The sequence below is a fragment of the Rattus norvegicus genome, chromosome 9 (genome assembly GCF_021556685.1).
Source record: "Rattus norvegicus strain SHRSP/BbbUtx chromosome 9, alternate assembly SHRSP_T2T, whole genome shotgun sequence".
In the NCBI taxonomy this organism is placed as follows: domain Eukaryota; kingdom Metazoa; phylum Chordata; class Mammalia; order Rodentia; family Muridae; genus Rattus; species Rattus norvegicus.
The window spans coordinates 107,192,029-107,333,437 of NC_141542.1; the positions used below are offsets into that span (position 1 = coordinate 107,192,029).

General features: G+C 48.3%; 2 protein-coding genes, 1 long non-coding RNA gene and 1 other non-coding gene across 17 annotated transcripts; 2 read left to right on the top strand and 2 right to left on the bottom strand.

Annotated features, from left to right (window-relative positions):
* Positions 1-8,716: 8,716 nt before the first annotated feature.
* Positions 8,717-45,510, top strand: Ift54 (intraflagellar transport 54). 10 transcript variants are annotated; one of them, XM_087566895.1, is made up of 18 exons: positions 8,729-8,958; positions 11,399-11,467; positions 13,396-13,557; positions 14,645-14,782; positions 14,879-15,295; positions 18,991-19,062; positions 21,200-21,275; positions 23,644-23,745; positions 25,063-25,158; positions 29,229-29,291; positions 31,392-31,412; positions 32,645-32,729; positions 33,131-33,214; positions 33,942-34,065; positions 34,269-34,305; positions 36,529-36,605; positions 41,753-41,976; positions 43,720-45,510. In XM_087566895.1, exons 1-18 carry the CDS (start codon positions 8,836-8,838, stop codon positions 43,883-43,885), a joined length of 2,136 nt encoding a protein of 711 aa, XP_087423021.1. In that variant the 5' UTR covers positions 8,729-8,835; the 3' UTR covers positions 43,886-45,510. The 10 variants fall into 10 exon arrangements, 7 of the variants coding, with proteins under 7 accessions (NP_001012204.1, XP_087423021.1, XP_087423022.1 ...); XM_087566894.1 differs by lacking the exon at positions 18,991-19,062 and having other exon boundaries at positions 8,736-8,958; NM_001012204.1 differs by lacking the exons at positions 18,991-19,062; positions 23,644-23,745 and having other exon boundaries at positions 8,717-8,958; positions 43,720-44,058.
* LOC120094985 (U6 spliceosomal RNA) lies at positions 22,586-22,688 on the bottom strand. The gene has a single exon (XR_015630073.1). It is a non-coding gene; the product is annotated as a U6 spliceosomal RNA (small nuclear RNA).
* Positions 45,511-55,446: 9,936 nt separating the features above from the next.
* On the top strand, positions 55,447-75,871 carry Asb1 (ankyrin repeat and SOCS box-containing 1). Of its 4 annotated transcripts, none has more exons than NM_001108232.2 (5): positions 55,447-56,210; positions 59,716-59,857; positions 63,305-63,607; positions 68,316-68,701; positions 70,872-71,296. In NM_001108232.2, the coding sequence occupies exons 1-5, from the start codon at positions 56,162-56,164 to the stop codon at positions 70,997-70,999; spliced, it is 1,008 nt and encodes a 335-aa protein (NP_001101702.1). In that variant the 5' UTR covers positions 55,447-56,161; the 3' UTR covers positions 71,000-71,296. The 4 variants fall into 4 exon arrangements, with proteins under 4 accessions (NP_001101702.1, XP_087422635.1, XP_087422634.1 ...); XM_087566509.1 differs by having other exon boundaries at positions 56,091-56,497; positions 59,711-59,857; positions 70,872-75,871; XM_087566508.1 differs by having other exon boundaries at positions 56,091-56,497; positions 70,872-75,871.
* A 23,232-nt stretch (positions 75,872-99,103) lies between these two features.
* Positions 99,104-101,293, bottom strand: LOC102548291 (uncharacterized). 2 transcript variants are annotated; one of them, XR_015629245.1, is made up of 4 exons: positions 101,221-101,293; positions 100,858-101,140; positions 99,517-99,657; positions 99,104-99,438 (listed from the first exon to the last, which is right to left on the bottom strand). It is a non-coding gene; the product is annotated as an uncharacterized LOC102548291 (long non-coding RNA). The 2 variants fall into 2 exon arrangements; XR_015629246.1 differs by having other exon boundaries at positions 101,210-101,275.
* Between the last annotated feature and the right edge of the window lie 40,116 nt (positions 101,294-141,409).

The following is a 141,409-nucleotide window of genomic DNA, read 5'->3' on the forward strand; positions in this document are numbered from 1 at the left end:
GCTCAGTGTTGGCACAGAGCCTCTCAGGAGACAGCTATATCAAGCTCCTGTCAGCAAGCACTTCTTGGCATCAGCAGTAGTGACTGGGTTTGGTGGCTGCATATGGGATGGATCCCTGGTCAGGCAGCCTCTGGGTGGCCTTTCCTTCAGTCTCTGCTCCACTGTTTGTCCCTATATTCCAGGAAAGATTTTTGATAACTCCTTTCAGATGGGGACTGTCCTCATCCCCAACCCCTGCTTCCTGGAGCTACCCAAGCATCCCTGGTCTCACTGCTCTGCCCTACCTACCAGACTCCTTCTCCTTTCCTTTTGCCCATGGACTTGGCTCTGAGCCTCCCAAACAACCCTGTTTATCAGTCCCAAACCATGCTCTAAACACCCTTTCTCTAACTCTCTATTCTTGGGATCAAATCAGTATCGTTGCGGAATGGGAACAACATTGGCAGAGATGCAGAAAATGACCCCCGAGGTGTTCAGTGCCAATGTGAAGCCAGTGCTATATGTAGGAAGCAAGCTAGAATTCCATTTTTCTCATAGCTGGTGGCCATATGAGAATGCTCTGTCACCATGGTCAAGGTCTGTCCCTGAACTGTCAGGTCTGAAGGACTCCTACTTTGGTCAAAATCCACATCCAGCTGTCTGAGCCAATCCCCGTTGTATTCTGTGTGGTTCTGAGTGTTGCTTGCCTGGTGTCTGCTGGTTGTGCCATACCAGCTGGGTTACCAGCAGCTCCTGTAGTATTTCATCTATTCTCTGTGCCAGGAAGGTCCCAGAGAGGTTCTGCTGGGACTTGACTGCAGTCATCTGTTGCATGAGGAGATTGGGCTGGATTCCGGAATAACCATCTACCGCTCACTGTCTTTGAGAGGGATTGCCTAGGGGTGGGGCACCTCAAGAGGATTTCTCTTATTTGGGAGAATCAGAGACATTTGCCTAGATATTACCTTCTCAGTCAAAGGGCCCCATGGCTTCTCAATTGGGGGTGTGGCCTTGGAGGTGAGAATTAAGCCTTCCTGGAACTCCAGTCCCTGGGAATTAATTTCGTGTCTGATACTCAGCCAGTTCTGTTCTTTGGCTGCAAGAGTCTGTGCTGTCATGAAGGTCCCCAGCCTCCCTGTAGGCTTCTTCAACAGAATGGGAGCGTCTAAAGTCCTTCCAACTTTTGGAGATGGTGCCCCCTGCTGGTAAGACAACCTAACTTCAGCACAATGAAGGTTGCCCCGGCTCTTTCCACCCGTGGGAAACTGTCAGGTCTCCCGCTTGCTTCTTGCACCCTTGCTGATAAGCCTCATTTTAGGGTCTGCTTTCTGAGACCATTTCTGGTAGAAACTTCTGGAAAGTGGGCTTTAGCTCAACCAATTTCTTGAATACAGGGTACCTGGGGCAGTGGAACTGAGTCAAAGGACTTTGACCAGGTCTCCCCAGAGAGGATAGACTAGAATTCCACAGTCCTGACAGCCATGGGAGCAAGGGCTGTGATCTGATGGAGCATCTGGTGACATGTACAGCATCTGCGAGGCCACTGAAAGATTTCTTCTTTCAGCCCCTCACCCGTCTAGCCCGCTGATACGTCTAGGGTGTCCTGACAAGACATTCAGGGTTCCAATTGCCTCCTGGGAGCTTGCAATATGGACAGATGGGTTGGGACAGGTTGGGAGACAGCCAAGGTAGCTACTGGCACATCTGATCAGGGTTGTCTAGGTGGGACCATGAAGTCAGCAGGGCTGAATCACAAGCTTATGGTCATGGAGGGTATGTGTATCCAGTCAGGAAAACTCCCTGTGGGCCTGGGGAGCCAAGGTTCGGGGGAATGTGTAGAGTACATGAAAAGACAGGAAGACTAGGAGCTCCCCAGGGTGTCTGAGGCTCCTCAGGTCTCAGTATTGGCCTGGGTGCATCTTCTGATTCTTGCTTGCCAAGATTTCTCACTCCAGCAGAAATCTTCAAGTTCACTGTGCCCTGATTGACCCGTATGTCTTGTCCTCGAAAACTACTTGAAAGGGCAAATAGTGCTTAGTTAACTTGACTTTAGACACTGGTCAACTAAACTTTTCTGATAAACGTTGGCTTAGGACTTAAGCGGCAGAAGGGTTTTGACCTTTTATTTGAGAAATAGGATAACATATCTTTGTCCCTATCTCCCACAGAGCAAAGTGCTCTGTGATCATTAGTTTTAACCATTATCTGGCATAATCTACAGTTATCTGGGAAGAGAGTATGAGTGTGGAATTGTTTAAATCAGGTCGGTCTGTAGGGAAATATATTGATTACATTAATTGATACAGGAAGATCCAGCCCACCATGGGTGGCACCATTCCACAGGCAAGGGATGCTGTATAAGGGTAGAGAAATGAGTTGAGTAGTGGTCTGTGTGTATTAATCCTTGCTCGTTGTACTTGACTGTGGACGGGTCACAGTCGAGTCATAGATGTGCCAATCTCCTGTTCTCTCAATCTCCTGTCACTGTGATCTCACTGCCATCACCTGGAACTGTGAGCCAAATGAACCCTTTCACCCATATCTTGCCTCTGTTTGAGTGTTTTATCATAGCAACAGAAAAATAAACCCAGGCATGTGCCAAAACAAATGATTCTGTATGTGTCCCCAAGGGTTTAAGTTACTCTCTCAGATCTCCAGTGAGCTGCACTGGGCCCTGACCCTGCCTTGGGCACCAGCGAGAGTCGAGTTGGGGTGGGGGTGGGGGTTCCTTTTCCTTTTAGGCTTCCACATGCATTGAGGTTGCAGGGCTCTCCCAAGCATCTTAAGTGCAAATCCTTCGCTACCTGGTAAGGTAACTGAGGACTTCAAAGGCCAGACTTGTTTGCTGCTGCACAGCAAAAGGTTTCTGATGAAAGCTTTCTCTCTAATTCCAGTTTTTACAGCTGTGAACAGACACCATGACCAAGGCAAGTCTTATAAAGGACAACATTTAATTGGGGCTGGCTTACAGGTTCAGAGGTTCAGTCCAGTATCATCAGGGTGGGAGCATGGCAGCATCCAGGCAGGCATGGTGCAGGAGGAGCTGAGAGTTCTACATCTTCGTCTGAAGGCTGCTAGTGGACGACTGGCTTTCAGGCAGCTAGAACAAGGGTCTTAAAGCCCTCACCCACAAGGCCATACCTACTCCAATAAGGCCACACCTCCCAACAGTGCCACTCCCTGTGCCAAGCATATACAAACCACCACAACTCTTAAACCCTGGAGCCATCCCTCCAGTCCAAACATGGTCTACTTTTGATGCTCAGAAAATGTCAAGGACGTATCTAAATGAAGATTAAGAATACAAAAAGCCCCAGCCCCGGAAAAAAAAAAAAAGAATACAAAAAGCCTGGGCCCCTGATGGTTAAGGTTGACACTCAACCAAAGAGACCAGTGGAGGAACCGGCATGGCCTGGGTTTCTGTACCAACAGACCCATGTCTCCCAGGCCGTAGATAGAGTTTGTTTACTTTTGTTGATCGGCCCATGAGCTGTTTATTTGCCCCCATCTCCCCATCTGGCTTCTACAATGAACACAAGACTAGAAACAGCCACTGTGACCTTGGAACATGATCTGGAAAGTGGAAAGAGTGATCCCCCCACTGGCAGGTTTGGGCAAGTCTCAGAGACCAACTCTGTATGGGCCCTGACACACAGCAAGGGCCAAATAAGCAACGGGTGTTTATTATGCGGTGTTCATTCATGCGTGAAGCATGCCACAAATATTTGCTGAGTTTCTGAAGCATGGGCAGTGTGTCCTGTGCTAACCTCTGAGTTTCTAAAGGGCTGGGTCTTGTCACTGTTTGAAGCCCTGCCTTTGGCCAGGGTCCTGGCATAGTCTTACTCTATGTCCTGGAGGAGGTTGGCTTGGCTTGGCTGAACATACCTTTCCACTGTCTACCCAGTGTAAATGGGTTCCACTGGCTAGCTGTAGACCAGACCATGGGCCACACAGAGCCTATGGGGGAAGCTCTGGCTTACAGAGAGTATGACGACCTGAAGAGCTGCTATAACCACATGTTTGGGGGCTCAATTTTGCAAGCTAGGCATCTAAAGTCAAAGTGTTGATGGGGTTGGAATTATTCTGAGGAATGTCTCCTTAGCATCTATCTATCTATCTATCTATCTATCTATCTATCTATCTATCTATCTATAATCTATATATCTAACCATATCTATATATCTATGTATCTATATGTCTATATATTATCTATATATCTATATATCATCAAATACCTATATACCTATATCTAACAATTCTACCTATCTATCTACTATCTATCTACTATCTATCTATCTACTATCTATCTATCTATCTATCTATCTATCTATCTATCTATCTAATTTACCTTCTCCCTGTGACCTTACATGATCATCAATGTGTGTGTATGTGTCTGTGTGTGTGAATGTGTATGTGTGTGTCTGTATGTGTTTGTCTGTGTGTGTGTGTATGTGCATGTGTCTGTGTGTGTGTGTCTGTATGTGTGTGTCTCTGTGTGTGTGTCTGTATGTGTGTCTCTGTATGTGTGTCTGTATGTGTGTGTCTCTGTGTGTGTGTCTGTGTGTGTGAGTGTGTATGTGTGTGTCTGTATGTTTGTGTGTGTGAGTGTGTATGTGAGTGTGTATGTGTGTGTCTCTGTGTGTGTGTCTGTGTGTGTGAGTGTGTATGTGTGTGTCTGTATGTTTGTGTGTGTGAGTGTGTATGTGTGTGTCTGTATGTGTGTGTCTGTATGTGTGTGTCTGTGTGTGTGTGAGTGTGTATGTGTGTGTGTCTGTATGTGTGTGTCTGTGTGTGTGAGTGTGTATGTGTGTGTGTGTGTGTCTGTGTGTGTGTGTGTGTGTGTGTGTGTGTGTGTGTGTGTGTGCATCTACATCCTAATCTTAAGAGGATACCAATCAGACTGGATTTGGATTCAGGTCTACTCTAATGACCATTTAATGACAATCAACTTTTTAAAGTTCCTGTCTCCAAACCAAGGCACCTTCCAGGCCTTAAACTATGTAGATGTCTCCACATCTTAATTTTTAAATTTCAAGCACAATCCCCAAAGCCCCACAATACCCAAGTACCAAGCTTGGGTCATCTAGGAGAGCAGTAACTTCCCTTAGTCATGGAGGCTGAGATTACTTTCTAGGTTATTATAGGCTGTATTAACTTTACAAATAAAGCTAACCAGGAGAGTAGTCAATCTAAGTAACTACTGACAGATAAATAGATAAGCAAACTGGGATATGGAAGAATATTATTCTGCCATAGAACAAGGAAATCAGCGATGAGCATGAACCTAGAAAGCATTCCGTTAAGTGAAATAAGCCAGGCCCAGAGGACAAATATCACAGGACGTCACTTACATGTGGAACTTAAAGTGGAACTCACAGAATCAGAGAGTAAATGGGCACTGGTAGGGGCTATAGGACGAGTCTGCCTTTCCGTTGCATAGGGTGAAAACAGACCATGTTTATTTTACAGTATAGTGGCTATGGACCATAACAACACACTGTGTACCAAATTACCACCAAGAGACTAGATCTTACACAGCCTCATCAGAGAAAAGACACCTATGGGAGGCAGTGACAAGGGAATTACCCGAATTGAAACATTTTACCACGTACACAAATAACAAAAGGCCGTATTGTACTTTACAAAGCTATGCAGCTTTTGTTTGTGAAACCTACCCTAGTAAACAAAAATAAAAACAAATGCATGAATGACATAGTAAAAATAAAACAAATATATATAGCTTGCACTGAGAGAAAAGTGGCTAGCCATCTCTACACTTCAGCCCTCTTAGGAAGGCTGGACTCTTGCTCCTACCTGGCTCCTCCCTTCAGAAGTAAGCAAAGCTTGTGGCACCCCAAAATGCACTTTTGTAGTGAAGCCCTTGACTCTCGCCCAGAAAGGAGAGCTTTCCTCCTTCCCCGAAGAGAAGCTGTGGTCAGCAGAGCTTTAAGATGCTGGGATATGAATAGCTCAGAGGCCTTTGAGGGTGATGGGATCCAGACTCCAAAGTCCTGAAAAATGTCCAGGCAGAGCTTTGTGAGAGGGATATGCTTCTCTTCAGCTCTCTCTCTCTCTGTCTCTGTCTCTCTGTCTCTGTCTCTCTGTCTCTCTGTCTCTCTGTCTCTCTGTCTCTCTCTCCCTGTCTCTCTGTCTCTCTCTTTGTCTCTGTCTGTCTCTCTGTCTCTGTCTCTCTCTCCCTGTCTCTCTGTCTCTCTCTTTGTCTCTGTCTGTCTCTCTGTCTCTGTCTCTCTCTCCCTGTCTCTCTGTCTCTGTCTCTCTCTCCCTGTCTCTCTGTCTCTCTCTTTGTCTCTGTCTGTCTCTCTGTCTCTCTGTCTCTCTGTCTCTCTGTCTCTCTGTCTCTCTGTCTCTCTCTTTGTCTCTGTCTCTGTCTGTCTCTCTGTCTCTGTCTGTCTGTCTGTCTCTCTCTGTCTCTCTCTTTGTCTCTGTCTCTGTCTGTCTCTCTCTGTCTCTGTCTGTCTGTCTGTCTGTCTGTCTCTGTCTCTCTCTGTCTCTCTCTGTCTGTCTCTCTCTGTCTCTGTCTGTCTGTCTGTCTGTCTGTCTCTCTCTCTCTCTTTTCCTCCAGCTTCCACTAGACTGATATGAAGCTCAGCAATGGAGGTGTAAACATCTGGGACTGTACGTTAATAATGGGGACTTTGCTCTGTACCCCTAACTTAAATGACAGGCGAGGCCTCTCACTTGTGGGAGGTACCTGCTTCTGCTGCATGTCTGCTCCACAGACACACTTTTGGTTGCCACAACCAGGGCTGCAGACTTAGAGAACAAAAGCTGCAGGGTATTCAGTTTTGAATTTCAAATAAAAGAATGAAAAAAAACTGCCATGAATTTCAAATAAAAGAATAAAAAAAACTGCCATAAATTTATGGTAAAATGTTTTACCTGGAATTCAGATGGAGTAGACATCCTGTAGGCTAGTAGACTAGTAGACAGATAGTAGACTATCTCTAGGCTACATTGATCTTCTCTGTATGACTCCTGCTCCCTTCCTGCTTAGCCAAATCCAGGCCCTTGCCCAAGCCTGACCCACATCCTGGGCTCTCAGCAGAAGTGAGGTTCAGCATCCTCAGTTCTTTGTCTCTGGAAATGTTTGCCTCCCAGCTGGGGGAGGTAGGGCCTGGAAGACACTTCGCTTTGTGGCTTCTGTTTCCTGGGGTGAGGCACAGCCATCCTTATTTCGTTCATTCACTCAGAAACTGCTCATATTGAAAGCCTCCCCTGCCAGGCTTTTGAGTCAGAAACCCCTTTTCCATTCTTCATCAGTTACCTTCTACCATGAATGAGTCTTTACAGTTTTCTGCTTCATTTCAGAGGGTGATTTAGGCCCCTACTCTGCTGACCCCCCCAAGACTGATGGCTCCATGCTGGCCTCTGTATCCTTCATTGGGGACGTCCCAGATCCAGATATCTTTCTTGAAGCAGGAATTGGTTACATCTTCTGGGACCTGCTTTCTTGGTGACCAGAATGTTGTCCACTCTTTCTTCAGTATGGAGGGGTGGGCTGGACCAGAGGCAGGGATGAGGCTCTGGAAGATGGAACTATACTCTTCAAAGTTGCTTCCCCTAGGTCAGTCCTCAGAGGGGTTGGCTGACAATACTTCCTGTCCTGGATCTCCTCAGAGACTTGGATACTCAGATAGGCTGGAGGCCTTCTGATGGCCCGCACTCCAAAAGAGCAGCCAAGACCTGTATTCTGGGCCTCCACCATAGTCCACTTACTGTCCTGCCTCCACAGGCTGTGAGAGGTTAAAGAATCACCTTCCCTTTGCTGTATGGTCTAAGCTCTAGGTCCTCAGTAGAGTTTCCAAGGTCAGAGGTATCTTAAGTGATACCTGTGTTCCTGCTCCCATCTGGTCCAGCATCACAGACAAGCCGGTTGCTGACCACAACTTTTACTTCACACCTACAGCAGGATTCGGCCAAGAGTGAACTTTCTAGGGTAGGTGCTAGGTGGGTCTGTTCTTCGGGGCAGTGTTTAGAGGCAGGGCCTCTGCTCTCTGAACTCTGTCCACTCAGAGACCAACTCCAGCTGGGGCTCAGAGTGAGAGGGCTCTTAAAGAAGTTTCTGGTTCCTCGGGTGTGGCCATGGTTGGCAGATCAGGAGCAATGTCCTAATTGGGGTTCCACCAATTTGGGCGGAGGAGCTCAAGATCTTAGACACAGCAGCAGCCCCCTATCTTGAAGCGCCACCTCCTACATTGCCTCGGGTGGTGACATGGGTGGAGGTGGGGTGTGTGTGTGTGGAGCAGAAAACTGCAGCGTCCTAGCCTAAGGGCCTAGTTACTTCACAGCTTTGTGCCCGCCCTGGTGAACTAAGGACACAGAAAATGTGAAATGACACAGTCCTTCCCCTTGGCATTATTTTCAAGATAACCCAAGGCAGGGGTTACTGTGCAGGAAACAGGAATGAAGGGATGAATGGAGTCAAGTCCATTTTTCAAGTTTAAGTGAAATGTTATTTTCCTAGTGGTTACTGTAAACGTTAGAAACAAATGATCGCTCTTTTCTCACACGGAATGGCCGGGTCTCTGTGCGGCGCCCTACGGTGCGCGGGGCGGGCAGAGCCAGGTTCAGGTTCAAACAGCCACAGAGGTGGAGCGCGCTTGTCCTCCTGCACAGCTAGAGAGGCCGGAGGGGATGGGCGGGGCCGGGCGCGCGTCCGTTGCCAAGGCCGCGCGGCCCTAGAGACCCGGTGCTGGTGGCACGCGCAGGCGCAGTGGCTAGCAGCGGTGCACTGTGGGATGGGAGACCGGCGCGCCGGGACGGCGGGCATCTCGAGGCACCGGGCAGAGGCGCGGTGCGCGAGGAGAGGCGCGAGCGGTCGCGGGCGGCAGCGCCATGAACGCGGCAGTGGTGCGGCGGACGCAGGAGGCTCTGGGCAAGGTTATCCGGAGGCCGCCGCTCACCGAGAAGCTGCTCAACAAGCCACCGTTCCGCTACCTGCACGACATCATCACTGAGGTAGGCGCCGACTAGTGCGGGTCAGGTCAGGATCCGGTTGAGATGGGGTGAGGGTAGGGGTAGGTGTGGGACGGGTTAAGGGTTCGAGTAGGGGCGGGACGTGTTGAGGATTGGAGTAGGGTATGGGACGGGGTGAGAGTCGGTGTCGAAGGTTAGGGTTAAGTGCGGGACCGAGTGAGTGTTGGGGTGAGGGTTCAGGTAGGGTAAGGATCGAGGTAGGATGCGCGTCTGAATAGGATTTGTATTGGGGTGAGACTCAGAATTAGGGTCGGGCCAAGATGAGGGACTAGGTAGCGTGAGGGTCGCGTTGAGGGACCGGGTAGTGTAAGGGACGTTGTAGGGTGACAATCAGGGTTCAGGTCAGAATGAGGATTAGTCTCAGATGAAGATGAGGATCAGGTCAGTGGGGAGATCTGTGTGACAGTCAGTCTCCGAGTGCTGACTGGATTGAGAGAGTGGTGAGGGGTGGAGGTGCAGGTCCAGCTGAGGATCAGGGTCAGGGTTAGGCTCCAGTTGGAGTCAGGGTAGAGTAACTGGTGCTGGTCAAGTGGTTTGGGTGGAGATATAAGGCCTGGTTCAGGGTCTAGGTTTGTGGGTCAGGGGCTGGAGCCAGAAGCTGAGGCTGGGTGGTGGTGGAGGCCAGGGATGACATCGGTATGTGAGGGAGAGCCCTGGGGCAGAGTCTAGGCCCAGGGTCAAGTTGCTGTTAAGGAGCTGGAGTGTATGTTGGAGTTCTGAAATTGTGTTGTGCTTATACTTGAGGCCTGGGTAGGGTGTAGGTCCTTGTCTGGGGCCTGGGCAAGAGCTCTCAAAGGTGCCTTCCATGTTAGGTTGCCAGGCCCACTAGGTCTTGGGACTTCAAGGAGCATGTCTTCCATTTGTTAGTGAGTCTCCAGGGAGCTACATAACACTGTACAGTAGTCACAATTGTGTGGAGTCTGTTAGGGTTCTTGGTAACCCTAGAGTGTCACTGCAGGGGGTGAGCACAATTGGCATGGTATTCCAGAGGGTGCTGTGGAACTCAGGGTGTGGTTGGGACTTAGAACTGTCAGTCTCCAGAGCTCAAGTTCTCTCCTGGTGTTGACCCTCACAGACTTTCTTGTCTCAGGAGGTTGAGCACTGTAGTCTACCCTTCTCTTTACTCATTTTGGCCTCCTACCTTACTTAGCTGGTAATGGGTACTTTCTCGGAACAGGGCCCCTTGCCTGTCAATCTTAGGTGTGTCCAGAAATGCTCTGGAATCCACCCACATCCCAAGGGGCTCTGCTGCCTGGTAGCCTCCTCTCCCAGACTGGGAGGCATTCGTAGCCTATCCTGGAAGGTCTGAGAAAGGGACTGACCCTTTCTGTGAGTTCTGTGAGAAAGTGAGTTTTCAGAAATGTTAGATAGGGATGCTCTGGTGGTCTGTGTGCCAGCCAGCTGTCTCTTCAAAATGACCTAGCACAAGCCCAGCCGAGCCCAGCAGTTCATCTTTCTGTAGTTTGCTGTGAGATGGACTCTTCTAGATTAATTAATAACTAGATGATGCAGCCAGAGTAGCTGTAGCCACATCCCTGAGGAGGTGACACTCACGCGGGGATGTCTTGCTGCTGGTGTTTTTTAAAGCCTGCCTCCTGTACCCATGGTAACATGTTTCTATGTATTGCAAGTCTGGTCATAAAGTCCTTACTAAGCACCACATTCACATTCTTGATGTCTTTTTTTTTTTTAATTTATTTCTGTTACCTGTCTTACTGATTTTTTAGTAACTTGCACTTTTGAGAATCCAGGACTCTGGCTGGATGTAGGGGCATTGGCGGATCAGAAAATTATTGCCCTTCTGTAGTGGTAACTAGGGCTACAGGAAGAGGCCCTGTGGAAAGAGAACAAATATGTTTGGATGGGAGAACACTCCTTTATGGTAGAAATGAGGGACTCTTCAGGAGCTTCTGGTTTCAGATACTCAGGCTAAGTAGCTCCTTTTCTTTCTGGAGTCCATTCCCGTGGCTTGGTCTGAGTGCAGTGGGGAAGGGTTGTGTGGTCAGGTCCTCTCAGGCCTAGTGTGACTGATTGCGGCGTCAGGTTCAGGGTCCTGCCACCCCATTTGGCTTTCATCCGTCTAATGAAACCTGTTGGACTGAACTTGGTGGTTGTTTTCTTTTTGTTTGGTGTGTTCTTCCCAGCTTTTCCTTGCAGTCTCTGACCTCAGTGGGATGCTCTTCCAGTATCCCTTGGCCCTCCTTCCCCTACTGTGAACTTCCTAACACCTGCTCAGTGATGGTAGTCTTGGCTGTCTCATAGCTGGCTGTTCTCCAGGCATCAAACCTTTGTTGAGGAAGGAGATGAAGATTAGAGCTGTAGGTGTGACTGGGTCCTGACCTCTCCTCAGTGGGGTTCAGTGGATGAGGTCAGTGAAGGGGCTACGGAGTGAGGTGAATGATGGTCCCTCTCTGTTTGGCAGGTGATTAGGATAACTGGCTTCATGAAGGGCCTCTACACAGATGCTGAGATGAAGTCAGATAACGTCAAGGTAGGTTCCCTTTCTCCACACTCTTGCTTTGCAGAATAGAGCCCATTTTATTCTGGGCTCTATTCATTTATTTATATGGCTGCACACTCCTGTGTGCCGTGTCTACGCTGATAGATGTGGAATGCAAGGCTGGTGGATTCCTGAGTTATATGTACCTTCTCTTGTTTCATTTTCCCATTTGTGACAATTGCATGCTATGCTAGATTTATCTACTGAAAAGCAGAATTAGGGGCTGTAGAGGTAGCTGGTAAAGTGCTTGCCATGCAGACGTGCAGACCTGGGTGGTATCCCCCAGCACCCATGTGAAAAGCTGGCTGACGTGTATACTGGTGATCCCAGAGCTGGAGAGGTACTCGTTGACCAGGTAGCCTAGGGAAATGGGTGAGCTTTAGGGCCCAGAGACGTTGTCTCAAAACACTGAATAGATGGTGTCCTGAGGTGAATCTCTGACCTTCACATGAACAGGCACATGTATGTGTGCGCGTGTGAGTGTGTGCAATAATCCCACCTTTACAGCCACATGTATATGCATGCATATCCATCTATACACATATACATACAGAACATAAAGAAATGTGAAAAAAAGCAATATTACAACCAGATGTGGAGATGCATAGCTATAAGCCCAGCACTCAATGACTAAGGCAGGGGTACTGCTGCAAGTTCAGTGAGTGCCTAGCCAGTCAAGTCTGCAAGACCCTACTCAAAAAGCAAAAGTACATCAGGATCAGTGGCCAGGAATGGTGATGCACTAGCTCTCGGGAGCCATGAGAGTCATGAGTTTGAAGCCAGCCTAGGCCACACAGACCATGTCTCAGAAGCAAAAGCCTGAGCCAGATTGTTTATAGTTAATGCTATCCCATTTGTTCCATTGAAAGATTGGATGAGTAGATTTGGTTGTAAACAATGAAAGTTCATAAAGGTTATTGTCTTAGTTAGGGTTTTACTGCTGTGAACAGACACCATGACCAAGGCAAGTCTTATAAAGGACAACATTTAATTGGGTCTGGCTTACAGGTTCAGAGGTTCAGTCCATTATCATCAAAGTGGGAACATGGCAGCATCCAGGCAGGCATGGTGCAGGAGGAGCTGAGAGTTCTACATCTTCATCTGAAGGAAACTAGAAACAGATTGGCATTCTTTTTTTTTTTTTTTTTTTTTTTTGGTTCTTTTTTTCGGAGCTGGGGACCGAACCCAGGGCCTTGCGCTTCCTAGGTAAGCGCTCTACCACTGAGCTAAATCCCCAGCCCCCAGATTGGCATTCTTAGACAACTAGGAGGAGGGTCTCCAAGCCCACCCCCACAGTGACACACTTCCCTCAACAAGGCCACACCTTCTAATAGTGCCACTCCCTGGGTCAAGCATATGCAAACTATGACAGTTATGAAAAGTCAGAAATTCTGAATTTGTCATACATCTAGAAATAGTTTTTCATATAAAAAGGCACCATTCTGGGTGAACATTGAATATACTGAGCCTATTGACTATATTGAATATATGAACTCCTCAAAGTATTTAAAATCAAAATTTTATTTTAAAACATCTTGTTTTTTGAAAATCTCACACATTTATGCAGTGTATTTGATCATATCTGTTCACCACTGCCTCCCTCCAGCTCTTCTGGTGTTCCCTACACTGTCTCCCTCCTGAGTTCTTGGCTTCCTTTTTAAGAACAAAGCAAAACTAAACTGTGTGTGTGTGTGTCCGTGTGTATGTTACTGTGTGAGTGCGGTTTGTGGAGTCCAGAATAGGACGTCAGGGCCTCTAGAGCTGGAGGTACAGGTGCTTATGAGCCACCCGATGTGGTGTTGGGAACTGAAACTCACGTCCTCTGTACGAGCACTGTACAATGTTAATTACAGTCAGAGCCATTTATCCAGCTGCAAGTATTTACTTTAATGTTTGTCTTTTCCATGGAAATATTTCAGGATAAAGATGCAAAGATTAGCTTCTTACAGAAGGCCATAGATGTGGTCATGATGGTGTCAGGAGAACCCTTGGCAGCAAAACCAGCTAGAATTGTGGCCGGGCACGAACCTGAAAGAACCAATGAGCTGCTTCAGTTGATTGGCAAGTGCTGCCTCAGCAAGGTAGGTGGGTGCCTGCCTTCCTGGTAGGCAGCTTGTCCTGGACTGGCAGAGCTGGTGTGGAATGCTTCCCTAGTTCCTGCATGTGAAGCCTGTGAAGCAGGGGTGTGAGCAGGAAGGCCAGTGCTGAGAGCTGCTCTGTCCCCTGGGTGGCTGTGAGGGATGCCGGAGCCAGAATCTGCTCTTGCTGGGGCTTGAGGTAGTTTTCTGTTGTGGAGATCCAGGTAACAGTTATCTCAGTTGGCACAAGTTTTGTAGTTTGAATACGTTAGTGATGTGTGGCCATCACTGTGATCTACCCTTCATTTGCAAGACTCACTCTCTGTACTCATTACCTCCCCCTCTTCCCACCCTAGTAACAACCTTTCCCTCTCTGCTGCTGTAAGTCTGACTGACAGTCCATGTATGAGGCAGTATGTCACTAACATGGTGTCCTCAGAGTTCATTCACAGTGTGCCATGGGTCAATTTTCTCCCCACTTGGTTAGCAATACTTTGCTGTGTCTGTAGACCACATTGTTTTTCTGTTCGTCTGTTAAGGGACATCTGTGTTGCTTCCACATTCTGGCTGTCATAAATCATGCCACTCAGAGCCCGAGTGCCACTGTCCCTTTAGACCAGCTTTTAGTTCTTTTGGGGTAAACCCAGGAGTGCTGTGGTCATGCTGATTATTGTGTGTGTGATATTGGGAGGAGCACCACACTGTTTTCTGGAGCACGGCACACTCTGCATCCCCAGTGGTTCCCAGGCTCCACTGCTCCCTATTATACCTGCAATTTTAGCATTTCTTTTGTAATAGCTGTCCTAAGTGATGTGTGCTCATTAGACCTGGGATTCTGTTTGATGACCTATGTAGTGCAATGTGGGTTACTAGAGCCACACACATGTCCACACTGACATTTGGATAGAGAGGAGACAGGATCTTAGTAATGGATCTCAAGCATTGTGCTTTGTCACTAACATTTTTGCTTACTAGTTTATCTCCAAATGTCCTTCATGGTAGGAAGAAATCTATTTAATGAGCTGTCCTTTAGTGCTCCATTCTCAGTGCCTGTACTCACTAACATCATCTTCCTTGCCTGGCCAACCAGCTCTCCAGTGATGAGGCTGTGAAGAGAGTCTTAGCTGGGGAGAAGGGGGACTCGAGAGGTCGAGTCCTGAGGACGTCGAAAGCACAAGAGCCCGACAACAAGAGTGTGAAGGAGGAAGAGTCCAGAACACAGAAAGAGGTGAGCTGTAGGACGCCGCATGTCTTTGACACAGCAAGTCTGTAAACTAAAGTCAAATATTAAAAATGACTGTCATGTCCATATGCTTTTCTTCAGGAGAAACGAAGCTCTGAGGTGAAGGAGAGAAGCTCAAGTGCAGAGCACAAACAGAAGGAGGAACTAAAGGAAGACAGCAAGCCTCGGGAGAAGGAGAGAGACAAGGAGAAGGCAAAGGAGGCTGACAGAGACCGACACAGAGAACCCGACAGGGACAGAAACAGAGACGGAGAGCGAGAGAAAGCCAGAGCACGGGCCAAGCAGGACAGGGACAGAAACAACAAAGATCGGGACAGAGAGACTGAAAGGGACAGAGATAGGGACAGGAGGAGTGACGGTGGGAAAGAAAAAGAGAGGCAGAAGGACCGAGACCGTGACAAGGGAAAAGACCGGGAACGGCGGAAATCGAAGAATGGAGAACATACCCGGGATCCTGACAGGGAGAAGAGCAGAGATGCAGACAAGTCAGAGAAAAAGGCATGGTCATGATCAAGACTTCCTTTCCTCTTTAAGATTTACTCATTATTTTTATGTTTATGTGTGAGTGAGTGAATATATGTGTACCATGTATGTGCAGGAGGCCCCGGAGGCCAGAAGAGGGAATCACACCTCCTGGTGCTGGAGTTAGAGGAGGCTCTGAGCTACTGTGTGGATGCTGGGAACTGAACTCAGGCCTCTGCAGGAGCAGCCAGTGCTCCTAACCCTGAGCCATCCCTCCAGCTCCGAGGCCTGTGCATGGAGAGTGTACTGTGCTCTGTAAAACAGCTTCTGCTCTACCTTTGTTTTGTAAAATACTGTTTATTTTTCTGCTTGTTTGTATGTGTCAATGCATGTTATGTATGCTAGAGACACGGGTGATTGTATGTATGAATGCATGTCATGTATGCTAGAGACACACGGGTGATTGTGAGCTGCTTGATGTGTAGGCGCTGAGCCTGAACTCTGCTTTACCAGAGTTAGCAGGGACTCTTAACCACAGCACCAGCTCTTTAGCTCCTGAACCTATTGTCTTACTTAGGGCTTCTGTTGCTGTGACGAAACACCATGACCAAAATGCAAGTTGAGGACAAGAGTTTATTCAGCTTACATTTCCGGATCATAGTCCATCATCGGGTGAAGTTAGGACAGGAACTCAAGCAGGGCAGGAACCTGGAGGCAGGAGCTGATACAGAGGCCATGGAGGATGCTGCTTACTAGCTTGCTTCCCATGGCTTGGTCAGCTTGCTTTCTTGTAGGAACCAGGGCCACCAGCCCAGGGATGGCACCACCTACAATGGTGTGGGTCCTCCCCCTTGATCACTGAGAACTTGCCTTACAGCTGGGTCTCATGGAGGCATTTCCTCTCATTCTGATGACTCTAACTCGTGTCAAGTTGACACATAAAATCAGCCAGGACATCTGTCATCCTTTTAATAGACTTTGGAAAACTTGGAATTGTGAATTGTGACTGTGTTTGATTCCTTGAAGTAATCCAAAGAGTTTCTTGCCAGGTGTCTGTTTGAAGAAATTTATTTATTTCTACTCTAATTGTTGTTATATATGGGTGCATGGAGTATGTAGGTGTGAGTGTGTGCGTGCCACAGTGTGGGGGCCAGAGCACAGCTTCGCAGAGTTGGTTCTCTCCTAACCTTTAGGCTGGTTCTGGACATCAAACTCCAGTTGCTGGGTTTGCATGGAAAATGTTTTTATTCCCTGAACCTCACATTGGCCCAGTTCTTAAAAACTTTAAATGTTTTTGTCACTTATTAATAGTAGCTCAACCACTTAGCTCAGTATTCTTCAGTAAGTTTTCAGACATCTTTAGAATATCCTTAAGCACATAATCTGGGTAGTACTTATGTTTACTGTTGAATTCCTGGCCTAATAGGGAACTGGCACATAGTAGGTATGCAGTAGACGTTAGGTGAAGCAGAGGGATGGTGGCGCTTCAGGTCTTGGGTCTTTGGATGGCTGTGAAGTGTTTAGAATACTGGAAGGTGGATCCAGGGAGGAGGCCAGTGAAACACTGCCGTCAAATGTCTTCTGTCCTCAGAGTTTGACAGTCCCTGCCAGGCCTCTAGAGAAAGCATCAACTGGGAGCAGGAGCCATTTGCCGAGGCCTTGCTTTGTCTTGCCAGATTATTCAAAGACTCTTCGCCTGCTATCATTGTGCCATAGTCCACATACACAGCTGACAGCAGTTGTGTGTGTGGTCTCTTTGGAGCATGGACATGACTCAAGGTCTCTCACGTTGTAAGTGCCAGAAAACTCATCTTCCTGTAATTCCGGAACAATGGCATTTCGGGTAAAATTAAGGTTGGCCAGGGGTTCCTTTGGCTTCTCACTGCTTTCTGAGTCAGGTGACTGGGACTGGCCCTGTGCATGGGTTACACACCAGTCACTTTTCCCATTCTTGTCATTCCCCCTGACAAGAAACAGTTTTCAGGAAGGTTTCCTCTGGCTTGTCTTTCCAAGGTTGAGAAGCCTTTTCCTTCATACTCTTTCTGGGACCCCAGCACATGAAGCTGTGCTTCCTATAGTCGACATGTCTTCCCAATTGAGTTAAATCTAGATGATCCTTCATTGCATGTGCTAAGGTTCCTCTCCCAGATGACTCTAGAGGCCAGTGGAGATCAGCCATCCTAGGTCCAGACTCCTCCAGATGCCCTGGTGGCCCAGTATGCACAGAGCATCCCAGTTCTGCAGCTGCTGGCCACAGGACAGCCGGGATCTGGGCTGGTTCTAAACCTACCTGCGGCAGTCTCTTGTTCCATACTGCATCTCGGTGTGGCTGTTTGTGAGAGGAGTGGGCTCTGTAGGGATAGCCATGCAGGTATCCTGACACTGCCGTCCCGGCTGTCAGCATGTCCCCCTCTCAGCACGGTGCACTGAGATTGCTGTGGTCTCATTGGTAGTTGGGTTAGCATTCTGCTGGGCACTTGGCTGTTTGCTATTAAGTCACATTTTAACCTCCCACTCACATCCTGGAGTAACGTTGTCCGTGTCATAATGTACCTGTGTCACAGTAACCTGGGTTCCTTTGCGAGTTTTGGAAATCATCTATATCTTCTCATTGCCTCTTTTTAGTGGCCTAAGAAAAGTTTTCATTGAGCTGTGTTTTAGAGGCACTAGTGTATTCTGATGTATTTTAGCTGTGTGAGGCAGTCCCTCGAGGGACAACCTTCCTCAGTTCTGACTCCAGATGAAGCATCACCTTGTCATGCTCACTGGAGCTGCTGATGGTGTGAATGCTAACAGAAAGGCAGTTCCAGAGAGGGGTGTTTGGATAAGAACCAAGTACAAGTGATAGTTTGTTTCAAAGGATAGGGCCCCCTCAGTCAAGTGAAATTCAGTTCGCTGGGGTCTCTGGTTTTGTCTGTCTGGCTCTTCTGTTGTTGATCCCAGGGTACCTTTATTGAGCTCTGTGGGTCTGGGAAAACACCACTGAAGTTTACTGTGGCCACAAGTGCCTACAGATGTGAGCTACTTCAAGACTCCTCACAAAGGACCTTCCTAGTGTTTGCTACAGTCTTGCCTGTCCCTAGTCCTGCTCTCTTACTGTCTAGGAGGAGGCAGAGCTGCCTGGTGGGAAAGAAGACAGGTGCAAGCATATGTGCAGTCAGCAGGGTTCCAGGGTGACATTAGAGCCTAGCCACGGGCTCAGCCTTTGCCCCTCTTGAGGCTGTGAGGCTGGACTGAACTTGGCAATCTTAGTGACCTCGTCCATACCTTCACCATGAACTTAATGATGACAGTCTGTCTCCTTTTGTCCAGATCTTTCAGAGAATTAATTTAAGGAATAAGATGGTATTTACTGTACTCATATGGTTCCTGACAATGTTTTCACTGTTGCTATGAAGACTCTTTCCATTCTGAAGTTGTCCATTACTGGGAGACACTCAGAAAACAGGAGTGAGCTTACAGTCACACCACATCTCACTTCTAATCTTGGGTAACTTGGCCCTACCTACTGCAGAGTGTTTCTAGGTGTCCTGCGACTTTCTTGGCGTTCTCTTGGGACTTCTGGGCAGAATAACATGGCTATCAGACCTGGAGTGATGATGCGCTCCTGCGTGAGAGATCATCTTGTTTGTTCCCCAGTGTATGTACAGTTTCTTGGTAGCTTCCTTTCATTGTTAATATTATAGATTTTTAACAATTCTAAAGTGTAAAAAGGATTCTTCTTTTTATAGTCAGCAAGTTCAGGGGAGATATCTAAAAAGTTGTCAGAAGGATCTTTCAAAGATGTCAAAGCAGAGATGGAGGTAAAGTTTTAAAAAACAGTTGGTCCGTTGGTCCGTTGGTCCGTCTGTCTGCCTGCCTGTCTGTCTCTGTTTGCTTTTCTGTTGCCATGATAAAACACTGACCAAACTAACCTAGGGGAGGTAAAGGCTTACTTGGCTTACACTTCCACATCACAGTCGGTCAAGGAAGCCTGGAGGCAGGACCTGAAACAGAGACCATAAAGGAGCACTGACTCCTGCCCTGCTCTCAGGCTCTCTCAGTCCGCTGGTTTCCTGTAGTCTCTGCCTACCTGCCAGATATGGCACTGCCTGTGGCAATCAACTGACGGAGGCAGTTTCTTTTCTTTTTTTCTTTTTTGAGATAGTGTTGCTCTATGTAGCCTTGGCTGTCCCAGAACTTGCTCTGCAGCCCAGTTTAATCTCAAACTCAGAGTCTTGCCCGTCTCTGCTTCCTGAGTGCTGGGATTAGAGGTGCTTGTGGCAAGTTGATAATAGAAACCAGTATAGTGTGTTTGTGTGTGTGTGTGTGTGTGTGTGTGTGTGTGTGTGTGTGTGCGCGCGCGCGCGCGCGCGCAAATGTAACCGTTTGCCATGATGTTTGTATGTAGATTGGAAGGCATCCTTGGTATGAGTCCTCTGCTTCCAGCTTTTTTGAGACAGGGTCTTCGTTGTTTTTGTGGTGTCTACTTGAGGCTAAGGTTTAAGGTTTAAGTTTCCTGGAGTTCTCCTGTCTTCACCTCCTGTCTCTGTAGGAACAGTAGGGCTGTAGATACTGTGCTGTGTTTGCAGCTCTTATGTGGATTCTGGAGTTTCAAACTCAGGTCCTTGAGCTTGAGTGGTGTTTTAATTACTTTTCCGTTACTATGATAAAAATCCCCTGACAAGCAATATAAGGGAGAAAGGGCGAGTATCAGTGAGTAGATAGCCACATGTGCTTGAGGGAACTAACTGATCATAGTTTTCAGCTAAGTGAAATGGTGCCATGAACAGTGAGGGCAGGGGTATCTTTACATCTCATTGATCTACTGTGATCCCACAGACATACCCAGAAGCCCATTTCCCGGGCGATTGCACATCTATAAAGTTGGCAAATTGAGATGCAGGATCATTTGCAACTGTCACTTTTACCCACCGAGTCATCTTCCTAGCTTCTAAACAGTTTAAGAGATGTCCGTTTAAACCTGCATTGTAGCCGTGAGTGCTCTATCCTTTCTGATCTGCTGGGAGGAGAGCTGTCTCACAGATGCTCCATTACAAAAGCTATCATATATTTGGCTTATTACCTGCTGGACAGGTGGAATGGTTTTCTGTGGGCATTTCCAGGGTTATGCCCAGCTTTGGGTGACAAGCATATATGTTTTTGTCATCTGGTAAGAGGGTGGGCTGGCTTCTGGGGAGAGGCAGGTGAGTCTGGGACCATGCAATATGTCTCCTTTGGCTGGTATGATCATGGCTACCCTGGGGAGGCTGCATTCATCATAAACACCACTGAAAAGTTGACACCAGCTTCTGTAATTCATCTGGAAGTATTCAGAACCATCTGGTGCAGGTGGCTGGAGCAGGGCCTAGGAGGCCGTGGCGTTACATGGGGATGGGAGTCTAGATCTGTGCCAGGCAAAGGGGGTGGTTGGGGGAGGAGAGTGAAGGAGGAAGAGGAGGGAATGCTTGAGAGGAGGGAGGGAAGGGTTGAGGGAGAGGACTGGGTTCTCTCTAGCGCCCCCCCCCCCCCCCAAAATGCCCTAGAAGTTCTGACTTTCAGAGTTCTGCAAATCCCATTGTAGTGACATCTTGGTCAGTGATGGGCTGCATCTCAGATACTAAACACCCTGAGGTGTTGAGCCAGTGAGGAATTGCCTACCACGTAGCACAATTCCACCAGCGTCTTGTCCTTGAGCCGGAGGACTGTGTAGTAACAGATGCAGGCTTAGCACAGCCTTATCACTGTTTCTCTTAGGAAGTGGTACAGACAGATCTCACTGCAGGGCAAGGAGGGGCGGTGTCCTCTACCTCCCCTACCTCCCACCTCAGGTGAGGGTGTGGTACAGTCCTTCAAGCCGAGGATATGTCCTGTTCATACTCTTCCAGCAGAGCATGGGAAGTAACTTCAGTTAGAGCTGATGTGCAATGTGCCAACTGATTCTTTTCTCTCTTCTTTAAGGCTGACATTTCTGTAGGAGCATCCAAGTCTTCAACGTTAAAAGCATCAAAACGGCGATCCAAGAATTCACTGGAAGGTACTGACTGCAAAACTGCCTGTGGGTGTAGCTGAGACGTAGGCTGGCCCTCCTATGTCTGGCCAGGGTGTAGGAGATGGGAACTCTGGGGAGGAGTCAGCTCTGCATCTGGAGATTGTGGCTTTTGCTCATTCTCACAGAGGAGCATGTGCATATGTGTGCGAGCTTGTACCACCCAGTGCAGGAGAACCTGTTGAAATCTAAAGGGCGGGTTGGAGTTCCTGCTCAGAATTACTTGTCAGTCATCTTGGTCTCACTGGCTCTTCCACTGTGGTAGAAAGAGTTTACTCTGCTGCAGACCAGACACAGAGAGCTCACAGGTAGCTGCTGTTTCACTTAAAGAAGGAATCCTGTTGAGGGGCTGAGCTCTCAGGACAGGAGAGCCTTGGGGAGCTTTGTACAGTCGTTAGTGTTGGAGCCTTAAGTCACTGAATGCAAAGTGGCTTTGACTGAGCAATAGTAGTTCGAGAAAAATCACCTCCTCCTAACCTGTGACATCGTAAGCAGTAGGAGTATGGCACTTGGGGCTGTTACGTTAGCAATCACCTCTCACCCAGCTTGCGATGCCGTGGTGACATTTTATGCCAAAAAGCCCTTTCTTTGTGAGAGACAGCCACAGAATAGTTATTGACATGAGTTGAGGGAGATGTTAGGTCTCAGCCGCAGGCTTCTGTGGACACCTCATCCCACTCCTTGCCAGTGCTTCAGGTCCCCGTGGGAATGTGATTCCTGGTGCGAAAGCACTTCTCTCCGAGTACCTGTTCCAGCAATCTGAGCTCTGTGGAGAACGGAACAGGGTTTGTCTTCATGCAGCCCTCCTTAGGATGTCTGCAGGTTTAAACATTCTTCTGTCTCCTTGGGTGTGGTTTCTGACCTGCCTGAGGGCTCTACATTCCAGCTGCTTGTGGGTTTGGTGTTACATCTAGAGGTCTGAGAAGTGAAGACTGGTTTTATCCAGCATTTTTATTATTTAATCTTTTAAGTTAGTTACTTATTTTAATTAATGGTGTAGCTGGGGCTCTGGATTGTTCAGGATGGCATCCTGCTTTTCCTGGGCCTCTAGGACCCCGTGTTTTGTGTTAACTCCTGCCTCCTTCTACTCTTCTTATAAAAGAAGTTTTATATAAACTGCTTTTTGTTTTCTTTTGATTTTAGAGACAAGGTCTTACTATGTAGCCCTGGCTGGCCTTGAACTCAGAGATACCTATGTCTCTGTCTCCTAAGGATGGGGATTAAAGGTGAACACATTAAAAGTGTGCCTGGGGTGTATTATTTTGTTCTTTCTTCCTAATAATTTTTTTCTTTTTTAAAAAAATATGGCATGCTTCATGACTTTGCACGTCATCCTTGCGCAGGGCTCATGCTAATCTTCTCTGTATCGTTCCACTTCCACTTGTTTCTCATAAAGTAAGCAGGGTGACTTGTCAGGTCTTGACTTATCTATGTCTTCTGTAATTTGGGAAGGTGTGTGTGTGTGTGTGTGTGTGTGTGTGTGTGTGTGTGTGTGTGATGTGTTGGTGTCTCTTAGTTGAGGTGATTGATGTTCCTTGTGTTGTTTAATTTTATTTACCTCCCTCACCCTGCTTTTTCTTGGTTGCTTTGTTTGAGACAGGGTCTTCCTATGTAGCCAGCTTCAAACACACTGTGTAGTTCAGCAGGCCTTGTCAACCTACTAAGAGCTGGGATTCCGTGCGTACATTATCATGCCCTTGCTTTCTAATATTTGCTAACTTGTAGATGCTGTGTGTGTGTGTGTGTGTGTGTGTGTGTGTGTGGTGTGTGTGTGTGTGTATGTGTGTGATGTGTGTGTGTGTGTGTGTGGGTGTGTGTGTGGTGTGTGACACTGTCTTTCTTTCCCTCTTCCCTCTCTGTGACCCTCCTTTCTGTGACCCCCAAGTGAATTCACCATGAGGAAGAATCATGACTCTAGGCTTCACTGAGTTGGCAGCAGCTCAGTGGACTTCATCTTCCTATCTCACCAGCCAGCCACTGGCTCACTAGAGCCCTTCTCTCAGCAAGGCCGGCACTGCACCAAACATTCTGCCTTTCTTGAGTGGGTCATCATTTGAGCAAATGTCCTGACTCTGAGGTGCCTAAGACATAGGGTGTGGGTGTTTGGTTCACATCATGAGCCTTGCGACCACTATAAAGAACAAGGGGTTTGGGTACCGTGTTTGGCATGGATAGACTCCGAGGCCCTTCTGGAATCACTATAGCACTTAGAAGACTTTACAGGAGAATATGATGCTTACGTACTCAGAAGCAGTTCATTATGTCAGAACTTACTGAATTCATCTTAGTTCACTTGTTTGGTAAGTGCAGCCTTTGTAAGTTTAACACTTATTTTCATTGTGCAATTTCATGTCAGGAAGAAGGGACTCTAGAGCCAGTGAAAATAACCCTTCCCCTGAAAAAGAACGTAAGGCTTCCTACCGTAAAGCTAAGAAGGACCATAGCATGAAGCAGCTTGGTAAGATCTCATGAGCAGTAGTGAGGCTGGGGAGTGAGTGTCTGAGAGGGGACAAACTAGTCATTGTCTGGTCCTTGGCTTCTGCGTGATCTCTGACTATGGAGGGTGGCCACTCGGGGCTTGCCCCTTCATGACCTCAGGCCTCAGCCCCAGAGTGTCTCCCTAGGCTACAGTCGATGGGTCAGGACTGTGGGCTTTTGTCAGGACTGTCCCAGTGAGCTGCCAGGTCCTGCTCTAAGATAGCCATGGACTGAGGTTGCCCATTTGAACCTTCTTCTTGTTACTAGGCAGAATTCAAAGTGTAAAGAGATTGTTGGCGTGTAAACTTGTGTTTGTAGTAAGTCTTTTGAAGGAAAATAAACCCAAGAGAAGCAGGAGTGAGAGACTCAGGCAACAAGAGCCTCACTGAGACAGGCATCTGCTCAGCTGCCTGGGAAGAAAGAGGCCTGGACCAGGAGACCATGAGCTGCTGTAGGCTTGCCTGTATCCATGGCAAAAGCCCCACTGTAGACAAGAGTGGAGAAGGGGACAGTGTTGTAGGAGGGCCCATGTCAGCTGCCAGGGCCCCAAGAAACTGTCTTCTTGGCTGTGTGGACAGTAGGCATGAGTGGAAGGCCTTGGTGTAGTTTTCACAGGGCAGAGATGAGATTTAGCTCTGAAGGGGACATGGAGGCCGGAAGACTTAAGGAGCTTGTAGCACTGAGAGATGGCGGTGACTGAAGATAGAGGAGTAACTGCAGCTCGGCCCCAGAGCCACAATGGAAGCCGGGGAGAGTTAGGTAGATTCGTTATTACAGACGGTGGATTGAACGCCTCCAGTTAGGAAAGAAGGGACTCAAAGGGAAGAACCTTCTGGGAGACTGGGGTGGAGGTGCTGTTGGAGGGTTAGGTGTCAGTGCCAAGAACTCTGGGACAGTCAAGTTTGACATACGCAAAGCAAGGGGAGGTGTGCCTATCTGTGTGCATGTCAGAGAAAGTCATGGAAACAGGCGAGAGCACAGGTGAACGCTTAGTCTGCAGTGACGGTTACAGTGTGGCCTTTAGATGGTCGTAAACCCAGATGCCTGGAGGAGCAGAGAGCCTACCAAGACTCAGATTGGAAGGTGGGGGACAAGAGGAAAGTTGAAGAGGGCATGCATATTGGAGAGGAGAGGGGGGTCTTGTCCGGCCATCTGCGGGGTGTTCTGGGCAAATTGGGCACTGAGAGGACAGAAAGCTTGTTGGTGACCCTGGTAGGCCTTGTAAGCATCCTAACTAAAGCAGCCCAGATACAAACTCCTACAGCATTTTAATCTGCTGTTAACTGTTTTATGTCAGGAAGGAAAGAGGATAATATTTCAGCTAAGATTTTAGACTCCATAGTGTCGGGACTAAATGACGAACCAGATCAGGAAACGACAGCTCCAGAAATAGGTAAGAGAAATGCATCCTTCAATTTGATTCCTCCCGGGTATGATACAAAACAGTCCATGTCAGTGTCGATGCTAAGAGAGAAACTGTTCTTCAGTTTAAACTCTTCACCATTTGACACAGACTATTTACGTGTCAGTATAGCCATGGATCATGGATCATTTGTACTCTTAAGCACTAAGGTGGACTCTGTCCACCTTGATACTGACATTCAATAAGATAATGTGATGGTTACATTCTATACCCCATTAGCTCTACTTGGTTTCACTATGAACTCGCTACCATTAAGGCTTCAAAAAGTGGGTCATTGAGATCTTAACAGGTAAAAGACCTCACCAATCCTGAGTTTGATCCCTGGAACCCACATTGTAGAAAGAGAAAACCGGCTCCCAGAAGTCAATCTCTGACCTTTGACACAGACGCGCATGTGCACACACCACACTGAATATAAAACTTCCTTTAAGAGCATGTCCACGGCTTGTGACACTCAGCACAGTTACGCTGGAGAGGAAGAGAAGTGCAGGCACACCCTCTCTGCGGGGCACTGCAGTCTGCTGCGGCCTTAACCATACTCTGTAGAAACAGAAGCTTGAGCTGTACTCAAGGAAAAACATGAGGTCAACTTTGATTTTAGGAGAAAATAAAACTTTTTGGGGCTTAGCTTGCTTTGTATCTACCAGATTTTGTAGAGTTTGTTTTTCTTTTTGTGTGCATGGTCTGTGTCTGTGCACATGAGTGCATGTGGAGGGCAGAGGTCCACATCCAGTGTGTTTTATTTTGGGGGGAGCTTCTCCCATCTATTTAGTTGAGACTCCTCATCCAAGACCTGTGGGTGAGTCCCACTCTTCTGCTTACCCACCTCCTGGCCTAGAGCAGCCTCTCAGGTCCTTCCTGGGCCAGCCCATGCGCCCGTGCGCTCTTCTTTGCACGTGGGCATGGAGATGCCTGCTCTGAGCATGAGCAAGGTGCAACCTATTTAGCCGACAGCCTGGTGACACCATTAATATAAGATCAATGGAAGTCACCCCTGGGCTCATGCTGAACAGTCTATAGACATAAGTTCTGTCCGAAAGGAGTGTGTACTGTTGAGTGTTCAGTAGCTGAGAATAAAACCCGATGCCCTGGTAGTGTGAGCAGAGTGTTACTCCCATGTTGCCCCTAGTGGGGGTGATTAGAGTTAGGCTCCTAGGCTGTCCCCGGGTCATAGAGCTGATAGTGTGGGTTTAGGTAACTGTGGTGAGGAGCAGAGCCTGGGCTCCGGGTTGTCCCAGGTACCTCTTCCCTGACCCTTCTGCCGTTGAGTCCTGATACTGTTGAGGTCTCAGCCAGGAGCTAGCCCTGTGTCTGCCCTAGCACTCTCACTGTCTCACAGCAGTTGTTCTGGAATTGAGAATTTACCATCAGCTATCAGTTCTTTAGTGTCTTACACGAGCATGGTTTCCAGATCCACTGTCCTGGTATCAGCCAAAGCATCCTCTCCCTGTGACAGCCTTTCATTTCTAGTTCAAGTTCTTCAGAGAGGAACCCATCATCCATATTCATCCACCCATCTACCCATCTGTCCATTTGTCCATCTGTCTATCCATCCATCCATTTACCCACCTACCCATCCACCCACCCATCCATCTATCCACCCATCCATCCATCCATACACACACACACACACACACATCTATACATACATACATACATACATACATACATACATACATACATACATACATCTATCTTTTTCTTCCTTTTCATTTTCTTTTTGAGATAGGGTCTCACTACGTAGCCCAGGCTGGCTGTGGACTCAAGATCCTCTGCCTCTGTCTGCAGGACCTGAGATGGCAGGTGTGCACCATCATGCCTGGCCTGTGTTTTCAGAGAAAGCAGCCCTCTGTTGGCTGGCCAGTCCTACACTACTGATGGGCACTACTGTGGGTTTGCCTTGCCAGAGGAGAGTGTGTGGGTTTGTTTCCATTTCACTTTTCAGGTGTGACGAGCTCAACAGGAGCCCACCCATGTCTCCTCCACCATGAGTCCCTGCTTCCTGCATGTGCTGTGCTGTGCTGTGCTGTGCTGTGCTGTAATGCGAGCTTGGGCCATGTACTGTGTGCTGGTCTGTGGTTGGAAATCTCCTGACTTGTCTGTGCATGAAGCCATCACTCTATTTGCTCACTTTACCTCACTCATTTTGTTTAGTTGCTGTCATCAAAAATGCTGCAAAGCACAACGGTGCAGTTCCCAGTGTCCTGGCTCTCTGCTGCTTTACCTTAGCTGCAGAGTTTCAGGAATGATTACAGCATATGGTAAAAACATCTGCTAACTTTCTGTAAACACTTGAGCAGGCAGCTCCCAAACCCAACACACCAACACAGACATTCTCTAACATAGTCACATCAGATGCAATCATTCTCTGTTTATTATTTGAAGTCCAAGCTGCGTTCTAATTATTTAAAAACTTTCCCACCGTGGTTATGCACTCAGATCTAACAGCATCCCTGCCTTACTAGCTGACATCTGTGTGAAGCTCTACCACAGCACCAGAGTAGTAAAGACTGCTTCAGAATATGGGGCAGTGTGGCTCGGGTGAAGTGCTAGCTGTGGAAGCCTGACTGGAAGTCAGTCCTCAGGACCCATGTGTAGGCAAATAACTGACTGCACAGTGTTGTCTCCGACTTCCACATGCTTGCCCACACTCATGGGTCACATCCCTTCACCCAATACAAATAAAACCAAATAAAAAATATGAAGAGGATGAGTAGAAGCCAATCAATGCTTATCATCTCATCATGAGGGTGGGAGGTGGGCGGAGCAGGAGGATCTGGGGTTCAAGGCCAAGCTTGGCTTCATGTTGTATTTAGGGGCAACTTGGACTATCTGAAGCAAACTCTTATAAACAAAACAAAATAATGCCCCTAACCCCCTCTCCCCAAAAAACTCCAAAACCCAAACAAAGTCCAACAGAGCAAATCTAGTAGAATTTGAGAAGGGTAAAATTGTGTACAATATCTGAACTCAGAGGTCAGCTCAGAGGTAGGATGCTGGGCTAGACCATGTAACACACCACTCCCTAAAATCAATAAATTAATAAAGGCAGGCAGACAGATAGTGTGGTGGCTTCCCATGGCCAGACAGTAGTGAATTTTTACAAAAGTCTGCTGGCTTTTGTAGAACATAAATGCTTGTCACTTGTAAGACCAGTGTGACAGCTTGGATTTGACACAAACTCCTGTTCCAGCACAGCATGCAGGAGGCTCCTTGCAGTTGGCAGTCCAGTCTGTAGCTGCCGAACCTGCCTGCCCTTAGATCCTAAGATCCATGCTCTCTCCTTGGCTGTGCTTTACAAAGCATTTGCAGTACAGTTACATCATTAGGCCAGCATTTTTATAAATTGAAGGAAAGTTCTTGATAAAGCCACACACCACTACTTTATGTAGCTCTTCCTAACTTGAGTGGTCATTTAACAGATAACGGCAGGTTATGGTGAGAATTATTTCTTTGAATGGTTTTAAGAAGTTACACGGTTGGGTTTTCAGGAAGCAGACTGTTTTCTTCCCTGGGCTCTTGAGTGATGAGTCACTTTTAGAGTTGAGCCCACTGCTGTACGTAGCCTGCCCTGTGAGAACCTCCTTTTTCCTTTTGCTTTTAATATTGGAAGTATTTATTTTCCACACTTTATGAACTTTTTTCCACTTTTGAGACTTAAGCATTAGTAATCAGCAGAAAGTATTTGGGACTCTTTAATATGTACCATATCAAAAGTATTGTCCTTTTTCTCTTTCCTTCCTGATGTGCCGGCTGTGTGAAAGCTTAGCTTTCAGGCCTGGCTGGTATAAGTAGTTCTAGGAATGGGGATGTGGGGCCCGTCTGTCTGCCTGGGGAGCTCCCTGAGGTCAGCTGGCCTGAGGCCCTGGCCAGGGTCCTGGTGCTGTCCTCCTGCCCCAAGCTACCCTTGTCATCCTTGGCATGTGGCAGTGCCGAGCCACCCTCTAGTCACAAGCCTTTCAGGGCACAGTCTCGTGCCCAGCTTTGAACTCTTTATGTCAGGATATGAGAAGCCAATACTAACTCAACTAGTATTTCAGATGATAACTCAGCTAGTCTGTGGCGGGAGAACGCTGAGCCAGAGCCAGCAGTAAAGCAGAAAGGTAAGAACGCCCTTCACACTTCTCGGTGGGGGGAGACTGAGCGGCAGGGAGGAAGCCAGCTGCCAGGACCAGTGTCCTCTCAGGGTGCGGCCAGGCCTGAGGATACCATGATCTGGAAAGGGACTCACGCTTGTCTCTCCCATAAAGACCATTGCTTGATAGCACAGGCAAGACACTCTTGTGCCCTAGTGTGAAGTGGTGGCATTTGTGACCTTAGGGGTATCATAAATGATCTCTGAAGTAGCTTCTAAGGCCACTACTCAGAGACCTGCAGGTTACTCCTGCTCAGAGGACTTTAGACAGCCAAAAATATGGCTGCTGCGTGATTGTCTGTGGTGACTCCAGTCTCTGGATGAACATTTTTTTCAGCCTTTTCACCATACAGAGGACTATGGTAGAATACCCCTCAGGTGTTCCCAAAGCATGGGAGCCTCCCTCAGGCCGGCCTTATGCTGCTGGGGGCAGACAGGTGAGGGATGATGCTTGCCAACTAGTTTAAATACAGAGTGTTTGACAGTTACTATGTGTCAGGACCAAGGCCAGGAATGCATGGAAAAGTTGAGTGACATGTTGTCTGCCCTGGAGGTGGTACAGGAGCTGAGGTGAGGCTGCAGACATGGAGAAAACCCATTTGGCAGGAGATGCTGGAGGAGAGGGGGAGGGGGACTAAGGGTGACCTGGGAAACAGGAGAGCCTACCAGCCTTTCCGACAGGTTGTCCCCAATGCAGCTCATGGCTAGGAAGAGTTGTGTTGGCTGACATGGTGTATTAGGAACATCAAAAGCGAGATGTGGACCGGGAGAGGAGAGGGCCCAGCCAGGTCCTTTGAGACTTCGTGTGGTTATGGTAAGGAGGTTTCAGTGCTTCAGTGTAGAGCACTGGAAACGGTAATGTTTATGATAATGGTGACATAGATTATGTTAGATCTCAAAAGATCTGTGTTCACCTAGGCTTGAAGATGAGAGCAGAGATGAGCAGAGCCCAGCCCAGCCTGCAGGAGATAGCAGGTCTATGGGCAAGCAAGGGCCTGAGGATGCCCATGTGCCCTCTTCCTGGATTGAGTGGAGTCCCTGATGTCTGTTGCCTGGAACACTGTTCTGGGTCCTTACTGCTGTTTTTGGTCCCCTAGAGTTTCATACTGACCTAATGTCTAGTCCGTGACCAATTTACCCACTCTGTGTTGTGACATTGGGGTTTCCTGGGGCCCACAGAGAAAGGATCCTAGATCATTTTTCTTTTCCATGGCCTTAAGAACTCCTGCCTCCTGTAGATTACTCTGTCTAGGAGCTCCGCTCTAGTGCTCATGAGAGGATGTCCTGTGGGAGTCTGCTCCTAGGTGCCAACACCCTTGTGTCCCCATGTGGGGCAAGTCTGCTCTCGTATGGAGACCTGTGAATGTGTACTGCTCTCCCCACCCCTCACCATGTTGTCCTTTTGTAAACATGTTCCTGGATGTTAAGTGTGTCACAGGATTGTGTGCCTCCTGTTTTGTTGTCTGGGAGTGCTGGGGTTGGAACCCAAGGGACGTCTGGATGTTTGGCAGGCTGTGCTACTCCCATATTCCCAGCCGTGGTCTCAAATCCACCTTGTGGCACTTTTGTGCACAGAGTGCAGCACTTGAGGGCAAAGGACCCGGGCTGTGGGAAGCTGGTGGAGATGTAGTGTCAGTTCTGTAGGGTGGGCTGAACACGCTGGCATTGCTGGTCCTCCATGCTTCTTGTGGCTTTGTGACTTCAGTATTCACTACTTAGCTCTGTGGCTTATGTAGTTCTTCACAAGACTCTACTTTTTTCTTTCTTTCTTTTTTTTTTTTTTTTTTTGTTTATTTTTTGAGACAGGTTTCTCCATGGGTAGCCCTGGTTGTCAGAAATCAGCCTGCCTCTGACTCCTGAGTGCTAGTGTGGGCCCCCATGGCCGGGCTAGTCTCGCTTTAATGTGCAGTGTTTACGGTTTTGGTTGACTGTAACCAGTAGCAAGATGCTAGGGAAACGCCCAGAGGATCCCTGTCCCTAGCAGCTGTATTTTCCCTGATTGCTCAGGGAGTCACTGTGGTTCCCTTACATAAAGGCTAATTTCCTGATACTCTCTCTTCTTTTCTAGGTGACTCTCCCAGCGACGCAGGTGAGAGCAGTTCTGAGGTATTTGGTGTTGTCACACATGTGCACATGTCAAGCAGGGTCTCAGCTCTGTGCTTAGAAAATGTCCTAGTGAAAGTCTTTTACTTTAAAGAAATATGTTGATTTGCTGTGTTTTAAGTTTCAATCTTGTATGTGGGTTATACGTTTCTGTGTTTGAACTTTGAAGAGATCACATTTCAGGGTTCTTTCTACTCATAATGTTTATTTCTAATGTTCAAATTCTAATTTATCTCTACTTTTTTTCTGAAGTATAAATTTATTTAAATAGAATAAATTCCATTGTCTTAGTAATTTTATTTGTAACTTACTGGCTTGGCCTTTTTACTATAATGAAAAAAACAACTGCGTTTTAGCCAGGTGATTCCGCACACTTCTCTTTTTTTTTTTTTTGGTTCTTTTTTTCGGAGCTGGGGACCCGAACCCAGGGCCTTGCGCTTCCTAGGCAAGCGCTCTACCACTGAGCTAAATCCCCAGCCCCGATTCCGCACACTTCTAATCTCAGCACTTGGGAGGTAGAGGCAGGGAGACCTCTGTGAGCGAGATCCAGGCCATTCAGGGCTACGTAGCAAGAATTTGCTGTAAAATACAAGCAAAATTATGTACTGATTATAAAAACAATATGGCACCCAGCATAAGTGTAGATAATTTAGAAATGGAGCCCAGGGTGACAAAGCGAAAGGCATTTGATGATCCAACTGTTTATAACTGAAGCACACACACTCCTGAGGCCCCCATGTGTGTGACTGAGATCTGTCACTGCACAGTGTGGAAGAGCGCACCATGTGAGTGGGCTAAAGCTTGCTGAGCGATTGTCACACTGTGTGTGTGTGCGTGTGTGTGTGTGTGTGTGTGTGTGTGTGTGTGTGAGAGACAGAGAGATGGTATGATATATGTGGTGTGTGTGTGTGTGTGTGTGTGTGTGTGTGTGTGTGTGCGCGCGCGCGTGCGCATGCGCTGTCCTTTCCTCAGGTTCAGTTCATTTGGATCCATCACCCTTTATTTCCTGATTGGTTGGCTGGTTCGCATTAGCAGAGCTTCAGTGTGTCTATATTCCTAAATGTCTGCCTTCAGTGGTAGATGAAAAGAGTTCATTAAGTGTTCAATCACTTGATTGATGCCTTTTCAATGAATTTATATTTGAATTCATTGATATTTGTAGTTCAGTAAATTTATTTTTGTTACTATTGGATTCATTTTGAATTGTCATCTTTTCAGAAGGAGAAGCTGTACCTACTAGCCAAGATAAGCTGGAGGTGACAGAGAATGCAGAAGTCTCAAATGAGCTTCCCTCCAGCCTCAGGTGTGTCCTCTCCCGGGGTTTGGGAGTGTGGTCATGCCTAGGGCAAGCTGTGGGTTTCCCCCCATCGCACCTGCTGCCCAGTCAGCACTCGTGCTGAGTCCTGAGGAAGCAGCTGTACAAAGTGAGGAAAAGCTACCTCTAGTTTTCTTGTACCAGAGTTACATGCCTGTGGCTGGGGCATTGTACAAATTGGGGACGTTTCTAGTAGCGGGAAGGTCTGTCGTGCTCTGATGAAGGGCAGAGGTGCTTGGTTAATGGTGCCGGTGTTCCTCTGCAAAGTGACTATCATGCCGACAGTGGCGTGGGAGCGAACACTAGTTCTGGCCTGGCTGTTCGTTCTGTCCACTTTGAGATTTGTGTGTGTTTCATATTGTATTTTTTTTCTTCCAAAATTTATTTAGAAGAATACCTCGGCCTGGGAGTGCACGGCCAGCACCTCCCAGGGTCAAACGACAAGAGAGCACAGAAACACTGGCAGGGGACAGGTGAGGCTGCCTGGCCAGGAGGTTCTAGTTACACTGGAGCCACGTTCTCTAGTGCATGGGCCATGGGATGCCAGGGTCTTGGGCCTGTGCAGAGAAACTTCGTAGGATGTAGTACTCAGTGCTGGAAAATGTTGCTTTGAAGAAAGATAGGGTTAGGTCACTGCCTTAAACCACAGAGAAGCATTTATTCCAGACTAGCAAAAGGGAAAAAATACATGTGTTCATGTATAGGATGCCTCAGAATGCATGGGCCATTACTGGGCTGTGTTTCCCTGACCTCTAGATAGAAGACTTTCAAAGCATGAAAAGTTGTACAAAAGTTAAATCACGGGTACCCCAAAGCTGAAACACCCCAGAGGTATTGGGCACGGTAGCTGGACCTGTGAAAGGGGAGGTCCTGGGTCCCGTGGCCTGCATGTGCCACCTTTGCTGTATCTTAGAGTCAATGCCAGGGAACAGGGCGGTCCCTAGGGCCTTTGTGGAGCAGAAGGGCCAGTAAGGCTGGGGTAGAGGGCTGGGGTGGCCTGGAGCTCTGAACAGCATGGAGGCTGCTGTGTGGGAGGTGATATTCTCTCTGTTCCCACTGTTCCCTGAGATTTCCCTTCACCTGTCTTGGGCAATGGCAGTTCAGCTCCTTTCTGAGAACTGTGGGGTTTCCAGAAGCAAGGGGGTGATGATAACTGGTGGCTGATGGGTCACTTCTAACGGAATGACTCTTGTTGCTTAGGTCGGGAAGTGGTAAGACGGTCTCCACTGTGATCATCGACTCCCAGAACTCCGACAATGAGGACGACGAGCAGTTTGTGGTGGAAGCTGCCCCGCAGCTGTCGGAAATCGCAGAAATTGAAATGGTTAGTAAGACGTCTAAAGTGAGGACCTGAGCTTTTCCAGTTCACGTACATACAATTTTTCTAATTTTCCAGTTAGTTGTCTAGTTTATGTTTGTTTTATTTATTTATTTGCTTGTTTATTTGCTTATTTATTTATTTGCTTATTTTGAGGTAACAAAAGCATTGAAAGTTCAGCTTCCCTGATCTTTCTCCTTTCTGCCCAGGTGCCATCAGGGGACCTGGAGGATGAGGAGAAGCATGGTGAGTATAGACCACAGCACTTGTGCGTGTGTATACGTCCCTCTGTGAGTACTCTGAGGATGCTAGTGGCCATCCTCTGCCTAGCACAAGCTGGGTTCAGGGAGGGACACCGATGCTGCTGCCATGTGGGCCTGGAGGACCACAGGACCTGAGATGAGGATGGGCTCTAGTCATAGTGGCGGTGTGTCTTGTCTGCCCAAGACATTGTGTATATACATGCCTGTGTACACACATGAACATGAGACTAGAATTTGTTGTAAAGCTCAGGCTGCCCGAAACTCTCCATCTTCCTGCCTCAGCTTCCTACATACTGAATTATTGGTATACTCCATGTCCAACTCAGTTCTGGTTTTTATTCATGTAACTGTTCCTATAGCTTTAAGGTTAAATGTTCATAGCCAGCTACATTAAGAGGTGTACGTTTGTTTTGTTTTGTTGTGTGAGGCAGGGTCCCATTGTGTGGCTCTGGCTGGCCTAGAGTTCACTGTGGAGACCCACTTTTGACTATTCTTTTGCTTCTGTCTTGTGAATGTTGAGATTATAAGTCTACACCACCCCACCCAGCGCTGAGGTGTAAGACTTCTTGTTCTTCTTCCCTATATTCCTCTCCCCGATAGGTTCAGGTGGAAATATGAGAAATGATTCCATTTAAAAAATGTGAATATGTGAGTGTGTGTGAGTGTGTGTATGTGTGTGTGTGAGTGTGTGTATGTGTGCGTGTGTGTGTGTGTGAGTGTGTGTGTGTGAGTGTGTGAATTTGATAGTCTGCTGGCTTGCACTCCAGCACAGAGGCAGACATGGCCTCTCTTCATAGCAGCATGTTGTACACCATGTACATAATATGTCATCACTCATCCACTCAGTCTGCCTGAGGCATTTCGTATAGAAGATACTTTTAAGTGTAATTTCATTCTTTGAGAATTTCGTGAAATATATTTTGATCATATTTGTGTCCCCATTCCTCGTCCTTGCTCCTCCCAGATCCATCCAGTTTCTCTCCACTTCCTCTCAATTTTATGTCCTTTGTAAAAAGAGAAAAAAAAGAAAAAAGAAAAAGAAAAAATAAGAAAAGAAAACCAAAAAAACAAAACAAAACAAAAAACCGCTATCTACTTCATTTGGGCTGCCTGTAGCTCCTGGGTATATGCTAGGACCATCTACTGGAGCTGACTGACCTAGCATGAGCCACACCCTTCAAAACCAAGTCTCTCCCTCCCCCAAAGCCACCGACTGTCCGAGAGGGTAGCTCACTAGAATGTTGACTGACATTCTGACACTGTTTCTCTCCGTTCTTCCCTATTATCTGGCTCTCACAGCTGTCTTCACCCCTGTTCCATGACGTTCCTGAGCCTTGGAGGGCAGGTTAGGGTGCAGTGGAGCTGTCCCATCTGTGGCTGAGCTTGCTGTTGCCATGTATTGCCTGTTCTTTGATTGGTTGTGAGTTGCACATTAACCACCGTCCACTGAACGAGGACACTTGTCTGATGAGGTCTGAGGGCAGCACTGATCTGTGAGCACAGGGGTACAATGAGTGGGTAGTTTGATGGTGTGCCCATCTAGTAGAGTAGACGCTGTCTCCTGGGACTGGTGAGCTCCCCAAACATAAGTTTTGGGGCCAGACGTACAGAACTGTGTTTGACTTTCCTTTTGTAGAATGGGTCTCAAGTTCAATCAGAAAATGGCCGGTTGCCTGCATAACATTGATGCCACTGTAGCACCTATGGGTGGCACACTGGCCATTGCTGTAGTCAGCAGTGTAGTTCGAAGCTTGGTTACACTGATGGTAGCACACACCCCCTCCCCCCAGCAGCCTACACAGCATTGTAAGACAGTCTTTTTAAGGAGAAGATTGTTCATGAGCTCTTCATACCGTGGAGAATTCTAAACAAAATTTAGTATTCTTGCCCAATCTAAAACAGGCATCAGCACTATGAAACCATTATAATTGCTCTGTTTGCAGTGGGTAGTTTACATTTTGGTGTGTTAATCCACATTTCAATCTGTTTATTTCCAAAACTCCTATCTGTGACACTTTGGGACAAGCCTCTGCCAGCAGCAGGTGGTGCTGTGGTTTGCCTTGTCCTCGGTAGGAAGGCATTTTGATATGGAAAGAGGAAGGGTGAGAACTCCGCACTCTCTCATTCTGAGATGACATCCAAGAGTAAGGAGTAGCCTCTGGGGGCAGACAGTAAGCCTTAGCTGAAAATGACTGGTTTTTAACAGGTGGGCTCGTAAAAAAGATCTTGGAGACGAAGAAGGATTATGAGAAACTGCAGCAGTCTCCCAAGCCTGGTGAGAAGGTAAGAAACAGGCCTCACATGGACATTTGAAAAATCCTTTAGATGTTACAATGTTCATTGATTTTAAATCAGTGATCCCGTTCACACCCTTCAGTGCTGTTCTCCTTCATAGCGGAGGCACAGAGAATGTGCGGCCCTGCCTGCGGAGTCCTGCTCCCCGCGGAGTCCTGCTCCCCGCGGAGTCCTGCTCCCCGCTATCCAGGTGTTGTAGGGCAGCGACTGTTCAGGAGGCTGCTGTGCCTCCATTGTACAGCTTCCCACTGACCTGTTCCTTCTTCCTGGCTTCTGTGCAGAGTGGCCAGGCTGACCATTGACTCTGCGTCATTGTGAATTAAGAGCTGGGAGTTTGTAAGCCTGAATCTTACTTTGAGTTCTATGTGTATGTTGCTCTTAAGGCCTTTCTTACTGGTGCGCTTTTTTTAAAAATAATTGTTATAATGTAGGTAGGTCCTGTCTGTCATTAGCCTCCAGCAAGGTCAGAGGCAAACACATGAGGCTTCCACAAAAGAAGTGCTAAGTTACACTTAGTAGGAGGATGGAACATTAAAATATGGTGAATGAGTTTTGGTAGCTTCGGTGGTTTCAGTGGGAATGTCCCTTGTCAGATCTGACGTTTGAGCACTTGGTCCTCAGTTGTTGGCTCTGTCTGGGGAGGTGTAGGTGGTGTGGGCGTGTCAGAGGAGGTGGCTATTGGAGGCAAGCATTGGGAGTTTCAAAGACTCCTACCATTGTGAGTTTGCTCTGTTTGCTTCCTGCTTGGTGGCTCAAGATGTGAGCTCTCAGCTGCTTCTTCCTGCTGCCGCGCCTTCACAGCATCATGGACGCTAACCCTGGACCTTTAGGCCCAATCAATTACCTTCCTTGGTCACCGCTTCTTGTCACAGCGATGGGGAAGTGACTCTGGATGGTATGTTTATGAGCAGCCTTTCCCTCTGAGGAGCATGCGGGTTTGAACTTGCTGGGTCCCATCATCACCCTTCCCCTTCTGTGTATGTTGTTATTAGTTGTGCTTTCCAGGATACAATGTACATATGGTAGATAGTGTTTGTCTATGTTGCGGTTGCACACATGATGTATATCTTGGGATCAAGGAGCTTGTGTCTTATTCTGTAAATATCTTTGCAGTCTGTTATTTGACTTTTTTTTTAATCCTAAGGAAGTACTATTTTTAATTTTTTTTAAATTTTTTTAGATTTATTCATTTATTATATATAAGTACACTGTAGCTGTCTTCAGACACACCAGAAGAGGGCATCAGATCTCATTACAGATGGTTGTGAGCCACCATGTGGTTGCTGGGAATTGAACTCATGACCTCTGGAAGAGCAGTCAGGTGCTCTTAACCGCTGAGCCATCTCTCCAGCCCACTATTTTTAATTTTTAAAATTGCTTTGAAACTCCTCTTCTGTGATTCAGACTTTAGCTTTTTTCTGCACACAGCACAGTGGGTCTGAGGTCAGTTCTACCTGCTGTAAGGTAGTCATGTTTTTTTTTTTTTTTTTTAAATACCTGAAGCCATCTGCTTCACCCTCAGGTGTCTGGTCAGTCCAGACTCTCTACTGAGTGTGGTGATCCGGTTCCCTGACCCTGCAGAGCCAGCTCCAGTGACAACTACCCTTCATACTTGGTGTGTGTCTGAACAGCATGTATTTCTCCTTGCTTTAAGCAATTGCGGTTTATGTCTGGAAATGTCACTCCCGCCCCTCTCCTTCCTTCTTCCCTACATTCTCTGTGCTGTCTCTGCCACTCCTGAGTCTTGGGCCGATTCATGCGGCCCCTGCAGTGAGATTCCCTTCATGCCTGGTGTGGCAGAAAATCTCGCAATTTAGCCGAGATCTTTATGAATTTAAAGCCATGCTTGATCTAGAGAGTGAATTCTGGAGCAGCCAGGGCTATACAGTGAGACCTTGTTAAAAGAAAAACAAAAACAAGCAAATAAACAACAAAAAACAAAATAAACAATAAAATAATTTCTTCATTTCCTCGGTTACTTTCCTACCTGTTGTATCTTCAAACACCTCCTGGTGACATACATAGCCTTCTCATGCTATGTTTTAATTAAGGCAAACAGTCTGCAGTGAATTCTGTTAAACTGCGTTCCCTATGGGAGGGATTTTGGTCTCTTGGTGATGAGGGTGGCTCCTCAGATTCTTACTTGACCTCTAGGTGGCGTGGTGCTATCAGCCATGTCTCAACTCTCAGGGAATGCTCTGAGTATCTGATGATGTCATACACACAAGCTGTTTTCTGTTGTTATTGTCGTTGTTGCTGTTTTGTTTTAGTTTTGACTCAGTTCATCTGTGGTTCTTATATTCTTTGAGTTGATAACTTAGGGACATTGTTTCCATTGACATTCTGGGGTGGGGGGAGAGGGGACATACTTACTGCTGTTTCCTCAATGACCTTAATAGCAATCATAATATAGTGGTAGTGGCAGTGGCAGTAATTATTATTATTGCCATTATTTCTTTCCTTCACAAAAGCTTAAAGAAGAAGTCTGTTAGTTTGGGGGAATTTGGGTTGTTTTATAAGGAAATAAGATAACTTTTTGCTTTAAGTACAGAACATGATCATAGTGTCATGTGACCTGTGCATTCCTACCTTGCCAGCATAGTCATTCAGGGGAAGGAGAATAGGCCTTAAAAATAATGCATGTGCAGGGCTCAGGTGAGCACAGCTGCGGCGGGTTGCGTGTCTGAGGCTGGGAGAGCCAAGTTGGTTCCTGTTGAAGGTGATATTGACATTGTTTCATTTACAAGTCATAGTAGTTAAAAAGCAAGGTTGTGGTGAGCAGGGGCTGGAATGGACAGTGCCTGTGTCTCTGAGAGGACAGGCACAGAGGCTGGCTTGAGAGATCCAGTTGCTGAAATAGGATCCTGGAGTGTGACTGGCTGGTCTGTGCGGTTCCAATGATGCAATGAAAGACTTCTACTTAAAAAATCATGACCAAACCAACCCTCTGTCTCCTAAGCTATGCTGGGTGCACTCCTGTCAACCCAGTACTCAGGAGGTGGAAACAGAAGGTTTGGGAGTTCAAGGTCGTTCTTGGCTATATAACAAGTTTGAGGCCAGTTGAGACACATCTCAGAACAAAACAAACATAGACCAACCAAAGACTGACATGTGCTTCTTACCAGTGCCTGCCTTCCCATTGCGTCATGGGCAGTTGTCACTAAGGCCTTTCTGCTGGTGTCTGAGCTGAATGGTTTTTAAATGCAGATGTATTAGCTTTCTTTGATGCTTACATGCCTTCTGTTGCTGTTATTGGCTGGGATCAAACCAAAGCCCTTATTGTGTCTGCTGTGTCCCACCTATGACACTCCCTGCTCCCCAACCCTCATCCCTCCCAAAGCATGAGCAGCTGTGGTGTGTTTTTTCCAGAGACCAGCAGCCATTTCACTCTCCGTCTGGAGCCCTGCTATAGGGGAAGATCTGTTCCTGCCCACCGTGCAGGCCCCAGTTTGTTTATGTGACCCCAACATCTTAATAGTGTGCACTCTGCTTGTCACTCTGCTCTAGTAGGTGCTGTGACTACATGTGGCAGACCCACCTGCTTGTCTCCATTTCTCACTGGGGGATTACAGTGTGCACTACCATGCATGCCTAGCCTTTCCATTCCTTCACAAAAACATTTTATCCTGTGGTGATTGTGAGTCCCTCTGAGCTGTGGAGAAGCACTGGAGATGTGTAGAAACTGTCCTAGCTGCCTCTGCACCCGGGCTAGTGACACTAGTGTAGGTAAGATCCAGCATGCTCCTCCTATCATAAGAATGCTGCTTCCCAGTCCCCCCTTTAAACAAAGCCTCTTCCTCCCCCACCTTTTGCTCCTGGCCATCACTAGTGTGCCCCACCTCTGTAATTCTGTCTTCTCAAGCTTGAGTATATAAGAGGACTTGTTTATGGCCTAGAAGGTTTTTTTTTTTTTATTGTGATCTGTAATTTCAATTGTGATTGGTAATTTTCCAAGAGTTGTCTAGGTGATTCCGGATGTTTGGGCTGAATTAGTCTTCCATGATATACAGATACCACAGTTTATTTGACATGTCTGGGTTATTTCTAGCTTGTGGCTGTTTTAATACCTTTTCCTTTGTTTTTGTTTGTATTGAGACAGATCTCAAGGGGGCTTCCAGCTGGCCATGTGGCTGAGGGTAATCTTTACCTTCTGATCCTCCTGACTCTGCCTGCCAAGTGTTAGCGTTACCAGCATAAGCCACCATGTATAGCTTGGAACGAGTTTGGTTACAAAGGTCTCACCATTTCTGAGTAGACTTTGTGTGAATGTACGTCTCAGTTTCCTAAGTGAGTGCTTGGGTGCGCATTTGCTGGATCGTGTGTACATTAGTCTATACACCTGAGGAAGACAGCTCGGAGGGAGGATGTTGTGTTTAGGCTCACACCTACGGGGTTTCCCTGGTGCTCCGTTAGCTCCGTTGCTCTGGGCCATGGCGAGGCGGAGCATCGTGGTGGAGAGGGTGTACTGACAGCAGAGTGCAGCTGCTGACCATGCAGCTGAGGAGCAAAGGTCAGGGGCCAGATGCACCCTCAAAGGCAGCTCCTAGCGACGGAGTGATAGAACTTCCCCCAGTTAGGCCCACATCGTAGACAGTCCTTCAGCTGACAAGTTCCAGAGGATGAAGTGAAAACCTTTGCTACCCAGTCACCCAAGCCTTCGGGAGATATTCTTGGACTCAGGACTACTCTGGAGTAGTCTTTAAAGTCATCCCAAACTGTCTCACCAGCAACTCCAGTCCACCCAGTTTCCACTGCCTGGCACCAGGCATTGCTGTCTAAACTGCACTGAGAGTCACTGCGGCTCTTGGACACACTTTCATGTGCTCACGCTGACCAAATGTCACCTTCAGTGATGTGTCTGTGTCTCTTGTCCCTCTTCTGATTGGTTTGTCTATTGCTGCTACTGAGCTTTTATGTTGTCTCTGAATTCTATTTACTGCACATGTCTTTATGCAGTGTATGATTTGCCAATATTTCCTTTGTCATCTCAGCTCCTTTCGAAGGACTCTGCAGAATACACATTGTCATTTCTGATAAGTTCATTATTTCCCTTCTGTGGGACCTGCTTGGGGTGCAGTCTCTAGTTTGTCTAGTTGGTCCTTAAGACATTCTCTTCCTCCCTGCCATAACCAAAGGAGAGATCCCTTATCTTCGAGTCAGCATGGAAGAAGGAGAAGGACATCGTTTCCAAGGAGATAGAGAAGCTCCGTGTGTCCATCCAGACCCTGTGTAAGAGCGCACTTCCCCTGGGAAAGATCATGGACTACATCCAGGAGGATGTGGATGCCATGCAGAATGAGCTGCAGCTGTGGCACAGCGAGAACCGGCAGCATGCCGAGGCCCTGAGCAAGGAGCAGAGGTGGGGGCTGCGGCCAGGGTTTTTGGGGGGGGCGGGCTTCAGAAAGGGAGGGGTGGGAGGCGGGGCTTCAGGAAGGGAGGAGTGGGGGTGGGGCTTCAGGAAGGGAGGGGTGGGAGGCGGGGCTTCAGGAAGGGAGGGGTGGGGGCAGGGCTTCAGGAAGGGAGGGGTGGGGGCAGGGCTTCAGGAAGGGAGGGGCGGGGCCTGAATGAGACACTGACGAACTCAGAATTGTGACTGAAAGGAATAGAATAGCCCCTGGAGACTGAGATTATTAGAGAGGTACCTTTTATATGACCAAACGTGTAGACTTTTTTCCTTCAGAACATGTTATTGATTGAACGATATATCCATAAGTCCATGTTTCATGAAAGCTGAGTTATATTGGGTCTACTCTTCCCTTCCTTCCTTCCCTCCCTTCCTTCCTTCTGCTTTTTTTTTTTTCTTTTTCTTTTTGTCGGAGCTGGGGACCGAACCCAGGGCCTTGCGTTTGCTAGGCAAGTGCTCTACCACTGAGCTAAATCCCCAACCCCTCCTTCTGCTTTTTGCTTTTGTTTTGTTTTGCTTTGTTTTGTTTTTTGAGGCGGGGTCTCACAGTTTAGCCTGGTGTTCACTCTGTAGACCAGGTTGGCCTTGAACTCACAGAGATTACCTACCTTGTGAACATGTGATTAATGGTATGGACCAGCATGCCCAGCTAAAATTGTACTCTTTTTTTTTCCCCCATGTTTTCAAAATAATTTTATAGTAGAATTATATTCCTTTTCCTATTACCCTTCCTCTAACCCCTCAGATTGATAGCAGCTTTTATCATTGTTGCATACAGGTACATATATGTATGTGTATGCACAAATACATAAACACACCACCTAAGTCCTCTTATGTTGTGTGTGTATGGTGTCAGAGCTGACCGATTTTTATTGAACAGCTAATTTGGGGGCTCTTTCTTACTAGTCTGTTATATTAAAAAGTCCTACACATTTTAAAATATGTCACATGATGGAACGTAGGAAATCACCAATAGTATTGATGGTGATTGCAGCATGTACCGTTAGCCCAGAGAGAGCCTCCCTTGTAAAACCTGATCCTGCTCTCCTGCAGCAAAGTGTGTGTGTCGGGTATGGGTGTCTTTGTGTTGTATTAAAAGCCTGAACGGAGAGTGATGTTTGGCTCCAGCATTTTGAGGTATATTCTGTGTTGGGTCCAGTGCTCAGTCCAGCAATGAGGAGGTCACCTGTCCTTGCTGAACACATGAGCCAAGGACCTGGGTAGAGGGAGTCTGTCTAAGCCCTGTGAGCCTTATACTGAGGAGGTGTCTCCTGGTAAGGAGGCACTGGTTCAGGCTATGTTCAGTGTCTGTGGGACCTTAGCCGTCCGTCCACTTTCTTGCTGCCCCAGGGTCTCTTTTGTGTACTTTAAGGACTTCAAGCCTGTCACCAAGATGCTCCTTTTCACTTTACGTTTTAAGGGCTAGGGAAAGAGCTCTGGGAGAGTGCCTGCCTAGCATGTGAAGCCCTGGGTTCCCTCCCTGCTTCCGTAGGAAGTAAACGAATAAGCCATCAGCACCTCAGGCTGGATTGTACTCTAGGCCTGCCAGCTGCAAGGGGTACCTGTTTGCCATTCTTAGGGGTCTGACACGTAAACCCTTGCCTTGGGGTGGAGCCAGCCCTTTGCTGTTCATGGCCTCTGGGCTGGAGTGAGAGGCACAGACAAAGCTGATGACACTCACTGGTTGTTGTCCACCAGCATCACAGACAGTGCGGTGGAGCCCCTGAAGGCTGAGCTGTCTGAGCTGGAACAACAGATCAAAGACCAGCAGGACAAGATCTGTGCGGTGAAGGCCAACATCCTGAAGAATGAGGAGAAGATCCAGAAAATGGTGCACAGTATCAACCTGTCATCACGAAGATGAGTGGCCAGCACTGCAGAGATGGAACCATCCTCCTCATGATGGACAAGGGGGCAGGAACCGCCCCACTGAGCCCTGTCTGCTAAGACGATGGCCTGCTGTGCCCTGACCCAGCTAAGGTCAGAGCTTTCAGTTTAGGCACTAAACTATTAAAAGGCTGTGTTTCCCTCCTTCCAGCTGCGGTACTCACTGCTTACAAATAGCCCCCAGCTCGCCTTTGTGGGAGGGCTTCTTTCTTTGTTTGTTTGTTTTTTTTTTGTTTGTTTGTTTTGGTTTTTTTTTTTTTTTTTTTTGCAAATACGTTTTTTCTGCTGCAGCCTGTTTGACCCTATACCCTAGTTTTAGCAGGTAAGTTGTCTCATCCTACTGGGCAAACAGCAGGCTTTTGTTTCTGCTTTTGTGTTTCCCAGAAGGACTTCATACTGGCATGGAGCAAAGGACAGCTATGTATTTTTGGTGGGTATTTTATAAATAGAATGAGGCCTAAAATGTTTAAATTGCCATTTTATTTCTACCTGAAGGGCGTCATTTCAGCCCATGTCCTTGTAAGGTGCCTGTCGTCTGTGTGGGGTTGCTGCCCTCTTACTGCACAGGCTTCTTTCTGCAGCCTCTGCAGATTTGCTGTCTGCATTTCTATCCCTTAACGCTCATAGGCTGAGAAGGAGGATTTAGCATAGCCTCTATGGGCATTGTGTGATGGGAACCTGTCACAGGCTACCACTGAGGCTTTCTGCAGCCCCCAGCAGCATCCAGCTCACTCCTGATGGATGAGCAGTCCCCTAGGCCACCTTAAGAGGACATTGTCGCATGAAGAGGTAGCATGGTCCTTCTCCGTGAAGGCGTGCTCCGAGAGTTGGGAGTGAGGAGAAACTGTGAGGAAGAGAGTACACCAATTTACAATTTGTGTTTATTTTCCTTTTTTAAAGACCCTTTTTTTTTAAAGTAAAGTTGTTTTTTTTTTAAATGGTTTTTACTCAGTTTTTCACCTTCTGTAAATACTTATTAAGGTCTTGAATTATCGTATAAAGGATCTCTCTGTGTTTGGAGATGTTCTTACTGGCATAAGGTCTGAGGTGTTCCTTACGTTTCTGGGTATTTATTATGTACACTACGTCGAACCCTGGGAAGTGTGAAGACTGCCTTAGCACGGTTTTGTGCCTCAAGGCTTAGCACAGGTGGCACAGCCAGTGTTTCTCAGTTAGTGGAAGGCAGCAGTCCAGTTCTCAGGGGGGCCTGGACATGGTGGAGATGTCGCTCAGCCTCTGAGTCTCTCCTGTCTGAAGCATACCACCCCACCCTGCCAAACAGATGCTTCCAAACAGTTTAGGAGAGGGAAGGATTGCTTGCCAACCAGCCTCTGTATGTTCATGATCTCTTTTCGACTAAATTAAAAAACTTAGCCATAACCCTAAGTGGACCCCATATATACCAAGTTAATATATATACATGTACATGTATATATATCCTTTTATGAATTTGTATATATGAATAGAATTTTTATGTTGAGAAAATTACATACATTGTATGTGAGTAAAATTTTATATGCTGTAGTCTATCAGATTGTATCACAAAGTTTTATTTTTCTTTTTTATGTAAATCATTAAAATAATCACCTATTTTTCCTATAAGTGTATGGATTGTCAAATTTAGTTGATACGGAAAAAATGTAAGCTTTTGGATTTTTAATTTTTCAGATGCATAACAGGGGAAATTGCTTCTTGCTCATACTGCGTGCGACACATTGCCTCTCTTGTCATTTTGACATCTCATGAGCCTGCTTATCCTTTGCCAGAAGTTTAAGGTTGTTTGTAAAGTCTTGAAGGCCTGTATGTGTACCTGTCTCTGCATTTTGGGATATACAGACTAAGCCCTGACCTTTTTTATATTCCGAGAGTGTACAGAAGCAGGATTCCTAGTTGTCTCCCGGCTGTGGTTTAGACGTTTCCCAGGAGTGCAGAGTCACACTTTAGGGATTTGACCTCAAAGATTCGGATGACATTAATCTGTGCTTAGAGGAAATGTGTAGAAGAAACATGGGGTAGAGGGAGGGAGATGGCCCAGTTGGAGTGTGAGCATCTGAGTGGGAACTCCCAGGACCCACATAAAACTACCAGATGTGGTAGCACACATCTGCAATTGGAGAGCTCCTACAGTAAGATGGGAGGCAGAGATAGGAGAACCCCCAGGAAGTGGACCAGCTAGCTTGGTCTGTGCCGTAGAGAACAACAAGATCTTGCCTGAGATAAGGTGGAAGGTGAGGACTGAGAGCCAAGGTGGTCCTAGGTGGTCCTGACTCCCGCATGTGTGCCTGCACTCACACACACCCAGACACGTGGTATAAAGCAGCTCAGGGCGAGCACTCAGACCTGACACTTGGGTAGTCATACAGTTGTCCTTTCAGTGATCAACTTTACAAAGACGGCAGTGAGTAAACTCTGTGAGAACACAGGCGCCCTTCCCTGTTGTGACTCAGTGCCAAGAGCTTTGTGGGTGGGCATTAGTGGTCTCGGCAAAGGACTCCGGTCCCAACTTGGTCTCCAAACTGCCCTGAACTACCCAAGTTCCCCAAGTTTTTGATGTGCACAAATAAGCCAAGCAAGTAAACAGGCAGGCAGGCAGCAAGCAAGCAGGCAGTAAGCAAGCAAGCAGGCAGGCAGGCAGGAAGCAAGCAAGCAGCAAGCAAGCAAGCAGGCAGGCAAACAAGCAAGCAAACAAGCAAGCAGCAAGCAAGCAAACAAGCAAGCAAACAAGCAAGCAAGCAGGCAGGCAGGCAGGCAGGCAGGCAAGCAAGCAGGCAGGCAGGCAAGCAAGCAGGCAGGCAGGCAAGCAAGCAAGCAGGCAGGCAAGCAAGCAGGCAGGCAGACAAGCAAACAAGCAAGCAGGCAGGCAGACAAGCAAACAAGCAAGCAGGCAGGCAAGCAAGCAGGCAGGCAGGCAGGCAAGCAAGCAAACAAGCAAGCAAGCAGGCAGGCAAGCAAACAAGCAGGCCGACAAGCAGGCAGGCAGGCAGGCAAGCAAGCAAGCAAGCAGGCAGGCAGGCAAGCAAGCAAACAAGCAGCAAAGCGCTTAATATGGGTTTAAGCATTAAACTGGTTCAAGTAATTTTGAAACTTCCTATAAACCCTCCATGTAGGTCTTCAGCCCGCATTGCTGTGACAGAAGCATTTCTTCGGGAGCTTCACAGGCTGCTGCTTCCCAGCCCACGAGAGCGCATGCTTAGAGGCCCAGTGCAGCAGGCTGTCCCCTCAAGAGAGCTCTCCCTGTAAAACTCAAGGCCTCTTTACCCCTTTTTTCTATTTTTAAACCGGCCAAGGCATCCATCTTGCTGTTTAAATACTTTCTTGGACTCCTTAGCAGGAAGAAGGTTACAATGTCTACAGAGCAAGGAAGCTTCTGGAAAGAGTAGTATGGCTTCACTCTCCTTTGGACCCTGCTTGTTTGCTTTCTTGACCAGGAATGAGTGCCTCCTTGTGCCTTCCATCTGTCTGTGGTTTGTGCTTACTGGCCTGTCTGTCCTCTGGCCTGGTGTGTATGTCCCATCTGTCTCTAATGTGATGTGACTGCCCCTAACAGGGCTTAGCTCCCTATTTATTGAAAACAGGTATCACCACAGTTTAAGAAGCTGCTTTTTACTCTATTCTAGCAGTTTCCATTCCTAGGACCAGGAAACTAAACCATAGCTTCAGGATATCTCTTTTCTTACTGTATCTTGATTTTTTTTCCCCTACTGTGACATAAAAAGTATTCTGTGTCAGAGCAAATTTTGTATAGATAATTGAAACATTAAACTCATGACAAGAGCTGGAGAGCTGCTCAGTGGTTAGGGACAAGGACTGGAGGGACAGCTGTGGTTAAGAGCATCTGCAGGTCTTGCAGAGAAAGGACCTGGGTGCAGGTCCCAGAACCACGTGGTGACTCACAAGTGTCTGTTTCAGGGGACCTGTGCTCTTCTTCTGCACTCCTTGGGTACACACTTGTACACATACATATAGGAAAACACTCATACACATAAAATATGTCTAAAAAACTTAAACATAGAATAAAAAGGAAGACAAGGAGTGCATCTACTCACCAAGGTCACAATTTTATAATAATCTTATATGCTTGTAAGGGCATGAACAAAGTAGTTAACTTATGTGTGGTATATGTGCATATGTGGTATATATACGTGTGTGTGAGTGTGTGTGTGTATGTGTGTGTGCCCCTGCCTGTGTACAGAGACCAGAGAAGGATGTCGGGTGTTCCGTACCCTGCCTTAACCTTTAAGACAGAGTCTCACAGAACCTGGATCACTCACCTCTGTTTTCTTATATTTTCACTCACCTCTGTTTTCTTATATTTTTGGTTGTGAGCCTAGCCTTTAATGGCTGAGCCATCGCTCCAGCCCTCACCTCTTTTTTCTTTTCCAGCTAGACTGGCTGGCCAGCAAGGCCCTGTCTGTGATCCTCCTGTCTCCACCCCTTCCCATCCCCCAGCACTGAGGTTGCAGCTCTGTGTGGCCGCACCTGTCTTTTTCTGTGTTTACTGGGGACCCAAACTCAGCTCTTCATGCCCGTACAACAGGCACTCTACCCACCGAGCCGTCTCCTCAGCCCTGGAAAAGTAGGTAGGTAATGTGACTGAGGGAACTGGAGGCAACTTTATTTTGTTTTAAGAATCCCCTTCGTGCACTCAGGTTCAGCATCTGTTGGTCTGGATTGAGTGGTTTTTTTTTTTTTTTTTTTTTTTTTTTTTTTTTTTTTTTTTTTTTGGTTCTTTTTTTCGGAGCTGGGGACCGAACCCAAGGCCTTGCGCTTCCTAGGCAAGCGCTCTACCACTGAGCTAAATCCCCAGCCCCTGGATTGAGTGTTTGGCTGTTAGGCCTGTCCTGGAACCTGGAGAACCAAAGATACAAGAGGTTAGAAAGAATGGTTCACAGCCATTGTGGTGTTGGTATTGGTTATGGAAAAGAAGAAAGTGGAGTACAAAGAAGACATGTTAATATAATACTGATGTTAATATGATATATTAATATTATGTTAATGGAACATTGACTTGTGTGTGTCCTAAAGTTCAAAGGTTATTTTAGAATAACAGTTTGGGAGGTAGCCATTCTTCAAGGGTTTCAGTGATGACAGGTCACTGGACGAGAGTTGATACTTTGACTCCACAGAAACCTAAGAAAATGGGACTCCATCTCAAACCTGTCCTTATCGCCTACTAACAGAAGAGGTCTCTTGTTGGGAAGAGGACAGTGCCCAGCATGAAGCCATGAAAGCATTGCCCCTTCACTCCCCTAAGAACAAATCAGAATCACAGGGTGCAGAACTGAGTCTAGATCTGAGAAGGCAAAGGGCAGAGCAACCCCAGACCACCACACCATGACCCACTCTGGGCTGTCAGCTGGCTGTTCTGGTCTTTGTGCCCTCAAGCTGGGATTTAAACTGAATAGATTTCCTATAGGAAACACACACACACAATCACACACATTCACACGCACGTGCGCACACATGCACAATCATACTCTGCTGAAGTGCTTTTATGGACATTTCCCCTCAGAAATATTTCTCTCTGGAAAAATAAATTCACAGGATGTAATTAAAGCCATTATGTGTGTATGTTGGCTAAGCCTGTTCCTAAGTGCTTCACCAAACGGGCCACCGGCTCGAGAAGAGAAGGCAGGCTTTGTTCCTGTCTATCAACAATAATATTTATTAATTGCAGCACAGGGCGTTCTGAGCCTTTACGGTTTCAGAAATAGCCCAAGGAATACCATCGGTTCCAACCCCAGGGTGGCCTCCGTAGGAGCCTGGGCTTCCATAACAGCCCGCCTTCGGGCTTGCGTCCTTTGGCTTGGGGCCTGTGAAGAAATAAATTCTAAACATGAGAATAATTAACTTCAGAAAGAAAAAGTCCCCAAACCGTGCTTTTGGGTATCACAGCTACGAGCAGTTCTGTGCAGTGACTTCTTTGTTTTCTCCTGTCTTCCAAGTCCTCTGGGGGAGCCTTTTCTTCATGTCTGTCCTCGTAGGGGATCCAACGATTTGGCTCAGAAGAGGAATCAGTGTTGCTTTCTGGGACAGTGTGGGCGACTGCTGAAACATAAGGGACTGGGTGGCCCACTAGGCAGGCCACAGAGCCAACTGTCAAAGCTTTTGAGCTGGTGGCAAGATGACACTTTATGGGAGCATGTGACAGAGCAAAAGCACTCACTGCGTGGCCAGAAAGTAAAAGAATGAGAAGGGCTGGGTCTCACAGTCGCATGGTCTGATGTCACACTCCCAGTCACCCCATCCTCTGCCATTAAGCTCCACCTCCTGGGGTTCCCACCAACTTGCAATAGCACCACAGACTGGAGTCCAGGTCTTTAATATCTATGTTTTTCGGGAATAAACTATACTAGGGGTCTATGCTGTTCCAAGTGACTTTAGTCTAAGGATCTTCCCTCACATTTGCAAACTCTTTGCGTAGTTGGCTTGCGCTCACAGGGACCAGTTCTCCTGGAGGCCTCTCTCCAACACTCCACCCATCCACAGGTTCCCTGGGACAGTTTTCCGTGTTGATGGTCCCTACTTTTCTGGGTCTCGTTGGCTCTGGCTGTCGAGTGGTGTTGATCCACTTAGCCCTGTAAGCCCAGGCAAGTTCTCATGAGAAACACACACTCATCTCAGCATGGGGAGGACAGAGTGTCTGCAGGAGATAGATAGCTTCTGGGCAGCTGTGAGGTGGGGTGAGGTGAGATAAACACCTAGGACCACATGGGTGGAGCAGGGCTAGGAGCCCAGGGTCCTGCTGGTCAGATGGGACACCTGGCAGACTGGAGAAACAGTTCCTGGGAGTGTGTGAGGAGGCAATGAAGTCATATTTGTGTCTATGGCGGGGATATGGGGAGAGGCATAGCTGGGCTTCCCTAGGGAAGGGCCTTTAGTATCTGGCTAAGGGGCAGAGGCTGGCCTTAAAAGATCATTACCAGGTTTGTGAGTCCAACTGGCAGAAACCAGATGTCACCTGGCAGTGAGGAGGAAGGAGGGGTCCAGGCTGCCGAGGAGCCATCCTGGCTTACCCTGTGCAGCTGTACTTCTATGTTCTGGAGCCCCTCAGTTGTAGACTAGCTTCCAGATCTGGACTTGGACTCACTTTGGATCCTCCACCATCTGAGTTGCCATTCTAGTCCTTGTCCACTTTGGGCTGAGATTGTGTCAGCTCTAAGTCTCTTAGTACCAGTGCACAGGAAGCACCATGCCTAGGCAGGAGTTGTCTCTGCCCCAGGAGCTCTTTCAGACTCGGCTCAGGTGAGGCCAGGATTCTTCACTGCAGAAAAGAATTTCAGTGAGAGTCACTACAAAGCAAATTTCATGTTTATTTAGAAAAAATCTTCCCAACAACTGAAACATGGGAATTAGACTTAAACTGGGACGGAGGCATGGCTTAGTGGAGAAGAGTTTTGCTGCTTTCAGAGGACCCAAGTTTGGTTCCCAAGCACCCATTTGAGGGGCTCACAACTACCTGTTACTCTAGCTCCAAGGGAACCTACACTCTCTTCTGGTGTCCTTGGGTACTGCACAAATGTGGCAAATTAAAAGCACATAAATCAAAAAATAATTTTTAAAAAGGGAAACATGTAAGAGGACAGTAGCACCCACTCTGGCGTGGGCGTGGGCTTAAGAGAGCCACATTGCAGTGTCTTCAACTGTGCACAGGTTTTGGCTTTTGAAGTTAAATCATTTAAAGGACTTAAATATTAGGTAAAAATGTTTAAGCTAGGGGTGGTGGTTCATACCTGTAATGTCAGCACTTGAGGGACTGAGGCAGGAGATTTGCCATGAACCTGGGACCATCAGAATGAAGGGAGGAGAAAGGAGGGAGGGAGGGAGAGATTTGGGGCTGACTGACTGATTTGAGGAGCTCCTATGCTGAGACCCAAAGCCCTGTCACCAGAAGAGGCAGCTACTGGATGCCCCCCTGGAAAAGGTGAATTTCACAGTTCGGACTTTTATTGCAAGCTATGTGTACACGTGTGCATTCCTGGTGTTTGCTCATCTTTTCTTCAAGTGAAATAGAACTACAGGCACGGGCAGGGAGACACTGAGAATTTCTTTCCAGTAGTTGCCAGTTTCTGGTTCTTCAGTAAATCTGTGAGCAGTGGGCTTTCGCTTCAGGTAGCCGAGGACCAGCTAGGGAGCTGTGACATTGGCTACAGGGCTGCCGCCTTTGATGGCACCGGCTTGCTGTGATTTGTGTACCTGGAACTTTGGGGTTCTAGCTTTGAAAGGCTGGGACCACATGTTCTAGTTATCAGGGCTTGGACTTATACACTTTGAGGGTTGGAAGCCTGACTTGCTTGTTTCTTGTGTGTGGGGCTGTCAGCATGGAGGGAGGCACTGTTTGTGATTTTTATTTGAATCAAATAAAATAACCCTTAGCCAAGTATTATGACAGGAATATCCACAGGTACTCATGTGGAATTTTGGGTCACCACCACCTCAGTGAAGTGCCACTACAGTCACAGGGAAGGAACTGACACATGTGGAGAGATTGCCCCCTTTGGGCACCAGCAGGATTCGGACTCTGACTCCCAGAGTTTAACAAGTTGACTCCAGGGCTTAGGTACCGATTTCTGTGGAACAAGCTGGGGCTGGAAAAGATGATTCTGGGCAAAGATCAGGTCTTCAGGACTCACTGGTGAAACCTGAAGAGTCTTTCTGCGTCCACCGAGGATGGAGAAGAGGGGATGAGGCTGCCTTGGAACAGATACCCCAACAATGCCCAGGGCTTGGCACCAGGAGAGATGCCCATTCCAGGCCCCGGTTGACTTTGCTACTCACTTCTCAGAGGTAGCTTCATGGGCTGTGGAGGGTCAGTACATGTGACGTGGGGGCAGCGTCCTACCCTGTATACTGCTGGGAACTCAGCCTTGCAGCCCCATGTCGCTGCTGTGTTTGTGAAGAGCCCCTGGCTGCTTGCAATGTGATGGGAGGTGCCCTGGCTCCTTCCTGGGTAGGGTTTTTATCTTTTTTTTTCCCCAAAAGAGGATTTTTCTGTTTCTGGGGGTAATGATAAAGTGTGGGCCAGTGAGAATGTGACCTTCCACTTGCCTAATTCCGGGCACTGAGGATCCTGCCATGTGATTTGGGAATGGGAGACCACCTTTTCTTCATGAACCAAGGGCTGCCTGCTTCACTCTTTACAAGAGCAGGTGGCCTCCCCAGGGAGGCAGCAGAGGCAGATGACAAACATGAAGGTGTAGAAGGAAGACTCTCAAGCCCTGTCACCTCCATGCAAAGGCTGTGAAGAAATAGGGCAGCGACTTGGGCTCGCTGGGACTAGGGAAGGTGGCACAGCCAAAACTGGCTGCGTGCTGTAGTCACCAGAAACTCTGAGAGCCTGACTCAGGCCAGACTCTCCTGATCAAAATCTCATCTAAAATGTTTTCTTTTCATACAACGTATTTTGACCATATTTTCCCCTCCCCCTTCCTTCCTTCCTTCCTTCCTTCCTTCCTTCCTTCCTTCCTTCCTTCCTTCCTTCCTTCTTTTCACCTTAAGCCAAAACAACAAAAAGTACACAAAAAAATACAGTCCAGAATCTCTTTAAAAACAAAACAACAAGGACAAAAAAAACCAAATTGTGCTGAGAGCATAGTGAGTGGCTCACACCTTTAATCCCAGCACTTGGAAGGCAGAGGCAGGCTGGTGATCTCTGTGCATTGCCCATTGAAGGCTAGCCTGGTCTACACAATGGGTTCTGGAACACCGGGAGCTACATAGTGAGATCTTGTCTTGAAAAGGAAATAGATAAAATATAAAATTAACCACCTTAACCTTATAGTTTAGCCATTTTAAACATAGTTATGACTAGAAGTAAACACAGTGTAATCAACCCCAAACCTTTCCAAATGGAACAGTTTCCATTAAAATACTGACTTCTGAGGCTGGAGAGATGATGCACAGTGGAGCAGAGTTCAGTTCCCAGCACCCAGCACCCAGCACCCAGGTCACCACTGTCTGTCACTCAACCCAGCTCCAAGCTATCTAATCTGGCCTCTGAGACACCTTTACACACTCAGTGCTCCCGGCATGCACACACACACACTTTAAATAAATAGAAAAATAATCTTGCCAGGTGTGGTGGTGTACTTTCCCAGCACCTGGGAAGCAAAGGCAGGTGGACCTCAATGCGCTAAGTCGAGACTCACTTACATATGAGCCCCGGGCCAGCCAAGGGCTACATAAATAAGATCCTGTCTCTATTTGCACCATCCCCTCACCTCCCCCAAAAAAACTTTGAAAAAGTACTCACTTCCTATTTCTTCTGAGATAGGATAGAAAAGGAAATTATGGAGATGTGAGGAGAAAGAGGAGCCCTTTACCCAGGAACTTGGTTGAAGTCACTTGCCAACAGAGAAACGGGGATCCCAGCACGATTAACTGCTCAAAGCCTTCTTCCTTCCACACTTCCACACCTGCAATTTTCCAGGACTCTTACTAGAAACTTTTACAGGAAAAGGACACGTACAAGGCTCATGCAGCCAGTGGCTCCTAGCTTTATTTTGTCAGATTATAATTCCATCCAAGGTATGTCTGAAGCCACCCCATAATCTCATACACACACACACACACACACACACACACACACACCCCTTTTGAGATCTAAGTTGAGAACCATCAAAATGGTGTATATGGTAGCTCCATAAGGGTTGTGGAGCTATTCTTGGGCATGCCTTTCTTAGTTCCTTTCTTCTAAGTCTTGTGGTCAGAGTCTAATGTTAAACTATTTTAAATAAAACCTCAACATTGTTTCCATTAGTCTTAACAGTTTTTCTTTTTCTTTTTTTTCTGAGTCAAAACCATGAGTCTCGTTAGGCCTGAGTTTTGGTCACAATGAAGTTCTCAGTCTAGGGTGACAGCATGGAGTTTTATCTCTGTTCCCTCACCAGTGACACTCCCTTTTCTGGCAGCAAACTGGCACCTACTAATTCCACTCTGTTTCTACAAAGTTGACTCCTTTAGTGACCTCCTTTAGAATCATGCAGTCTTTATTCTTTATTGTGGGCTTAATTCACTGAGCATAGGGTCCTCCAGGATTGGCCCTGCTGTAACCTAGGACAGTGGTCTTTTAAAGGCTATGTGGATAACCACGGCAACGCATTTTGAGGTGTATTTATCTGATCATGCACATCTGGGTGGTTTTACACTTGTGGCATCCCAGTTTGGGATGGAGCAGAGCCATAAGGTTGGGCCACCTCTGGCTCTTTGCCTTGCAGCGTCATTGGTGTCACCTGTCCCGCATGCCAGTGGTGTTTGGTATCAAGACCAAACACCACTGCAGGAATCTCCCCGCTTTCCAATAAACACCCTCAGAGCCCGTGGCTCTGTTCCAGATTGTCTCACACAACTCCCCAGACCTGTGCAACTGATCTAATCTGGGCAGGAGGATTTGCTGGGCACCTATAGTCGCTAGCTCCCAGCTGGTGTGCCATGACCACACAAAGATGCAGACAAGTCACAGCCACGGTGCTGGGGACTGCGGCCTCGCCTCCGCCTCACCGGACGGTGAAGCAGCGCTTCTGTCTCCTTAAGGCGCAGCCTCCCCAGTCCACTGGGGTCCTCCCCCTGCAAGGTACCTTCCCTAAGCCGTGTAGGGGAGAATGAAAGGACCCGAAAGCGTCCATGCTTAAGAACTGTTCGAAAAAGCAATGCGCACAGTGTGACTGATGTAAAATCGGGAGTGCTCGGGGGGAAAGCCACCAGGACAACACGCCTTGGCCAAGTTACAAACACTGTTGGCTCCATGGAGACATTCTGGGCTGCCTTCACCTAACACAACTTTACAAGTTACTTGGAAGGCGCCGTTTGGATTCTCGAAGAAAGGACAGCAGCGTAGGCCAACGTCACTCCACTACCCTCAGCCGCTGCCGGACCGGCCCCGCCCACGTCCCGGCCTCCGTGGGCGGGGACAAAATCTACCAACCAGGAGTTCCTGAGGCATTCGAAGACGCCTCCACCTATAGAGGAGAGGCGTTTCCCCAAATCCCGGCGCTTCCTAGTAGACGCAGTTTTGTCAACCTTCCCTGATTAGCAATCAAGTCTATTAGCCAGACCGGAAGTGGAGGCCCCTGCACCCTGCGCGCAGAGCAGGAAGTACAGAAGGGAGGCGCATACTCGGCGGAAGCCGAGCTCCAGACACGCCCACCTGCCGGAAACGCCGGAGGTGTTTCTCTGACAGGGTTGCTCTTTGACAGGCTCGCTGAGGAGGCGGACAGGCGACGGGGTCTGGGCGGAGGCTGAGGACCAAGTAGGCATGGCGGAGGGCGGGAGCCCCGATGGGCGGGCCGGCCCAGGGCCCGCAGGTAACGTACGCGGCTAGGGATGGTGGGGAAGGTATTGCGTCTCCGGTCAGTCAGAGTGGCCCTCGGGCGTCCCGGGCTCGGGCTTCCGTCCTCGCGGGCCAGGGTCAATAAATGTGTACGTCAGGCTTCGCGCGACCCCAGGCGCGCACCCCCACCCTTGGTCTCTCGTGGACAGCCCTCCTACGGGGTTTCTTTCTGGTGGAGCTAGCCTTGTAACCGCCACCCTGTTAGCCGATCCCAGTCTGCGATGACCCTAGCTCTGCCATGGGGTACGGATTTTCTTCCAGGTATGAGCACAGTGGTCAGTAAAGGCCCTCAGAGGTCAGCCTTCGTCGGACAGGTTCCCTTTCCCCATCCTGCCAGTCAGCACATACCCGCTCGGTAGCCACTGGACAAACGTCCTCCGCCCCACCCCCACCCACCTTAAGGACAATGCTGTCCCCAGAGAGCTTGCCAGTGACACAGCTCTTACAGGGGCGCTTGATCCACCTGCAGCGAAAGGGTGACACTTGTCACCTGACTTAAAGAATCTCCACTTTGCCGTGTTGCTTCTATGGAACTAACAATTCCTGGGAGAATTTCCTGGTACAAGATCCACCTTGGGGTCTTTCTGAACCTGCCACATGTGCCCATCTCTGGTTTTGGAGAAGCACATGTTCTGTTCAAGGAGCTCTCCTAGGTATGCAAAAATCTCAGAAAGCCACAATGTTGACAGTCTTTTGTCATTCTTCCGTCCATCAATTCAACGAACATTTGTTGATGATGTATTATTTATTGGCTTGGCTCACCTGGGGCTGTGAAAAAACAAGACAAGGCCTCTACCACCAAGAGCTATGTTTGGCATTGAATTTGATCTCAGGAACAGACAAGATCTTAGAGTGGATTGACCTTTCATTCAGGAATGAGAGGTGGAAGAGAAGTGGTTGATTAAAGGACAGCTATTTCTTAACACATGAAAGGGTCCTGTGGAAGAAAAAGTGGTTTTACACACACCCGCCCGCCCTGGTCCTTTTAGTGCCTTTTTGTTGGTTTGTGTTTCCAGCTTGGGTGGAGGCGCGGGTCTTGAGTGCTATCTTGTAGGTATGGCCTTTGACTCTAGGACTTGGGGAGATTCTGAAGGTCCATTGGCGGCCTGGGCTGGGAGCATAGAGGAGAGGTGACCAAAGGGAGGTCCAGAGACTTGCTCAAGTCCTCTGATGCAGCCCACTTTCCTGACAGTTACCCCATGCATCTGAATCTTCCCCAACTTTGGCTTTGACTTTTATACCTGTTGGTAACTGCGCTGTGGTTACAGTAATTGAAGGAGGACCTGGAAGCGCTGGACAGAGCCCTTTCCAGGCTTGATGCATCTTGTTGGTCTGCTGTGCATCTGGTTATGGGATCAAGTGAACCACATAGGTGTTTGTGGACATTGTGCTGCCTCTAGCCTTGGTCTTAGCCCAGGCAACGGACTTTCAGAACCTGGAGGGCAAGGATACTTAATCATCACCACCGTGTACCTCTAGGAGAGTCTGTGGGGGCGCAAAGGATATTGTATTCGAATATGAAACAACTTCAGCATCAAGAAAAGACCTGTGTGTGAAGGGATATGCTTTTGAGCTATGCTTGGTAGCATGCTAGGACATCACTACAGGGTGGGGGACTTGAATCTAAGCAGTTAGAATTTGTGCTGTCTTTATAGCACCTATTGGTGCAATGTTTAACCTTTTCAGTTAGTTTGGGCTGTGATGTGAGCAAAGATGCAAGGTCTCCGAGTAGGTGGTTAGTTGTACAACTCTCCACAGACTACATGTCTTAGGTGGATTCTGTGCCTGTTTGCTACAGCTAAGCTATGTATACTAAGATTAAGATTTTCCTGGAGAATTGATTCTTTTCTCAATTGTTTTTTTGAGAAAACAATTTTGTTTTTGTTTTTGTTTTTGTTTTTGTTTTCTTTCTAGTCTGGTACGAGTTTTGTTATCTAGTATGGTAGAGTTCCTGCCACCTGTTATTCTTACTAAAACAACAAAAGCTATTTCCCTTATGTATATCTACAAATACATTTCAAAATCATTTTGGTATATCTGATATCAAATTTCAGAAGAGACTGGCTACATTTGAGAATTTCTCTAATAGTGAATCTCATCCTAGTACGTAGTATAGTCTTTCTGTTCACTGTTCACATCTCTCTAATTTTTTGTTATATAGACTGGATTTGTATTTATGCACATAATATTTTACTTTTCCTTTTTATTGAGATGTGATCTCTCTCTCTCTCTCTCTCTCTCTCTCTCTCTCTCTCTCTGTGTGTGTGTGTGTGTGTGTGTGTGTGTGTGTAGCTCAGAGGTCAGCATTTAGTGTTTTCCTTACTCCTCCTTATTTTTGAATCAAGGCCTATCAGTATCCATGGAGCTTATGCATTGAATTTGGCTAAACGAGCTGCCAGCCGGCCCAGGGATCCTAACCCTAAGTACCCTCCAGTCTGCCTCTCCTAGTCCAGTGGACTTGTAGCAATGTGGTCTTGGCTTTTGTATGAGTGTTGGGATCTGAGCTTCAGGGCTCATATTTGCATGGCATGCACCACCAGTTGAGTGACCTCTCCAGGCTCTTGAAGCGAGATTTCTATACAAAAAAGGTATACATTTGAGGCTTATTCCTTGTTATTTCACTTTTATTGCTATGATAAAAATCCCTGAGATAGTCTAACTATAAAGAAAAGAGATGTATTTAGTTCACAGTGTTGGAGGTGGGATATCATGTTGGTGAAGGTTTGGTGGGAACTGTGACCTCCTGGCCAAACAGGAAGCCAGAGACTAGGTGGGGTTGGTCGCTGCTCTTATAATAGCCCTCTCATAAGAACTAATCAGTATCCCAGGAGAAATTCTTCAGTCCTGCAAGAAGACATTTTCCCACTGACCCTGTGGCTGCCTGGGATGCCGCACTGATTAAAGGTCTTGGCTGTGTCCCAGCACAGCATGCTGGGACTGCACCTCTAACTCATGAACCCCTGTGGGAACAGTAGGGCTCTGCTGAACCCTTGTTGCTGTTTCCAGAGCAGCATGGAGTTCACCCACTCTCCAGACAGGCAACCCTGTTTGCCCTTTGCTTTTGGCTAACCAGCTACCTTTGTAGTAAAGAAAATGACTACCATTCTCCTTTCAAATGCCCCAATTTAAAGATCTTCTTACATCCATGGGATAAATTAGAGTAATTTCATGTTTTTTTTTTTGGCATAATATTTCAAACTTTAGTTTGCACGACTGGCTTGTTGTTCCTTTGTTCGACAGACCATCACATTTTTTTTCTTCCCTTTTCTTTAGGAAAAAAAAAAAGTCTTATTGGGCTTGGTGTCAGGAATGTGTTCGTTTAAAAAGGGAAACTTTCCAGCTTTCTCTTATGAATTATTTTCTGGGGATTTGAAGGTTCCTGTGTGGCTAGCAGGAGGGAGCCACTGCAGAAGGTGTCCTGTTTGGTCGGCCTTGCTACTGTTTCCGCATGCTTATAGGAGCCCCTCTCTTCAGTGCAGGTCCTAATCTGAAGGAGTGGCTGAGGGAGCAGTTCTGTGACCACCCACTGGAGCACTGTGAAGATACGAGACTCCATGATGCAGCCTATGTAGGGGACCTCCAGACCCTCAGGAACCTCTTGCAAGAGGAGAGCTACCGGAGGTGAGCAGTTCTGCTTGGGCTGGTGACGGGTGGGCCTGTGGGCCTGCTGGCCTGCTGGAGGCTGGGGTTTGTGCTTTGGATAGCAGAGTAAGACTCTGATGCTGCAGGTCTGCAATTTGCTTTTAGAGAAGGGATAAAAGGAGGAATTGTAGGTGGCCAGATACAGTGGGCAGGGATTCCTGGGGCCAAGTCGCCTTGGGATTGTCCTGGCAACTTGTCCTATCTGAGCATCAGTTTCCTCAGTGTTTGTTCTGAAGGCAGTGTCCAGAGAGGTTCCTCCAAGCCCCCCAAGACCCTTAAAAAGAGGTTTATTTACTTAGTTATTTTATTTTATTTGAAACAGGGTCTCACTATGCAGCCTTGGCTGGACCAGAACTCATTATGTATACCAGGCTGACATCAAAGTCACAGAGATCTTCCTGCCTCTGTCTCCTGAGTGCTAGGTTTAAAGATGCGCTCTACCATGCCTGGCTATTTTATTTTAATTGTGTGTATATGGGGGCGGGTGGGCGAGTATGAGTATGGGAATATGGGCCACAGAGGCCAGGAGGGCATCCCTTGGAACTAGGGTTACAGATGGCTGTGAGCTACCTAATGTGCAGAATTGGAATTGAACTCAGGTCCTCTAGAAGGGTGGTACGTACTCTTAACCACTGAGCCATCTCTCGAGCCCATCGCTATGGCTCTTTATCCTGGGTAGTTCTTCGTTTACAGCCACTTTATTGACATTAATTTGATGTCTCAGGTGTGTGTGATCAGCCATAGGCCCGTTGACTTCCCACTGGAGAGATGTGGTAGCTTCTATCTCCTTTGTTTTCCTACCCATAGCTTCTTTCCTCTTGATTGCCAAGTCCTTCTGATGCTTCCTTGATAGCAGAGCCTTGTGTGTGCCTCCCTGTTCAGGCTGCTAGGAGAGCACCCATTATTCTTTCTTGAGGCTCCTTGAGTCTTTTGTGTGAATGACCCTGCAGCCCCACTAGATCATTGAATACAACCAAAACTGGCACTTCTTTATACTTTAGTGAGTTTCTACTTTGCCTTGAGGAGAAGTTCAGTGAACTGATGGAAGTGCCTTTGTGTTTCTGCAGAAATGAGCTCTACTACCCTAGTGTAGACAGTTCCCAAGCAGGAGTCCAGCCAGGAGTGTGCTCCTTCCTTATCTATCCAGTGTCTTAGCAGTAGTCCATCAGAGCACATGTCAGTATTTAAAAAACAGCACAGGGCTGGAGAGATGACTCAACCTTTAAACACACTCTCACAGAGGACCCAGGTTCAACAACCAGAACTCACATGAGATACACTCTCTGAAGCACCAAGCATGCGTGTGGTTTGAAAACACACATGCAGGCAAAATATTTATACATGAAACAAAATGAATAAATCTGATAAAACCAAACAAAAATTTAAATTTATTTAATGTAACTCAAGCCCCTAAAAGCCTTAAGCATATGTATACAGCAGTAGAATGAGTTCAGTGTGGTTCATATTGTCCCCCCTCCTTCTCCCTGTCTCTCCTCTCTCTTCCTTCTCTCCTTGTTTCCTCCCTTCTCTTCCCCTCCCCTCTCCCTTCTTTCCTCTCGATTTGGACCTCATGTATCTTTGAAGCCCAGGATGTCTCCATCGCCTGAGCTCGAGATTATTGACGCATGCTACCACACTAGCTTCTCCCTCCTTCCTCCCTTCCTTCCTTCCTTCTTCCCTCCCTCCCTCCCTTCCTTCCTTCCTTCCTTCCTCCCTCCCTCCCTCCCTCCCTCCCTCTCTCCCTCCCTCCCTCTACCCCTTCTTCCCTCCCTTCTTTCCTTCCTTCCTCCCTCCCTCCCTCCCTCCCTTCCTTCCTTCCTCCCTCCCTCCCTCCCTTCCTTCCTTCCTTCATTCCTTCCTTCTTTCCTTCCTTCCTTCCTTCCTCCCTCCCTCCCTTCCTTCCTTCTTTCCTTCCTTCCTTCTTTCCTTCCTTCCTTCCTTCCTCCCTCCCTTCCTTCCTTCCTTCTTTCCTTCCTTCCTTCTTTCCTTCCTTCCTTCCTTCCTTCCTCCCTCCCTCCCTTCCTTCCTTCCTTCCTCCCTCCCTCCCTCCCTTCCTTCTTTCCTTCCTTCCTTCCTCCCTCCCTCCCTCCCTCCCTCCCTCCCTCCCTTCCTTCCTTCCTTCCTTTCTTTTGAGGCTGGAGAGATGGCTCAGTGGTTAAGAGCACTGTCTGCTCTTCCAGAGGCCCTAGGTTCAATTCCCAGCAACCACATGGTGGCTCACAACCATCTGTAATGATATCTGATGTCCTCTTCTGGTGTGTCTGAAGACAGCTACAGTGTACTCATATATAATAAATAAATCTTTTAAAACAAAGAGTTTACCCAACTCCAGAACCACATTAAAATCAACATACTGATGTTGATATAAACCATAAAGCATGCCTTCCTTTCTTCCTCTTCCTTTTTCTTTTTTTCTTTTTTTTGAGACAGGGTTTCTTTGTGTAACTGTGGCTGTCCTGGGACTAGCTCTGACAACCAGACTGACCTCTGCTTCCCTAGTGCTAGGATTAAAGACATAAACCACCACTGCCTGGTGGTTTTTCTTAAACTGGAGGTTTAGAAATCGTCCTTTATATTTTCTACTGCTGATCATCTCTCTGGTGGTGAGATCTGGACTTTATTGGCCCATGTCAGCCCACATGTGACTGGAGAAGGGACATCAGGGACTGGTTAATGAGACACTGCCCACTGCATGTTCTTAGCTTCTGCTCTAGTGCAGAAGCTGAGGTGGGGAACACCTTGGTTGCTACCTGAAGGGTCAGTGCACGGCACAGTTAGTTGGTTGTCTGGTGGCCATACTGCCTGAGAGCTGAATCTGGACAGTTCGCCACCACTTGCACCTAAGAACTCTGTGTCTGTAACCTTACAGATATCTTAGGCTCTCAGGTATTCTGGGTCAGGGTAAGAGGACATAGATTACTATTACTAATCGTCTTTATTGGGAGAGGATGCCAGCCTTGGATGTTTATAGGTAACCACTACTAAGAGAGCATCGTGACTGACCCTGCCTGTCCCAGCATGTGTCCCTGGTGGATCTATGTTGGTTTGTAGAGGCTGTGGAATGTGGGTGAAGAATCTAAGAACTAGAAATCTCAGTGTCAGTGCTGATTATTCTGTGGGAGCCTAAAGGTTTTTTTTTTTTTGTCAATGGTCCCTGAATGCCTGTCCTGTCTGGTCAGCAGGGACAATTATGAACATTTCAGGACACAGAGCACAAATAGCTGGAAATATAGAATATTTAGCATGTACAAGGTCCTTTGATCTTCAGCACCATGAGATGGAAGACAGAACACAGTGGAGGCATTTTAAATGTCAGGGTTAGTTACCTAAATGACTCTCTTTTGGGAACTTCTGCTAGTAAGAGAGGAGGGAGAACAGCTGGTCTGCCTAGGGTGACTCTTACAAGATCCCTGTGTTCCCATGTAGCCGCATCAATGAGAAGTCTGTCTGGTGCTGTGGCTGGCTCCCCTGCACACCACTGAGAATCGCAGCCACCGCAGGCCATGGGAACTGTGTGGACTTCCTCATACGCAAAGGGGCGGAGGTGGACCTGGTGGATGTCAAGGGACAGACGGCCCTGTATGTGGCTGTGGTGAACGGTCACCTGGAGAGCACTGAGATCCTGTTGGAAGCTGGTGCTGACCCCAATGGCAGCAGGCACCACCGAAGCACTCCTGTGTACCATGCCTCTCGTGTGGGTAGGGGTGACATCCTGAAGGCTCTTATCAGGTCAGTACTGCCAGGGCCGTGTGCATTTATTTCCCTTCTTGTGTGCTTAAGAGATGACTTCTCAGAGGCCTCTGTGCTTTCAGACCCACGGATGCCTTCCTTATGCTGGCTGTTAGCTTTCTTTTTGAATTGGGGGCTTGTTTATTTGTTTCCTAGTGGTGTAAACTTACCATGTCATCTACTTTCATGTATAGCTTAGGCCATACCCTCTAAAGTTCCTTATTCCTTCAATGTTTAAAAACATTGTGAGCGTGCATGTCCGTATACACAAGCATATTCCAGAGCACGCCTGCAGGAATTGGTTTTCTTTTCCCACTGTGTGGGTCCAGGGATGGAACTCAAGTCATCAGGCTTGGCAGCAGGAGCCTTTGTCTTTGTGGAAATGTTTTTAGTAGGATCAGTTAATGCAATTCCTTATTAGTTGAGAAATCCCTGAGGCATTTTAGTTAATGCATCCTGTCTCTTCTGTGGAGCGCAGGGCACTGTAGGAAAGCATGGCAGCAGGGATTATTTTATTTAACATTTTCTGTGTTCTAAACTCTATGATGACTGCCCTTTAGATGTGGCAACTTGCTGGTTGTGGAGAGCACCTTTGTCAGCACTGTGGAGGCAGGGGCAAGTAGAGCTCTGAGTTAGAAGCCAGACTGGTCAGGTTCTAGGCCAGTCAGGGAACATAGTAAGTCTTTGTCTAAAAAGAAAAAATCCAAAAACAAAAGAAGGAAAATGGAAATGATGCTGTTAGATTACTTAACGGGTAATATCTTCTAAATATGAACCAAACCTGCCCTCCCGCCCATCCTCTCACCTTCCTGCCTGGCTCATTTTTCTTGTAGGTTTGCCTCTCATCTTTCATTATTGCAATTTCCGGCCGTCAGTAAGGAATCTCCCCTTGTGGTTTGTAAGCCCCCTGCTCTCCGTTACTGATGTTTAGGATAGAAGGTAGAGGGGCTGCTTCTGTGTGGTCAACCGTTACATTGATTTGTCGAGCTGTTTGGCTTCCTTGTAGAGATAATACAAATAGAGAAATTTAGAGAATATTCACAATTAAAATTAATTGGATCTCGTCTCTGAGATCCAAAGCTGAGTTTGATGAGGCTCAGAGGCTGTCTTCCCTACAGCTCACTTAGTATCAGATTGGCATACTGGTTAAGATTATCAGCAGTTTGGCGACCTGTCTCCAATGAGGATGGATAATTCCCGTGTGAAATGAACTTTTCCTGTTGTTAGTCAAAAGTGCAGGGAAGTGAAGTGGGCCACTGGTTTTCTGCTTAACCTCTGAGCCATCTCTCCAATCCCCACTGCTTTTCTTCTTGTAGAGTGCTTTCTCACTCACAGCGCATCTCGAAGGGAAGGGAGGTGCCAATGAAGGACAGTGGCTGTCTTAGTTAGGGTTTTACTGTTGTGAATGAGAGGGCAACTCTCGTAAGGACAACTTTTAATTGGGGCTGACTTACAGGGTACAGAGTCCATTATCATCAAAGCGTGAGCATGGCAGCATTAATGCAGGCCTGGTGCAGGAGGAGCTGAGAGTTCTCCATCTTCATGTGAAGGCTGCTAGGAGAAGCCTGTCTATCAGGGAGCTAGGATGAGGGTCTTAATGCCCACGCTCACAGGGACACAACTACTCCAACAGGACCACACCTTCTAATAGTGCCACTCCCTGGGCTGAGCACATACAAACCATCACAGTGGCCGTGTGTGTCCTCAGGCCTTTGCTGCCCCGAAGAAGCGCTTTTGAGATGAAGTTCCTTTGGGTACTAAAGTGCTGGAGACAGTTATGAAGCAGGACTGCTGGATGAGACTGTGGCCCTCTGCTGTCTAGGGACATGGCGCTAGTCCATCTTCTCCAGTCCCTGAATATTAGGTCCCCACTGTTGAATGCCCTCATCGTTGCTTCCTGTGTGCAGTCACCGCCTGTTTCAAGTCAAATACTCAGTGATGACGCAGCTTGTGAGACTTCACAGAACTACCTGGGGCCAGAGAAGGCTTAAGTACATGGGTGGCAGATCACTGAGTTACCTACTTGAGGATCCTAGGGGGCAGAGATCTTGGCAGAAGTGACTCCTCCTTACATTATCTGGTTCCTGGTGACTTTCACTCTGATCCTGTGATGACAGTGCTGTCTGCCAGGTTTTGCACTGTAAAGCTACCCTTCGCTCTGTAATTAGAGTTTTGTGGGGAGGTACTTTGCACACGTGTATGCCCTATGCTCAGGTTTTATTTGTTAGTGTAGACTTAGGGTTTCTTATTTGTCCAGGGGGAGTTACACCCACCCTCCCTTGTTTCTCAAACACTAATAGCAGTGTGTTTTTGTTAGCTATACTCAAACTAGGTCACGGGAACACGTTCCTGTTTACCTTTTCCCATATGGATTTCCAGTTATCCCTGGAGGGTGGGGTATTAAAAAGTTCGACACTCTTCTCCCTTAACATGGTTCCTTGCTGTATACACTGATTTTCTGCTTGGAAGTTGGGTCTGTTAAAAGAAGTGAGTTTACATGGACCTGCTGGTCTGTCCACCTGTGGGGTTGCGTTGTTTTACAGCTCTCTATAACGAGCCCTTCTCATGGTGGGGCTGTGTCCTCTGCCTTGTGGCTTTGCCTTTTGATCTTGTTTGATCTTCCAAATGAACGACATACATCGTTGAGGGGCGGGGTACTACTTAACTGTAGTTAGCTTCAGCAATTCAGGAACTGAGTTTTCATTCATAAAAATCAAACTTGGGGAAAGTTGGTGGCATGCTGAGCCTTTTCTAGTATTTGGTGTGTCTTTCTGCTTTCTGGGGTCTTTCGGCCTTAGTTGTTAGGTTTATGCATACGTGGATCATTTTAGACATAATTCTGCTTACATGATGACTTTCTGCTTCGTCTTCAAACTGGGCTTTGGTTTGTATCCGTCTGTGTATATGGGCTGTCATTTCAGTCTGCTACCTTCATGCACTATCCTATTGCTTGTCATTTATTCATTCCTTGCAGGCCGTTTTAGATTTTGTAAGCCTTTCCTCTGAGCACAGACAGTGGTTCAGAGCCCTGCTTACTTGATTGCTGTCCTTTGCGGATCACACTCCTCAGTGTTTAGCATCAATGTTACGGAAGCCAGCATGTGGCTGGGTCTGTGTGTGCTCTCCTTGCAGCAGGAGCACCCCTAGTACTTCCTTGTGAAGTAAGACGATGAGTTTACTGGAGAAATGTATTTTATCATTTTAAGGAAATAGCTGTCACTTTCTGTTTCATAGAAAATTTTAAAGTAGGCATAATTGTCTACAGTGGGACCCTCTGGGACCCACCTCTGGTATAAATCATGATACGGAGGCTGTTCTTATAGTTTAAAGCTTAGGCCTCTAGCTTGGACATTCTCCCAGCTAGATCATCCAACTTAACCCAACACTTTTGCCCACAATCCACCATGTGACAGGTTAGCTCTATGCCTTTCTCTGTTCCATGCTGGTCCATCTGTTTTCTCTGCGTCCCTCTCTGAATCCCCTCTTCTCAACCTTCTCTCTGCCTGGAAGTTCTGCCCTTTACTTCCTGCCCAGCTATCATCTGTCAGATTTTTATTATAACCAGTCACCAGCAATGCAATCTTTGATACAATTCTAGGTTGCTTCAGGCATAGAGAGCTTCCTGACCTTCAGGTGTCTGAGCAGGTTGCCTGTGATGCCACAAACATCACAATACCAAATTCCTGCTAGCATTTTGCTCCCTGGGAAGGTACGGAATTAACAATTGAAAATACAGAGACACCTTCACACAGTGTAAACAACTGCCAGCTTTTGCCCTTTTTTCATTATTAGTGGTAATCAGAATTTTTCCTTTAGATCCATTAATAAAATATGTTAACAGAATTTCTAATATTGGAATTAGTTTTAAATTCTTAAGGTGGTCCCTAGTTTTTTCTATACTGCTTTTCAAATATAAGTTCGAATTTTCTTTGTAGTAATTTTTTTGCTTGTTGAAGATTTTTGTTTGGTTGTTTTTTGAGACAGGATTTCTCTGTGTAGCCCTGGCTGTCCTGGAATTCACTCTGTAGACCAGGTTGGCCTTGAACTCAGGGATTCATCTGCCTTTGCCTCCTAAATGCTGGGTTTAAAGGCATGTACTACCACACCCAACACTTATTGAAAATTTTAAATTGAATTGGGTTATTGTATTAGTTTTATAGTGAATGTGAAAGTGTTTTTTCCACTTAACTCTGTATAGTCTTGGAATTATTTTATTTTCGAAGGTCTGAAAGGCTTCATTTTGGAATTTGTGTGCATGAATGGATTCCATGTTTTTACTTGTTACCTCCTTTTGCTGGAAGTACTGATACCTTAGCGTCATCCTTGGTATCTCTGGGAGATCCGTTCCTATCCTACTTGATACCAAACTCTGAGATCCTTCAGTGTCTTACATGCAAAAGTATGGCTTCCGCATGCAGTCTTGGCACATAGACTAAAAATACAAGTCTACCGTAGGTGTGTCCTGCTGGAATCTTTATTAGGCTGTAAGGACAAGAAAGGGACTGCATTCATTATAGGCTGTACTCCCAATATCCCCCAAATGCTGCGTCCTTGGATGCAGTAACTGCAGATAGAGAAGGTGGCTGTGTTTGTGACCTGTAGAGTCTCCAGGGACTCCCTGTGTGACTCTGTAATGCCTCCCAGGGTAGCTGGATAGTCCTTGTGGTCTGAGTTTGACTTACTCTAACTTATTCTTCTCTTCTTGTAGGTATGGGGCAGATGTTGATGTCAACCATCATCTGACTCCTGACACCCGGCCCCCTTTCTCAAGGCGGCTAACCTCCTTAGTGGTCTGTCCCCTATACATCAGTGCTGCCTACCACAACCTTCAGTGCTTCAGGCTGCTCTTGCAAGCTGGCGCAAATCCCGACTTCAACTGCAATGGCCCTGTCAACACTCAGGAATTCTACAGGGGCTCCCCTGGGTGTGTCATGGATGCTGTCCTGCGCCACGGTTGTGAGGCAGCCTTCGTGAGCCTGCTGGTAGAGTTCGGAGCCAACCTCAACCTGGTGAAGTGGGAATCCCTGGGTCCAGAGGCAAGAGGCAGAAGAAAGATAGACCCTGAGGCCTTGCAGGTCTTTAAAGAAGCCAGAAGTAAGTGGCATGAGCTCAACTCTATGTTGTGGTCTGGGGTTGATTGAGCCAGTGAGACCTCGTACTAATTAAAACAGACCCAGAGAGATGGCTCAGCCGTTAGGAGCTTCTCTTTCAGAGGCCTCGGTTCCCAGAGGCTCACAACTGTCTGTAACTCCAAGTCTAGGAAGCCCTTCTCTGGCTTCTGCGGGCACTATATGCATGTGGTACCCAGACATACATGAGTGTAAAACACATGTACATATGAAAAGAAATAAGTAAATCTTAAATAACAAAACAACACCCCACAACTCCCAAAAATTCCAGCTAAGCACTTGATTAAAGCCCTCAGGACCAGCAGTTCTCCAGAGTGGTCATTGAGAAAGAGAGAGAGAGAGAGAGAGAGAGAGAGGTGGGGGGGAGGAAGAAGAAGAAGAAGAAGGAGAAGGAGAAGGAGAAGGAGAAGAAGAAGAAGAGAAGAGAGAGGGGGAATATGTTTCTCAGTGTGGGTGGGTGTAGGTGTGTGTGCGTGTGTGCACTGTTCACCTTTATTTTGAGTCAGGGTTTCTCACTGACCTGGGAGTTGGCAAGTAGACTTAGCTGACTGTCAGAACCCTGGGATCTGCTGTCTCTCTTCCCAGTGCTCGGCCTGCAGTGTATGGCACACTCCTGCTTTCTTTGGGAGGGTGAGGCCTTATGCTTGCATGGCAAACACTTTACTGACTAAATTCCCTCCCTGGCTCAAGATGATTATTTAACAATTCCTGAATACCAAAAGCTGATACCCACAGTCTACAAATGTAGACATATGCTTTCAAAATTCTTAGAATTATATTCTCTACCTTTTTGCTTTTCTTAACTGATGATTTCTGTGCGACATTTCCCCTTTTTTGAGACAGCATTTCTTGTGCAGCCCTGGATATCATGGACCTTGCTCTGTAGACCAGGCTGGCACTGAACTCAGAGATCCACCTGCCTCTGCCTCCCAAGTGCTGGGATTAAAGGTGTGCACCACCACCACCTGGCTTCTTTTATTTATTTATTTTCCTTAATTTGTTTTTTAGGTCATTTTATCAAGTGATGGGTTTTATCATGATATTTAAAAATATTTTAGTATGCGTTACTTAAATGTATGTGGGGGGGAAGCATGCACATGCCATAGAGGTCAGAAGATACTGTGGAGTAGTCAGTCGGTTCTTTCTTTCTGCCGCATGCGTCCATGGGTTATGCTCAGGTGGTGAAGTGTGGGAGCAGCACGCTTACCCTCTGAGCCGCCATGTTGTCCACCATGGTGTCTTCATTCATGGGCCATTAGGTTCTGTTCTTCATCTCTGCCTTCTCTGCCCGTCTTAGCCCCAGACTTCCTCTTCACATGCATTTTAATGACCAGAGATACAAGCTCATTTTCTAGAGTTCCTCTCTTCACTTTAAAAAATTCCATTCAAATATCAGAGGGTAGAGATGTGTGATAAATCCAGTTTTTGTTAAAATGAAAGACAGAGTCCGCCTGTTTGAGTGGAAGGATTTTGACAGGGAATTAACAAGTCAATGGCAACAGAGTCTGGAGTTTACCTGTGCTTGTATTTGCTGTCAGCTCTGTCCCAAATGCAGAGATTAACCTGTGTGTCTGTCTTATTTCCTGCCCGAGGCCAGCCCCTCACTTTTCCCATCTTGTCAGAGGACATATGACCTGATGGTTTTGTCCTTAGTCCCTTGTTTCTCAAACATTAATGGTAGTGTCACCCAGGTGACAGAAAGAAGCTGCTTGTGGTCAGAAACTTTTTTGTGTTACCTTCTCTTCCTGAAGCAGGGGATTAGCTGTGTGGTTTTGATTGAGGGAAGGACTGTCAGCCTATTCTCAGAGTTTAAGTACCATGCACTTGGTGTGCCCAGGCCTCTGTGAGCTGTTGGGACAGAGCAAGAGTGAAGGACTTGCACTTGCACTCATTTGTGGGGTCTTCCAGCTTTTTTCCAGGACACTAAACATTGCAGAGGGCGGGGTGGCTGGCAAGAGAGCAGATGCCCTGGTTAAGATGCAGATAGCCAGCCTTCCAGTGGCTTCCAGGGCCCCCTCCACTCAGATTAAGGTGTTGTGACGTTGGTGCAGTCGTGCCCACTGTAGTCTGCTTTGGGCCTTGTGAGCTAGGAGAGAAGTGACCTTTCCCCTTCTCGTTCTCTTCTCACTCTCCAGGTATTCCCAGGACCTTGCTGAGTTTGTGTCGTGTGGCTGTGCGAAGAGCTCTTGGCAAATACCGACTGCATCTGGTTCCCTCGCTGCCGCTGCCCGACCCCATAAAGAAGTTTCTGCTTTACGAGTAGCATTCAGATGCAGCGCTGACTGCAGTGAGGAAGCCGATCACCTGCAGTGAAAACTGACACAGACTCTGGCGTCCTGGGAACCGTGTCCTCTGCTGCCAAGTTGGTTCTTGGCTGTCAGTGAAGAAGAAACGGCCATGTTCTCTTGGACAGTGATTCCATCTCAGGTGCTGGGGCCGTCGAACACTCCTTGAGTCATTGTCAACTGAGAGGCGCATACAAACTTAATTTTGTTCCTCTTCAAGCTCTTTGTTTTGAATTCTTCCTGATACACATTAATGAAATGGGCTGTGAAATGTGTGCAGTGTGGGCTGAGCCTGGCGATAGCTCCAGTGGGGAAGGCTTTTCCCCAGAGCTATGCATCTGCTTATTTCCTACTTTGCAATTTATTGTCCTTTTAAGGCTTGATATCCAAACAAAAGAGGTTTGCTAAGAAAACATGGAGGGAGCAGGAATGCAATTCGTGCACTGGCTAGCCTGCTTTCTTGCCTGAGTTTGTCTGTATATGCTGCTGATGCTCGTCTGTATGTGCTGCGGGCACACATCCCTTCTCACAGCTGGCCGCAGTGTTCTCTCTTGGGAGTTGTCTTCATCCCAAGATGGCTTCTGGACTGCTATCTTAATGCATGGAGGTTCCAGAACAGTGTTCACAAGGCACCATCTGCCCACTCTGCCAAGGGTTTACTGATGTCTCACCCTGGGGAATCTTCAGACAGTGGTTACCTTTGGGAGACCCACTTGTAACTAACCAGTATGTGACTGCCCACATTCAGACCAGGGACCATCTTAATAGCACTCACTGCCACTCCTCACAAGATAAGTTGACACGGGGTGCTCTCTTCAGACCCTCCCTCCTATACTGGAAGTGGGAAATGTCTCGGTCACCCGGCTGGTTCCAGAGTATAGCTTCTTGGTGTCCACCAGATAGGCCATCTGGGTGTTGGGTGACTGTTTCTCCCACTTCTGGCCCAATGCCTTTGTGGGTGCTCCTAGAGGTCTTTCCTTACCCTGCCCAGGGTTGTTGATGGGTGAGAGAAATGAACTTATTGTAGGTGTGTTTAGCTCTTGAGGTGTGAGAGTCTTGAGCAGGTGCGTGAGTAACCACGGCCTTAAGCACCCTTAGGGTTCACTGCTCAGTGAAATCCCCTCTTGTCATCTTGAAGCCTGTTAGGATTATTGTGTGGATCTGTGCTGATTACAGACCTGAGACTGTTTGGGACAAGCGGGTACTGAGTCTGCTGAGGTTTTGACCATACAAGGGGTCTAACTTGTAGTACTTTACTGTTGCACTGTTTTGTGTTTTAGCTGACCAGTGAGGCAGTGGTAACCTTTGTATTCTGTGGATGGAGTTCCAACCCCAGCCTAGTGTCTCAGGAAGGCCTTGGCAGCAGCACCAAGCTGGTCCATACTGCATGCTCAGTCCTGGGCAGTGAGCACTGTGTGTGGGGCAGGACTGAGCTGTCCCTAGTCTCCCCACAGCGGTTCTGCATGGTCCGGGCCATTGTCCTTCACTTGGACATGAGTAGCATCCTCTGTTCTAGGTTTTCAGACCCTCAGCACTGCGAGGCTCTCCTGCTTTCAAAACTTCGAAGTCTAGTGACTCTGAATGTGACACAGCACTGGCACTGACTGTCTGTTTCCCCTGGTCTCCAGCAGTTCTATGAAAGTAGCTTTCAAAACTTCAAAGTCTAGTGACTCTGAATGTGATACAGCACTGGCACTGACTGTCTGTTTCCCCTGGTCTCCAGCAGTTCTATGAAAGTACCACATGCCATTGCTGTCAAGGATGAGGTGCGTGCGGGGTGGGAAAGAGTAGCACTCTTCCTGGAGTGCCCTAGGTTCCTGAGAGGCACTGGGAAGTTGATGTGGACTCAGTGAGCACTGGCCCTACTCAGCAGACTTCTGAGCTCTGGTTACCCGTGTCCTCCCCAGCATGGAGATGTGGTAGGCCTGATGAACCTGCTGCCTTCTGCTGAGCTGGTCCTAGCAGAAGAGCTCAGTAGTCTAGAGGGAAGGAGCCTGCAGGCCGTCCCAGCTCATCGAAGGAGAGTCTGTGCTTTGTTGCTGTTACTGGGGCAGCCACTTGATTTAAGTGAAGGCTTGTGCATTGAGTCTTGGCCAGGCAGGTTGGAACCAGTGCTGAGTCCTCAGAATTTATCTTTTCAGTTTTGGGCTTTTAGCCGTATGTCTGGAAACCTGCCAGTGCAATGCCTTACATTTTATAGCTATTTTATTTGTGATGTCTGTCTGCCTGTCTGTCTGTCTGTCTGTCTGTCTGTCTGTCTGTATTTATTTATTTATTTATTTATTTATTTATTTATTTATTTATTTATTTATTTATTTATACTCTTCTTCCAGAAGAGGACTTAAGGTGGAGAGTCTTATTTTGACAGTAGGTATATTTAGGCAAAAACACTGGTGAAGTAGGTAATTAGTAACTTTCAACTGTCGACCAGTACTGTTGTCATTTCAAAGTTTCCCCTTTTTTCTTTCATGAATTATTATTTTTTTTTTTTAGATAAAAATTTCCTGACAGAAAAAGTACTGACTGTGAGTCTGAGCAGAGGGAAATTATGCCTGAGAGCTGCCTGTGCTCAGCCAGTTCCTGGAGCAGGGGAGGCTCCGCTGCAGACAGGAAGAGCTTCCTGCTGCGCCTTCAGGGGATGCTGGTGAGGGTCCTGGCCCCTGCAGGCACTTTGTTTGGGAGTGGTCTCTGTCCTGAGGGAACTGCTTCTCAGAGGAAGTACGCTTAAGGTGGTCACAGTGCTGAGAGCCCACAGTCTGGAGATAGGGGATTGACCTTGTGGGGCAGTTGGATCATCTCGGCCCACAGTGCAGCACCGGCAGAGAGCCGTGCAGGAGGAAGGGTAAGGACAGCTGGTAATCAAGTTTCGTCAGCTGACTGGACTGTCTTTTATTCTTTGGTCACGTCCTTCCTGACAAGTAACAGAAGGTTTGCTTGAAAGGGGTGGAATGGTGCTGCGACTTTGCATGTAGAACACTCTTGACTGCAGTCCACTGCAGTGTTCTCGTCACATTCGCTTGCTGCTGAGATCCTGGCGCGATCCGGTGGTAGTGGATGTTACATATTAATAAGGAAGTTTTGGATCCTATAGCCTGCCTGGTGGTGAAAGGCATTGTGGCTTTCCCACCACGTGGGGTCTAAGCGTAACCTCAAGGATCACTATGTATGACCCGAGAAGTCTAGACATGATTTTGATGGGCCTCTAGCACCCCAGATCCATGAGGTCACCCACAGAAAGTCAGTGTGGCCTTCTTGGTAAGGCATGCTTGCCCCTCACTCAGGCCTTGGGAACCAGTGGCACCTAGGATGCTGGTGATGTCACCAGTGGTGGTTTGCTACCTTTGTCTCTTTGGTGCCTATGCACCAGGCACTTGCAGACTAATCCTGACCTGCAGGGTCTAATGACTTTCCTTCAGCACAGAGTGATTCCTGGAAGTGCCTCTTGACCTGGCAGCTCCCTTCTTCCCCTCGTTCATTCCCCTCATTACTCTCCTTCCCATAGTTCCCTGGTGTGAATAAAGGAACATGAGCATAACTGGTTTAGGATTCTTAGTCATCCCAGGAAAGTCCACAGATGGGCACACGCAAGCTTCGAAGTGGGCAGTGACCTGTGGACTTCACTATACACTTCCCTGACAAAGGACGATGATGTGAGGAGAATGCAGTGGACCTGCTGTAGCCTTAACAGGCACCGGGCACCCAGTGTCAGCCATGCACAGGACTCTTCTGTACTGGGCTCGCACCAGATCCTGTGCATGAGAGGCAAGCGCTCTACCACTGAGCTGTATCTCTGGCTTCTTTCTTTCTTAGATTAACCAAGGAAGGATGTTTGTAATCTGACTCGAGATTGGCATTTATGAACGCAGCTGTCTTGGACATGCAATGTGACAGTTTGCTTCTGACCTCTTGCCAGCCGTGCCGTTTTCCCTGCAGTGTCTGCACAGCGTCCACTACTTCTGTTGTTCAATGTGTGTAGTGTTCCATGCGCTGGGGCCTGTGTGCTAGTGCTGAAGACGTGCTCACTGCAACACTCTATTTCCTGTTTGAGGATGAATGTGTGCTCGCTTGCAGTGGCCAGGACTGACTGTTTTTGCCCTTGTGCCTAGTTAAGAGATTTCAAAAGTACAATGACACTTTTTATACGTTGTTATAATAACTGCTTTATTGCCCTCTGATTTTCTTCCCACATGCCTTAATTTTGTGGCCTGTATCTCATTGGATAGAAGCTTCTCTGTGCAGCCTTTTCTTTACATTAGTTCATTTATTCATCCATCCATTCATCCATTGTGTTTGATGTGTGTATCTTCTTGTGCCTGTGCTCCGATGTAAGCCATGGTGTGGATGTGGAGATCAAAGGATGTTTGGGGGTTGGTTCTCTCCTTCTACCGTATGGGTTCCAGGGATTGAACTCAGGTCATCACATGGTAGAAAGTGCCTTTACCGTCCGAGCCATCTTATAGCCTCCATGTGCAGCTGTATGCACAGTTCAAGTGGGAGGGGTTGGCTCTTGGATAGTTTCCTGTGGCTGGAGAGAAGGTCCTGAAGCAAGAGTCTATAGCTGTTCAGTGGATCTTGGGGCTGCAGGGAGAAACCTATACCTTTGCCCAGGATTTGACTATTTAGTGTGGCCTGGTTCACTGGTGGCTCTGCTTCCAGGACTGAAGAGAGTAGCTTCTCACAGCTTTCCATCCAGTAACATTGCACAGCATTCTGTGGTGTGGGGATGTGAGGGACACTGCCATTTGTGCCCCATGTAATATATGACTTATTTTGCCAGTTGAGGGTAAAATCTGGCTGTTTGGGATAAGCCTGGAGTGACTGAACGGAATAAAGGAATTTCTTCACCCCTAGCTCCGCGCTGTGTCTCTTCTGCTTCAGAGGCTGCTTCCATTCCTTACCCAGGGTGTGCTACTGAAGGAAGAAAGGTGTCCTCAGCCCTTCACCATTCGTGTGACAGAGGCCAACTGTCCAGTCACTCTCCATCCATTGCTGTCTGCTATGCAGAACTCTGTATATTTGAGACAGGGTCTCATTCGTCCTTGAAGACCTTGAACTCTGTGATCACAGGTATGCACCACTGTGCCTGGTCTCATAATGGTACTTGGTTTAGTTTGGAGTCTGGACACTTTGGTTTCACTAGTGAAAGCTGCATAATTCAGTCACTTGTGTGGCTCTGTGTGACCATCTACCATCATTCCTCCCTAATCCTTTTGACATGACAGAGCCTTTCAGAGACTGGATGAATGATAACTCAGAATATCCTGAGAATGCTGGTGAGGATGTGGAGAAGGAGGAACACTCCTCCATTCTTGGTGGGATTGCAGGCTGGTACAACCACTCTGGAAATCAGTCTGGAGTTCCTCAGAAAATTGAATATAGTACTACCTGAGGACCCAGCTATACCACTCCTGGGCATATACCCAAAAGATGCTCCAACATACAACAAGGATACATGCTCCACTATGTTCATAGCAGCCTTATTTATAGTAGCCAGAAGCTGGAAAGAACCCTTAACAGGAATGAGCACAGAAAATGTGGTACATTTACACAATGGAGTACTACTCAGCTATTAAAAACAATGACTTCATGACATTCATAGGTAAATGGATGGAACAAGAAAATATCCTGAGTGAGGTAACCCAATCACAAAAACCACACATGGTACACGTACTCACTGATAGGTGGATATTAGCCCACAAGCTCAGATTACCCAAGAAACAATCCACAGACCACATGAAACTCAAGAAGGATAACCAAAATGTGGATGCTTCAGTCCTTCTTAGAAGGGGGAGTAAAAATATCCATAGGAGGAGATATGGAGACAAAGTTTGGAGCAGAGACTGAAGGAAAGGCCATCCAGAGACTGCCCCACCTGGGGATGCAGCCCATACACGTACAGCCACCAGACCCTGACAATATTGCTGATACCAAGAAGTGCATGCTGACAGGAGCCTGATATAGCTGTCTCCTTAGAGACAGAACCTGTTAGAGCCTGTCAAATACAGAGGCTCACAGCCAGCCATTGAACTGAGAACAGGGTCCCCATTGGAGGAGTTGGAGAAAGGATTGGAGGGCTGAAGGGGTTTGCACCCTATAAGAACAACAATACCAACCAACGAGAGCTTCCAGGGACTACTAAAACACTATCCAAAAAGTACACATGGACTGACCCATGGCTCCAGCTGCATATGTAGCAGAGGATGGCCTTGTTGCGCATCAATGGGAAGAGAAGCCCTTGGTCCTGCCAAGGCTGGGCACCCCCCCCCCCCAGTGTCAGGGCATGGAGGGGTGGGTGGTTGGGTGGGGAAACACCCTCAGAAGAAGAGGGAATAGTGATGTAATAGGGGGTTTATGGACAGAAAACCAGGAAAGGGGCTAACATTTGAAATGTAATAAATAACCCCCCCCCCAAAAATGACAAGGGAACAGAGAAGCTGAGCTCCTGGAAGTCTAGCACTGAAGATTCTGGCGCCTTTGGAAGTATTTGAGGGAAAAAGTGAGACCAGCAGGCCTGGCCACCAGCCTTCTAAGAAGCAGGTAGCTCCTGCCCACGACACACTAGGCAGTCGAACTCCCTTTGGCCCCATGGGTGACAACATTGAGCTGCAAGACTTTCAGCTCCATAATGTTCTCAAGGCAGAAAGTGCAGCCAAAAGAGGCTTCTCTGAAAATCCACCTCAGCTCCAAAGGAAAGACAGGAAGAGATCAATGCAGTGTGTGGCCAAAGAAATGACCAGAGGATTCCCAGTGAGAGACTCCTGAGAGCACGGGCTTCAGTGTCCAGGTTACCAGGGAAAGCTTGTGCTGTCAGAGGTCACTCAGAGCACTGGAGAACTGCTGGAGGGGGAAGCAGTGGTCATACAAAGTGCCCTGAGCAAGCGCTGGTGGACTTTCCCAATGCCACTCTAGGATGAGGACCTAATTTCTGAAGGGAAATTATTTCCAGATTAACTAAGTCACTCTGTAAGACTTATGATCTCTAAAAGTTTAGGAAATTACTTGAGGATATACTTCAAAATGAGGGAATAAGCCAAGAAGGAAGGGGGCTTATGGTGGAAATTGAGGTTCCAAAATAAAGAGGTAAGTCATCAGGCATGGGATGTTTGTTGAGTCTTCAGATCAGACACTGAACAACACTAATTACTTCTGAACACCTGGCAAAAGATTTAGAGACGAGGTGGGCTCAAAGTTCTGATAAATATGAGTGTAAACCAGTTAATCAAAAAAAGTTATCACAATAAAAGCCATCATATGTCAGGTGTGACAGAGTGTGTGTTCCTAATAAGAGGGTACTATTAAATAGAGCGGCACCACCAAGTTGAGCCATGTCAGAATGGAGGCAATGGAAACTACTCAGTCCCCATTATCCACAGGGAGGGGCGAGCAGGAAACACCCAGAAGGGAGAAATTAGTATGGTAGAAAATAACCAAGAGAATATAGAGGGTAGAAGGGAACAGTCACAAGGAGAAGAGATTTACTAGATAATACCCCAAATATATAACAAAGCCCAGAATTGCTGCCTTTGAAAGAAAAATGGGTGTGTGGGGATCCCAGGTAGAAGATAAGAAGATACAGAAACTGTGAGACATTTTTCAAATGAGTCTCCTGAATGGATCGGAGAGTTGGCTCAGCAGTTAAGAGTACATTTTACTCTTGCAGAGGACCCCAGGTTCAGTTCCTAGCATTCGTATAGCATCTCACAACCATCCAGACCCAGGGGATCTGATGAGCTCTTCTGACCTCTGTGGGTACCAGGCATGCTTGTGGTACACAGACATATATGGAGGCAAAACACCCATAAACAATAAAATAAATCTAAAAAAGTTTCATGTAGTCCAGGCTGACCTCTAACTCATTGTGTAGCTGAGGATGACTCCAAACTCCTGACCCTTGTGCTCCTAAGTGTTGGGATAACAGACAGTGGATGCTATCATGTCTGGCTATTACTAAAAGGATATGCACCCATCACTTGGCTCGACCTGCACAAATCCTCACTACGTTCCAAATCTTATCTTTATCCCCACAGAAAGTGTGGCTACCACCGCTCATCAAAGAAACTCCTCTTTACATGAAACGGAGACCATCACAGCAAATCACAGCCAGATACATGGCAGAAATCAGTGGATCTCAGGGAGCCCAGCCACAACGGACACATCAACATGTGGCCCTAGCAGCAGGCATCACAGCATTGCAGCCGTTACCTGAATATGGAAATGGGAAACGAACAACCTTTTTTTTTTATTTTTTAATTAACTTGAGTATTTCTTATATACATTTCAAGTGTTATTCCCTTTCCCGGTATCCGGGCAAACATCCCCCTCCCCCCTCCCCTTCCTTATGGGTGTTCCCCTCCCAACCCTCCCCCCATTGCCGCCCTCCCCCCACCAGTCTAGTTCACTGGGGGTTCAGTCTTAGCAGGACCCAGGGCTTCCCCTTCCACTGGTGCTCTTACTAGGATATGCATTGCTACCTATGAGGTCAGAGTCCAGGGTCAGTCCATGTATAGTCTTTGGGTAGGGGCTTAGTCCCTGGAAGCTCTGGTTGCTTGGCATTGTTGTACATATGGAGTCTCGAGCCCCTTCAAGCTCTTCCAGTTCTTTCTCTGATTCCTTCAACGGGGGTCCTATTCTCAGTTCAGTGGTTTGCTGCTGGCATTCGCCTCTGTATTTGCTGTATTCTGGCTGTGTCTCTTAGGAGCGATCTACATCCGGCTCCTGTCGGTCTGCACTTCTTTGCTTCATCCATCTTGTCTAATTGGGTGGCTATATATGTATGGGCCACATGTGGGGCAGACTCTGAATGGGTGTTCCTTCAGTCTCTGTTTTAATCTTTGCCTCTCTCTTCCCTGCCAAGGGTATTCTTGTTCCCCTTTTAAAGAAGGAGTGAAGCATTCACATTTTGATCATCCGTCTTGAGTTTCATTTGCTCTAGGCATCTAGGGTAATTCAAGCATTTGGGCTAATAGCCACTTATCAATGAGTGCATACCATGTATGTCTTTCTGTGATTGGGTTAGCTCACTCAGGATGATGTTTTCCAGTTCCAACCATTTGCCTACGAATTTCATAAAGTCGTTGTTTTTGATAGCTGAGTAATATTCCATTGTGTAGATGTACCACATTTTCTGTATCCATTCCTCTGTTGAAGGGCATCTGGGTTCTTTCCACCTTCTGGCTATTATAAATAAGGCTGCAATGAACATAGTGGAGCACGTGTCTTTTTTATATGTTGGGGCATCTTTTGGGTATATGCCCAAGAGAGGTATAGCTGGATCCTCAGGCAGTTCAATGTCCAATTTTCTGAGGATTCTCCAGACTGATTTCCAGAATGGTTGTACCAGTTTGCAATCCCACCAACAATGGAGGAGTGTTCCTCTTCCTCCACATCCTCGCCAGCATCTCGAACAACCTTTTTAAAGCATCCACTCCCAAGGAAATTGGATTCTTAGTTAGAGGAAGTGCATGTTTAATGACACTAGAAGTCAGATGACTCATAGCAGTGGGCAAGCAAAAATGACAGGAGGTTTAAGATTGTCTCACCTGGGCCCAGTACAGACCTCTCTGTTCCAGGTTTTGAGGTCCTGCCCTTTTCCTGCCGATGCCCTGACTTTGCTTAGGAGACTGATAAAAATGCAAGTTTAGCACTGTTCAGAGCCAATGCAATTAGATACCAGATGTGTGTGTGTGTGTGTGTGTGTGTGTGTGTGTGTGTGTGTGTGTGTGTGTGTTGGAGCATGGGGGGGTGCCTTTCGGCTCTCTTACTCTTACTGCCTTGATATTCCGTGCTGGACTACCAAACCTATTTGCCATTCCTTTCTGCTGGTTCCCAGTGCTCCCAGAGGACTCAGTTGCCCACTATAGCACATGAAGTCACTTACCACTGTGACAAGTTCTTCCCAGCAGCTACTGAGGCTCTCAAGGCCCTTGCTTCATTTGGGTTGTCACAGTCCTAAAGGTGATATCTTGATACAATGCAAGTGATGGACAATCAGTTCTGAACAGAGGCATCCTATTTTTTATTGGCTTTGAGCTGAGCCCTACATAGGCCTACCAGTATGACCACAAATCAGTTTCAAAACCCATCCTTGGGAGACCATCTCCCATGTCACCTCGGGTACCGATTCCAGGTGACTATAGCTACATTACTAATATGAGCAAAAATCGGCTTGAGAGAATTTGTAACTTTCTCTGGAGATGGGATAGTTCTAAAGAATATTCTTGGGGAGAGTAGCCAAGCAAGTGGGTGAGCTGGAAGGAGAAGAAGCCCCTCTTAAGGCTCGATTGGGGATTCTAATGAAGAGGTCATATAGTTTTAGCTTAATAGATGCCAGAGAAATTTTCCTGGATGATCTGGGCCAGAGATGGTCTGTGAGGCTGGGATGAACAAGCCAGGAACTAAGCTGTCATAAGGGTACATGGCTCTTCCCCAGCATACCTTGCGGGTGCCTGTGGCGGGGAAAGGTGCCAGCAAATTCTTGGAGAAGTCTGCTGGGGTATGGTTGGATTTGCAAGGCTAGCAGCTAATGGAGGCGGCTTAGGGTGTGGGGTGTCAGCAGCAGTATCTGGGTGTTCCTGAGCCCTCCATGGGGAAGCCAGCTGAGTGGCCCCCAAATCCCTGGGAGGTGAGCCCCCCCCACTGGGTTGCGGGACTGTAGCCACAGCCACTGGGATGGACTGGGGAAGCCTGGCAAGTGAGAACCAGGAAGAGAAGGTACTTCCTCCTCCAGTGTTACTCTGGCGACCCCTGCTGGTGGACAGAGCTTAACCTTGCTGCAGCCGGCAATGGAAGCGTCCAGAACTGCAGCAGGATAATGCAAGGTGAAGTTAAAGCCTAGATGCTGCGCGCTGGCAGTTGGTGCAAGAAACCTTGTGTTCAGCCGATGTATCCGTGATGCTTAACATACAACCAAGACAGGAGAAAAGAACCTCACACTGGCCCATCTCACCGATAAGCCGGCGGTTAGCAGTATGCCAAACATAACGCATTCAGGTCATGGTGGGCACATAAGTGCCAGCTGACTCTCCACCAAGAAGGCTTGTTCTCCCTTCATGGCACACTCTCTGAGCGGTGGCCCTGGTCACCGGGAATCTTGCTTGGAGACTGGTGCGGGGTCAGGCTTTCCAAGTTAGGCTTTGAGAGCAGGGCTTCAAACGCGTGGCCACACTTGAAGGCTATGGCCTTTTCTGCCTTGAGTTCAGGAGATGAGCACTCCCTGGGATGACGGAGTTGGAGATGAAAGCACCGGGTTAAGGACAGCTTCTGATAACCAAGGGTCTTGTCTTGGCCGGTTACATGAACCGTATCCATGCTCCCCATTGTTGATTTAGCATTTATGTTCCAGCTTAGCCTGAGGTCTCCTTGTTTGGATCACTACTGTGTCCTTCCCTTTTCTACGGACTGGGTCCCAGCGGGTACTCTTAAAGATGCATTTACCATTTACCGGGGCTGGGGATTTAGCTCAGTGGTAGAGCGCTTACCTAGGAAGCGCAAGGCCCGGGGTTCGGTCCCCAGCTCCGAAAAAAAGAACCAAAAAAAAAAAAAAAGATGCATTTACCTCCAGGAACCATCACAGAGTCCATTCCTCTGGGAAGCCGCCTGCATTGGGTTTGATTCACTCTTCTTGTCCATTCTCCTAGCAGCTGCTGAGATCCTCCCAGCTTGCTTTCCCCAGCATTTTCTTTCTCAGACCCCAATAAAAGGGCCCTTGAATTAAAGCAAAAGCTCATAACCTCGCTGCTTCTGCTGTGGCACAGTTGGATTTGCGAGCTAGCTGCCAAGAAGCCCTGGTGACTGACCTCAACTCCATCTCTGAGCCCTGAGCTCTAGTGTGCGGTGGTTTTGGAGCCGGCTCTGAGGCTGCACTGCTAGACCTCAGTTCTGACTTGACTATTCACAAGGAGGAGCTGTAGGATGTTCATCTGCAAAGTGGAGGGCAGCACTGCCTATCCAAAGGGGTTCGCTAAGGGGTGGGGGAGGGCAGATGTGGGAGCCCAGGCCGGTAACCATGCACTTGTGGGATGGAATCCATAGAAAGCTGGAATGCACATGTGAGCCCTGAACACCAATTATAGAGACGCCCAGCCTCCTCCATCGGCCTGTGGCTTGCTCTCTGAATTCCCGACTGTTGAAAAGGGTCACCTGATCCCCAGGCTCTGATGTCGGGTCAGAGGTTCCTCTTCAGCCCTCCTTTTTGGGGCTACAAACCTAACATCCCTGGTGTGAAAAAGCCAACATCCAAATGCTCCCACACCTGGAGCTCTTTGCGCATTGACACAAGGCTCCGAATCGAGGATCCCCGTGTCGTGAAAGCTTGTTTCTTTCCCTCTTGCATAGAGTTCCTAAAGATATCACCTGACATTACTGCTAGATTATGTATGCACATATATAAGATATTTGTGAGATACAAAGGAATTTTACACTTAGACTCGGATTCCATTTCCAAGATACCTTCTCATTGTTTCTACGTATTTCCAAGACAGAAAATAAAAATCAATAATAAAAATACATAATTTCTGGCTCCAAGCACTTTGGAGAAGGGATCCTGAACCCTGTCACTCTATCTTTAGAATAGGGACCGTGGCCTCCTGCTGGCAGTTTCTGCTCTGTCTGGCTGCTCACAGCCCAACTGGCAGGCACAAGCCTCACAGAGGCAGAAGGCAGAACACTGACTTTTTAGATTGAGCATTGGGGTGGCACCTTGGTGACAGTGGTGAAGATGATGACTGGTCCTACTTTGAAGTTTGTTTGGTCCTAAGTGGCCCATGGAATCCAGCCTGGTTTTACCTTCATTGAGGACATGGAGGCTCAGGGTAGGGCATAAATGCCACTGGCTGTGGTCACACCCCATTGACCTGGTGGTACTGGACACTCCCAAACTGTGTCCACAATATGCCCTGCCCTCTGGTGCCAGGACTCAGCAATGGCCTTGAGCAGAAGAGGAGCCATTCTTTGGGACTTTTTGTAGCAGCTGGTGTTCCCCATAGAAAACAGTTCTTGTAGTAAGGGAAGAGGCAACTTATTCGCTTCCAGTGTTTCCTTGCCTGCCCCTACAGAGTTGGCTTACTGTAGGTGTGTCATAAATGCTAGCTGGCTAGCTGGCTGAATGATGAATGGATGAAAGAATGAATGAATGAGCAAATAAGTGAATGACAGAATGACATGCTTTGACAATAGTGAATTCATTCTGTAGGTTGAATTGGTTTCTTTTGGAGGACCATCTGCTGAGGCCCTGGGGTGCTGTGTCTTACCCTGGGCCTCGGAGGCTTCCTGAGGTAATCTTCTCTCTCCCAGATCCTGGATCTGAGGTCTGGCTTCACACCCAGCAGCCTGAGAAGGGCCTCTTGGAAAATGTGCATTCATGCTTCTGAAATCCCAAGTGGGCTGTGCATGGTGTTTCGGAAGGAGTGACTGTGGTTCTGGAGCCAAGTTGTGGTGAGCAGTGGACTCTGAGCTCCCTTGAAGGGACCCTGGGGTCAGCTGGGGGGGTCTTACTCCACCCAAGGGCTCGAATTTCAGGGCTTGTGAAATGGGATGGGAATTCCAGGTGTGTGAGAACAGGCTGTGTATGCTTTGAGAGGCTTTGCGGGCGGGCGAGTCATGCCAGATCCAGCCTGCTCCCTTCACATTCACTGCTGCAGGGACTTGGGAAGGCGCCTAGCCCCGTCCTGGCAAATGCATCCCTGGCTACTTGCATCACTCTCCCCTAGCCAAGGTTTCTGGGGACTACTCCCTTTCCTATGTCCCTTCTGCACGTTGGTGACAGCTGCTCTCCAGTGCTCCGTGAGGTCCATGATCCAAGATCAAGTCCACCTTAAGACTGGAGTATAGATTGGCCACTCACCTGTCTCAAGGGCTGGGCTGGATGCTGTGTGAACATGTTGGGGCCTGGCTGCAGAATGCTGGTCTCACTCAGTTGGTCTCAGTCTGACGATTAAACCTTTCGTTTCCTCTCAAAGACCTCAAGGACCAGATTGGTGATATTCACTTAGAAACTAAAATTTTGAACCCCACCCCCCTCAAGCATCCTAACACAAGCATCTTCTGCCATCCTCATTCCATAACAGAACAATGGAAGTTTATTTCCCAGGGTTGGAAAGGCAGAGAAGTCTGAGATCAAGATGCTGTCTTCATGTAGTAGAATCAATGGAGATCCAGCTAGTTCATAATGATGGAGTCTTCTTGCCTTAATCACCTCTTACAGAATCCCACTGGAAAGAGAAGCACCCTCCCATCTACCACTGTACCATGGCATGGAGACACTTCGGAGGGTAACTGCTCATTGCCTGGACTGATGGCTTGGGATGTGGGGGGTCCCTTGGCAGACTCGTGGAAGGGAGAGTTCTCAGGAGTCATTTCCTCTGACTGGAGAGAACCCTGTGTCACAGACTCTGAGGGACCTGCATCTCACAGGGCTGCCAGCTTGTGGACACCCCGTGAGCATCAGGTAAACAGAGAACAGTTTGCAATATTTAAAACAGAGAACAGCTCTATGCAATATTTAAATGAAACCAATCCGGTCTCTGATATTTTTATTGGCTAAATCCAGCAGACCCATTTGGCATAAGCTTGAGATTGAAATTCAAAGTTTTATGAGTGTATGATGCTCTCTGTGGGAAATCTAGCTTACAAATAAGGATGGGGAATATTTTGGAAAGCAGAGTGATCAGACGCTGTTGGTTTTCTTAATGAAACTGACTGGGCCTTTTCTACATTAGCTTCAAACAACCTAATGAGACCCAGCAGTTTCCCAGATGCTCACTATCTTGCCAATGGGAACTTCGAGATGCCTCTCAAGTGTGAAAAACATGAATGTTAGCAAAAGACTCCCCTAAAGCCTGGGTTATCATACTGACTGGTTTTTAAAATATTTTATTTTATGTGTGTGTACACCGTACATATGCCAGAGTTCCATGAAGTCAGAAGAAGGCACTGGATCCCCTGAAACTAGCGTTACGAGTGGTTCTAAGCCACTTTGGGTTTTGGGAAGCAAACCCCAGTCTTCTGCAAGAGCAGCAAATGCTATTGACTGCTGAGCCATCTCTTCGATGTTGACTGTTTTTTTTTTTTTTAATTTGTTCCACCATTTTCTTCCTGTTATTTCAAGATGCCTTCCCATGGGATGGTCTTGATTCCCCCCCCTTTAAAAAACAAGTGTGTGTGTGTTGAATGAATGTACTTGTTAGTGTCACATGTGCACAAGTATGCATGTGTATGTGGAGGCCAGAGGTCAACATTGGGTGTATCCCCCCACCCTACTCTCCCTTTATTTTAATTTTTTTGAATTATGCATTTACTTTATGTATATGGGTAATTTTGTCTGCATGTTTGTCTGTGTGCCACATGCATGTCTGGTGCCCAAGGAGGCTGGAAGAGCATGTAGGATCCCCTGAGACTTGAATTACTAATGGTTGCCAGCTACCGTATTGGTTCTAGGAATTGAACCCAGGTCTTCTGGGAGCAGCCAGGGTTCCTAAGTTCTGAGCCATCTCTACCACTCTTCTACCTTTAATTGTTTTGGGACTGAACTTGAAGCTCATCAGTTCAGCTTTATGACCACCCAAGATGTCGGCAATCTCTCTGTCTCCATCTCCCCAGGGCTAGAGTTACTGGGGCACATTATCACCGCTGGCCATTAGTGGGTATGTGGGATCTGAACTCAGGTCTTTATGCTTGTGTGGCTGTTACTTCACTTCCTCCAACAACAGGCTGTGACCTGGAATTGTTACCCAAATAACTGCTTTCATCCTGTTGCTGTTGCTTTTGGTCAGAGTAGTGTGTGTGTGTGTGTGTGTGTGTGTGTGTGTGTGTGTGTGTGTGTCCCACCCCCAGCCCCCAGCAACATGGAACTCCTATAAAGAAAAAGAAACCCATTTTATTAGGGCTGGCTTACATTTCAGAAGTTTACTTCATTATCCTCACAATAGGAAGCATGGTGATGTGCCAGCAACACGGTGCTGGAGGAGATTAGAGTTCTACATCTTGAACCCCAGGCAGTAGAAGACACTGTGTACCACACTGGGTGTAGCTTGAACATATGAGATCTCAAAGCCCACACCCCATGGTGACATACTTCCTCAACAAGGCTACACCTTCTAATAGTGCCTCTCTCTGTGGGCCATAATAGGCCCACATGAGCCAAGTGTTCAAGCACATGAGTCTATGGGGACCAGGCCTATTCAAACCACCACAGATCCCCTTTTTGGTCTATCTTGGACAATTTCCTTTGAGTGCCTGTTCCATCTCTACCCTACTCTCTCCCCAGAGCTCAGATGAACTGACATGTGGCATCCTGGTTTGGACCTCCTAGGTCTGATCTCCGCTGCTTTTCCTGCCTTTCTGTGTCCCTCTGTTGTTCACAGTGGGTTATGTGTGTGTTCTCTCCCCCATTCACGTTCTTTGCTCTGCTCTTCTTGGCAGAGCCTTTCTGCTGAGTTTGCCCTTTTCATTTGGCGTGGCGTTTCTCAGTTACAATGTTTCCATTTGTTTCTTTTTCTTAGGTTCTAAGTCTTGGGAGACTTCGTCTTCATAAGGGCCCGGAGTCTTTTCACTTCCTTGCTGAAGCATCTTGCTGAGGGCTGCCCTAGGATTCTCACAGTTCATTTCCTCTGTCAGTCTTTATTGACGCGGATCTAACTCAAGTCAGGATGCTGCCGTTTCTTGGTGTGACTGGTGCTTTTCAGCTGGGTTTAGGTATCCTGATCTTGTTCTACTTTAGCAGGCTTCTTCTGATGCCTCACCTGAAAAGGGAGTGTGGGATAGAGAAATATGCCTTATCACCCTGACTGTGGGGTTGGTAGGACCTCTCTGACATCACCCTGGCTCTACGCTTGTTAGGGCCACTTTTCCTTGTCTTGCTCAGAGGGAGCCTATGCCCAGTGATGCTTTCTCAGTGATACTCAGAGGACCATAGATTTCAAGCTTTGTCTGTTAATCTCCATTGAGCATGGGATGAAAAATCAAAGCTGTAATCAGAGCCAGGTGGCCAAGGAGGAGAGGCTTTGGACCTGCCTGGCCGCTGTGCTCAAGTCCTATAGGGCGTTGTGGTGAAGGGACTGGCCACGTTGTTCTGTGTAGGGTGAGTCTTGGTGTGGACAGAGAGCCTGCCAGACAGAGGTTTTGAGTGTGGGGCAAGCCGAACCTCTGTTCTGTATGCTGTTTTCCTCCTTTGCAGACCAAGGAGGAGACCGAGGTCTCTGCAGGGTGACTTTGCTGCTCTACCATTTCATGTTTGTCTGCAACGGGCAAGACAAGGCCATAGGGAGATTGGAGTTACTCTGAATATTGGACCAGAGTGGGGACTTTTAATCCAGTTGTCCTGAATGGGGCAGGGGTGCAGGGCAGCAGGATGAGCACACCAGAGGGACACTGTCCTTCGCATGCAACTCTACCATGGACATTTTCCCCAAAGGCCCTTAAAACTGTGGTCAGCTGTGCCTGTCACTCAGTTCCCCAGGAAGCCCAGAGGACCTAACATTGCTCTGTCATGGGCATGTTGAAGACAGGCTGGCCCTGGGTGAGGCTGTACCTCCACCTTTGTCACTGACCTTGTTCCCAGACAGGCCCAGTGAGGAAGTGGCACTCCTGCTATTTGCCAGACTCAGAGTGGATTCTACCCATTCCAGGACTCTAAGGCATGGTTTCTCAGCCCATGGGTCGAGATCCCTTTGGGGGGTCACATATTAGAAGTCCTACAATCCAATATTTACATTACGATTCATAACAGTAGCAAAATTACAGTTATGAAGTAGCGAGGAAATACTTTTATGGTGGGGGTCACCACAATGCAAGGAATTAGGAAAGTTGAGAACCACTGCTCTAGGGGAGTTGGGTACTATCTTTTGATGTCACGGGAGTCCAGAGAGAAGTGATGGTCTGCTGTGGAATGGTGCTGGGGTTAAACAGAAGGAAAGTCTCTGGAGTCTGAGGAAAAGAGATTTTGAATGTCTTCACTTACCTCAGAAAGTTTTATAGGCAGGTAGGGGTCATCAAAAAGAAGCCTATGCTAGTCATGGTAGCTCGTACCTGCAATACTAGCAATTACAAAACTAAGGCAGGAGGATGTCTGTGAGTTCTAGGCTAGCTTGGGCTATAAAACAAGATTCTATTTCACCACCCATTGGCAACCCCATGCCCCAAACCCAAACCCAAACCCAAACCAAACAAAAATACAAAACTCCCAAACAAAAACAAATAAGTCTGGGTTGCCCTGAAGAAACACATGCCAAATATATATGGGGACCCTAAGTCAGATATCTGGATCCCCAGGTCCTGCCTGGATTGGCCCTGTCAGGTGGGGACTGGCCCAAGCTACCCAAGACATTCTGGGAGAGCCGCCCTATCTGGGACATCCCTGAAGGCAACCTCCCTTGCCCAGCCCAGAGCAAGGAAGGGGCGGTTCCTACTGTCGGTCCTCTGATGGAGGACCTCTGAGCAGCCACAAGGCTAAGATGGTCCCTCTCAGTCAGCCATCGATATTTTTCCAGGGTTTGTAGGGACTAGCTGCAGGATGCAGGGGGCCAAGCAGGGCAGGTTGGGAGGAGGCAGGGAGGAGGCTGGGAATGGGCCAAGGAGATTTGTGCCTCGTGTCCGAGACAGCCTTGGGAAATGAAAAATTTCACTTCAACCTCTGAGCGATTTAATCCCAACTTCGACCAGGTTGCCAGCAAGTTAAAGGTGAACCTCATTCTGAGTTTTATTGTTCAGATGTTGGCTCTTATGTGTGATTTGGCCTGATGTAGGGCTGGGAAAATGCATTGTCTTATTTCACCCTTGACATTTTTATTATAAGGAATTTTCAAATCTGTGGGAAAGACCGCTCGGGCTGTTTCCTTGGGAAGTACTTAAGGAACGAGTTAGCTACCGAACGGGGCAAGAGCGGCAGCGTGGGGGTCGGAGAACACACATGCCTACACCGCCCAGCACTTTCTTCCTCCCTGTTTTTTTGCAACATAGTTCCCAAGGTAATTGGTGGATTCCCAATGGCTCATTTTCCCCCCATTAATCAGTTGTGATCGGAGCTGTGATCTATTTCTTCACAGGGAGAGGCGCCTGCCCTGCTTTGTGACTATTTGACTATTTCCCTTCAGTCCTCTGGGTTTGTAGAGAGAAACCAAGAATGCCTCAGGCTCAGGCTTGTCTCAAAGCAGAAAGGCATTCATTTGCCCCCTCAGCAGGGATTTCTTGAGCCAGCGTGGACTTACTGGTCCTTGCTGGGAACTGGCTTCTGCTCTCCCGAGGTTTACCAGGGGTTTCCTGAGCAAAGGCTGCTGGCTAGTGGACCATGCCTCCAGGCTTTCGAGAGGGCTTCTGTGGGGAAGTTCACTTGACTGACGTCTGACATCTGGGAGAGGATACTGAGGAAGAGACAGATGTGGAGAGACCTATGGGGACATGCACTGGCACTTTAAGGGGGGCCAGAGAGGCAGTCAGTGAGTGTACCAGAGGCAGAGGAACAAGGAGGTCAGAGTGGCCAGCAGGCAAAGGCCAAGGAGCATCCTTGGTCAGGTCAGTGGCTTGTGAGCTTGGAAAACCCACATGACAGTCTGGCAGGGATTGCCACAGTACTCAGAATGGGACATGAACTATGGAAGGAGCCTCTGTGTGCAGGAGTGGCCCTAGGCTTGGGAGAGGCCAGCAGTTTGGTTGTTGCTGGGCCTGGTCATGGGGATGATGCTAGGGCTGGTGGAGAGGATGGACATAGGGCTGACATCAGGCTGTTTAGGAAAGGAAGTGCTCTGAGCCATGGTCAGTGATGATAGTGAGGAAGGGGAGGGTGTCAGGATGAGGCCTAGGTTTTTACTTCGTGCTGCTGGATAGGGCATTTTGTTCTGTAGCTAGGAGATATGAGGAGATCTTGCCTTAGAGATGTTGAGTTTGAGAATAAAATATGGGGTAAGTTAACAAGATGTAACACTTGGTACTCAGAGGTGGGGTCTTGCTCCCCCCCCCCTTTCATCCATTCTTAGGTCATATAACAGCCTCACAACCTTGCTAAAAAATAAACTGTACCCCTTGCTACAGTTTGAACGGGGCCCTTTACTCCCTTGTCGCAGAATATTTGCATCACCCACAAATTCATGCAGAAAACCCAGCCATAACCACGATGGCATCAGAAAGCGGAGCCTCTGTGTGCTGACAAAGCCATGAGGTGGACCCTGCTGGGTGCGGTTGGTGCTCTGGACTAGAGCCCTCCAAGTGCCTTGCATCTCCCATCGAGTGAGCACACCACCAGAAGACAGAGAGCACAAACCCCGAGGGCAAGCTCTCTCCAGATGCTGAATCTGCCAGCACCGCGGCCTTGGACCTTCCAGAACCATTAGGGGTGCCTCATGTTGCTCATAAGCCCTGGACCTCAACACCCCAGTTGCTCGAATTTAGTAACAGCAGAAGCAGACTCCAGTGTTCCTTCAGCCACACCCACTTTTCCCTTTCCTCCCAAGCATGGGTCAAACATCTCCAAATTTGCTGCTCCGGAAGGCAGTTCCTCTCCATCTAGACCGAGCACGCTCACCCTGAAACCAGAACAAGTCACCGGCCTGAAGGTGTTCTGAAGTCAAGCCAAACAAAAAGGAGAAGTTTCTTGCTCTTGAGGGCTGAAGGACAGCCTTGCCTCTGAGCCCCTGCTTCCTCTGCCCGCTTGGGTCATGTTGCTCTTTGTGGTGAAAAGGGCTCTTCCCAGGTGTGGAGCGGCTTCATGGCCTCCTTGTCGGCAGAATGTGAAGACTCAAGCGGTCTCCTTTACTTAAGTGCTAAGTCAGTTTATACAGAGGGCACTTTCATCCAGACACATTTCTCAGCAGTTTTCTGGGTCGTAAGTGAATGTCAGTGGGGACACTGTTAGGACCATGCACATACATCTGTTTGAAAGTCCCTTCTCTCCTTTCTTTATCCCACATGTTTGTCTGTCACTGCCTGTGCCTGTGTATGCAGTGAGGGCAGAGGACGTAGTGTATGAGCATGCAGGAGGTCAGAGGTCAATGATATGTCTTCCTCCATCGCTCTCCACCTTGTGTTTTGGAGACAGAGTGGCCCATGAGCCTGGAACTCACCCCTTGGCTAGAGAGTGAGCCCCTGGGACCCACCATCTCTTCCTTTCACTGATTGCAGACCGGGACTGCCTGCCTGCCTGGAGTGTTGGGAATCAAGCTCAGGTTCTGATGCTTGTACAGACCCACGGAGAGATCTCTCCAGCTTCTTTTTGCTGCTTCCTCCCTCTCTCCTCTCGATCCTCCTCCCCACCTCTCTGTGAGCATGTGTGCATTCATGCACATATGCATGTGCACAGTGTGTGCATGTACTGCATGTGTGTGTGTGACAACACGCATGTGTCGATCAGAGGGCGGCAATCCTGTTTGAGACGGGGACCACGTGCTTTAGCCAGAGTCATCTCTCCAGCTCTGAGTTCTTCTCCATGAAATTTCAGACTTATTCATATTCATATCTTATTTATCGTTTTCTTGTTGTCGGACGTTTGTTTTCTAGACGGCATTGTGAGCAGTATATGTGATAATTAAAAGAAAAAGATTTAGTTTTATTTTATGTGTATGGTGTTTTGCCTGAGTGTTTATCTATGTACTATGTGTATGCAGTATCCACATCGGCCAGAAGAGGGCACAGGATCCCTTGGAACTAGCTGCCTGTAAGCTGTTAAGTGTGTACCAGAAAGTGGACCTCCGTAAGAGCAGCCAGTGCTCTTTACTGCCAAGCCATCTCTCCGGCTCACATGGTAATTTTGTCCACACTGGGCACTGGGGCCGTATTTTTTTCTTTTTCTTTTCTTTTCTTTTCTTTCTTTTTTTTTTTTTTTGGCTCTGAATGATGTTACCTTTCCAAAATATTCTCTTTTGCTCACTTCAGGCAGTTAGGTTAGCAAGGATCAATTTAACCCAAGAAGATAGTGAGCTAACAAGACGATGCCCAGCCCCCATCAGGCACCTCTGTTCCTTGATCATCCTAATTTGCTCTCCATGCTCCCTGGTGCCCTAACTGAAATCCTCTGTAGCAGAGAGGCACGTGTAGGGTTCTGGGTAGCCTTTTCAGATGCTTGACTTTCGCTCGCTCTAGAGCAAACTGGCCATCACCTTGAGAAGGGAAACAACACAGCCTTGTGCTCAGTTTCATGAACTTTATTTGGTTCTGGTATGCTCAGCTCTTAGCTGACTTAATAGCCCCGGACTCCATTTTGTTCCCTCAGCACAGAGACAGAAGAAACTGCTTGTGTCCTCCCTGGAAATTTTGTCCTCCCTGAACTTTCCCAAGGGACAGGGGAAGAGCAGGGTCTTGAGTTGGTACTGACATTGCCCTTGCCCTAAAGCATGTCTGAGAGAATGAATGGGGAGGGTGTCTGGCACCCACGTGACTGTCCCTCTCATTACCTTTGGCTTGTTAGTGTGTTTTTGGAGGATGGGGTACATCTAGAATGGTGGTATTTGGTCCCTACCATCACTCCTCAAGCCTAGGGCTCCTTTAGTTCGACCTTCCTGGTGTCTATGTGTGATCTAGGAAATCTTAGACCCTCAGCATATTATAACATGGCTCCTAGGAGTCCTGGTCTCTCCTACCCTATGTGAACATACTGACCGAGAATCTAGAGGCTTCTTAGTGCACCCTGTAGTGAGGACCTAGCTCCCATGTATGTGTCCTTACATCCAGTTCCTAGAACTTCTACCAAATGCAGAGCACTCCTGATTCCCACCTCAGCCTCCTGGAGAGGGGATAGATTTGTCCTCCCTCCCTTTTTCCAACAACCTGGGGCTTCCTTGCTTCTCAGAGCTTTGTATCTCTGTCTTGTAAAAAGAAATGTTGGCGTGGTAAGCTCTCTCCCCAAATTCCCTGTTGCTATAGACTGAACCCTGCTCACTGAAAACTCGAACACGGAAGTCCTGGCCCTGAGTGTGACTGAAGTTGGAGTTGGGCCCTGAGGGAACTAATGAGGCTAAGTGAGATCATGAGGGTGGACCCTGATCTACCGGATTGGTGACATAAGAAAAGGAAGGGATACCAGCGAAGAAGCTGTATGAGGAACGCAGAGTGGGAGTCAACCTCTGAACCAGAGGATTGCTCTCACCAGCGGCTGGCCGCATAGCATGACGGTCTTGCACTTCCAGCTCCCAGAGCTGTGAGAGAATCCACTTTGCACCGTCTGCCTAGTATGAGGGTATGTTGTTAGGGAAGCCTGGGCTCACATCTCTCATTGAGCACTGACCTCACTCACCCTGAAAGAGTTCCTCCGGCTACCTACCTTACCCTCTACTGGGGAGGCCACACATGCTTTCCTGTTTTTATTTTTTTATTTTTTTTTACTTTTTATTAAGAACATGGCTATGGTTCACGCATGCCAGGTAAGCTCTCTCCCAGCAAGCTACACCATCAACCCTTTTTATTAGACTCAGGGTCTCACTTAGTTGTCGTGCTGATGAGAAAATGTCTCCATTAGACTGGCCTGTAGGCAAATCTGTGGTAGCATTTGCTTGGTTGACTGCACTGCCACCCCTGGGCTGGTGGTCTTGGGTTGTATTAGAAAGCAAGCTGAGCAAGCTGTGGACTGCAAGTCAGTAAAGGGCCTTCCTCTATGGCTTCTGCTTCAGTTTCTGCCTTGGTTTCCCCTAATGAAGGACCATGATCTAGACATGTAAGCCACACGAACCCTCCGCTCCCCAGGTTGCTTTTTGTCATGCTCTTTATCTCAGCAAGTGCAAGCAAACTAGGAAGCTGCCCTGGCCTCACCTGTGAGTTCTCTCTCCTCAGCTGCCTGAGCGGCTGAGTGTACAGGTGTGTGCCACCATGCCTGGCTTGCCTGGTGGCTTCTTTTTCATTTTTTGAGATATTGTCTATGTGGTGTTAGGGCCTGAACCCAGAGCCTCTTGTATGCCAAGAGTGGTTATATTTCCAGTCTTCCCAGCTTAAACTTTTTTTTCCTTAAATCTTACAAAGCATATCTAGTCCTAGTCTTCTACATACAAAGACTTCCAGTTAAGATCTCTCTCTCTCTCTCTCTCTCTCTCTCTCTCTCTTTATCTCTCTCTCTATATATACATACATATATATATATACACATACATATACATATTTATATGCATTTATGTGTACAAATATATACACACATACAAATATGTACATATGTGTATATCCATACGTATATCTCATATATACCATGTATACATCACAGCCCTCTCACCCATACACCCTATACCCTCTACACTCTACCCCCACAATCATGCACATTACAAACATTTAAGTCTCATACCCTCCCCACTCCATACCCTCTGTGCCACATACACAATGCCTTCCACACTCTTGACAGTTTCCCCTACATACGCTATACATGCCCTGTGTACACACGCACACACACACACTATACACACACACACATGGGATCTATCACCATCACTAGACCACACTAATACCCATCAAGTTACTCACTCCTACATCATACATAATATTTACTCTAACACTATATACTATATGTACTCCATACAAGACACAACCTGCAAACCACATACCATATGTACTACACACCCTATAGCTACATATGACCACTTCTCACTCCTATATCATAAATAGCATAAACCACTCCACAACCCCAACTCCCCAACATATATCACATATGCTTCTCAAATTACCACATGTCTCATACCATATATATCACATACACCATGTACTGCACACAATGAATACAAGCATTGTGCAGCATATATATGTATATATATTGATATTACACATACCATATGACACATTGACCTACACATAGCGCACACATCAATTTCATATACCATATATACCACACGCATACCATACCTCACACATTATATGTGCACCTTATCACACACACACATACATCACATGTCTCATATACACCCACATACACACACCCTCCACCACACTCCCGCTTGTCCAGCTCCTTACACAAGCACACTCAACCCAAGCACACCCAACCTCCCGTGTACATCCTATGGCTGCGGCTTGGCTTGTGTGTTTGGGAGGTAAGCGAACTTTGCTTTTGTTGCTGGAATCTCGGGTGTGGGACTGGCGATGGGGGTGTCCCACGCAGGAACGCTCACTGCTGAAGGACTTGATAGATTCTTATGGTGTGTTGACAGTGTCTTCCAATGGCTGTGCTGGTGCCAACCTGCATTATCCATGAGCGTGGTAGATGATGCCATCCCAGGGCTGGGTGGGACGTAATCAGTTTGCTGCCCCTGAAGAGAGCAAGGAGAGGGGGATCTGGACCCGAGACACAGATGAATTTTTGGTAACTCCAGTGACTGGTTCTTCCAGTAGCAGCTGAAGCTGATTGGATTGCACAGGAGCTGGTCTGGGAGACAGTGTGCCCCGCCCTTCTGGACAGACAATGGAAGTGTCTTGCTGGGTTATTGTGTTGCCCCTGCAGGGTAGAGGTGCTCAGTCACACACTGATGGATTCTGACTCTCGCTTTGATTCTAATGTTCTGGGACCCGTGGACCTCAGGGACAACCTGAGCCTCATAATGGAGGTGACCTTTGATACTAGGATTTTTCCAGGACCACGTAGAAAGTCGGACTTGAGGGAGGGTGTTCAGATGGTGGCCTGAATAAAAGGCCTGTGGTTTATGGTTCATGTTTAATGATATCACCCTGGATGAGGTTTGAGTCAGCTTTTCGCTGGCACAGGTTCCTAAACACTGCTCAGTGGGCCGGGGCCTCCTTCCCATGATGCCCCACATCCCACAGAAGACTTTCCAAAAGTTGCTTCTAATTAGCTTCACCTTTGGCCTACATGGCTGAGGCTGGGGGTGGGGTTCACATTCTTACAAAGTGTTTGGAATTGTTCAAAAGTGGGAGAGGCCGCCCTTTGATCACAGTCTGAGTGGATATTGTACTCTGGCCATCATCATCTTGACAAACTTCTTCCCCTCCCAAGCCTCCCTCCCTGCCCCACTCAGAGGGGCCTGGAGCTAGGCTGGAGTGACCTGGACTGTGGGTCCTCCTGCACCCAGCCAGGTTGGCTCACCATGGCAGTCATAGCTATTTTCAAGTCCCGCCCTTCCTGTAGGGCCTGTTCCCCAGAGGGAGTCTCTGGGCCTCCTCTGGCCCTCTCAGTAGAAACTCACCAAAGCCTTAGAAACGAGGAAACTCTGCTGTAGGGCTGACACCCCACCCCCACCCCCACTCCCATCCCCATAACCCCTCCCCCCACCTAGACGCTGATCCAGCCCTGAGAACTGTAGAAGCTCCCCACCTCCCACCCCTACCCCACCCTGGTCCCTGTGTCCTGTCCTTGGTCCCTGTGTCCTGTCCTTGGTTCCTGTGTCCTGTCCTTGGTCCCTGTGTCCTGTCCTTGGTCCCTGTGTCCTGTCCTTGGTTCCTGTGTCCTGTCCTTGGTCCCTGTGTCCTGTCCTTGGTCCCTGTGTCCTGTCCTTGGTCTCTGTGTCCTGTGGGTCCCTGTGTTCTGTTCTTTTTGGTGCCTGTGTTCTGTCCTTGGTCCCTGTGTCCTGTCTTTGGTCCCTGTGCCCTGTCCTTGGTCCCTGTGTCCTGTCGTTGGTCCCTGTGTTCTGTCATTGGTCCCTGTGTCCTGTCCTTGGTCTCTGTGTCCTGTGGGTCCCTGTGTTCTGTTCTTTTTGGTGCCTGTGCCCTGTCCTTGGTCCCTGTGTCCTGTCGTTGGTCCCTGTGTTCTGTCATTGGTCCCTGTGTAGTGTCTTTGGTCCCTGTGTTCTGTCATTGGTCCCTGTGTAGTCTTTGGTCCCTGTGTTCTGTTATTGGTCTCTGTGTTCTGTCCTTGATCCCTGTGTCCTGTCCTTGGTCCCTGTGTTCTGTTATTGGTCCCTGTGTTCTGTCCTTGATCCCTGTGTCCTGTCCTTGGTCCCTGTGTTCTGTTATTGGTCCCTGTGTTCTGTCATTGGTCCTTGTGTTCTGTCATTGGTCCTTGTGTTCTGTCATTGGTCTTTATGTTCTGTTCTTGGTCCCTGTGTTCTGTCCTTTGTCCCTGTGTTCTGTAATTAGTCCCTGTATCCTATGCTTGGTCCCTGTGTTCTGTCCTTGGTATTTGTGTTCTGGTCTTGGTCCCTGTGTTCTATCCTTGGTCCCTGTGTTCTGTTTTTCTTGGTCCCCATGTTCAGTTCTTCGGTACCTGTACTGTTGGTATTGGGTTCCTGAATCCTCCTAAGTGGGCTTCTGCGTTCTTACTATGGCTTCCTCTTTTCTGTAAATCCATGTTATCCTGTAATGTCAGTGAATCTCCAATTCCAACTTGTGGGATCACAATGGCCCAGGGTCGCAGGAAGTGTCCCTGGAGCTTCAACCCCGGATTCCTCAAACATGAGGTCAGTAGAAGTTTGCTACCCATCCTCTCCCAACCTGAGGCCATAAAGCCAGCTCCCCCACGATCGATCGATCGTCCCTGGCAGGAATTTATTACCCTGACAGTTACGAGGCTTCAACTCCTAGTTTGATCCCCAGACCCTACAGCCCATGAGTATATAGATGAATTATCTTCCAACATGTCTGCCCTGGCCAGTGCTACACAGCCACACAAACCTTGCCCCAGAGACCCTGTCTGTCTCCTCAGGGACATAAATACCCCTTTCTCCCCCCATAAAGGAACCAGTTCTCTGAAGCCTGTTCCCAATGTGTTCTTTGCCCATCATCTTCACTCACCCGTGCCCCACTAAGCTTCCCTCCCTCCAGTCCAGCCTGGTGTATAAGGAGCCTAGCTACCCAGAAGGAGAAGTGGACACAGGGTGGCACTAACCTACCCAGGCTTCTTCTATTTAACGGGAGGGAGGACGGGTGGGTCCTAGTGTGTGAAAGGAAAGATTCTTGTCTCTTCACTTGTCACAGGATGCCTAGTGGCATTTGTCTCCAAGAAGTGGTGCTGTACTTTGGCCCCGTGGGTACCCTCAATACACTTACCACACATGGACCGGGTGCTGATCCTGACAGATCTTGCCGTGTTTTATCTGAATCTCACCGCCAGTACTCATCCCTCTCTGCCCCGGTGACTGCGGATACAACCTGACTGGCTGTCTGCCTCCCTTTCCTGTTACCAGGCCTTTCCTGTTGTGATGGATTATACATTCAAATGGCGAGCCAAAACAAACCGTCCCCCACTTCAGTTTCTCTCGTCGATTCTTTTTCTCTGCAACGAGGAAAAGAACTACAATGCCGTCTGTGTTCTTTGTGCGCACTCTTTCTCTGGCAAAGCCTGACTTGCTTATTAACCTCGACAGGAGGTCAGTTTTGCTTGTTGTTTCACTATAGGGTTCTTCTTGGAAGGTCTGAGCAGGAGCTGAGAGCCTCTTGCCTCTGAGAGAGTCAGCATGGGTGTAGCAGGGTGTGGCAGATGGGGGACCTGATCACTGGTTCACACCATTGTCTTCATCTCGTGGGTCTTGTTAAGTCCTAGTACTGGGAATGGGAGTGGTCATGTCTTCCTTCCCAGGCCCTGTAGAAGATAATAACCATGACCTGGATGAAGAGGGTGCCTCAGCCCAAGCTCCCCACAGGTTCCTGGACAGCTCACCTGGGGCAAGAGCTGAGGCAGCCTGAGTAGGTGAGAGCTATGCGTCCTCCAGAGGCCAGACCTGTTGAATGGGCTGTTTGTGTTTTATGAACAGCCCAGGATTGCAGGAATGTAGCCCAGCCCACAATGGGTAAGAAGGAGCTGGAGTCGAGAAGTCATAATAAAACAACCTTCCCAGGAGGGGAGCCTTCCCATGAATCACAGTGAAGGTGATAACAACCCTTTTGGCAAATGCGTTTTCTCTCCCCTGAGCCCAACTACGAGCAGAACACAAAGGGCTCTGTGACAGCAAGGCTGCCTGTCAAGTGGACGCTGTCAGGGTCCTCTAAGTGGCGAGTTTTATTCTGGTTCTGGCCAGGAGTTTAGAGGATGCTGACGGTGGGCGAACTACCTTGAGGAGTCTGATTGTGGGTAACAGAGTATTCACTGGTGTCCCAGTCAGAGGAAGCTAGAACACCTTGCTACTGATCTCACTTTTTGTTTCTTTGTGCTTCCACACATGTGCAGGTGCGTGGACTTGTGCATTCATGCATGCGTGTGCATGTGTATGTAGGTCAGTTCATTCATTCTTCTTCCCTTCCCTTTCCCTTCCCTTTCCCTTCCCTTTCCTTCCTTTTCCCTTTCCCTTCCCTTTCCCTTTCCCTTCCCTTTTCCTTCCCTTTCCCTTTCCCTTCCCTTCCCTTCCTTTTCCCTTTCCCTTCCCTGTCCTTTCCCCTTTCCCTTCCCTTCCTTTTCCCTTTCTCTTTCCCTTCCCTTCCTTTTCCCTTTCCCTTCCCTTCCTTTTCCCTTTCCCTTTCCCTTCTCTTCCTTTTCCCTTTCCCTTCCCTGTCCTTTCCCCTTTCCCTTTCCCTTCCTTTTCCCTTTCTCTTTCCCTTCCCTTCCTTTTCCCTTTCCCTTCCCTTCCTTTTCCCTTTCCCTTTCCTTCCTTTTCCCTTTCCCTTTCCTTCCTTTTTCCTTTCCCTTCCCTTCCTTTTCCCTGTCCTTTCCCCTTTCCCTTTCCCTTCCCTTCCTTTCCCCTTCCCCCTCCCCCCTTTCCCCCTTCCCCCTCCCTTCTCCTTTCCTTTCTCTTTCCCTTTCCCCTTCCCTCTTCCCTTTTCCCTTTCCCCTTCCCTCCCTTTCCTTTCCCTCCCCTCCCCTCCCTTCCCTTTCCCTCCCCTCCCCTCCCTTCTTTTCCTTTCCTTTCCTTTCCTTTCCTTTCCTTTCCTTTCCTTTCCTTTTTCCTGACAGGGTCTTTATTAGCCTGGAATTGGCCAGGCAAGCTAGGCTGTCTGGTCAACAAGTCCTAGAGATTCCCCTGCCTCTGCTTCCCAGCGCTAGGATTACAGGTATCACCACACCCACCAGGCGTTTCTAGAGCTTTTCCTGGGATCCTGGGTAATCAGATTCAGGTCCTTGTGCTGGGAGGCAAACATGTTGCCCACATCTCCTCAGCGTCAAGCCAACTCTTTCTGCTGTTGCTTTGCTTTGCTTGTTAATCGGGAAGATGGGAAACACTGTGCACAACACCATACACATGGGATGCTGAGGGACGCTGTGGGAGTGCACTTCTGCCCTGTTTCTGCCGCCCTTCCCAAGCTTGAGCTGTGATGTGGGACCATCATTGAGGCTTCTAGCCACAGGCTACCTGTGAGTAGAACATTGGAAATTAACAAGAGCAGCATCCTCCATGTATCTCGGTTGGTAGACTGCTTACCCCACACTCACAAAGCCCTGGCTTCCATCCTCAGTGCTATAAACGGATGTGGTTGTGCAGGTCAATAGTTTGGGTACCCAGGAAGAGGAGGTAAGAGGGCCTGAAGTTCAAAGTCATTCTTGATTATGTGGTGATTTGAGGTCATACTGGGTTACAGTGAAAAAGGAAAAAAGAAAAGAGAGGGGAACAAGCCTGTCAGAGCAGCCAGGGTAACCTTGCCAAGAGCTAGACAACAACCATCTTGGTAAGCAAAGCAAATGTGTGCAAAGAGAACTGTGCATTTATCAAATGAGTATCCATGGTCACAACATGCAGGGACCCGGTCTAGGCTTTGTAAGGAAAATGGATGTGGAGTAAGTATAGACTGTGCCTTCTGGGAGGTGGTGTGAGTGCCTGTGCACACACCTGCTGCCTTAGGGTCTCTACTGCTGTGGTGAAACACAATGGCCAAAGCGACTTGGGGAGGAAAGGGTTTATTTCATCTTAAGTATCTTAGGTTTCCAGGTAACGATCCATCGCTGAAGGAAGTCAGGGCAGGAACCTGGAGGACCTGATACAGAGTCCCCAGAGGGATGCCGCTTATTGGCTGGCTTCTCATGGCTTGCTCAGTCTGCTTTCTTATAGAACCCAAGACCAACCTATCCAGGGATGGCCTCACCCACAATGGGCTGGGCTCTTACACATCAATCACTAATACCCTACAGGTTTACCCTCCTACAATGCGATCTTATGAAAATATTTTCTTCAAGTGAGTCTCCCTCCTCCCCGATGACTCTAGCTTGTGTCCAGTTGACATAAAACTAGCCGGGATGCCTGTGTCTTTGCATATATGTGTGTGCACACAGGTAATACAGGAAGTAACTGGCTGTGTCTGGAGCTCTCCTGTGTGAAGGTTGGTCTCTGGCATGTGTTCATGTCTATGCCTCTGGGGGAATCTAACGCTTATTTTCTAGGCGAGAGAATGGAGACATAGAAAGTTAATGACACTCTTCCGTGGATTTGTAGTAATTTGATTGGTGAGCCAGGATTCAAGACTTGCCATCTGTCACCTGTCATGCCACATGCAGCTCCTATACCTGTCCTCTTTCAGTCCAGAGAATGCCTAGAAGATGAGAGACAGTATACTCTGTGTCTCAGTCAAGGGCCAAGGTAGGGGGCACATGGGGCAGAGCCACAAGATTGTACCTTCTTGGAGAGAGTCCTGTGTCCTGGGGATGTGCCCTCCACACAGCCGTCTTTTTGTACATCATACCAGTGGCTGGAATCTGTTGGGGCTTCGAGATACACGGGCAGCTCATGTATGGGAATACAGCATGAGCACTCCTGTCTGCTGTCCACTGAGATGCCCACCTAGGGTGCTGAAACAGCTAGTCTGACTCAGCCTTGGGAACGCGAGTGAATCTATGCAGCCTGCATGCCTTCTGCCCTTCTTACGCATGGAGGGATTGATTTCCTTGGTAGCTGTTGCCATGGTAGCTGTTGCCATGTCTTTTCAGTATTGAAAAATTGATACATACAAGAAACACACACACACACACACACACACACGAATACAAACCCAGTTACATATTCTGAGAGCCCCTTAAAAAAGTTCTATTTTCTTGAAGCTTCCTAGCATGTAAATCATACAAATATGTTCTATGGGGGTCACCCATCCTCCCCTGCAGTCAGAGGAGGACTCAGTGGACTGAGTGGTTCACTCAGGATGTCTGGATGCTCCTCAGGAACAGATATAGACCTCATCTGCAAAGAGACCCCTGTGCACGCGGCCCTTACGGCCACACTTTGGCTGTCTAGGCACGCTGGCCTGGTTCTCCAGCTGCCCTTCCCTTGCGAATGCTCATGCTGGTGTAGCATCTCCAGATCTGGCTCTCGATGCTCTGTCTGTCTCTGTCCCCAACAGAGGTTTATTAAAGAATATTCTGGGATCAAGTCTAGGACCTGGTTGCTCGCCGCTCAGCAGATGCTTTGAACTGAGCTCTCTTTAGTACTTTTGGAGATAATATTCCCCTAACTTGCTCAGGTCAGCCTCGAACTTCCTGTGCAACCCAGGCAGGTATTAACCTCTCAGACTCACTGCTTTACCTTCTAGGTGAGACTGCAGGCCTGTAACCCCAAGGCTCTGCTGTGGGCGGGGTGGAGGGGTGGGGGATGGGAGGTCGGGTGGAGGAATTGGGGGAATGAGGGGAGGTTCAGGTAGGGAAGTTGGGGCTTGGCACCCAGGTGAATCCAGGTTGTTAGTTTAGTGAAAAGTTAAAACACACATGGGTCCTCCTTCGAGAAGTAGGAAAAGTTTTTCATGTGCTTCCCCCCCCCCCCCGCTCTGGACTTAAGTTACTGCCATGATATTTGAAATTCCCATTAAATGGCCTACAGCTACAGACTCTCGCGGGTGCCCAGGCTGACCCCGTGACTTGGTACAGATGACAGGTGAGGAAGCATGCCCCTGACTCCTACCTTCTCCCACCTAGTCCTGGCTCTTCCGTGAAGGAGCTGGGGTGGGGTGGGGCCTGTTGTTGGGTGAGCGACTACGTCGTCTTACAGTCTTTATGATCTCGGGGTACTGACTATAGAGCTGTGACCCCCCCCCCCCGAGATACAGTCTCGAGCTTCAGACATGGAGGAACTCTGAGGCCCTCCAAGACAAATCTCTGCCCTTGACCCGAGTCATCTGTCAATCAAGGTACATCCATCCCTTCCCCAGGATGGGTGGGTTTAGGTGTAGATCTCCTCTCTGGGTAGCCAGCCAATTCCTGGTGTTTTGCCTGTCATCTGCCGTGGGAGTGGAGAGAAAGCAGTTATCACAAAGTTGTTTAAAGGAACCCGCCTCCCGTCCACTTCGCCCTGGGGGACAAGACGGAGCAGAGTGTGATGCGGAGTAAATGCAGGAGAGAATGCAGATGAGAAACACCTGTGCCGGGGCGCCTGGCCAGGCATTGTTGTAGATCTGAGTGTTTCCCTTTCAGTCCGTGCAGACTCAATATAGCGGCAAAATTAAGTACATCATCAGCTAGAGCTACCAAACCCAATTCATAAATGGTGGGATTTGAAAAACACGGGATAGCCAGGGCAAGGCTGGCCCCTGGCCAGCCAGGATAGTTGTACAATGGAGCAGTGTGTGCCCTGGGCCCTGTGTGCACCCAGACCACAGTCGGGAGGAGTGTTACCACCCTTGGGTGGCCTATACATCTAGTCCAGCCTAAGGAAAGGTTCCACGGGGCCCCAGAGAGCAGGAGGGTTGCAGGGGCTCCAACCTGCAGACGTGAGCCCCCAAAGCCAGCTGTCATCAAGCAGACTGCTAAGGGATGTGTGGTGTGGGAAGTGGGGGCAGCCAGGATCCAGAGGGGGAAGGCGCAGAAATCCGACACAAACGCCAATGTTTTACCTTCTAAATCACCTTGGTCTTTGCAGTTGAAATCTGCACTGAACTTCCCACCCCGGTGCCTCCTGGGGGTGGGGGGTTGGGGAGCCCGGCTGCTTCTCACTTTCCAAGGTCACAAGTCGTAATTCTTCCTTGTTCTGTAGCCTCTAGCTGCCTGGATTTTGAAATGTACTGTGGAGACTGCGAGAGTCCTGTTCATGGCCACAAGGATCCCATGTCTCTCTTCTCCAGAGCCAAAGCCCCTAGATATGAGAACCCAGAGAAGCTGCTTCTAGATGCCAAGATGCCTCATTTCTCCCTGGGGAATCCACATACTGAGACAAGTGCACAGCTTAAGAGTTCTTAGGTAGCTTTGGTCTCCTAGGTCTCATGGGTTCCACCTTGTCTCTCTCTGGCCCCTCTTAGTTCCTGCCTTACAGAGTGGTGGCCACTACAGGAAGGCTGTATTTCCAGAGTTGTGTTGCAAATGAGCCCAAGTCTAGTGACTTTGAAACAATGCAAGCTTATCCTCTTATAGGTCTGGGGTCAGCCATCCACAGTGAATTCTTCTGGGGCTCTGAGGGGAACATGCTTTCCTCATGTATTACAGCTTCCAGAACTATCTGCAATTCTTAGCTCAGAGCCCCTTGATCCAGGACTGCTTCTTTGCATGACTCTGTCTTCCACATTGAGGCTTCTGGTGCCAGACTCTGAATGGTTTAATGCTGGCTTCAAAGAGGTCCCACACTTATCTGCAGAACCATGAATGATCCCTTATATGGCAGAAGAGTAGCCTGGTCCACCTCTGCTGTAACAGAGCACCGGAAGTTGGCTAGCTCACAAGTGCCAGGCATGTAATGTCCCCAGTGCTGAAGCCCATGTCTGCAGAGGCCTCAACTACTTCATCAACCCTGTCACTGTCTCCCCAAATATGGGATGGGCAAGCATGTCTCTGAATTCTTATAGAAAGGCGCTAATCCTATTGATGAGGACAGTCTCACTTTGTATCCCATCACATTGGGTTAGGAGTTGTGATGGTTAGCTTTAATTATGAGTTTGACACAACCTAAAATCACCGAGGAAAAGCATCTCAATGAAGGATTGTCTACAGTGCATTGGCTTGTCGGGTACGCCTGTGGGTTGTCCCCACAGTCCCCTACGGGTGGCACCATTCCTTAGGCAAGAGGTCCTGATTGAAAAAAGTGGCAAGTTTTGGCACCAGATATATAAAGTGAGGACATGAAAGCTCAAAGGTATGGTCGAGGGGTACATCTTTATTGTCAGTGTGAGGGAGACTTCAGCCAGAAGTATATGGAACAGTCCAGAGCAGGGAGAGACAGTAGAATACTGAATATGGCCTGTAAGTTAGAGAGGAAGCCGGGGTGGGGGGTGCGCCGCGGGGGGGCACACAGTGAGAAAGAGAGAGATTAGAGAGAGGGAGAGAGACTAGAGAGAGAGGGAGATTAGAGAAAGGGAGAGAGAATGAGAGAGAGAGAGAGAGAGAGAGAGAGAGAGAGAGAGAGAACGAGACTAGAGAGAGAGGGAGAGAAGGATTAGAGAAAGGGAGAGAGGATGAGAAAGAGAGAGAGAAGAGAAGAGAAAGAGAGAGAAAGAGAACCAGGAGAGCAAATGGGTGAGTGGCTGAAATGGCAGGGTTAGATAGGAATGAGAAGCTGGGGGAAGGGAAGGAAGCCCACTGGCTGAGAAGTTTAGGCTTGGGTGGGGTGGGGGCTGTGAGAAGAGCTGAGAGGAGCCTGGGCTCTGTGACAGGTACTTGTGAAGCTGAGGGAGCCTGGAGGCCAGCATGGCTTTGGTAGCTAATAGGCAGCATCATGGTTAGCTATTTGTCACGGGTTTCTTTTGAACTTAATTCGCTCGCTTGTGGCAGGCACACATTCTCTGCTCTTGACTGGATGTGACTGGCTGCTCCAAGCTCCTGCTGGTCACTTCCCTGCTACAATAGACTGTAACCTGGCATCTTAAGCCAAGTTAGCCCCTCTTTCCCTAAGTGGCTTTTTTGTCAAGATATTTTATCACAGCAACAGAATGAGACGGGAATAGAAGTGAACGCATGAACCAGGACAGGACAGGCACACATGAACGCCATGGTGGTGCCCTTACAGATGCCATTGAGATCCTGGGATAGGAGGTGTCCTGAATGGAGGGTTCTCTAGAAGGTGGGGAAGGGAGGAAGGGATCTGGCTCTGCTGACCTCCCAGTCTTAGCTCAGGGAGACCAACTTTGGATTTCTAAGCTGCAGATGGGAACATGATAAATCCATGATCCTTTTAGATTTGCGGTGAATTGTGAGAGCAGCGATAAGCCGGCATGGACCGCCCTTGGATTTCCCCACCAAAGAAGATTTTATGAGAAATAACCTGGCTGAGGGGTAAGGGACAAGATGGCTTATCACTGTCTGGACTGACATGTGAAATGATCTTTCTGCCGTGTGGGGGCTGGGGTAGTGTGTGAAAATGGTCTGGAGTTTGACTGAAGGAAAATCCTCTCCCAGGACCTGAACCTCTTCTTCCCTGGGCGTCTAATGGTGGTTGCTGAAACATTTTAATCTTTGTATTGACTCTATCATGATTCAAAATTTTAATATGCTCCTCTAAAAGTTTGTTCTTTTTAAGGTTTATTATTTATTTATTTATTTATTTATTTATTTATTTATTTATTTATTATATAAATACACTGTAGCTGTCCTCAGACACACCAGGAGAGGACATCAGATTTCATTACAGATGGTCGTGAGCCACCATGTGGTTGCTGGGATTCGACTCAGGACCTCTGGAAGAGCAGTCAGTGCTCTTAACCACTGAGCCATCTCTCCAGCTCCCACTTTTTTAAATTTTTATTTATTAGTGGTATATGCAGAGTATTTAAAGATCCAAGCAGGCAAACAGCAGGATTCCACACTTCTGTCTTTAACAGTAATCTTTTGGTATTTATCCTGGTGTCTCTAAGCAGTTTTGTTTCCCAGTTCCTGGTTCTTGGCTTTGGGCATTCATGTGATTCGGATGTGCCTTGTGTTCCAAAGGGTTATGTGATGGGATCTTGGTCCCCATGTGGTGACATTAGGAGGTGGTTGAAACCTTAAGAAGTGGGGCTGGGCTTGGGGAGATGGCTCAGGGGAAATGTGAGGACCAGAGTGTCTTAGTTAGGGTTTCTCTTGCTGTGAACAGAACACACGGTGACTCTTACAAAGGAAAACATTTGATTGGGGGCTGCCTTACAGTTCAGAGGTTTAGTCCACTATCATCATGGCAGGAAACATGGCAGCGTGCAGGCAGACGTGGTGCTGGAGAAGGAGCTGAGGGTTCTACATCTGGATCTGTAAGAGGAGACTGTGAATCACTGCCTGGCTTGAGCATTTCTTCAACTAATCTGTAAACATCTAGGACGCTCAGCCTCTCCACTCGATTGTGGAATCCTGGAAGTCACTTAGGTTCCTGCTAAGCACCTTTCTCATCCTGGACCAGCAGGGAGCACACTGTGCACCCCATGTGATAACCATGAAGGCTTTGAGGTTAGAGACTCTGGGTTCTGAAGATAGTGTGTGGAGAAGTGGGGCTAATGCACTCTGCTTGTGTGGTATCACCTGGTGTGGGGATCCCCAATTCGCTGTCTGAGGGGGACCCTAGTGTCTCTGAGTTGGGATGGAGGAGTATGGTCCAGTGTAAGGTAGTTCAAGTCACAAACAGTGCGGGACAGGCCAAGGGACATCCCAAGGGGAGTACAAGTCTATGACTCAGGTTTCTATCTCATTGTTGGTCCCTGTTTCTACAGCCCAACAAAAATCAAAGGCAGCCGGTGTGATGGAGGTGGGCAGTCCGGGGGAGGGCACAAAGGTGATATATCCACCATTTCCTTGGTGACAGGTGTCACCGGCCACCTCTTCATACGCTTACCGGTCACTCTCATTCTTGGAAAACATCTATTCATCACCTTAGTGTGTTTTCCCCAGTGGTGCTGAGATTTGAACCCCCAGTCTCCCACGTGTGAGACATGTCACCCTGAGCTATGTCGCTAACCTTTACGACTCTCTTTATGTTGGGTTAGGTGCCATTTTATAATTATGTTGTAAGGAACAGGGATGAAGGATATCAGAACATGACTAAGTGGGGCTCACACGGGCTCACGGAGATTGAAGCCACAAGCACACATGGGGCCCGCAAGAGTCTGCACCAGGGTTTCTGTGTATACATTATGGCTGTTAGCTTGGTGTTTTTGTGGGACTCCTAACAGTGGGAGCAGGTGTGTCTCTGACCCTTTAGTCTGCTCTCGGGACTCCTTTCCTCCTATAAGGTCGCCTTGTCCAGCCTAGAGATGAGGGCTTTTGTTTTGCCTCACTGTATTCTGCCTTGTCGTGTTTAGTTGCTGTCTCTTGGGGGTCAGCTCTTTACTGAACAGAAACTGACGAGGAATAAATCTGGGGGAGAGGGGAGGTGGGGGCAGCTAGGAGGAGCGAATGTAGGGGATGCTGTGGTTGAGACGAATTATATGAAATAAAAATCTATTTTCAGTAGAGCGGTGGTGCCCGACTTTAATCCCAACATTTAGAGTCAGAGGAAGGTGGATCTCTGAGTTCAAAACCAGCCTGGTCTACAGATCGAGTTTCAGGACAGCCAACACTACACTGGGAAACCCTGTCTCAACAAACCAAAACCAAACCAAACCAAACCAAACCAAACCAAACCAAACCAAACCAAAAACTCCCAAACAACAACAACAACAACAACAACAACAACAACAACACAGCAACAAAAACAAAAAAACAAAAACAAAACAAAAACCAAAGCAAAACAGAATAAAACCAATCCAAAAAACTGAAAACCAAAACCAAAACCAAAAATCAGTTTTCAATGAAAAAGAAGTGTTTTTGTTTGGTTGTTTTATATTTTCTGGATGTAAATCTGCTCTAGTTTGAATCTTAAATATCTCCAAGGGAATTAATATGAACAAGATACATAGAACCATTCATGCAAGCTTTACAGTCAAGCCCATTCCCTTGCATCTACACCAAGCAGATGTACTCAGCCTGGAATTTGCTCAGTGGCAGAGAACTTGCCTCGCAAGCTCAAGGCTCTAGGTTTAGTCTTCAAGCCAGGTGAGGAAGCTAGCAAGTGTGTTTGCCTTTCTTTTATTAACTTCCTTCTGAACACTGTCTTCACATGATTGGACATGAAACGGAAACTTTTTTTGTAGTCTTTTTCTTCTAGAAGATGCTTTAGGGTTTTCTACTAAAAGACTACGTGACCTGTGAAGGAAGATACTTTTTTTTTTGTCTTTTTTTAACTTCTTCCTTAGAGTCTTGACATTTCTTCTTCTTGCCCAGTTGCCCTTACTGGAAGCTCCAGTGTGATTCTGGATAGACATGTCAAGAGCAAACAGCCTTGCTTTCCAAGTCAGAGAGAGAGGAGACATTCATTCTTTTATCATCAAGTAGGAGTGGCCTGGATGTTTTGGTAAATGCCCCTTTTTGTTGAGTTTTTTTTTTTTAATCACAAAAAGGTGTTGAATTTTATCAAACCCCTTTTCTATGCCTAGTGATTATCATACTTTTTATTTTCTGTATTATTGGTATGGCATAGCGTATCAATCAATTTTCAGGTGTTGAACCAACCTTGGATTCCTGGAACAATGCCCTCTGGGTTACGGCATGTGCACAATTATTTCTAAAGGTGGCCGGGCGCAGATGGCAGGCACTTTACTGATGATCTTAGCTCCGCGTTCATAAGACCCCTTGGTTGAGATTTTCTTTTCTTGGGATTCACTTTTAAGGTTTCAGTCTGCAGGAGCACTGGGCTCCTAGTTGAGAAGGGTTCACTCTTTTTGTTTTTAATGATAACTTAGTTCTTTAGGTGTTTGGTAGAATCCAGCAGTGGAGTCCTGTAGCTTTTCTCCCTGGACACGTGGCCTGTGAAGGAAGATACTTTTTTTTTAGTTATTGGTGAGTGGCTCAATGTCTTGTTTTCTTGGGTGTTTTAGTGGTTTGTGTCTCTTTAGGGATCTAGACACTCCACCAAAGATACAGACTTTGCTGCTGTGGGCTTGCCCGTGGCTTGCCTTTCTAACTCGTCCTGTTTCTTCAGCCTCAGCTGTAGGCCTCCTTCTTTCATTCTGATACTGGAAACAGGCAGTTCTCTTTTTTTGACTCAATCCAGCTAAAGGGTTTTGGATTTTGTTGCTTTTCTCAAGGAACCAGTTTTCTGCCTCACCCATTTGTTCTGGTTTTTGTTTGTTTGTTTTGTTTTTTTCCTATTCTCTATTTAACTAATCTCATCTCTCTATTAATTCCCCTTTTCCACCTGGGTGAGGTTAAGTTTGCTTTTATTTTTTCAGTGTCTCAGGTTATTAATTTGAGAGTTTTTTTCTTTTGTGACCTGGGCGTTTTATGGCTATAGCTATCCCTTTAAATCCAGCATTAGCTGCATCCCATACGCTTTGGTACTGGGTGTTTTTGTTTCATTCACCTCACAGTGGGTTCTAATCCCCACCCCTCTAACCCACGAATCATTTAGGAATGCGTAGCTCATTGTTGAAGATTAGTTTTCTTCAGAGAATCATTGAGACATTACTTTTATTACCTGGTTTCTGAGTGTTTTGTTTTTGTTTCTTGTTTTTTAGAATAAGTGGCTGGGAAAAGAGGGCCACAACTTTGACGTCTCTTTTGTCAAGCGCTGGGGTGACTCTGGAAGGCCTTGTTTGATGGATGGAATGTGGGCACACATACAGAGAGAGACAGAGACAGAGACAGAGAGGCACAAGACAAAATAGACAGACACACATACAGAGAGAGACAGAGACAGAGACAGACAGACACAGAGGCACAGAGACAAAAAGACACATACAAACACACACACACACACACACACACACCAGGACACATATAAATCTTTTGAAAGGTGTGTCCCTAGTGACACACCTCCTCCTTTAGACAACACCTTTGGATCCTTTCCAAACAGTTCCAACAGCTGGGGACCAAGAATTAAAAATATGTAGGCAGTTTTCATTTAAACCATCATACCACTTGATAAGAAAGAATTGTTAGACAGGCCCTGGCTCTTCTAGTCATCCCATGCCAGGCGTCAGACACAGGCAAACAGGTCCATCTTGACACTATGGCCTTAGAAGATGCTACAGCAAGGCCCCTGCGTAAGGCTAGTTTGCATCTGCTGTCCATGCCTTCTGCTACTCTGCAAATGCAGTGAGGATTCAGACAGCTGGGGGTGCGTTTGTGCATGCAAGCTGTCTTCATGATACCTGTCTCACGCCCAACGGACAGAGCAGTAACTGTGATTAAAATGATTTCATGCCACTAGGTGTTAGGGTGTGTCCTAGTCAGGGTTCCTATTGCTGTGGTGAAACACCATGACCAAAGCAACTTGGGGAGGACAGGGTTTATTTGGCTTAAACTTCCATATCACTGTTTATCATCGAAGGAAGTCAAGGCAGGAACTCAAACGGGGCAGGAACTGGAGGCAGGAACTGATGCAGAGGTCATAGAGGTGTGCTGCTTACTGGCTTGCTCATCATGGCGTGTTCAATCTGCTTTCTTATAGAACCCAGGACTACCAGCCCAGGGATGGCCCTCTCCCATCAATCACTAACTAAGAAGATACCCAACAGCTGATCTTAAGGAGGCATTTTCTTAACCAAGGGTCCCTCCTTTCAGATGACTCTAGCTTGTGTCACGTTGATATAGAACTAGCCAGCACAGGGTGGTTGATTTCCCCTTTTTATCCATCTTGTTTTGTGGGCTTCTCATTTGCCCGAGTCTGTGAGAACAAACATTCCTGCCCTATGTCCTGGCCCTGTGGCTGTGGCCCCCAGTCCAGCCTCTGCCCTCTGCCCAGGGACTCCACAGGCTGTGCACACTCTCCTCAGGATTCTTCCAGCACGTCTTCTATGAGGTTGTTCTTCATTATTTCAGTGAGGTGGTTCTTCTCTCTTTTTAGTTGTTTTGGAATGTCCTGTGGTCTGTGACTTATAAAGTCACCTTTGAAGATGCTCATGTTTTTTCTTCCCTCTTTTTACCCATGACGATGGGAGGAGGAGACTGTACTCCTGTCCTGGCCCAGGCTGAGCTGGTTGCTGGGAAACTTCTCTGACCCATTCCTGAGTCTGTTTGTCCTGGTGATGCAACCCAGTCTTCTCCCTTTAGAGCTCTTGGCCCTCACCCGTCAATCACTGCAGGAGTGGGAGATTCAGCAAGAAAGAATTCTTGTCAGGGCTTCAGGGAGGCCTGGCATGAGTCTAGGCCATTTCCTCAGAATCCTGCAGGGTTGCAGTGGTTTTCAGGAAACTGAAGGTCATTCGGAACTTGGGTCACTTAAGTGGAAGCATGAATACATCCATGACGGGATAATGGCTGGCTCCTCAAGAATATACCAAGTCTACGCTGGCTACCGGGAATCTCTCAGGGTCATCCGAGTCTCCATGAGGAAAACGGGAAGCTTGTTTTAATTAGACATGAACTTTCTGTCAGACACATCTCTATGTCTGATCTCTCTGCAGCACTACTGTGGGCACTTGATGCTAAAGTCCATTACACACACACACACACACACACACACACACACACACACGATGTATTTACTTACACACACCCGCACGCACTCCTTCTAGTCTCTCCATGTGTTGGGCAGATTGCAGATGTCCCCTTCTCCCAGGGTTGGCTGGCTCACTATTTCCATGTGGAGGAATATTATTGATTAAATATCAGAAGCAGAGCCCTGGCCTATCAGAAACTGTCCCTGACCTTTTTGCCCCTTTACCAAACCCTTTTGTCCTTCCATCAACATCGTTGGGACAAGGACCTTAGAGCCTTTCTTTTCTAGAGGGCAAGGGAGAGCCAGACGCCTTTTGTGAGGCTGTGTTGTCTTGGATGGATCTGTTACGTGAAGACTGTTCCTCTCTCTCCGTTAGAAGCCTGCCAGCTACCGTGCCTGGGGTCACCAAACTGAAAGCGTGGGGATTGTTCCAGGGTTCACCCGGACTTGATCAGTGTTCAACTCGGGCCTCTGGTGAGCTCGAGCCTCTCCCCTGGTGGTGTGCACATATGTTTCCTCCCCCTGCTATATACATAATTACAGGCATACTTTGGCAGTATCTGTCTGGTTCTGGCCTTACTTTTAAAAACCAGGAAGCCAAGGCCCTGGGTGAATCAGTAAACTGCCGAGACTTGGTGACATATTCTGGATGGGAAGCCAGCTCTCTGGTCCCTGTGCCCTCCCTTTCTCGAATGCAGCCTGGACGGGTGTCAGCTCTCAGTACATACAGCATACCCTCCTGTTCCCTCACCCGGGATGGGGCCTCTCTCAGCCCAAACCTCCCTCTTCTCCTTTCCTTTCTGCTTTCTGCTATTTCTAGACCTGGCTTGGCACCGGGACTATGACCCTCATCATGGGGATATGGGAAGAGTCCCCCCCACATCAGACCCTTTTGGTGTAAACCCCGCTGCACTTCAATCCCAGTTTCCTGAACCTCAGAGGACACCACATTCAGTACTGCCCTCCAGCCGGACTTGCCCCTCTGAACCTGTCTGTTGGGGGCCACAGGAGAAAGCTCACTTTTAAGGTCTTTCTTGGGGTATGGCTTGGTACCAGCCCTGTTGCTTCTTTTAATTACTACTTGGGAAAACTGAAGTCCAGAAGGCTAAATGGGGTGCCCATGTTAGTGCCAAATCTAAGGGACCCCGAATATTCCTCTTCTGTCTTTATGGGTCTTTGTAGCAAACTGATCCACTGGTCTTGGAGGGATGAGGGAGGGAGGTTGGGCTGCCGACAGTCCTCTCTCTTCTGAGTTCCAGAGGGAGGTAGTGGTGATGGTGGTGGTGGGGATAGAGCCTAACTATATGGCAGAGGCTCTGACAGGCCCCGAGTGATCCCTGTCCACATGGTCACACTGGATTGGCTAACCCAGTGATCTCCACAGAAGCCGCTGAAGTTGGGTAGAGGGAAATAAGTTTGATTGTTGTTACCAGAAAACAAAAACAAAGCAATGTCTAAGTAGCGACAACCTCTTGGGTGGTGGTGTTCCAGGAAAGAAAGCTGAGAAGTGGGCTGGGGTAGACCTGGAAGGGGTTGGCAAGGAGCTAGTTTTAGTTTTAAGACAGGAGAGCATGCTAGCACGTTTTCCCACAGTGAAGAGTGGCAGAGAGTGGGGGGGAGACTCAGAGCTGTTTAGACAGTGGTTCGGGGATGGTTCCCCAAGGGCCCCTGGATGGGGCAAGACCAGATGCCATTCGTGGGGAGCAGGTGCCTTGGTTAGAGACTTTAGAAAGGGAACAGGGCACCGTTTAAGAAGGACATTTAGTGACACTGAGTGAGGTACCAACAGACCATAGGAGAAGGTGGGTCACAAGAGACCAGCCCCAGGGTTTGGAAAATGTATGTGTAGCTACTGTTCATAATCATGGAAGAGAGACAGACAGGAAGGAGATGCTGGGGGTCCTTATCTAGAACTAGTGAGGTCTGTCATGTCACTTTGAGGGGCTTAGTTCCATTTTTAAACATTCTGGAATGAGTATTATTGATTTATTGGTCATGAAAGGAGTATTTAAACATGAAATAGTCGAGGAAATTATCTAAGTTAGGATAAAAAAGGCTCAAGGCTGCGTACCAATTGTCCTCAGATATTTGGAGGTGAAGGGACAGAGTGCTTCTGGGGGGGTTGTGTGTTTTTGGTCACATGAAGATTGTTTGGCAAGACGGGCCCTTCAGGGACAGGGCAGGATGCTTCATGGTGGGTTTGATGTGACAGTGATTATGTTGTTAGCTTTCTGTCCCTGTGGTAAAGTGCCAAGACTCCTCACTCTCAGGGAAGAAAGGCAAGCTGATGGTAGAAGGAACTCTTTCCCTCAGGTTGACCAGGAAGCCAAGAGAAAGGAAAAATGGGTGGCAAGCCCATTGTTCCTTTAAAAGATACTCCCACAATGACCTAGCCTCTTCCCGTAAGGCCACTCCTCCAAAAGCTGTCACTGTCTCCCAGAAGCACTGTAGGACACAGGGCTAAACCTCCAGCACATGGACTTTCAGGGTCAAAGTCCAAATCATAGCAGTGGTGATGGTATCTTAGGTAAAGGAGGTTGATGATGGTGACGATGTTTACAGCATTCACGGAGAGGCTGGTGCTGATAGGGTTTCTCTTTGTAGCCATGGCTGTCCTGGAATGTACTCTGTAGTCCACGCTGGCCTTGACCTCAGAGATTCGCCTGCTTCCACCCCCCCGAGTGCTGGGTTTATAGGTGTGTGCCACCACACCTGGCGTGGTAGCTATGAACTTCAACATCCTTATATTCATGTTATCTTGACAGGGCACACACGTTTTATTTATATTTATTTATGTGCATGTAAGGGGCATGCACATTCCATGGTGCACATGTAGAGGTCAGAGGACAACTTGTAGGGTTGGTTCCCTTCTACCAAGTGTGGCCCAGGGATGGAACTCAGGTCCTTAGGCTTGGCGGAAAGCGCTTTTATGTTCCGAGCCATCTTTATGCTCTACAGACATTTGTTTGTGTCCAGCTTCTCTCGACACAGGCGCTCTGGAAAGTGCTCAGCTGTTACCACAGCCAGCGCTGAGTGAGACTAAGAGAACGTGGTGTCTGTGGGCCAGCGCCAGAGTTGGAGTACAGACCTCCCCAGCCTAGGGCTCCATCTCCTTCACCTGGAGAGTTTGCATCTTCTGTAGACCAAAGGCACCTGGGAAAGCATGGCTGTCGACCCCAGCACTCCGGCTTGGGACCTGAACCATGTGAGGTGAGGAACAGCACAGAGGTCAGAGGGTGGCTCTGCCTTGTGGCCTTTCTTCCCGTAGCGGTTTTCCAGCATCCTCTTCTGGCTTTTATGGCTCTTTGTACTTCTTTCCCAGCTCTGAAATACGGAGGCTTCCCTGGACTCCTGGGACCCAGACTCTGCAGTTCCACAGGTGCTGTAAGCCTCAGCCTCCAGCTCAGAGTAGCATCCTGTGGCCCAGTGCTGTGGTTTTTGTATCTGCCTTCTCAGTTCTCCCCTGTTGCAGTCACGCTATCCTGCCCCTCCCTGGTGCCACCCTCTACCCTGGTATCTTGTTCTGGAGGGAGCACTGAATGCCAGGTCCTCCGCGGCTGCCAGGCTGCCCTCACCCCCATGCTCTCTGCACTAGCACCTGGCTCTCCATGTGGTTGGTTTCTGACCCTTCGCGTTGCCCCTGTGCCTTGCTCTGGACCCTGTAGGGCTTCTGGGGTCTCATGATGGTATCAGATCTCTGCCACTGGTTTCTCCATCACTCTTGGGTACACGCTCATATCTTTCCCTCTGGAGTTTACAGTCTGACTCAACACCCCAGACTTTGTCTATGACTTGGAATGGCTTTCCTTTTCCTTCATGGAGAAACTCCACTCTATTTTGGCTCAGGAAGGGCATCAGCCTGCAAGGTGGTTGCCCAGTTCTCTTTTGGGTGCCACAGCCCTGTTTACCCTTCCTCCTGTTTCTCAGATGGGTGGGACACTCCTCTTTGCCAGGGTCTCTGTCCCAGCCTGAAAACACTAGTTACAGTGGAGATCGTGGGTGCTGTCCCTTCCTTCTGGTGCTCGGAAGGATGCTCAGGGTGCTTGCTGGGTGTAGCAGAGCTGGAATCTCTATCATTCAACAAGCATGTGTTGTGAGCCTCTGTACCCAGCCAAGTGTGCAAGCTCAAAGCCTGCAGGCTAATGACAGGAGGGTAGTGGGCTGCCGTACTGCACCTTGGGCTTGAATGAGTGAAGTGTGGCCAAGGGACTGCAGCCCCCAGCTGCTCAGGGCTGCTCTGCTGCTGCGCTGACGCGCTGGGGACACCAGAGGACTTGGCAAGAGCCAAGCCTCATCCTGTGGGCAGCAGCCACTGTTGAGAGGAATACTCGGCTCTCTCTGTGTGAGCTGAGGTCTGTGGGGACAGGAGGGGGAGCTGCTGAGCAGCTCCCAGGGTGCCTGCTTTCTCTCATCAAAGGCTCAGCTGGGTAGCAAGGGCACAGGGACTAAGATGGACGCTGGCTGGGTGAAGCCAGCATCACAATTAAGCAACAGCCCCAGATCTCTTTGTTTCTATGCTCCTTCCAAAGTGGCAAAAGATCAAGGCCCCAAGCTTGAAATAACAAAAGGGAAATAGCTTGCAGACGGTGCATCTGGAGGCCAGAAGGGCTGCGAGAGCTATGCACAAGAGGAGTGGGGGAGGGGCAGGGTCTGGACCTGATTCATAAACTTCTCTGAGCTCCTATGGCCTGGCAGGATGGGCCAAGGTTGGCCTGGTGTAGCTCCTTCCACTGGCAGCGGGGCACGGCTGCAACACCTTGCCTCTGGGCTTTGGGACCCCAGTGCTGGCTGAGTCTGTGTGCAGTTTCTGGCCACGTTGCTGGCTTGTCATTGCCAACCTCCTTAGGTCCTGAATGCTTGATTCGGGTCACATCCTGGGGCTGAGGTTAATGAAGATCTACTGCAGATCTCTGCAGCCTAGCTGGTGACACGTGTAGACACCTGCCCGTGATTACCAGGGGCCTGAGGAAAGCCAGTTTATAGAGCCCTGCGGACTTGCACTGCTGACAGACAATAGGGCTTCCTCTTGGGGCTAGAGTGTTATATGCAGGGCATCACACCTGGGCCTGGAGTCCGAGCGTGGGCTCCATAAGGACTGACTTCAGTGAAGTTAGCCCACCTGTTAGTTTGTCCCGGAGTTAGGACTTTCAGAGGACTTTGCCCAGCATCAGGTCTGAAGTGTCCTCTGCAGAACCAGTAGGAAGGGAGCTAGAGTTCTTGAGAAGTAGGGAGAGCTGGGCTTTCTTGTTGTCTATACACCCTAGCTTGGATCCCGCAGAAGTCAGCTAGCATGACTGTGGGGGACATCCAGGTGGCAGCGGACACTAACTCGATGCTGCCACCGACAGAGACTTGGCTTCCAGGCTGGCACACCTGGTACCATCCCATGCTTGGCCCAGGTGGGTTTTCTGTCCTTGTCAGAAACAGCTGGGATTGAGATGGTGAATGGGTTGTCTGAGGTCACGCAGCTGGCCAATCAGAGCTTCAAATCTGAGCCTCCTGACAACCAACTGGGGCACTTTCCAGAATCCTTGTCTCCTGAGACCTCTAGCGGTCCAAGCCCCTTTTCGGAAAGCCTTCTTTCTAAAATGCTGTTTGGGTCCCATCACATCCCACGTCAAAAGCTGGCAGCAGCTCTCGCCTTAAGAGGTTCATTTGGATACTGGGTGACAGTCGACCAGGGTTCTGCAGGAGTTCATTGATCAGCCCTCAGGGAGACACGGCAGAGGCAGGGTGTTCACTGGCCATGTGTGTCTTGTCAGCTGTCCAGGGTCCTGGGTGTCTCCTTAGAGGTCAGGCACTGGGTGGGCACTGATTGTCTGATACTCTAGCCAGACCACCAGTAGGAGACGCCGCTGTAGGGGTGAGCGTGGGTGGGTGGATGGAGGGAGGCGGGGCTTCTCTCTGATGCTGTTTCACCATTACTGTTGCTGGTGGGGATAAGATTGGGCAGGATAAAGCTGCAGTCTGGCAAGTGGAGGTAACATTTGCTGAGGCGTCTAGGGACACCTGTTTCAGACCCAGACTGCATCCTGCCTCCCTCCCTTACGTTGGGTCTGGCATTCTGGGGCCTCCTTAAGCCTCTGTTTTCAGAGCTTTGGGAAGTAGAGCCTCATTTCCTGGTTTATTTTCTCATTTTAGTGGGATTTGCGTCAGGGGTTATACACTCCTTAGTCTGCCACAGCGAAGCAGAAGTCAACTGACTGTTAATGTCGGGAAAGATGCAGTGTGAGCACCGATTCAGATGTGTTTACACAGTGACCTTTTCTGATGGCAAGATGGCGGGGCTGAGGCCTTCCACTCGCTGGTTTCCGTCGCTTTCTGCACATGGGCTTTCGCACTGCAGCAGGGAGAGCCAGAGCCTCAGAGAGCAGGTGCACCTCTGTGCAGTGATGGGCACCAGCTTGGGGCTTCATCTGCAGCAGCTTGTAGTGGCATCTGGCCTTCCCCTACCCAGCATCCTTGGTAGACCATTGGCAGAATCTGGTCGGGGTCTGTAGCTGAGCTGGTGTTTTCCATCGCCATGGCCCCGGGGCTGCTGTGGCTGGAAGGATGTTGATTCTTGGTCCAGTGCTTGGATTCCCAGGGGCTGATGCTGATGGGCTTCTGCCTAGGGTGTAGAGGCTTTCTCACCACAATGCTCATCTTCTCCCCAGTCTTGTTCCTTAGATGGGGTTGGCACACCCTTGGCCTTTCTCAGAAAGCCTTTGCTCCCTGTGCGTCCCGACCCTTGGTGTTTGCTCACTGTAGGTTCCCAGAGCGTCTGGAACTTGCTGACTTGGAACAAAGTTTCTGTCCATCAGGATAATAGAATGACCAGATCAAATCTCCCTCAGACTCGCTGACCCTCTCAGCGTCTCAAGTCCAATGAATGCAGCCATCGGGAAAGCACAGTTCACATAAGGGTGGCATGGGGTGGGGCGAGTTTCCCATTTAGAGGGTAATGGATTTCAGTAGGGAGGGAGACTTGAACACTACACTTTGGGCAATCATCTGCACATGGGGGAACATGTTTACCTAAAAGTTAACATTCCTCTGCTATTCCACACCTATAACAACCAGCACAGTAAAGTCTAAGAAAGGCAGACTGATGTGTTCCGGAGGCATGTAGGGAAATGTTTTTATCTTCTTGAGGAGCAGAAGATATTTTGAGGCAAGACCCAGAAGCAGTTGATATTAGGAATGAACTAGAACATGGAATCTCAGAGCTTACCTTGAGTTAGGTCCATTTCTCCCTGTGCTGTGTGCTCCATGCAGGGAAGGACGGACTCTTTGCGTGAACACACAGGGACCCGCATTGACTGAAACTCTACTATTTATGATGCACTGTGGGGGAAGGGACATGTGGGGGGGTCACATGCTAACTTTCTTATGTTCTGACTCATATAGGATATGCATTGCTTCCACCCGTTGGTTAGAACTGGTTGGTTAGAACTGATTGGTTAGAACTGGTTGGTTAGAACTGGTTGGTTAGAACTGGTTGGTTAGAACTGTAACTCAACTGTATGGTAAGGGTCTGGGGCAATGTAGGGATCCAGTTGAAAATTTATGAACAGTGTAGTTCCTGCTACAAATCCTATGGCAGTGCACTAAAACACAGAAAACTGAGACGGACAGAGCGGCTTTCTCGGAAGTGTAAATTAGCACAACTGATCTGAGTTGCAGGTTAAGATGCATAGGGATCAATGGAAGAAGAGTAAAACCCTTGTTCCTGTGGGGACTGGGTCACCTGGAACACTGCATGGTATTCTTGGATGGATAGTGTGTGTGTGTGTGTGTGTGTGTGTGAGAGAGAGAGAGAGAGAGAGAGAGAGAGAGAGAGACAGAGAGAGAGACAGAGAGACAGAGAGACAGAGACAGACATAGACAGAGAGAGAGAGACAGAGAGAGAGAGAGAGACAGACAGGCATAGAGAGAGAGACAGAGAGAGACAGACAGGCACACAGAGAGAGAGAGAGAGAGAGAGAGAGAGAGAGAGAGAGACAGACAGACACAGACAGAGAGAGACAGACAGGCACAGAGAGAGAGAGAGACAGAGATAGACATAGATAGACAGAGAGAGACAGACAGGCACAGAGAGAGAGACAGAGAGAGACAGAGAGGCACAGAGAGGCACAGAGAGAGAGAGAGAGACAGACAGACAGACATAGAGAGAGACAGACAGGCAGAGAGAAAGGCAGAGAGAGACAGAGAGACACAGAGAGAGAAACAGACAATGACAGAGACAGAGAGAGACAGAGAGACACACACAGAGTGACAGAAGGAGAGGAAGACAGAGAGATAGAGACAGAGACAGAGATACAGGGAAATTATCCCAGAATCAACTTGGGGATGAGTGCTAGATGTGTAAAAGAACAGATACCCAGCTCTAGAGGTCGGGGTGGGAGGGGTGTTGTAGGGAAGGCATAGACACCCTGTCCTGGTCTCCAGTCCTATCAAATCTAGCAAACATGTGCTCAGGTCTGGTCCCTTTTTTTAGCCGTGAAAGCTCACTCCCTGGGATCGTCTTTTCAACACAAGAATGTGACAGGGAAGAGGCAATGCCCCACTCAGGAAGTGAGGTGCTGTTACACTGGGGAAGAGGCGCCTGCAAACCACGACGAGCCCCCAATGGCCACTAGACTGTGGAAACTGTTGGACAGTGTGACAGAGAGCCACGTCCAGCTCATTTGTCATCGTAAGAGGCTAAGGGCATCGCAGCACAAGAGAGCTTGTGATTTAGGCCTGGCGGTGCATGCCAGTGGTCCCAGATACTTGAGAGGCTGAGGCAGGAGAATTGCAAAGTCATCCTGGGCTACATAGCAAATCAATTACTGCCACACTGTCTTTAAAAAGGGAGTAAATGCTATGTAGGAACGCATATATTTAGAGTTTATGATCCATAGTCTGTGGCTATGGGTACTGGGGTGGGCATGTTTGTCAACAAAATCACAGTGCTGTGGAAACTTACCTTCATAGCAGGGCCCTTGGCCTTGAGTCTCGAAGCTGTGTCTGACTATGTGGGAGCAGAGGGATGACTTAAGCATCTTCCAGATGTAGAAATAGACACAAAGACGTCTTACAGGGGCAGGTGAGGTCAGCCTGCCTGGGAATCTGGAGCAAATGGCGTGTCACAGGATCTAGGCTGGCAGAGAGCAGAGAGAGGTTTGAAAGGTAAGAGGTCCTTTTCAGATCTTCTTTAGAGGGGTGGAAGGTATCTTCTTTAACACGAGTCTTGGAAGGGCCTGGCTGGTAGACAGTTCTCTCTTGGAGCTTGCTGGGAGCTGTAAACTAGTCTTATATAGAAACCCTGAGCTCTTAACACACTCCCCACTCCCTCCCATGTTTCTGTTCTCAGAGGCTCTGCGACCTCTATACTATTCAACCAAAAGCGGAGAGAGATGCCATCTAAACGTTAGTCTCTGTAGAGCTGGATGACTGGGGATAACAGAAAGGTCTGGAGAGGAGGGCAGGTGACCACGGAGACTGATCTGTGTGATTCAGTCAGCAGCAGCTGTGAACTTGAGGCTGTCTCTGAGTTCCATGCCGGAGTGGCTAAACACATGGCCTCTTCTTGTTTGCCTTGAGACATAGCTGTCTGCGGCACACGGCAGGAGCCCACAGCAAAGAGCATTCCAAACGTGGTGCCTCTGAGTTGATTTGTCTCAATTTATTCCAGTTACATTTGAGCACAGTGTGATTATACATCTCCCGCTGACTGGAGCCCATGGCTCGTGTGGAGGGGCGAGCGTGGGGGTGGGGAGAAGCCTTTCCTAGCTCCATCTAATTTAAAGCACCTTTCGCTGGGTGAGACAGTGAAAAGGATGTGGGTAAAACGAATAAAAATCCTCGCGGGATCAAAGCGCGTGCACAAATGTATTCCTTCTGGGAAAGCAGTGGCTCCTTCTCCTTCTCTCTCAAATTTCCCTAGTCGTCCTCTCTCCCGTCTTAGCAGTTCTTGGTGGCAAACAGCCAGGCCATCCTTTGCTCCTCAGAGCCCCTGCACTGTTTCGGTTCTGACTGATGGAGAAAGGGCCTTGTACAGCCGGTTTGAAGGAGATCTGAGGCCTTCCCAATTCCATGGTGGGCATGAGTAAAGAGTGTGAAGTGTCACACCGATTAGAGCATTTTACGAACAGTTCAAAGGCGGGCATGTTGGCGAGGGCTTGTTTGAAGCCCAGAGCCCAGGGACTTCAGGGTTTCGTTAAGAGCCCACAGTTTCCACCCTCTGCCCTCAGCATGTGGTGGCATACCATGCTTGGCCATTAATGAATGGGATTTTCTGTTAGGATCCCATTGTAGAGGACACCCTGACGCCACCCCATCCTGTTTCCCATGTTGCCATCAATGTGACCCACTCATCACCCGGGCTCACCTGGAGGTCTTGGGTGGCTCAGGCCTCTGGTTACTGTGATTGCACAGGGGGAATAAGGCAAGGCAGTAGTTTTTGAAAACTACGCGTGCCTCACGGAGACCCACTTGGAACAAAGATAATGTGCCTATGATGAGAAGCCACGGGGTAGACCTTGGTGCAACCAATATTTGCCCCTTTCTGCCTTGGGATTCTTCCCTTGACCCTGCCTGCTGGTGGCTCTTCCTGCAAAGGCCTCAGGCTGCTCAGGGCGACACTGTCACTCTTTGCCCATAAAGAGATGTCCTCTCACCAGCCATACTATGCAGCTAATCTTGGGGCAAGACTTTGATTGGTCATGCATAGTCACGTGCCCAGTCCTAGATCAGTACTGTGCTCAGAAACACGGAGTCTACGATTGGCTAGGTTGGATCACATGCTCAGTGGAAGCAAGGCAGTGGAGACTGGGATTGTCAGTCGGCAAGACCATGTGTGGAACTGCTGTCTAGTTACAGGAAGGGCTGTGGGCAGTAAATTGACAATGGTAAAGGCTTGGAGGTTGTTCAATGGGAGGGTTAAGTAAGCAATGTTGATGCTCTCTGAAGAAAAGAGACTTGGAGCCAATAGGCTGGGGTATGCCTCTCTGGATTCCTCAGTGTTTTAGTCCATGGTCAGTTCTATCTATTGTTGTGGGCCTGTGATGAGGCAGGATGCCATTTTTTTTTTTTTTTTTTTTTTTAGGAGCATGATGTTGCTCACACTGTGGAAGCAGAAGGATGGGGAGGAGAGGCCTCCAGGCAAGACACGTACCTCACAGCCACACCCCTAGTGATCCGTTACCTCTGTTCAAGTCCCTTTGTCCAATGGTCCATTTGGCTATGACCTCATCATTGATGAAGCTAGAGCCCTCACGGTCTGGTCACTGCTTGAGCACCCCCTTTACCTCATGTGCGTCTTGGGAGGGGATGTACTTTATAACAGCTGAGCATTTCCCGCCCTTCCTCAGGCTCTTTGTCTTGTGAAATACTAGGAGGGAAAATGAGCCTTTTAGATACATTTTATTGGATTTGGCCAAACTCTAAAGTCTCCTGACTGGGAGGGTTCAGGATGAGCCTACACCATGGCTGGGTATTCCTACTCTAGGCCCCAGTCTGAGTCCGTGTGCAGGCTCTGCTGCTGTGATGGGCTTCTTCTGACGCTGATGCCTGAACGCCCGTCACTCCACCCACACTGACCATTCATCCTGTCCGTCCCAGCCTGAGCAAGCACACACATGATGGAGAGACACACGCCGTGCGCAGACATCCTGGTGCGTTCCTGAGTACCGCTGTTCCCAGAGCGCCTGCCTCTGTGGACTGTGTTACCTTAGCCTGTCTCTTTCCTCCCAGACTCCTTGATGATGGGGGCATGTTTTCTTTTTCTTGTGTATTGACTTGCTACCAGCAGCAACAGAGCCTGAACTCAGGAAATCATCAATAAGTATCATAAAACACCTGTGCAATAAAGATTGATCATTTTAGCAGGATAAAAATCGTAACAGGTTAACTGAGTGGCCAAAAATATTTTCCGAGTACACTGATCAAAAACAGGTAGGTAATGGGGCGAGAGAGATGGCTCAGGGGTTAAAAGCATTTGCTGTTTGTCCAGAGGACTGGGGTTCAGTTCTCAGCACCCACATGGGAGTTCTCAACCATCTGTAACTCCAGTTCTAGAGGATGCAGCACCCTCTTCTGGCCTCTGCTGGCACAAGGCATGCATGTGGTAGATAGACAAACACACAGGCAAAACATTCATATACATAAAATAAAAATGAATACATCTTAAAAGATAGGCAGATGGGGGAATCATTCATTTTTAAAAAATTTTTAAAACAGGGGGCTGGGGATTTAGCTCAGTGGTAGAGTGCTTGCCTAGCAAGCGCAAGGCCCTGGGTTCGGTCCCCAGCTCTGGAAAAAAAAAAGACCCCCCAAAAAATTTTTTTTAAAACAGCATACATTCACAACAGAGAATCTGTTAAGATGTGAAATATGTATAGTAAAAGCAACAGTGACCGTGTCCTTTCAGCAAATATGGGAGGAGAGAAGGTAGAGGAGACAGCCTAGTAAGGCACAGAATCCTAACATGGAGGGAACCCCAGGAAGTGTGGACATAGAAAGCCTAGGTGAGGTCACAGGATGGAAGTCGGTGTACCAAGGATAGTGACCTGGGCCCCACCATTCCTGTTGCCTTCCCTATGCTTTGGCTTGTTCCACAGACTTTGTCTACACTGCTGCTCCTCTACTCAGGCCTCAGCTCCTCTCAGTAGCAACAGCAGCAGCAGCAGCAGCAGCAGCAGCAGCAGCAGCAGCAGCAGCAGCAGCAGCAGCAGAAGACAGGGGGACATCTGCCCAGATGCCCCTCACCCCCCAGATGCTGGGAGTGGAAAGCATGTGGCTTCCCTCTGATGGTCCTTTGGGATCTGCTCAAGGAAGAGATCGCCTGTTCTCGGTAGAACTCATGGCCCAGCATGTGAATATCTTTGAGTAAGGTAGAAGATGAAGACCAGGTTTCCTCCATTCAAAGTGGGCACTGGGACCAGCATAACCTGGTCTGGAGTTCCATGAGATGCAGTTAGGGCTTGACCAGTTAGGCATCAATTTCGCTTCTCTCTGTGCTCAGTCCTACACTTCTCCTTTCCCAGGATTCCCTAAAAATCCTGCACCAGCAACTCAAGGAATGGCCATTCAGAGCCTGACCCACATGTGGCCCATATATATACAGCCTCCAAAACTAGATAAGATTGATGAAGCTAGAAAATGCATGCTGAAGGGGACCGGATATAGATCTCTCCTGAGAGACACATCCAGAGCACGTCCAATGCAGAGGTCAATGTTAGCAGCAAACCACTGAACTGAGACTAGGACCCTCTTGTGGGGAATTAGAGGAAGGATTGAAAGAGCTGAAGGAGCTTGCAACCCCTTAAAAACAACAATGCCAACCAATCAGAGCTTCCAGGGACTAAACCACTACCGAAAGACTATGCATGGACTGACCCAGGGCTCCAGCTGCATATGTAGCAGAGAATAGCTTTGTTGGGGCACCAGGGGAAGGGGAAGCCCTTGGTCCTGCCAAGGTTGAACCCCCAGTGCAGGAGAATATGGGGGAACAATAAGGGGGATGTATAGGGGAAATACCCGTATGGGGGGGATGGGGGCTTATGGACAGGAAACCGGGAAGGGGAATAACGTTTGAAATGTAAGTAAAGAAATATATCTAATAAAAAATAAAAAAATGAATGAAATTCTACCAATAGACAGGTTTCAAGTCAGTACTGGGAAAAGTGGTTTATTTGGAGGATGGGCAGTGGAAGGAGGCAGAATGGTACCAATGTCAATTATTAAAATTCTACCAAGCTGAAAAAAAAAAAGAATCCCGCACCATGACCTTCAGCTTAGCTTCTGTTTCTCAAGAGTCCCATGAACCAGGATGGTCTCTCTCCAGGTTCTCTACCTGTGATCCTCCCCCCACCCCAGATCCTCCACCTGTGAGGCTGGTTCTCTCTCACAAGGCCCTATACTTTTGAGGCTCTCCCCACTCCCTCTCCAGGTTCTCCACCCATAATGCTCTCTTTCCAGATTCTCCACTTGTGTGGCTCCCCCAGATCCCCTACCTGTGAAGCACCCTGCCCCTCTCTCTCCAGGCCCTGTCCCTGTGAGACTCTTTCTCTTCCCAGGTTACAAGCCTGGTATGAAACAGAATATGAACATGAGATGTTTTTCTACAGAGAAAGCAAGAAATGTGCAGGAATAGGTACTTCCTGCTGGGATCACACTACCCTCTTATAGGTCCATCATCCTGGATGAACCCAGTTCAGGAGTCCCCGTGGAAAAGGGGCCTCCTGCTGGAATGCTATCCACAAGTATCACATGCTGGCTTCCTGGGCTAGTCTTTGAGGAGGGCAGCATACCTCCCGCCAGGGAAGATCCCCATGATTTGCTTACAAAATACATCCCCAGGATTGTCTGTCTAATGCATTCTGAGCGGATATATGGTCAAGGCACCCCACCTGGCTCTGTGCGAAGAAAGACTTGCTCACAGGGTTCACGGCCTTCGCACAGAGGTGGATAACACTCCCAGCAGGGAGGCACAAGGAGAATAGGGGACTGGGCATGCAGGAAAAGCTTTCACATAGGGTAGTTTGGCCCTAGGCCCCAGAAGCCTTTAGGGATGCAGCCAGCTTGAAGAAAGGGTGATGCTCCCCCATTTCTTGTGGTTTTCCAAGGGCATTAATGGTTTAAAAATAGGCCTGTATTTTGGGGAATGGGGACAGGAAAGAGGCAGCCACAGGGAGGAGCTGTGGGCTGGATGTGGGTGTAGTCAGGGTTAGGTGGTGTCCCTAGAAGTAGGTCATTGTGGAAGGGCAGGTCAGGGTGGTCCTGGCCAGCTTCCTGATTGAACCAGAGTTCATTAAAGGTCAAGGAAATCAGGTTAGTGTCTCTATTTACCCTGGCCAAGAGTCAGCACTAAGCTGTGAGAACTCATGGCTCCCACTTCTTGCTTTTATTCCTCTTCTGGCCTTCAGCAGATTGGCCTACTGAGAGGAATCTTGCTGTTTTGGGGTGCAGAAGCCAGACGTATGCCGCCCCCCCCGCCTCACTCCCTATGAGAGCTGGGCTGTGCTTTCTGTATCTTGTAAAGTGGACACTCTCCAAGGCCCCACACAGACCAGCACTTCCTACCCATGATTCTACATTACCTATCTGGCTTAGGTGGGGTCACCCTACCCATACCTGCTTCTAGCCAGGGCTCTATGGATATGACGGAGCTCCACTGTAGTGGGCGGGTGGGGAGCCAGGGCCCTAGTCTGTGGTTGGACATGGCATAGACAGCCTGGGTGCCAGCTCTACTGCATTCTTGGAGTTTCCTTCAGGGAAAGTTTTCTATACTTGTCCCTTGTCAGGGAGTGAGAGCCCTGTACCATTCTAGTGCTTGGGTGGGAGCCTTGCAGTGTCAGCAGACCCCTTGAAAGTGGGACCACAGTGCTTCCAGTTACTAACACAGCGATCTGTCTTCTCTATGGCCTGTCCCAGCCTCAGGTGGGTTGACCGCATTTTCTGCTAAAGCCATAAAACTATAGTGAAAATAATATGGACATGAACTTGGGATTTCCCCACACCTTCAGAGGTGGTCTTAAACTGAGGACAAGAAACTGAAAGTAATCAGTCTCAAATTTTACCCTTTTGGATGAGGCTTTTTCTGGGAGTTGGAAGCTTAAGAAGGAGGTTAGCTCTGCCTGGCCTGGATCTATGTGAATTAGGGTTTCCCAGTATATAAGTGACCTTTTGCATTGCTGCCGCAAAATACCTAGCACAAGCCTCTTAGGAGAGGAAATGTTTGAGGATACAAGGGCAGCTTTGGCTGGGTGGTGGGAGTGTGAGGCAGCTGGCCACATTGCACCCACAGTCAAAGCAGAGAGTGAGGAACCATGAATGCTGGGGTCAGCTTGCACTCTCCAATTTCCTTTCTCCTTCAGTCTGGCATGCCTGTCAGGGGTGGATTATGCCACCCATGCTTAGGATGCGTCTTAATTCCTCAATTAAATCTCTCTGGAAACACCTTTGCAGACGTGTGTGAAGGTATGTCTCCTCCACCCCAGGACCTAGGTGATTCTGAATTTCATCAAGTTACCAGGGAAAATTCACCATCACCCGTGCCAGAGGCAGCTCAAGCGCCTTAGGCCGAGGAGGGAGTCTGATGTGGAGGGGCCTCAGAGTTCACCACTCCAATCCCAGCTCAGCCAAGGTCACTAGGGTACACAGAATGGCTTCAGGCTCAGGCCCAAGTGTGGTTTCTCAAGGTCTACGGTGAGACACACCAATGATCTGGAGATCTGTTCTTGTGGAGAGGGGGAAGCTGTGAGGATCTAATCTGAGCTGCTGAGAAGCAAACCAGAACAGGCCCCCGGTAGGAACTGCTGTTCGCTTAACCTCGGGGAGACTTAAGCATGGAACTTGCCTCACAGTGCTTAAATTTGTTGCACTAAGTGGTTTGGGCTTTATACACTCTGGGGCTCTCAGTCCGGGAAGAAACCTTTTAATAAGTCATTACTAAAACCATTTGCCTTTCGACTGTTTGCATGCACGATTCTTGAAATATCTCCTTCTTAATTCTCCAGGATATTGATCTTTGCCAGTACTCTTTCCCCGTTGAGGCCCATCACCCATGTCGTAAAGATGCTGTGGTGAGTTGAAGGCTTGAGCAGGCATGGAGGGCTGCAGACCCCTCCTCCACCATCCAGGCCCACCCTGGAGGAAGGGGAGAGGCATTTCTGTCTCTCTGCCAAGCCTGGAGGGCCGGGAGCTGTAAAGTATCCATGTAAAGTTGGAGAGAGAGTTCTTGGAATGTCAGAACTTCCCATGGCAGTGTGGGGGTGGGGCTGTGGGGCTTCTCTGACCATAGCTGGGGCTAAAACCCATGAGCTTCTGATGCCTTGATGGTGGATACCTGATTCAGATACATGGCCTGGCTAGGGTCTCTTGTGATGTTTCTAGGCCTGGGTAGAGTGTTTGTGAGCCTCAGGGCAAAAATGCATGAGTGTGGCACCTTCACAAGGTGCCTGAACTCTCTGGAAGGTAGAGTGGCTCTAGTTAAGTACAGGTCCTGCGTGGCCATCCAGGTAGCACATTCTGGTCACTGTCCTAGCATGTCTGGACAGGTAGCACATGTCTGGTCACTGTGTCCTATCTTTTGTTGATGTTGTTAGGAAGCAGAGGTGTCATGGTGTCTGTTCTAAGGCATCATACACTGGGCTTGGAACCAGGCGACCCCAAAATAGACACTGACTCTGTCGGGTGTCCTAGGGAAGTGTGAGAGAGTCTGGTGCCTTGCTGCTGTGCTAATATTGGAATCCCAGAGGAGTCCTGAGCCTGTGCCCACGCCTGCCACATTTGGGGGGCCTGGCTTGTCTGTGATTAGCATTCTCCATTCCTGACACTTGGCATTGGCAATCCCAGGACAGGAGGCAATAGGGTACCCACTGTGGTAACACAGTAGGTGCCTTCTTGGTGTAAGGCATGGCTGGGAGCTGGGCACAGTGACAGAAAGGTAGAGCTAGTTGGTTCCAGTTCCAGGGAGCACTTGTCTCCCAGGCAGGGGGCACATATTAGCCACATATTTTTTTAAAACTGTGCATGCGTGCGTTTGAGCATGCTTCTTTTGCATACCTGGCCTTTTGATCTACTTGCAATCTGTTTTGGAATATGGTTTGGTCTTTAAAAAGGTGGTGTGAGTGTGTGTGTGTTCTTGTAGGGGCACATGCGTGTGTGCGTGTGTGTGTGTGTGTGTGTGTGTGTGTGTGTGTGTGTGTGTGTATGTGTGTGTTTTGTGGATACCCGAGGAGACCATAGGACAACCTTGAGTGTCATTTTTTAAGGAGAGGTCTGTTTTTTTTTCTTTTAGGACAGGGTCTCTCATTGGCCCAGAGCTTGCTAAGTAGGCTAGGCTGACTAGCCAGGGAGCCCTAGGAATGTGGTGCACTTCTTATGTGGGTTCTGAGGACCGAATTCAGTGTCCTCGTGTCCGCAAACATTACTCACGAGCCGTCCCCCAGCCCTGAGTTAGATATTTTTACCCTGAGTGGCCCGTGTGGTACATGGTATGTTCCTGGTTGCTCCCTCCTTTTCCACATGTTTATGCTGAAAGTGTAGTGTGACTAGAAACGTCTGGAGGTTTGAAGCTCCCCTTGTGGTAAGAGAACCTTTGGGGCTCAGGAGTCTGGGCTCCATGCTATCCGTCTGGGTCTTGGGGAATGCTGTGACCTGCTGAGAGAGAGGTGATGGGGGTCTTCTCCACTGAGGGAAGGGAGGGGCCTCCAGATTCCTCCAGCAGTGTTTGGGAGCTTAGCCTTAGAGCAGAAGGTCAACCTTCAGTGGTCAGATGGAGCCTCAGCTCCAGGAATGGAGGCATTTGAAGTCTGGAAACTTTGTTTCCTGGCAACTTCAGCTTCCTAATGTGTGGGTGGCCTTCCTATACACTGACACATAAACCAAGCAACCCTCGGCTCTCTTAAAGGGGAAGGGGAGTGGGTGAGAGGAATTGCCTGTGGAGTTTCTCTTTCTTCTGGAACATTCCATCCAGCAGTCTCAGTGTTCTTTAAGGAAGAAGGCAGCAGGAAGCAGTGGTGGATGGGAGGTCTAGACACTGAGGCTGCCCAGGATTCATGGTTGATGTAGAGGGAGAAATGGTTCCCACTATTCCAGAACAGAGGGTTTGGGCTGTCCTTTTTGCTCTCACTGTTTTGAGGCAAGGTTCTGTGTTGTGGTTCAAACTCACAGCAGTTCTCCTGCCTCATCTTCTCAGATGCTGGTGTTACATGCACCACCATGCCTGGCTGGAGTGTCTTCCTTCCTATGGCCTCAGAGAGCCCCGAGGTACCCACGTCCTGCTGAAAGTTCACCCCAGGATTGGCTCCCTGCACATGCAGCTGGGGGAGTTCACTCTCGTGTCCTCTACTGGGGCCAAGTGTGTCTCAAAGAACTCATGAGCTGTGGGATTGGCAGCCCACAGTCTTCTGATGGGTCTTGCTGCTGACGGAAATGTAGCCCTTTTCCTTCTGGTTCTCTGCCCACATTGATAGTAATTGACTGTTACCCATTATGATTCCCCGCAGAAATGGGAATAGCAGCCCAGAGTCTTAAAACAATGTCCTTTGATCTGAAAATTCCAGGAAATAAAACACCTTTGCGATTGTGGAGTCCAGACAGGACTTTGTTTCCAGAGGGCCTGGGGCTGCTGCCCTGGACCAGCAGGTCTTGGGTATAGTCTGGCTCCTTCACCCTTGGTTGTCTGACAGTCAGGGGCTGTGAATGAGGCAGGTCCTCATGACAATGGCTTGGTAGTTTTAACAGGACCCAGGACGAGGCAATAGGCTCTATGGTCCCCCTTTCCCCACCTCTCCCAGGGCTAAGCCACATTACCTACATGGTAGGCATCTGTGTGATGTGTGATTGTCTGCTAGAATCAGCCATGCAGGGACCTAGGGCGCAGGAAGCCTGCTCAAGGGCATCGTCAGTTGGGGAGTACCCTGCACCAAGTACCCTGCTCCAGCCTGGCAGCTGACCAACGGGTGAATGAATTGGAATTTATGGGCTAAGTTAGGTCCCTACCCACTTTCATATATTAGAAATCAACTTCAAAAATTTTAAGGATTTTAAGTCAAAATGAGGTTATGGGGGTGTCCCAATCTGATGTGACTGGTGCCCTTATAAAAGGTGGAGACTGAGACAGGAACACGGAGAAGGTCATAGGAGGACAGGGAGAAGATGGGGTCTACAAGCCAAACAGGGGAAGTGCCAACCTTGGGGACACCATGGCTGTGGACATCTGGCTTGCAGGCTGAGGCTCCATTCTGTTGATGGGAAGAAGTTGCTGTGATGTTTGAGGGGCTTTGACTTGGCAGCCAGGCGGAGCGCTGGCCAATGAGGGCTCCCCCAACAGACTCCTAAACTTAGCACAACACGAAGCGCCAGCGGAGACCCTTTGAACCCCAGAAAAGCAGGAACTAGGTGTGAGCATTTAAGACAGTGAAATTCAGAGGTGATGCCTCTCTGGGTGTCCTTTGGATGCTGTAATAAACATGACCCCTAGGTATGGCCTTCAAGGGGTTAATGAGTGGTCCCAGCTGGGGCACAGATGATAGGAGGGCGTTGTGCATGCTGGGCACCCACTCCAGGTCTCCATTGCTCTGTTTACCCTTGTAGGTCATGGGGTCTTGCCCTGATGATAATCTTTTTGGGGGCTCAGCAAGTGGAGTAACTATTGGTGGGCAGGCTTATTTCCTGTGCAGCGGGAACAATATTCTCCTAGGCCACACAGATTCCTCCACGAGGGAAGGATTATGAAGTTGAACTTGGATGTATGAAAGCGGATAGGGACCTAACTTAGTCCGTAAGTCCCAATTCAGCCAGCCGGCTGTCCATTTGGTCAGCTGCCAGGGTGGGTGGGGTACGTGGTGCAGGGTACTTTGCACCTGACAATGCATATGAGCAGCTCCCTGCACCCTAGATCCCTGCATGGCTGATTCTAGCAGTCGGTTGATTCACATATCACACACGGCGCCACCATTTTCTCTCTGTTGCGCTTCCAAGTGTGTGTAGTATTTTCTCATGCCCAAGCTTCCTTTTGAATCAAGGCTCAGTAGATCCTGAAAACACAAACACACTCCAGGGTTCAGGCGATAGACCCAGTCATGGAAACATGGTTCGGGGCTCATTTCCATCCCTCTGGGCTGGGTTGAGAAGCTGCTGGGCTGCTGGGCCTCTGCCTGGCAAAGGTGGGGTCTCTCCTGGTCTTTGTGTTCACTAGGCTGGGTTACAGTAGTGTGGGTGTTTGGAGGGCTTGAAACCCAGGTGTCCAGATTCTTTGCATCCCCACCAGGAACAAAACAGTGTGCGGTAGGACGAAGACACAGCTGAACCCAGATGGCTTTAAAACATCAATCAAGGGGAAGGTGGAGAGGGTGGAGGGTCTTGCCATCAGGGGATCAGTTGGGTGGGTGGTGCCAGCAGTGTATATGGGGACAGGCAGTGTCTGGCTCATTATGGAAAGAGTGTAGGCAACTGACTCCCTAGCCACCACTGTGGGGAGTGCCGGTCCCAGGGAACCACAGCAGCTGCAGAGAGTGGGTAAAGGATGGGCACAGTACTCTACCCTCTGTGATACCCTGCCCTGATGCCATCCCTGCCCTAATGCCATCCCTAATCTTAATCTGCTGTGGTCTGAGGTGGGCTGGGGGAAGTCCTCAGTGCATTGAGAAATTTAAGTTGTTACTTAGAGAACCCACTCCTCAGGAGTGATGAGAGCCTGGCAGTGTGTGTGTGTGTGTGTGTGTGTGTGTGTGTGTGTGTGTGTGTGTGTGAGAGAGAGAGAGAGAGAGAGAGAGAGAGAGAGAGACCAAGCGCCTCTTTGTGCCGCAGACTGCACCATGGCATCATATGTAAATGTGAAACTCATGCCCACAGAGGGGTCTTCCAGGACAGTAACTAAACCTCAGTGTCCCCTCCTGGGCTGCACTGTGCCATACGCCATGGGGAAAGTCCTCTGATCACAGATACTTGTGCCACAGAGAGGCCGTGATTGTTTTGGGCAATGACTGACCAGTGACAGGTGAGGTAGGCACTTAAAGTCCCACCCCCATGCCCCCCCCGACTGCATGGTCCCAAGGCCTCAACTGTACAGTGTTTTGGTGACCTCACAGTGCTGACAGCTGCAGTTGGCCAGGAAATATATCCCGCACTGTTCTTCCCTCCTGGCCCGCCTCTCCTCTCTGACTTTTTTCTTCCTGGGTCCTCCATCAAGCCAGACCCATGAGCTCTGCCTCAGGCTCTGTTTACAGTGGGACACTGGGGCGGCAGTGCCATTCCCATAGGCCACCATCCAGGTGTCCTATCTGCATGGAAGTCCTGGAGCTCACCTATTCATCAGAGCCAGTCACAACCTTTCTGGTTTCAAGGTAGCTCTACTGGGAGCCACCAACGGGGCTGAGGGACTCTGCCACTCATTTCTGTATCCTTAATTCTTTTTGCTTTTCACCATTATTAGATTGCTTACAAAACGCACTGTGCATCATTGTCACAAAGTAGTAAAGTAAAAAAAACACATTCAAGTGCACACACATGTATCTACACATATCTATATACACATGTATCCACACATATCTGTATCCATGCATATCTGTACACATACGTATCTACACGTGTCTGTACACACATGTATCCACCCATATCTTTACACACATGTATCCTCATATATCTGTACACACATGTATCCACACATATCTATATACACACGTATCCAATGCATATCTGTACACATATGTATCTACACATGTCTGTACACACATGTATCCACACATACCTGTATATACATGTGTCCATGCATATCTGTACACATATGTATCCACACATATCTGTACATACATGTATCCACATACATGTGCATGCACAAATATAAAGATGGACTCAGGGAAGCCAGGTGACTTATATTGTATCACACAGCAATGAGCCTGTGAAGGTTACATGCCAATCCTTTTGGCTCCAAAGTCTGATTGATTGATTGATTGATTGGACTTCAGATCCCCTGGGACTAGATTTTCAGACAGTTGTGAGCTTCTGTGTGGATGCTGGGTGCTGGGAATCAAACTTGGGTCTTTTGCAAGAGCAGCAGGTGTTCTTAGCTGCTGGGCCATCTTTCCAGCTCTTTCTGTGCGTATGTATGTATGTATGTATGTATGTATGTATGTATGTATGGTGTTTTTTTTTTTTTGAGACAGGGTTTCTCTGTGTCACAACCCTGACTGTCCTGAAACTCTCTTTGTAGATCAGGCTGGCCTTGAACTCACAGAGACCTTCCTGCCTCTGCTTCCCTAGTGCTGGGATTAAAGCCTGGCTTTTCTGTGCATTTTAAAGGGAGGTAAAATTACCTGCCCACTGGCGTAGCCATAAGGACTAAATTGACTAAGATGTTCAAGGTGCCTGGTCCAGAATGGGGCAATTCAATTGAGATGGTTATTATGGCAGAGGTGCCAGAAGTACTAAGCCAGAAGAAAGCACCGGGGAACTAAGCACCAGTACTTGGGTTCCATCTGAGTATTTGAGGAGTGCCACCAAGTGAAAGCCTTTAAGCCTCCTGGGTGATTTTTTTCCGAGGACAATGTATGAAATGTGAGAAGAAAACCCTCGGGAGACAGCAATAGAGGCCTGTTCCTTCCACGGCTGGCACAGGCTGGTGCCCACTTCTGAGCGCGACCTGCCTCTAACTTCTCCGACTACTCACGCTCCGGCCCACTGAGAGGAAGGCAGCACAGTTGTAAAATTCGCTTTTTGGAAAGCTAAGAATTATGGGGACTGACATTAATTTAAAACCTTTTAAGGAGCCAGTTCACCTGTGAAAGTGCTCCCCTGGCGACGGCCTTCCTGTGTGGAAAAGCTGCCCGGCCTTTAAAAGGATTTTAATTAATGTTGCTGAGAAACACAGGGATGGCATTTAAGGCCGAAGAGGAGCAAAGGCAACAGCCAGGAGTTTTACTGCGTGAAGCTAGTTTGCTTAAAGGCGGGTGAACTGATCCCACGCATTTAGCCTCTAGCCACAGCCAAGAATAAGGTGTGTGTGTGTGTGTGTGTGTGTGTGTGTGTGTGTGTGTGTGCGCGCGTGCGCACTCGCGCATGTGCATGTGCTGTTGACCTCACCCTCACCCTCAGGATGGAGTGGCTGCCTTCACCAGGACCTTCGCCATTGGATTTTACTGGGCTTTCAGGAACTCCTCCTATGCACACCTTACTGGGTGGCAACCCTCTCATTGGCTGCCCTGTGTGCTGCGACCTGAACTTGAACTCCCCTCTCCTTGAACAGATGCCCAAGCCTGAGGGGCGTGTGGGAAAGTGGGTAGAGGCCAGCTGGGCAGATGCCATGGACAGAGCTGCTTCAACAGGGAGCCCAGACTGCTGCTGATGGCTGTGCCAGTTAAAGATGGATGTTCTGTGGCTGTGTCTCTCCTGAGACAGAAGTGACGGCCCTGTCTCCTGCTGCCTTAGACACACTTACAAGAACACTCTTGGCCACACTCGGCAGCGCTATGGAGGTCACACGTCCATCTTGCTATCTCCGCATTTTGGATCCCCTTGTCCAGCCTTGCCACATCCTTACCTTGCTGAGTATGGCTGTCATATCTTCAGGCTGTCCAGTGGCATGCTGCCTGGTGTCACAGGAGGCCCTGTGTATGTGGCTGGGTCTGGAGCAGGAGCCATCGGTACCCACAGACACCGGGGATGACAAGGAGACTGCTGGTCTCTGTATCTACATCTGCCTTTATTGTCCTTTCAAATGCAGGTCAGGAAAAGGCCTGTGTTCCTACCCTCTGAATTGGTACTCCACGTGTTTTTAGATACTCTAGATGTTTCTCTCACAGACTGTCTCCTTATAATGGAGGTCCCTGGCTTTACAACTTGGAGAAGGACTATGTGTGAATAGTCACCAGCCTCCAAACTGCAGTCCTTGCTACCTCATACCATCACTGCTTGAGACTGGTCGCCCACGGACCCAATAGGTACCCAAAGACCCAGGGTCTCCTGAACCTGGCTCCTTGAGCAGGTAGCCTCTTTCTATAGTGTGGTCTCTTCCTCATCCTCCTCAGGGCCAACGTCCAGCTGTCGAGGGAGCACAAGTCCTTGCATGTCTGAGGGGACAGAAGGTGACTGTGGGCCATGCTTGCACCAGCCAAGAAGTCAGAGTGAGAGAGCACAAGCCCACTGGCCTCTCTTCCTATGTGTGCATCAAAATAGGGAAGTTCATGTTACTTGGCCACAGTAACAGTCATTATTGTCCTTAGTCTACCTGTTCTGCCGAAGATTAGCCTGAGGCAGTTTTCTGTATTCGAGTTGAAAATTTTCAATGTTTGAAATACTCAAATGAGGTAGAACATGGAGGGAACCTTATTAGCAAACACGTTCAGAAGCTAGATTTCTGCACCCAGTGTCTGTCTACGCACGTTTATACCACAGAAAGTGGATTTGGGAAGAGCAGGCTGAGTATGAGAGGCAAATCCTGCTCCTCCAGCATGATGAACATGGCATGGCTGGGAGACAGGGAAGGGATCTGGCAAAACCAAATAACTAGGACGGTAAAGAGGACACAGCTCTCCTCAAAGCTTACATGACAGGGAGTCCTCTAGAAGGGCTTCTGTGGAAGACTTGGTAGGATGCAGAAGCCTGTGTAGGACCCCACGATCAGCCTACAGGGTGTTGGGAAGGATGGCTGGATGCTAAAAGCACTGTGGAGAACACTGTGCTCCGAAACAGCATTCCTGAGGACTCTTGGGAGTCCTAGCCTCTCTGCGATAGTGATGGGGTGGAAATCCCAGGGCAGGGTCTTTGAGAAATTCCCAGAATGTTTTTTTTTGGGGTGGGGTAGACAAAGAGACCCTGAGCTGTGGGGAGAACCAGCTTAAGGCCAAATAAGACCTGGTCCATCAGGACCACTTCAGCAGAAGGGACTTAAATATGGAGCCGTCAGCTTAGGGCTGAGGGTGGAGGGCATTCCACACCTTTGAGGGTATCTCTTCCTCACCTGTCCTGGCCAACAGCGGGAGTTAGTTCTTCACTTCCAGCATGGAGGTTCCGGGAGTCGAACTCAGATTCTTAGACTTAGCTGCAAACACCTTTACTCATTGAACCATCACACCAGCCCTTAGTTTTTGAGATAGGATGCGATTCCATTCTCCATAAGGCAAATGTTAGTCAGTGGGTTTGTTTGTTTTTTTTTTTTCAATTTTTATTTTTTTGGTCTGCCATTTGACAAAACAACTGGCTCGTAGCTTTCATCCATGGCCACTTGCCTCTGTTGATCCTGAGTTCGTGTGTGGGGACGCAGATTGAACATCATAGTGAAAGGCATGGTGGGGGAGCCTCTAACCTCACCACATCCTAGAAGCAAAGGCAGACAGGAAGTGTCTGGAGCCAAGACACGCCTTTCAGAGGCATGCCCAGTCCCACTTCCTCCAACTAGGCCCCACCTCCTAATCGTCCCCCATTTTAAAAATAGATTTGTTTTTAAACAGTTTTAGGTTCACAACAGTATTAAACAGAACTGTCAGGGAAGTCCATATACTTCCTGTTCCTGCCGGCCTCCTCCGATCTTGTCCCTTCTCTGATCGTCCTTATGTCACTTGGTCTAGGATTCGAGGTGGCATTAAATTCTCAGACCCGGGGAGAGCTGATTTACTGACATGGTAACTTCTCAGAGGTTCCCATCTCCCTTCCCTTTTGGGTCTTCTCTGAGCGAGCCTTAGCCTTCTGTTGGGCTGCAGGCCTCGTCCTGGAGGGTTGTCAGTACATCAGGTGCAAAGGCAAGGTCACAGCAGATATTTAAATCCATCCTTTACCATTGTGCTTGTGGACTCAGTCTGTCAGCTTCCTTCCTTCTGAGGCCACCTTTGCTAAGAACAGTCGGTCGGCATCTCTCTCTGGGAGGGAAGGGAAGGGCATTTCCTGCTAGAAACACGAAGGAATTCTTCTCCAGCATTTCCTGTGAGGAACTGATGGACAAAACCTCACAAAACTGTCAGTCAGGGCTGGGGCTGGAGAGATGGCTCAGCCATCAGGAGAGCTGGCTGCTCTTGTAAGAGACCCAGATTTCTTTCCCAGCTGCCTCATTGAGGCTCACAACCATCTGCAACCCTAGCTCCAGGAGATCCAATACCATCTTCTGAACTCCACTGGCTACTGCACACACACAGTGCACTTACATATACACAGGCATAACACTCACACACATAAAATAAAGGTAGATAAAAAATATATTTTTTAAAAATGTCAGGGTGTCTGATGAGTGGGCTGGAGTTTCTGCTCTCATTCTTGCCTACCCAGACCCTCCAACAGTTTGCTTGCTCTGAGGCAGGTTTTGTAGACTGGTACCAATTCTTTGATTGACACTTGAGTCTCTCTTTCCAACTGTTTGTCCCTCTAGTTCTGGAAGCAGAGGCTTGCTTCATGGCCTTGCTTTGCTGAGCATTTGCTGTTTCTCCGTTTGTTCAGGTTTTTTACTTCACAGAATAAAGTTGACTCCCAGCTCTTGGTATGTGTAGATGGAAGTCTGAACTCTGACACGGTTTTAAAATGTAAGTTCCTTTTCTGTGTGGGTTGTGATATTTATCTAGCAGAACTGTTACTTTAATATCGAATACTCAAGGGGGCAGATAGTACTTGCACTCTGTGTAAAGAGAGATGAGCGTTATGGACCAAGATGCCCATGGCAGTGGTGTAGAATGATCTGGAAGGAGCAAGGGTCTCTAATGGAAGGAGGAGGTACACATACATTAGGCTCAGTGAAGACAGCTTAAAAGGGCTCGGAACAGGCACAAAGGGTGTGGCTGGAGCTTGTAAACAGTGCTTCAAAAGTTTTATAGATTCCAAGTTTTCCGTAATATAAATATTTGTTCCGTTTGTGCTTTGAACGCATGCTATGCAGTGTCACTAAGCAGAAGGTCCGCCGACTCTTCCAGCCTTTCCCTCACGTCCCCACTTGCTGCTTCTTGTGACCAGGCTTGGCTCAGAGGTCTCAACTGGACTGCACTCTCCCGGGGAGGACTCTGCAGTCCTAGCCCAGCCATCTGTGCTTGGCGGTTGGTTTCCCAGTCAAGTCCACTCGTCTGGGTCATAGAGGCCTTCGTGGCTGCCTGGTTTAACTTCTGTTTAGCAGGCTTCCTTATTTTCTGCTGCTGTCCCTTCAGCCTTGGCTTCATGAATCCAAGGTATTCACCCTCTTCCTATATGGTCCAGGAACCTCAAGAGGGCAGATTTCAGAATGAATGGGAAGCCACCAGAATCTTCCAGACAAGAAAAACAGGAATCAGAGACCCTGCTCTTCCAGTGACTCCTAGGGAAGGATCGAGCACAGGATGTGGTAGGTGGGTGGGTTTGGGAAAGCCTCCACATTAAGTTCACTGATTGACACTGTCCTCTCTCTGGTCTGCACTGCAACAATGTTTCTGTCTCCACAGAGTGCAACCCCAGCTGGAGTGGAGTCAATGGTGGATACCTTTCCGTGGCTGCCTCTTTACAGCCCAAGTACGGTCAATCCAGCACAGCTTGGATCTTGGAGCCTCGGAGAGCTGTCCGCACAAATCCCTTCAAACATGAAAAGCCAGCATGCTGGCCTCTGGCTTGCATCTCAGAGCTTTGAACTAGCAGTTCACCCGCCAAGAACGTGTTCTGAATGGCCGTTTTGCGTGGCAGGGGAGAGCTCTTGCAGACTCAGAATCTAGATCACTACCAGAAAATGGGAAGCGCCTGGTGATTTTGGAAGTAAATCCTTCCAGACTTAATTTTCAGGGCCACATGACTTCCCAAACTACAAAGAGCACATTTTAGCTGTCGAGTGTGGAGCAGGCAGCGAGAACCACTTCTACCAGCTTTGGCTGCCCA

What these genes read in the sequence shown, in the direction of transcription:
- Ift54 (XM_087566895.1), top strand. Translation starts at nt 8,836, where the DNA reads ATGAACGCGGCAGTGGTGCGGCGGACGCAGGAGGCTCTGGGCAAGGTT. An exon ending in AGTCCAGAACACAGAAAGAG is followed by an intron (nt 14,783 to 14,878) that starts GTGAGCTGTAGG and finishes GCTTTTCTTCAG; the next exon opens with GAGAAACGAAGCTCTGAGGT. An exon ending in GAGCTTCCCTCCAGCCTCAG is followed by an intron (nt 32,730 to 33,130) that starts GTGTGTCCTCTC and finishes AAATTTATTTAG; the next exon opens with AAGAATACCTCGGCCTGGGA.
- Asb1 (XM_087566507.1), top strand. Translation starts at nt 56,834, where the DNA reads ATGTGCCCATCTCTGGTTTTGGAGAAGCACATGTTCTGTTCAAGGAGC. An exon ending in TGTTCAAGGAGCTCTCCTAG is followed by an intron (nt 56,890 to 59,710) that starts GTATGCAAAAAT and finishes CCCTCTCTTCAG; the next exon opens with TGCAGGTCCTAATCTGAAGG. An exon ending in ATCCTGAAGGCTCTTATCAG is followed by an intron (nt 63,608 to 68,315) that starts GTCAGTACTGCC and finishes CTCTTCTTGTAG; the next exon opens with GTATGGGGCAGATGTTGATG.